Here is a 144,179-nt window from a genome sequence, read left to right as displayed (position 1 = left end):
ATATTCACTGATGGGTCAAATAATGGTACAGCAGCAATAGTTACACCTGATCAAACTTTTACATTTTTAGTACCCAAACAATCAGCTCAAAAGGTAGAGCTTAATGCAGTATTACAAGCTTTTGTGATGTTTAAAGATTCTGTATTTAATTTATTTTCCAATAGTCAGTATATAGTTAATGCTATAGTATCCCTTGAAGATGCTGGCAGGATTTCCCCTTCCTCTACTGTTTTCTCTTTGCTTTCCACTATACAAAGTCTAATCTGGGACAGAAAAGATCCGTTCTTTATAGGACATATCAGGACACATACAGGATTGCCTGGAGCCCTTAGTTTGGGCAATGATTTAGCAGATAAAACTACACATGACATACATATTTTCTCTACACTAGAAGAAGCTATAAATTTTCATAAAAGGTTCCATGTCAATGCTAATACTTTACAAAAGCATTTTAAAATAACTAAGGAACAAGCTAGACAAATAATAAAACAATATCAAAATTGTGTGACCTTTTTACCACAAGTTAATCTTGGAGTCAATCCTAGAGGATTGATACCTAACCATATTTGGCAGATGGACGTCACACACTTGCCAGAATTTGGAAAATTAAAATATTTGCATGTTACAGTTGATACTTCTTCTGGATTTTTGATGGGCTCCCTTCATGCCGGAGAAAAAAACTAAAGATGTTATAGCTCATTGCTTACAAAATTTTGCCACTGTGGGCGTTCCAAAACAGTTAAAAACAGATAATGCCCCTGGTTATACTTCTACCTCTTTTAAACAATTTTGCTCATCATTTGGCATTACTCATATAACAGGAATCCCATACAATCCACAGGGACAAGGCATAGTTGAAAGAGCTCATCAAACTATTAAAATGTACTTATTAAAGCAAAAAGAAGGAATTGGGAAGGGGTATATATTCCCCAAAGATAAACTTAAAATAACCCTTTTTACTCTAAACTTTTTAAATTTGGATTCATCAGGGCTTAGTGCTGCGGAAAGGCATATGTGTCCAAAAAATGTACATAAGCCCAAGGTACTTTGGAAGGATATTCTAACAGGACAATGGAAAGGTCCTGACCCAGTGATTGTCTGGAGTCGGGGGTCTTTTTGTGTGTTTCCACAGGGAGAACAGCAGCCGATTTGGATTCCAGAAAGATTAACTAAAGCGATTTCTACAGACCAAAAAGAAGATGATTTGGCTCAAATCCATAACAACTGATATCCAAAACTCCAGTTTGGCTATCCTTACATCTGCGACAGAACCAGGATGCTTTTTTCAATATCTATTTTATTATTACCCTTTCCCACATCATGAAGTTCTATTTTGTTTTTTGAGCTCATACAGACCTAGGTTAATGTTTTGCTGATCAGTTCTATTTTTTGACTATAGAGTTTTTAAACATTGCAATGGAGATTTCACCTGTAAAAAGTTATAAGGCCTTTACTATTATGTGTTGTATGTATTATATTATACATACAACTTGTGTTTTGTGTTGTATGTTTGTATGTACGTATGTCCATATATCATATATGATGAGTGCTCATGAAAAAATGGATCCAAATTTTTTTTTATTCACATGATTTAAATGGTTTAATTTAAATTGGGTAAACAGCTGTTGAGGATTGTTTTAATATGTGAACACAAAAGGAGGTTAACAGATCTGTTTGTTTACTTTCACCTTTCCTTTTCATTATATTTAATAATTCTCTTCAAGACAATGTAAATTATTAAGAAAATTGTTTTCTTTTAGTGCCTTCTGGAATGTTACATAATTTTTTCTTTAGCCATTATTGCCAGAATTCCTATCTTCATCCCAGTGCCGGTGAAGACAAAGATAAAACCAATCTACAGATTCTGCAATAGCCATCACTGAACTGCTTGCAGAACTTGCCTGGACTATGTATCACTTGTATGCATTGTGAACTCACCTGTATGCATTGTGAACTATCTGTTGGTGCAGCGACTTGTGGTAGTGTTGGGGTATTTTTGCTGATGATGTCATCGGTGGTACAATTTTTCCAAAAGGAGCTGTCAATTGACTTGGTGTATCTTCCTCCCTTCTGCTTGTCATGATCGTTCAGCTAAAATTTGGGGGCCAACAGAGGTGAGGCAAAGAACCTCACCCTGCCCCCCCACTGGTACAAAGACCTCTCCACAGGTGTGGCTGTATACTGGACCAGTAGTCAGTGACGGGTAAGATCCAATTACAATGGTACCAACCTAAGACAGGAGGCTGACGCCTTGAGGTCAGCTCATCCGATAACGGGTAAGAACCATATGTACTATTGGACAACCTAAGGCAGGCACGGTCCCTAAGCCACATGCTTGTTGTTTAAACAGAGAGGGGGAGATGTTGAGAGCCACAGTGGAAGGGGCCCCAGCAAACTTTCAGACTGCCAGCTGATGATTGGCTCACAGCGCCCCAGCAACATCTAGCTGATTGGCTCCTCTGCGGTGATGCCCATTGGGCTGTTTCCCCACCCTTTCAGACTGCCAGCTGATGATTGGCTCACAGCGCCTCAGCAACATCTAGCTGATTGGCTCCTCTGTGGTGATGCTCATTGGGCTGTTTCCCTGCCCTTTCAGACCATGGAGCTGCTCATTGAGAGACTTTTTTGGCTCCGCCCACGCGACCCAGCCAATCGGCCTCAAGAGCAGGAGGATTGTGGGAGGTGGAGAGGCTTGTGGTTGAGAGAGGCTTGTGGGAAGCCGGTGGTGGCACTTGGGCTCTGAAGGTTTTTCCTGAGGAGCTGTTTTGTTTGGCGTGTGTGGTTCTAAAAATAAAGTTCATTTCTTTTGACAAGTGGCTCCTGAATTGTGCCCAGCCAGACTGCGGCATTTGGTGGGCCACACGGGGAACGACTGAGGGTAAGTGATAAGGTAAACTGCTCGCCCCTGAGGGCAGGGAGAGAGGATGGGTAGCCATTTTAAGATTCTTCTTTTGTTATTTTTTTTTTTTTTTACATTTTTTTTTGTTTTTTTTTTAATTGGTTGTTCAAAACATTACAAAGCTCTTGATATATCATATTTCTGCAATCTGTATGTTTTCACTGGTAAATTCTACCTTATTTTTTTGCAACTTAGAGGAAACATAACAATCTACTCCAAACTTTTTCAGAAGAGAGAAGCAAAGAGGATACTTTCTGACTCATTCAATAAGGCCAACGTTAGCCTAATACCAAAATCACATAAAGGTATTACAAGAAAAGAATATTAAAGATGAATGACACTAATGAACATAGATATAAAAATGTCTCAGAAATATTATCAAATCAATCTAAGCAATGTATAAAAAATTACATTCAATGATCAAGTGGGATTTATTCCAGGTATGCAAAACTGGTTCAATATTTGAAACTTTCCCAGAAGAACCCTACAGATATCATCATATATTTATTCATTCTAATTAATTATACATGACAGTAGAATGCACATTTGACACATCCTACATAAATGAAGTATAACTTCTCATTGTTCTGGTTGTACATGATGTAGAATCACATTGGTTGTGTAGTCATATATGCACCTAGGGTAATAATGTCTGATTCATTTTACTATCCTTCCTACTCCATACCCCCTCCCCTTCTTTCACTCTCCTCTGTCTAATCCAAAGTACCTCTATTCCTCCCTAGCCTCCCCCACTTATTGTAAATTAGCATCCACAATCTGAGAAAACATTCAGCCTTTGGTTTGGGGGGATTGGCTTTTTTCACTTAACATGACATTCTCCAACTCCATCTATTTGCCAGCAAATGCCATCATTTCATTCTTCTTTAAAGCTGAATAATATTTCATCGTGTATATATACCCCACATTTTCTTTATCCATTCTTCTGTTGAAGGACACCCAGGTTGGTTCCATAGTTTAGCTATTGTGAGTTGAGCTGCTATAAATATTGATGTGGCTGTGTCACTGTAATATGCTGATTTTAAGTCCTTTGGGTATAAACCTAGGAGTGGGATAGCTGGATGGTTCTATTCCAAGTTTTCTGAGGAATCTCCATACCATTTTCCATAATGATTGCACCAATTTGTAGTCCCACCAATTTGCAGTGTGAGTGTACATTTCCCCCCACATCCTCGCCAAAATTTATTGTTGCTTGTATCTTGATAATTGCTATTCTGACTAAAGTGAGATGAAATCATATTTAATACTGTGAATCCAGAAGATTTCTCACTAAGATCAGGAATGAAGCAAAGATGTCTTCTGTCACCACTCCTATTCAACGTTATTACACTGGAGTCCCTAGCTAATGTGATGAGTAAAATAAGAAAAAAAAGTATAGGGAAGGAAGAGATAAAACTATTTATGTTCAGATAACAAAATTGTCTGGGTAGGAAATCAAAAGAATTGCAAAAGAAGTGTTAGAACTAATAAACAGTTACAGAAAGGCTGCAGAAGCCAAGGTTAACATACAAAAGTCAATCATTTTTCTATGTACCAGCAATGAAGAAAATGGAATCTGAAACAATATAATTTACACTAATAGCCCCCACATGAAATACTTAGGTATGAATTTAATGAAACATGTACATGATTTTTGTGAGGAAAACTAAAAAATGCACCCCATAAATATAGTCAGCTGTTCTTTCTAAGGGAATATAAATCTAATGTAAAATTCAAAATTATAAAACTTTCAAAGGATCACATAGGAAAAAAAATCTAGATAACCTTGAATTTGACAATGACTTTAAAATACTACACCAAAGACCCCATCCAAGAAAGAAAGAATTTATATACTGGATTCATTAAAATTAAAAATTCTTGCTCTGCAAAACACACTGCCAAGAAAATGAAAGGATAAATCACAAACTGGAAGAAAATATTTGTAAAAGACACATCTGATAAAGGATTGTTATCTAAAACATATAAAGAACACTTAAAATTCAACAATAAAAAAACAATTTAAAAATGGGCCAAAGAACTGAACAGATCTTTTACCAAAAGAAGATATGCATATGGAAAATAAGCATATGAAAAGATGTTCTGCATCATGTGTCATTAAGGAAATGGTAATTAGAACAATAACGCAATACCCTTACTTGTCTATAGAATGGCCGAAGTCCAGAACACTGACAACATCAAATGCTGGTGAGGATGTGGAGCAGCAGTAACTTATTCATTGCTGGTGGAATGCAAAATGGTACAGCCACTTTGGAAGACAGTTTGACAGTTTCTTACAAAACTAAACATACTCTTACCATATGATCCAGCAATCACAATTCTTGGTACTTACCCAAAGGAGTTGAAAACTATGTTCACTCAAAAATCTGCATATGGATATTTATAGCAGCTTTATTCATAATTGGCAAAAGCATCCTACATCTTGGAAGCAATCAAGATGTCCTTCAGTAGGTGAATGGATAAATAAAATGCAGTACACCCAGACATAAAATATTATTGTGCTAAAAAGCAATGGCCTATTGATCCATGAAAAGACATGGAGGAAACTTAAATGCATATTGCTAAGTGAAAGAAATAATCAAAAAGATGCTACCTACTATAGTAATTCCAACTACATCATGTCTTGGAAAAGGCAAAATTAGGGAGACAGTAAAAATATTAGGGTTGTCAGGGTTAGGGGTGAAGAAGGAATTCATAGGCAGATCACTGAGGATTTTTATGGCAGCAAAATGTCGGTAGGATACTCTAATAGTGGATATATGTCGTTATATATTGGTTAAAAAACACAGGATTCACAAAACCAAGAGCAAACCTTGATGTAAGTCATGGAGTTTGGGTGATAATGATGTCTCCAGTATCAACTGTAATAAATGTACTATTCTGTGACAGATGTGGGCCTTAGCAGAAGCTAGGCATGACGGGGAGCAGGAGCTATGTGGCAAATCTCTGAACCTTTCTCTCAATTTTGCTATGAACCTAAAACTTCTCTAAAAATAAATTCCATTTTTGAAAAGAGTATTGCAAATTTTTTTTAAGTTTATAATAATTTTTAATTGATTCTTTTTAGTTATACATGACAATAGGATGCATTTTGACATAAAAGCATTAAATATAACTTGTTCGAATTCAGTCCCTAGTACTCCCCTTACTCTCCCCTCCTCCCTCCTACTATTCCCTTCCTTCCACTCTACTGATCTTTCTGCCATTTATTTACATATTTTGTAAAATTAGTGTCTTATAGATATACATGATGGTGAGATTTACTGTGGTATATTCATATGTGTACATAGGAATGTTAGGTCGAATTCATTCCACTGTTTCCGTATCCCTTCCTTACTCCCTTTCCTTCATTTTCCTTTGTCTACTCCAGTGATATTTCTTAGAGTATTGCAAAATTTATCTGAGGTCTACCTGGATTTATATGAGAAGAAATGTGTTTTGTTAATGTGGAATAGAAATACGCAAGGTATTCTCCCAGTAAATGTGCTTTGCTGAATAAATGCTGCTGAAAGCTAGGACAGGAGGAAAGGAGAGAGAGAGAGAGAGAGAGAGAGAGAGAGAGAGAGAGGAAACACATAAATTATAAACCCTGCAAATTTTTTTATAAAGAATAAACGTCTCTCTCTTGGGTTCTTTTACATTGCTATGGAATTCTCTGAACATTCTAGTTTGATAAGCATTTCTTTATCTATGTTATTCAATTTTTCTTAATTTGTACGAATCTGCCTATGTCCTCTGATGATCAAGTAATTGTAAAGAGCATTAGTTAGCATTCATGTAAATATGTATTCAGCTGTGACATATTTTTGTACATGGTGCTTTGAGTTTCGAATACCTCCATACCAATATCAATTTTTAATGCTTTATATTTACCTAGTACCAATGATAATCTAAGTTACTGAGTATATGACAGTAGATTTATTGAAATCATTGTGTAACAAATTTGGAAAACAAGAACATTATTTGGGAAAAGTGTTTTATTGGCAGTTGGGATCTTGTCTATAGATCCTGAGAAAATGTGAATAAGTATAGAGATTATGAGGCCTGAGACTGGTTTTGAAGAGGAAGTGACATTCATGCAGAAGTTACACAGAGAGCCTAGGATTTCTAGTCTGGAGTTTGAAGTTCAGTTCTTCAGTTCCAGAACTTTGAGAAATTTACTTAAAGTGTTTTTTTCTCCTTTGAATACAAAATAAAAAGAAACAATGTAAAACTTTCTGAGGGTGAATTCACTTCTAAAATTTAAAGAATCAACTTTTGTAGACACATTCATATTTTTTAATCTCATGAAAATCTAATCAGACCAATTCCTACATCAGGTTAAAACTAACTAAACATAAACATGGCTGTAAATCAGTCATGTGGACAAACCCCCAGCTATTTTTTTGTGGTACTGGGGATTGAACCCAGGGGCACATAGCCACTGAGTCACATCCCTACCCCTTTTTTAAAAATTTTGAGACAGGTTCTTACTAAGTTGCTTAGGACCTTGCTAAATTGCTGAGACTGGCTTTGAACTTGCAATCCTCCTGCCTCAGCCTCCCAAGTTACCAGGATTACAGGCATGTACCACTATGTCCAGCTACATGGACAAATTTTTTTAAATGAGATTAATGGCCCCCAAACAATATTCTAGGACACTGAATAATGATCTTATTCCAGAACTACAGAAGCAGGAGAACTTACTTTACTCTCACATTTTTCAAGTTTCTCCCAAAGTCCCAGGTTAAAGGTTCCGTCCCCAATGTGGTGCTAGTTGGAGCCGGGGGAGCCTTAAAGAGGTGGGACCTATCCAAATCACTCTAGGTCATTGGGGTCATGCTCTCAAAGAGCATTGTGGGGGCCCAGTCTCCTCCTCTGTCTCTCTTTGCTTCTTGGCTATGGGATGAGCAGTTTTGCTCTGCAAACATTTCCACCTTCATATGTCTTCAACAAAGGTCCAAAGCCAACTAATTATGGACTGAAACTTTCAAAACTATATGCCAAAATAAAACTTTTGTCTTTATAGTTTATTATCTGAGATATTTGTTATAGTGACAGAAAACTGCCTGACATACCTATTAAATTATACTCTCTGGTGAAAAGGCCCAAGAATTTGTACTTTAAAACTGTCCCAGGTGATTTCGATTCAACAAGTCCTGAGTTTGAAAATGTCTGCTTTAGTTGACCTTGAAGGCCCTTAGATGTTTCATCATCTCGGACTCTCACCAATATTTATTAAAGTATGTGCTCCACATTTCAGAGCTGCATGTAGCTGATAGTCTCAAAAATAAAGAAAAGTTGTCCTCAAGAATCATAATCTAAAAAATATTACCAGCATATACTACACAAAATCTATAAATGAATCCATTAAATCACGAAGCTCCTTATACAGAATTTAAAAACAAAACACAAAAAAGCATTTCTTATAAAAAGAAAATTAATTTTAGTGGAATAAAAAAATGTAAGAAATCACACCATTTTTTAAGATTCTAGTTTAAAAATCCTTGGAAATGTAGAATGTGTTGGGGATGTTAAAATTAAAAAGTCAACAAACAAGATGCAACAAAACTAATGGGTAAATTTTAAATGCAACTAACCTATCTGGTGTGATTCTAGGACACTGAATAATGATGTTATTCCAGAACTACAGAAGCAGGAGAACTTACTTTACTCTCACATTTATCAAGTTAACTAAGAACCAGGAAGAGCTTCTTCACTCAACTCTACATGCTACAGGGTAAAGTTGGTTCATAGCATCAGAGGAAACCCGGCTCTAAACAAAATGCAAGGAGAAGCAAGACAAACAAATAGCAATGAAAACAACTAAATATGAAAATAAAGGAAAGGGAAAATAAATCACACATCACCTTTGATCTCTGAAAAATGACCAATGACTTGGCAAGCACTCCATAAAGCAATTCTTTTATTTGTAAAAGTTGAAATGATTCATCATCATGTTATTTTTGATGCCAAAACTGAGGTTATTTTCTCTGGCTCAACATCTGTGGCTACCCAGAGGAACTAATTGGGCAATAAAAGTTTTCAGGCTTATGAAAGTCAAGCATTAAAAAGAAGACTGATAAATATTAGTTGTATAAATATAACAATAGGGCTTGGTAACTGATCTTTACCAGTTGTGCACAGAACGGATTTCAAAATACCGGAAGTGAAATCAATGTGGCCAAGTGTCAGAGTTGAGGATGTTTGCCTCTGCCTGCACATGAAACTACTTTGATGTGACTTAAGATGCGTTTTTGTATTTCAAACAGCCTGCAGAAGGGAAACCAGCAAGGCATCGAATTATTTACCCTTTCCAGGAAAATATTTTAAAAGCTCTATGAGGGCTCCATTTCCTAAAGCCACCTGTCACCTAACGCACGTGTAATAAGCCCCAGATGCTGGATCCCAACCTGCTAACCCCGTGACTCAGACAAAATATTTCACTCATTCCTCGGCACATCCTTAATTCATTCAATGCTAAACTTTCAGGCCATATTTTCTGCTTAAACTTAATAACTCAGCTCTGACATTCCTTCCCAGTGACCCTAAAGTTCCACTCGGCTGCCTCAACACCTGCTCCCAAATGCATTAGAAGCACTCAGATTTTTTTTTTTAGGTATCAATTTTGTTTTCTTTGCTCAGCCTTTAGGCCATCTTTTGAATGCACGGAAGTAGGGGATACTTGCTTCTATTGCATTGTGAATTTATTACTGTCTTGGGTTTCTTTACTCAAGTTTATGTTGATGGTGTTTTGGACACAGAAATATGTTGGTTCATAGAATTTTAAAATCCATGAAATTCAATATCAAATCTTGATTTTGTGAGATAAAGGAGAAAAGATCCCCCAATTCCCCTAAAATAATCTCTCTAGGTAAATGAGTTTATAAGAATAAACTTAAAAGTCTACGAATGTTTTCCATGATGTTAATAAAACAGTGGCTATTTAGCAGTCCTGGCAGGAACATGAGATAAAACCTAGTCATGAACTATTAACCTTTTACTCACTGATTTAAGAAAATGTATCACTGAAATTTTAAAGGATCAGAACAGTGGCTTCTTATTTCTAAATTTGTCAAAAATCTGAAAACACAAAGAAAATGTTAGTATACTGAAAAATTGTGATTATACCCATTTCCAGAGGTAGAATTATAGGCAAACTTACTGCAGTTTGAAAAAGAGTCTAAAATTAATCTATTTCCTGAATGGTATCATTATCTCACATTTATCTATTTTTAAAATCAAGTATCTGTCTAGCACAATGAAATTACCAATCAAAACATGTTCCACAGTTTTATTCTCTTTAATAAAGAGTAATATTCAATTGTGTATATATACTGAAGTTTGCAAATCCATTCATGTACTGAAGGGCATCTGGGTTGGTTCCACAATTCAGCTATTGTGAATTGTGCTGTTATAAACAATGATGTGGCTATGTCCCTGTAGTATGCTATTTTTAAGTCCTTTGGGTATACACCTAGGAGTGGGATAGCTGGGTCAAATGGTGGTTCCATTACAAGTTTTCCAAGGAATCTGCATACTGCTTTCCAGATTGGCTGCACCAATTTGCAGTCCCACCAGCAATGTATGAATGTGCCTTTCCCCCCACATCCTCACCAACACTTATTGTTGTTTGTAAAATTCTTGATAGCTGCCATTCTGACTGGAGTGAGATGAAATCTTAGAGTAGTTTTGATTTGCATTTCTTTAATTACTAGAGTTGTTGAACATTTTTTCATTGTTTTTTTGATTGATTGTATCTATTATCTTCTGAGAAGTGTCTGTTCAGTTCCTTGGCCCATTTACTGATTGGGTTATTTATTTATTTGGTGTTAAGGTTTTTGAGTGCTTTATATATCCTAGCGATTAATGCTCTACCTGATGTTCTTGAGGTAAAGATTTGCTCCCATTCTATAGGATCTCTATTCACCTCACTGATTGTTTCTTTTGCTGAGAAGCTTTTTAGTTTGAATCCATCCCATTTATTGATTCTTGGTTTTAATTCTTTTGCTATAGGACTCTTATTAAGAAAGTTGGGGCCTAATCCAACATGATGGAGATCTGGGCCTACTTCTTCTTCCATTGGGTGTAAGGTTTCTGGTTTAATTCCTAGGTTCTTGATCCACTTTGAGTTGAGTTTTGTGCATGGTGAGAGAGTTTTAATGTTTTCTTTGATATGAGGATGCTGACTCACTCATAATGGTGATGGGGGGCAGACATGGGAGGAATGAAGGAACTTTAGATAGGGCAAAGGGGAGGGAGAGGAAGGGAGGGGACGTGGGGCTAGGAAAGACAGTGGAATTAGTTAGACATCATTATCCTAAGAACATGTGTGAAGACATGAATGGTGTGAAAGTACTTTGTGTACAACCAGTGACTTGAATAATTGTGCTCTATATGTGTGTAATATGAAGTGAATTATATTCTGCCATCATATATAACAAATTCGAATAAATAATTTAATTTAAAAAAATGTTCCATAGGGGGAAATGTGTGTTGATTCTGGAGTGTGTGTGTGTGTGTGTGTGTGAGAGAGAGAGAGAGAGAGAGAGAGAGAGAGAGAGAGAGAGAGAGATTGATTGATTACTGGAAAGAAATCATTGTGGTTATGGAAAAAAGGAAAATAAGAGTGTGAAAGTTTTCAAGGCTTAGAAATCCCAAGATGACTTTATAAAAATACACAGCTTTATCTGAGAATATTTTGGTGGTAAATGAATGTTATGCTGAATCAAGACAGTTACCCTATCCGTTATTGATACCTTTCTGTGAAAATATTTAGGAAACACTGTCCTCAAATTGCCCTGTGTTTCAGATAGTGATTGTAAATTGGGGCCTTTTATATTTTTAGAGGGGAAAGGTCAAGAGGTTAAAATAATAATCTCTGCATACAACCCGTTTTGAGCTGCTTTACTCTGTAAAACTGGGTTAGGCATATGTAGAGGCCTAGAAACTGGGCTCCCGTATTGTATTTCCCTCTAACTCCAGATAACACCAAATAAACCCTTAATCACACCAGAAATCACTCAAATTTTACTACCCCTCCTGCCCCTTGACCTGCCACTAGCCTACTTCATTTCCCATGGTCTGGCCTCTTGGCCTCCTTCTTTATAAGCCGTATCACCTGGCCAGCACGCGGCTTCCAGCTCCCACATCCTGTCTGGTTTCTGGTTTCTTCCAGGTTATTCAGAGTTTACAGACTAGATGGGCTGCCTCTGGTCCTTCTCTGTTGCTGGAAATGCTGTTCCCCTGGACTTAGAAGGCTTCCTCTCAAACTGGGCTCATTTCCCTACAAGTGAGTTAGAGGCCTTCATTGCTTCAGGAAGACTTTTCTTCTTTCTCCCCAGAGAAGTGAAACATTTCTTCCTACCCCAAGTATCAGAAATAAAATGCTGCCTCACCTAAGAACTTTCTTTGTGATTTCCCATCCAGTCCGATTATTATGAGACTAGAGCACCTATGAGCAGGTCCGAAACCAATAAAAAATTCTTTGTGAAACAAAATAAATATTTAATTTCCCACCTCAAAAAACTGCTTTCAATCTTTAAGAATTTCTCAATGTCTCAACCTCAGCATGTCCTAAATTTCCTTTTTCTCCATTATTCCTTTCCCTTTTCTTCATTGAACACCTAACTATATGCCTTTTCTGCTGAGTCCTGTTTCTGCTTATGGTACTGAGTCTTCCATTAGAAGGTGCTAAACTAAGTGGACCCTTCACTCCCCACTCTGTGATACAGGCAGAATATGCTAGTGGCCAATGACACAGAGTTAGATAGACCCAACTTTGAGTCAAGTGCTATGATATTCTAGACTTCTGAGCCACTAAAAGGATTTCCTCCTGAAAAACTGGAGGTGACAGTGACTATTTCTAGGGTTATGACGAGGATTAGTGAGTTTCTGTAAAATCCCTTGCACAGCCCTAGGAAATAGGAAGAGTTCAATAAAAGTCAGCTATTATTTTGGCTGTTATTAATCGTTTTTATGATTACTAAACTTCAATCCTCTAAAAGATGGCCCTTCTGTGTAAGTCAAGGTTAAACTAAAAAACTAGAACCTTTAAGAGATAAACACACATGAAAACACACACACACACACACACACACACACATTCCATACTGATGCTCTTTGACTTATGATGAAACATATTTTAGTGGGGTTGCATCCCAGTAAACCCAGCACAATTGAAAATTTCTTGATTCAAAATTCATTTAATATGTCTAAACTACTGAACATCACAGCGTAGCCTAGCCCATTTTAAACATGTTTAGAACACTTACATTAGGCAATAGTTGGGCAAAATCATCTCACAGAAAGCCTGTTTTATAGCACAGTGTTAAATAGCTCATTCTATGGATTGAATACTGTACTGGAAATGAGAAACAGGATGGTAGTAAGGGTGTGCTTTCACACCAGTATAAAATTAAATATTAATTGGAACATGTGTAATTTACAGGGATTTTGTGTGATATGATCGTGGTAGCTGGTTAGTTTCTATAAGGCTGCTCTGATTTTGTTCTCACATCTGATGCTGGACTTTTAAGCTCATAGGAAAGGCAGTCAGGAGGTCAAGAAGCTGAGAGAAGGTCCAGGGCAAAGTGGAGCAACTGCACACCCAGCTGCTGCTTCACATGAGGCAGGGAAGTCCTCAGATCAATGACACAATGTACTCAAGCTACAAAACCAAAAAGTCTGCTGCATCCTTGCCTCCTTCAAATTCACCTAAAATTACCTTTATGGTTCATCCAAACTAGACACAAACAAGAAAGGGGATTTTTGAGAGGCACAGATCTGATCAGCCTAGTGGACCCATGACAAAGTCACCATACCTTCCTTCAAAGTTTGTTCTCTTGGTCATCTGCTTTCCAGTTTGCATTAGAGTAGTGGTCTGCAAATCATTCTTCACTTATTAAATTTCCTTCCGTTGCCATCAGTCATCCTCCTTGACTGATCTTTCTAGCTCTCTGCTCTTATGCCACCACCATTCCTCATCTGATGCCACACAAAGCTCCAGGCAGGGAGGACCCTACTTGTTACCTCAGTATGAAGTGTCCCAGGTGGTCAGATTGATGTTTTTCCTTTCTAAAATACACCGGACCATTTCAGTTTCTGAATTTTGGTGGTGTTCACTCCCACCCCAGGTATTTTCCTTTGACTGCTCTTATTTGCTGTTTAGCCACTTAGAATCCTACACAAATCCATTCCATCTCACATAGACCTTCTCATTGCAGGTAGCTCAGACTCTGGGGGCTTCTGGGACCCAGCCAGCATGTTCTCCTTTGGGGAAGGGGTTATGTCTTATACAATATTTTCATCACATTTGAATTCCTTTCCATAGCTGGGAACCTGGTGAGAACTAATTAAATCTTTTACAGCAAGAGAATTATGCTTTTATATGATTGCTCTTATATGCAAGTAGAAAAGCAAAAATGATGTTTCACTGTGTGCAGCTCTGTTCTTTAGTATGTAACGTGGCCTTCATTCCCTAGCTGTCAGGACAAGCTTCCCCTGAGCACTTCTTCCTGAGACCTAATTATATGCATTTAGCATTGCATGCTCTGTTGAAATATAATGAAATGAAACATATTATAATGGGTTACATCCCACTCATCCCATCACAACTGAAACTTCTCAAGTCAAAATTTATTTACTAATCGGGCATGGTAGCACATGCCTGTAATCCCAGTGGCTTGGGAGGCTGAGACAGGAGGATCTGTTTAATCCAAATTCAGAGAGTTCATTATTTATTACTCCAGAGAAAGCCTTTTTTTTTTTTTTTTGGTATTTTGGAGGAAGAAAACTTGAACCTTGCTCATCATGCAGTCTTGAGCCTTTTTCTTTTTCTGTATAGAAATGACATTTTACAGCTATTCTCAGGACTCCAGAATAGTTTCCTGGAGCTACCATAACAAATAACCATAAATTAGGTGGCTTCAAGTAACAGAAATGTGTTCTTCCAGGGATGTGGAGGCCAGATTGAGGTGGTGTCAGATTATGCTTTATCCAAAGACTCTAGGGGAGGATCCTGGAGAAGCTTTTGATGGCTTGAGTGGTTCTTTGACTCACGGCTGCATCACTCCAGTCTCTACATGGGGTCTGTGAACTCTTCTGTGTCTCAAATCTCCCTCTGCCTTTCACTTATAAACACAATACTATTAGATTAAGGGTCTAGTTGGATAATCCCAGATGACCTCACCTCAAGATCCTTAATCAAATTACGTATTCAATGACCCATTTTCCAAATAAAATCACATCCACACATTCTGTGGCTTGGGATATAGACATATCCTTTGGGAGGGGGGCATCATTCAAATTGTCATAGCTCCTCAGAGCAACCAACCCAAGAGAGGAAAGTGAAAGATGCTTGGCCTCATTAGGCCCAGAACATGTCTGAGGTTGTCTTTGGCCCATTCTCCTGCATGGTGTCCATCCCCTGTTCAGTCTATATTCAGTGTGTGAGGGAACTTAACACAGGACCAACCCTAAGAAGTGTGGCTCTTTGGGACCACAGCTGGTCATGAGTTGCCATTTCTGCATACTTAACTTGTCACGTAACTTTCTTTCTCTGAGGATATTCTCCCTGAAACCTTGCATATGGCCCCTGCCTCATTAGTTAGGGCTCTGAATGGACTGACAGAAACCTGGCTCTCTGAAAACAAGCAACTAAAGATGACCACAGTTTGATATGTTAATTCCTCTCCACACAGAGTGCTTTAGTCTACTCTCAGAGCTCTCATTCAAGTTCATAACTGTAAGGAGAAATATTTTCAGTGGGGTGAGGGCCAGTGTGGTTATGACAGCCTTTTTCATCCCTCTACAAAATCGACTACCTGAGCGAGTTGAGCATAGAGCAGACTAATTCCAGTTTTGAAGGGTGTGGACATTGCAGACCTGGTGGACAAACCTACCCTCCAGCTTAGCAGATATCACATTGTGCACAATCCTGGGGAAAATAACAAGTTGTCTCCTCTGTGAAATTCAGGAAAGAGGACCAAGATCCCTAAGTGGATGGGGAATTACATTAATGATGACAACGATGATCATGAACATGATGAAGATGTGGTGTTGTGAAATCAATGTGACTGATTTTATGGATAAGTAAAAGATGCGGAAGTGAACTTGATTCAAGTGAATGGAACAAATGGATGTGCTTTTGGATGGATATCTAATAGCTGCATTATTAAGACTTAACTCTTCACTGCTTTTGATTACTATACATTATCTCTTTTATTAGCTAAAAATCTTTCAGTATGTGGGACCTGTTGGTTTATGAATACTGCAGAAGTATTTTTGATAATTGTACCTTGATGGACTTGGTTTAGGGTCAGAAAAGGACTAGCTTGATAGTCTTCTGAGGACCTTGGCTTGGATTTATTCTGGGTGGGAAGGAAAACCCTGACTAGGTAGAACCTAGACTTTTTTTGATCTCTTTGCTCTTGTCTCTGTTCATGTTTCTGTTTTCTCAGAGAAAGTTGCATGGAAGTGGTCCCTGGGCATGGGTGTCTGATGTTAATGGAAGCAGCTAGAGGAAAAGTCATGCTCCAAGGATTGGAGAGTTTGGTTTAACCTCTGGGTTCACTTTCGATTCATGAGATGTTGGTCAGAGGTTTCTAATACTCATTGACAAATAGTGTCTTTGTGTCTGAAAACTAGTTCCTCACACACGAAGCACTTCATAGGTTCAGAAACCTGAAGGACTCCATGGTTCACGGAGCTGAGAGAGGCTACGGATACAGGTGTTCTTGATAGGGATGGAATTGCCTAGGCCTTCCTCCAGCGCTTGACCAGATGGCAGCTTTTAAGGTCCTTGGCCTTTGCTGTGTTTGTAATGAATTCAGCTGTGTTGATAGTGCTCCCTGTCTACACATGGATCGCCTCTTAACCACCTGCCTTCCTTTACTGCCTTTCTCTTCTTTCTCTCTGAGTTCTTTCTTTTCGTATATATTTCCTGGTCATAGTTTGTACAAGTATGTCATATGGAGGTAGAAGATTTAGTTTTAAATTCAGCTTAATTACTTGTTTTTTTTTTTCAGAACTTCATCAAATTATTTCACTTTCCTGAGCCTTATTTTTTTTTTTAAATTTTTCTGTACAAGGCAATCAACAACTTCTGTGTTGGTCTACTGTGTGATGTGACTCTACGCAGTAGTATCTGTGAAACTCTTTGTAACTGTCAAGTGTTCCCCAAAGGAGAATGATCATTTGTGTATTGCTGGCTGGGCATGAGTGGTCAAACCATGGGGAGAGTAAAATACCCTGAAAGGGTACAAAAAACAAAACAAACAAACAACAATAACAACAACAAAAAACAAACAACAGTGGACAGGTAAGTTTAGACAGATGATGCAGACTCAACCCAGAACTCTAGGTGCAGGGAGCAGAACTTGAAGATGAACCAGCATTTATTTATTACTGGGGACACTGAAACCAGAGGGGTAAAGGGCTGGGTCTGGCCCCTAGATCTTTCTTCCTATTTCCATTATTTTAAAAGTATTTATTGTCATATGCAAAAGACCTCATTTACAGACTTATTTGTTGCTTTTCTAATCTCTAGCTTACTCTAATGCCACCTAGATTTTCAGCTCCTGGAGAGCTGGAGCTAATCTGACTGACTTGTTTCTGTGTGCTCAGAGGTGCACACAATGCCAGCATATGATGGGCCCTGCCTGATGAAGAAGAGTCCAACTGGCAATGTGCCTAATACCTCTCCTGACTCTCAGACCAGTGGCCTTGCTGGTTCTGCTGCATCTTACCATTTCAGGGTATAAATCCTGCAGGGTTGCCCTTTCTTTCTTCTAGGCTTTGGATATCTCTGTAATAGAAATCCTCAGCAGAGACCTGACTGTCATTTTCCATCTGCTTCTAGGAAATTAATAGAAACAGAAGATTGCTAATAGGTCAACAAGCTACTCATGTGGAAGGTGTGAGAGAAGGGAGCTCCATGAGGTCAGACATGGGGCTGGCATGTTTATGATTGTGTGTCAATGACTGGGTGAGTGACTGGCCCATAGGAGACCTTTGGAAAATGTCTGTTAATGAGTGAGTGGCCTCTTTAGAATATTGATAAACGTGTAGCATGACTGCAAGATGATTATCCAAATGACACATTGATGGCCCTTCAATATTTTGAAAGAGGGAGGGACAAGGGCCATGGGATGACACAGGACATGGCATGCTTTCATCTGTCAATGGAAGTCAGAGTATCTGGTTGGGTAGTTTCCATGCAGATGGGGGTGTGGTGTGGGAGCAACTGCAGCTGCTGTGGGAAGGAGCCAGCCATCAATGAAGCCGTAAATATGCCATGGACCCACACTGTGATGCTGACAGATGCCCTCCCTGTGAGGCTCCGATGGGGAGGCATTCCTGGAGTCCAGATTTTAAATTAGATTCACCTGAGCCCAGTCAGTGAACTGTCATCCTTCCAATGAAATGGAAAAGAAGGAGGGGGGCAAACAGAAGAAAATCTTTGTAGCTCAGCCTACCTGACTTTCCTCAGTGGGAGACACATGAATAGTGTTTCATGTCAAAGAGAGGTAGTTAAAATGCAGACTGCTCAGTCCTGGTCTCAGGATTTGAGAGGTGTGGTTCATGCCTGTGGACCACTCATCTTCCCTTCCTTTGATCTATATCACTTGATGTGGAGAAGGGCTTTTATGTGTGATTCCTGTACAATGGGTAATTTAGTTCATTCCATTATGAAAAGATAGTAAGTCTAGTTCTAGTATATTTGCTTCAGTTATTCTTTAAAGTACTTAGGAATGTATTATTCTCATATGCTTTAGGTAGCCTGAACACTTTTTAAACCTGGTTGTTTCTAAGATAATTTTTTGAGCTCCTTTTAGCCAGCTGAGTAACTTGAAAATTAAAAAAAAATAAAATGAAGACGAAGGCCTGGTCTCTGCCAGTGTGCACATTTGTTTGAGAAAGGGTGATGCCAAGGGAATATATTGGCAACACATCAACCAGAAAAAATCTACCTTATTTATAATTGAAATTGGCATGACATTATGCCTGTTAAATTTCAGGTCCATTTCTGGTCTTTGTATGCAGTGTAACCCATATTTAAAAAATACCCTCCCCTACTTAAAGTCCAAGTATTACATTTTTGAGTTAGCTTCCTTGGCATTTTTACAAGCAGCAAACCACTAAAGTCTTGATCTGAGGCTCAGGCATGACTATATCTGAGTGAAGTGGCTGCCCACAGGAAAGTACAAGTTCATCAAATTTGGGAGAACCCCAGCTACCCAAGTAGTAGCATTTGACTCACAAACCACATGTTTGCACTTTATTTAAAAAATTATTTCGAAAGTTTAAAGCTTGGAGGGGGGGAAAAACTTCTTCCACATTTGCATTTTGCAGAGGAAACTACATGGACTATTATTTCTCTTAGAAAGAATATACTTAAAGATAGTTAGCTGAATTACCCTTAGCCTCTAAAATAAATATTGCATTCACCTGAGCTTTCTTGGGAAGGACTTATAAAAAGGAATAATGAATTTTAGAACTTTTATTTTAGTTGAAGGAGCATGAGGGAAAAACAAGGTGGTATCTTAGTCTATTTTCTGATGCTGCAACAAAATATCAGAGACTGGGTAATTTATAAAGATGAGAAGCATTTTGGCTTACAATTCTTTAGACTGGGAAGTCCAAGAGCATGATGTCATCATCTGCTCAGCACCTGGTAAGGGCTCTCTTACTGAATCATAGCATGGCTGAGGGCATCATATGGCAAGGCAGAGCAAGTGTGCTAACTCAGATTTCTCTTCTCATAAAATCAATAGTATTACCATGAGGGCCCAACGATCATATAATTCTAATCACCCTTCAAAGACAATGTCTACAAATAATATTAACATATAAATTGGGGGCTTAAGATTTCAATACCTTAACTTTTGGGAGATATATTCAAACCATAACTGGTGGTTTCTAACATATAGTAGGATGAAGGAGAATTTGATTTTTTCCCCACCTAATTGGAGAAATGGTCAATAATGTATATTACTATGGTGGCTGAGTAAATTCTGAAGTTTTATATCTGAACTCAATATTTTATAGGCTGTTTACTTCAAAGCAGAGCTCTATCCAAAAGGATGCTTTATGGGCTAACTTTTAGTGTAATTAAGATGATAGTATTTGTGTATAGGACAGGGTTGAAAATGAGTGAAAAACACATGTGTAGAGTTTAAAATTATTGTAGAATACTTTGAATAAGAGAAGACCTAGTATTAAAGGAAGATATGGTAAGTCTGGAACATAACTTCTTCCACATCAATGCTAAAAGTTCTTTTTCCAAAGCAAAACATTTCTAGTTGTCCCATCTTTCTTCTTTATCACTAAAGGATAATTAAAACATTTAAATTATTTTCACTTACTTATGATATACTCTTCTCTCTTTGGAGGTGTAACTTTTGAATGGTGATCTAAAATTTTAGTAACTAGACAGAATATTTTGCTCTCTTCTAGACAAGCAGTCAGACTGTGAATATTTTTGTTGGCAAAGAAACAAAACAGAGAATTTCTTCAAAGCTCTGATGCACAATGTCCCAGAAAGGAGAGGAAAGAATGGATCCTCAGACTGGTAGAGACTGAGGGCATCTGATGCTGGAGCAGTCAAGACACTTGAGCCACTCAATGGCAGCCCTCTGGGAAAGAGATGGGCCTTTGAAGAGATCAAAGGTTGTGTCTGCCAACACTGGGGTTCCAAGTCTTGGTAACAATCCCATAATCCAAAGACATAAGACAAGAGGCAATGTTGGATTGCAGGGGATCTTGAAGACATCAGCTATGGTAATATTAGCTTCTCTCTGAATAGTTTTAGAGATTAGAAGTTTTTCTCCTATTTCCATAGAACCAAGTAAGTTCCGTGGATTTTGGAGTGAACCTGGGAGAAGGCATATGGCCCAAGTAATGCCAGAATTTTCTACTAAACCAGTCAAAAGAGGATAGGCTAATTTTTAAAGAAGCTCACAGATTCTTTGTTATTTGTTCTTCCAAGTAGTGCCACTTATTTCTGTTCTCTTTAGTGTGGCCTCTTCTTAGTGTCTTGCTTCTAGTGAAAAATAGAGTGATGGAAATCACTTCCAAGGTTAGGTCATAAAACTCTGGAGAGGCTGTGGCTTCTCTCTTGGCTGTGTTGTCCCTCACCCTTGGGTTGCTTGTTCTGTGAAAAGGAGCAAGATATGATCAGTTAATGTGGATGGAAAGTCCTGGCTATTTTCCAGCACAAACAGATGGTTTTTTTTTTTTTTCCTCATAGCCACCAGAGTGCCAGCAACCTCCGAAGTGAGGTACCCATTAGCTTCACTTTATGCTCTTCATTAGACACGAGCCACCATGTCCAGTCCACACCAAATCAGAAGGGTTTACATTAGATTATGTATCCAAGGGCATGAGGCTCACTGGGTGCCACAAAAACTACTATAAGACCAACACAGCTTCAAAATTTTATTTGAAGGATGAGGAACATGTTTCTCTGAGGATCTGACTTGCTGAAGTAGTAAGTTCCTTGCTGAAGGGAATTCCTTGGTGCTGTGCTTTGTGCATCAATCCTGAAGGCAAATCCTTGGTCTTTTTCAGATCCCCAAATCAGCTGGATGATGTGTTGAGTGCACCATTGAGAGCCTGACAAACCAGGCCTTTCTTCCCTCACAAACCAGGCCTTACATATATTCTCCTATCAGAGCCTCTAGGACCTGGGCAGTACTAGGTAAGCCATTCTCACTGACTGCAGAATGAATCAGCACTTAAGCTTAGAAACGTATTTTGAGACCTGCCTTCCACAATGACAGGATTGTTCTCAAAAATCACGGAAGAAGCAGGTTGCTAAGGTTGCTAAGATGAAACTCAGTCACTCAGAGCAACATCAACTTTAATGGCATCTCTTGAATGTCTGAATAATAGAAGTCTAGTACTTATAGTTTTCTCTTCATATTTGTACTAAAGTCAGAGGAGAGAGAAGCAGGCGGTGGGGGGGGGGACAGCAACACACCAGAAATATACCATTTACTAAGATAATTATAACCTTTCAACAAAGAACGGATTCTACTGCTTATCAATGTGCTTGTGTGCGATGTGTGTATGTGTGTGCGTGTGTGTGTGTGTAAGAGGGAGGGGAGGGGAGGGTGGGAGAGACTGAGCTACTAGGATTCTGCTGTTACCAGCCCTTAAAAAATAACAAAGGTATTAAATAATATATGAAGCCAGGTACTGGGCCAGGGGCTAGTTTTCTCCCTGTGAATCTTGCCATTTACATTTCTGCTCTGTGTCTCTCAGCAGCACCTTGCCAAGTAATTGAGCACTCTGTGTTGGATTTCACCCTGCCTATTCTGTTGGGTTCTCACAGGGCTTCCACCTTCAAGACCCCTACTTTGTGACTGCTGCTGTTCTCTTGGACTCCAGTACTGTTTTTTTTTTTTCAGGAATTCAAAAATGCATATTTGTAAAATATGATCTCTTTCTTTCTCTCTTATCAGATGGAAAGAATTGTGCTAAATGAAATTTTAAGTGGGTCCACTAAGCGTGTATAATAGTACTTCTCACAGTGTGTAAGTGAGCAATATAATGAGCTTGTGGAGCAGATGTGCATTGGTGTCTGGCTCCAGTGTTGCCCCTGGCATGCTGGAAATCTTCCAGCAGAAGGTGGTGACGTTCAGCCGAGTTGCTGTCACAGGGCACAGGCTGACATTTTGGCTGAATTTTCTCCTCTCAAGTCCTTCATCTCCTGAAAACCAATGATTCCAGAGATGCAAACCTCTGACCAACTGGACATGTCTTGTTGGTCTAAGTGCTGTCCTAGTTCTTTCCCTTCAGGGTCTTATCACAGAAGTTTTGAAAGATTGAACATATCAGTGAATAAATAAGAATTACACACACACACACACACACACACACACACACACATATATATATATATATATATATATATATATATATATATTCTGACTTCTCACATTGTGTCAGGGTCTGCATGTACTGCTGACATGTGTTAGGAGGGCCTGGGTTTAAGCTTTCCTCTTTGTGCAGCTGAATAAACATGGACATATTAATCCAATTCCCTTCTACACAAGGCATGTTATACTGGTAATACTGCAAGAGTATGAACATAGGAAAGTTGCTAGGCAGTATTTAGCATTTTGAAAAGGTTCAAAAAACTACTCTCAGGCAATGTAGAGAAACAAAGGGTATGGACTTCATTTAGCATATAATTTACCTTTTATTGATTTGTTATATTTACAAGTATGCTTCTTTATTTTCAGACTGGAAGCTATTGGAAGTTACTGGTAATGTCATATAATCCTTTGATGTATCAGTGCCTGGATGAGTGCTTTATTGAGTAATTCCTCAAATTAAAAAAAAAAAAAACAGTTAAAAAACAGAGTTAGCTAAATGAAAGAAGATCTAGATTCATATCCTGGTCTAAATTCTTCTGTGGGCCTCCTTTTTCTCTCTTACAACAATTTAAAAAAAATCCTTCAGAGTTGCAATGGCAAATGAATATGTTAAAGTGCTTTTTATGATGCCCAGCACACAATCTGTAAAATACTTTAGTTCCCCTTCTTTCTTATACTGAAAGTGGCAAGAATCCCTTAGCTGTGTTCTTGCCCTGGGTGGCCCTGGTGAAAAGGGTCCTAAGTCCCAAGGGGCAGGTGAGTAGAGATGGTTGAAGTGATGTGTGTGTATGTGTGTGTGTGTGTGTGTGTGTGTAGGTACACACATGTGCACACATTATGTGTCCACAGCCAAGGACGGAGCAGCTTTTCTGGTTCCTCTGTCTCAGAATCCTCTGAAAGGCATGCTTAGTTGTCGATGGGTTTTGCCTCTAAGTTACAGCTCTCTCCTTCTTCCCTTGTACCACCCCCTTTTGGGCCAGTATCATTGCTGGCTTATACCGATGAGCTAATTACTTTTGTGTGTGTATTTGTATTCTGATAACACAGAGTGGCCTCTTGAAGAGTTCTTACACAACCCTCGTACTTCAGAAGTCTCCACGGAGCCCTATGCCACCTACTCCTAAACTTCAAGTCTTCCTTCATGGGCACCCCTGCAGTTCCACGGAAGCTTCAGTTCAGTCTCTCCTTTGTCACTTTTAGTAAGTGGTTGTTGTTTATTGTGCTGTAATTTTTGTTTTGTTTCACATCTACCATCCTCTACTGGACTTGTGAGTTCTTAGAGGCCAGAAGCTAATGCAACTTACCTATCCTTACCATCTCTCTCCAATCAGTGCCTGCTCAGGAACATTTTACAGAATGAGCAGATGGGTGAGTTAAAAAAAATAATAATAATGATGATGACTTCAAAAAACAGTGGCTCAGCTCAAGAGGTAAAGTGGAAAAGAACATGAAAGGGGAGTTCCTATCGATGTTTTTCTCTTTTTTCTCTCCCATTCTTTCTGCTGTCATCTTTCTTGTTGGCTCCAGCACTCATGTGAAGCTAGACTCAATGTCAATCTACCATGTATCTCTTCTCACCCCTGTCACATCCCTTTATAGATGAGTTACAATAAATGGATTTGTCTGTTTTCTGGAATACTTATAGTATAAGAAGTATCAGTAGTAATAAACCCAGCTTTCATCTTTGTACGTTTGGAAACCCCTCATGTAGGGAAGTGACCATGGCTAGAGGGAAAATGGTTGTTTTCCACTTGCTGATACGTCAGGCTTCACTTCAGTGTCTTCTACTCTCAGTGGAGAGTTTGTGTCATTCCTGACAGCAGGCAGGTTCTTTCCTCCTAAGGAAGGTACTGAATTTACTGGGGTCCCCAAAGGCTTTGTTTAAGACCTATTGAGCCCCTCTTGATGAGTAGAGATGTATTTTGTGGAATAAGAATGAAAACACATAAGTACTCTTTTTTACCCTCTATGTCTTCTTCTCCGACTCCTCCTGCACTTACTCTAGCATAGAGAAAAAAGAGATAAAAGTCACTTCCTGGTTTTAGGTTCATAAATCCTAAACCCATTAGAAGGATCTTTCTCAGTAACTCTAACGTATATTCTTTATGGTGGAGTGCCTCTGATGGAAAGTCACCAGAAATGACAAATGGGGAGGATTTCTTCTAGGAAGAAGGCACATTTCTCCTGAGGTAGACTTGAATTGTATCCTGGAGAGATGAGCCCAGTGCCAGATTTGTAACAGAACCCCAGTGAGAAGGTCTGTCCATGCATCCCAGCAAATGGGGTTATGCACAATCTCCAAGAGACGTCCTACTTTCAGGGGACCATGTGACCTAGAGACTCTCTCTGGACTGAAAAAGGACTCAATGTCCAGAGAAGCAAAGTCTCAGCAAAGTGACTGGATACAGGGCTTAGGGACATCTGCAGGGGCCATATAACATTGACTGAGATTTCAGTTACCAAAATATGAAGTTGGTGCTTGAAATAAAAATGAAATAAGTTATAGGTGAACAAGGAAAGGTATATTCTTATACTCTAGGATTTATGGACCTAAAGCTGTTTTGTCTACAAGTTTCTTCTTTATAGCAGGCTCATGAGGACTTGGGATGTTATGCTTGGTGTTGGTGGCCACGGGTGATGGACCACACCTGGAACTTTCCAGGAAGTCTTCTCAGTCATTGCCTTTGCTCCACCATCTCCTCTTGCTGAGGTCTTACCTATCCCATTGGTTTTCCTGATGCCCCTAGTGGGAGTACTAGACACCTTCAGGCATATACTGCCAGACTAGACAGAGAAAACTCAATGTGCACAGATGCTGAGGAGATGAGTAATCCTACCTTTGAGTGCAGACATTCAAGTAAGTGGTGCACTGAGTGTAGTACTCATCAGGAATCTTGTGGAAAATCACAGAAAATCAAATTTAATATTATTTGAGCTTTTAGGCAATTACCTGAGTGATAGAGTCAGAAAGTCCAAGGAGACACAGGCATAGTAGAATCAGGGATGATTTATCCAGGACTAGGTTTCTTTCTTCAGTTTATCTTGGTTTTATCCATAGGTCTGGATTGTTTTCTTTGAGGCCCTCAGGAATTCAGGGTTAAAACCCGGCTACTGCTCATGTCCCAGAAGGTTTCCCTCTCTCATTAGTCCTAATTTAAGTCTTAAAGGAGTGTATTATTGGTTCTCAATAGTTTCTAATGAGTTACCTAAGCCAAATGTTGTGCCCAGGGGATTCCACACTCTGGTTCTCTAGCTTGATGGACAGATTTAGCTCTGGACCTGTAGAAAAGTCTGTATTCACCACACATAGACTGAGAAGGGGTCAAAGTAAGGGAATGTAGGTGAGGCTGTCAACAGTGAGAGAACCAGGATGGTTTTTATCCAGAAAAAGGAAACAGATTCTGGGCAGGCCCAAGCAGTGCTTGTTAATCAAAGGTAACATCATCCCTCAAAACCCATGAGGTATTATTGTTCCAGAACCATCCTCTCCTACCTGATATGGATATCAAAGTTGGAAGATGCATAAGTCCCTTATATAAAATGATGTAGTACTTGCAGAGAACCTATGCCCATTTTCCCATATATTTTACATCATCTCTGGATTACTTATAATACCAAATAGAATGTAAATGCTATACCAGCTGTTGTTATACTGTATTGTTTAGGGAATAATAATAAAGAAAAAAGTCAGAATGTTCTCAGTACAGGTACAATTTTTTATAAAAATTTTTTTATCTGAGTTTGGTTGAATTCAAATATGTGGAAACCACATAGATGGAAGGCCAACTGTTTTTATAATCTTCAAGAGAAATGGCTGTGGGAATTGGTGAGGCTTAGAATACAAAGGTTTTGAGATGCTGTATTTGTGAGTCTGGATTTTATGGTATTGCAATGAATAGAACACAATTATTTGCAATGGCAGGAGCAGGAAGATTATAACCAATTAGTGGGAGAGGACACCAGAACATGAGAAGGAGAGGGGCTGGACATTCATGGAGGCATGGTGCATCATTGTTTTCACTTTTTGTTTTTAAAACAAGCACTTTTGAAGGTAATGTAATAGTTAATATGGATGCTTTGGGTTTTCTTCTTTGATTAAAAAAAGTCAAATTCGACCACCAAAATGATCACAATTTTATTTGTCTTTATTTGTTAAGTGCAATAGGTGCCCCATGCCATACAGGATATTGAATGGATCTATGACAAGTAGAAATATGATGCATGCACTCATGATGCCCCATATTTTTGAGATTAAAATGTTTGTATCCCATCTTCTGATAGAGGATTAATATCTAGAATATATAAAAACCTCAAAAAATGTAACACATGCACACACACAAAACCCAAACAACTCAATCAATAAATGGGCGAATGAACCAAACCCTGTCTCCAAATTAAAAAAAAATATATATATATATATATAAAGGCCTGGGATGTGACCCCAGTGGTTAAGCACCCTTGGGTTCAATCCATGGTACAAAAAGAAAAAGAAGGAGGAGGAGGAGGAGGAGGAGGAGGAGGAGGAGGAGGAGGAGAATTGGCCAGTAACTCTTTGAAAAAAATGTACAACATCAGGGAAATATAAATCAAAATACATTGATATTTCATCTTATACCAGTGAAAATGACTTTCATCATAAATACCATAAATAAATGTTGTCAAGGTTGTGGAAGAAAAAGGAACTCTATGCAACACTAGTGAGATTGTGACATAGCATGACCACTGTGGAAACCAGTATGAAGGTTTGCCCACAAACTAAGAATAGGATCACCATATGATCCAGCTATACCATTCCTGGGCAAATACCCAAAGTATTTGGGTGTTAAAATCAGATATTCTAAAAGTATCTGCATACCTATGTTTATTGCAGCATAATTCATAATATCTAAGTAATGGAATGAGCCTAGGTGCCAATCAGCAGATGAATGGAGAAAATATGGTGTATATATACAATGAGATAGTATTCAGTCATAAAGAAGAATGAAATTATGTCATTTACAGGAAAATGGAAATAACTCAAGATAAATGTGTTAAGCCAAATTAGCCATCTCAGCGAGACAAGTTGCTCATGTTTTTCCTCAGATGTGGAAACAAGGGAAAAAATAAAAAGACAATTTTATTTTATTTTTTTAAATCTATTTATTAATTTAGCTTTATTTATTTATTTTATTTTATTTTTTTAGTGTTTCTTTTTTTATTGGTTGTTCAAAACATTATAAAACTCTTGACATATCATATTTCATACATTAGATTCCAGTGGGTTATGAACTCCCATTTTTACCCCAAATACAGATTGCAGAATCATATCGGTTACACATCCACATTTTTACATAATGCCATATTAGTAACTGTTGTATTCTACTACCTTTCCTATCCTCTACTATCCCCCCTCCCCTCCCCTCCCATCTTCTCTCTCTACCCCATCTACTGTAATTCATTTCTCTCCGTGTTTTTTTTCCCATTCCCCTCATAACCTCTTATATGTAATTTTGTATAACAATGAGGGTCTCCTTCCATTTCCATGCAATTTCCCTTTTCTCTACCTTTCCCTCCCACCTCATGACTCTGTTTAATGTTAATCTTTTCCTCCTGCTCTTCCTCCCTGCTCTGTTCTTAGTTGCTCTCATTATATCAAAGAAGACATTTGGCATTTGTTTTTTAGGGATTGGCTAGCTTCACTTAGCATAATCTGCTCTAGTGCCATCCATTTCCCTGCAAATTCCATGATTTTGTCATTTTTTAGTGCTGTGTAATACTCCATTGTGTATAAATGCCACATTTTTTTATCCATTCAGACAATTTTAAAGTCATAAGAAGATCATTAGAGAAGATGAAGGGGGATCAGTGGGAAGGTTGCTGAGGTTAAGGAAGGATGATGGAGGAACGGATATGTTCAGAATATTTTTGTTGTTCGTGTGTACAAATATGCCACAATGAAACTCATTATTCTGTATGATCAAAATTCACTAAAATAATATCAATTTTTTTTCCATCTTGGAAAAGGGAGATTTAAATGATTATTTTTTCTGGAAGTTTTACTTCTACTTTGATGAACTTGTAACCCATATATCAAATGGATACAGGTCCATGACCCTGAATATTGGTATTGGTATCTTCTACACATTCATATAGATCTGGGAGTTCTAGCAAAGGAGGGCTCACATTTAAAATTACCTTGGTGAGTGATGCAATGCATGTACTGTTGGAAATCACTCATAATCTTACTGTGAGATGTTTTAGAAGTAGCCATCTTTATTTGAAGTAATATGCTTAATCTAAATAAAAAAGAAAGGTTTGGAAAGCCGCAGCATGAAAAAAAATGCAAAAGGTTGACGCTCTTCAGACATTTTCCCAAGAGGTTTAAACATTGTTCTAGGACTTGGCATAAGAGCCCTGCACAGTTTGCACAGTTCACAGCTGTTTAGGTTTAAGATGTAATTACATTTAATTATCAGTGTCAGATAAAACACACACAGTCACTCAGGTCCAAGTAGAACCACAGAGATGAAGAAAGTGAAGTTGGCCACAGAGAAGTTACACTTGAAGATGTGGCTTTGATCCCTTTCAAAAGAAGTTCCTTGCCATGAGCTGCCTCTGAATGTTTATCAGAGGGGAGTTACAGTAGAGACTCCGGATACCAAGAATGTTGGAAGATTTATGTGCCAATTCTCAGTGAGATTTATTTTGATAAATTGTACCATATCAATATGTAAAAATCTAATAAATATAACTCTTTAAAGAGGGGGCTCCTCTAATTTTACTGTTTCGGAGAAGAGGTTTGGCAAAAAGTCAGAATGTGCATTAAAAACACACTTTCAAGAAGTCTAATAAATAAAGTCTTTGAAATATGGTTTCCTAGTGAAAGGCATTTTAAATCATTTTGATAGAGAATCTAAATTAGACCTTTAAATAAGAAAGGCAAGTTCCCTTAACTTATTATTTATAGATCGTTTGGAAATAAAAATCTATGCAAACTGATTTCTTCTTCCGTTCTTCACAAGGCAACTATATTGTTAAGTTTTAGCAGCACATGTGGTTAGCTGGAAAATGTTCTCTAGTTAGTATGTAGCTTAGTATCTGCTGGATGCTGTGTGAGATGCTTCATGGGGACTGTCTCATATTGTCTTGGCTGAAGAAATTCAGCAGATAGGACTTGGATCCAGAATGCCTTGAGCAAGTTGCTTCACCTCACTATGGCTTCATTTCTTCCCTTTAAGTTAGGCCAGTCTTAGTACCTGACCACTAGGATTACTGGAGGGCTAATTGATTTGGGGCATATAAAGTACTCAGCACTGTGCTTGGTGTGTAGACAGTGTCCTCAAATGCAAAAGAGAAAATGTCGGAAGAGTGTCTTAACATAATCATCCTCATTTTATCTAGGTTCAGATGGCTAAAGAGATTTACCCACAGTCACACAGCTGGTGAGAGATAGAACTTGGATTCAAACGTTGAGTGTCAATTCTGTTTGGGAACATCCTCAGATCAGTGCACGTTTAGAATAGTGTTCTTTATCACTTCTCAGAATATGCTGTGTTTTTATTCATTCGCCCCATCATATATGTTGTATATATCTGTGTATGTTATATATCTATAGCATATACTATATAATATAGTATTATATAGTATTTTAGATGATCAATATACTTTATATTATGCATCATGTATTAAGTTGCATACAACACACACACACACACACAGTGCCTGACAAGGTGGTTTGACTTAAATTTTTTAGGCTTTATGATAAGGCAAAGCATACACATTCAGTAAACTCTATACTTTGGCTTTTCAATTTTGATGTTTTCTTAGGATAGCAATATGTAGTCCAATCCTCTCTCACAATGATCCCTTCTCACAGTTCCAAGACATTCAAGTGATCATGAAAGGAAACAACTGATTCTTTACTGTGTGCTGTGCTGCCTGCATTTGGGGATAAATATTCAACAAAATATCCAACGTTTTATTATAAAATAGTCTTTGTTTAGACAAATCCACCCAATTTTAGGCTAACATTAACTGTTGTGAGCTAATATAGTCTAGGATATAGCCTCGGCTAAGCTATGATGTTTGGTAGGTTAGGTGTATCAAAAGCATTTCAATTAAGATATTTTCAGTTTATGATGAGTTTATTGGATTATAACTCCATCATAAGTTGAGGAGGATATAATTCATCACATTATGCCATATTTTGTACATATCATTTACATCTAGTATATGCACTATGTAGCATATGATATTCTTATCTGTATGCACATACATCTACATTGTGTGAACTTTATGTAGAGCACTGGGGATAGAATGTAACAAGACTCTATTCATTGGATCACCTTACAGTAGAAAAAGGTAAGAAAAGACATGTCAACAATTACAATAAAGTGCGCTAACCATTACCATCAAGAAATGCATGTTACCACTAATGCACATAATGGTGGTAGAGCTAGGACAGTAACTTACTGAGAGATGAATGGATGATGACAATCTAGTTATTTCCATTAGACTCCTCTTGAAGTAATATTTCAATTTACTAGAATGCCCCAACAGCCAAATATTTTGGATAACTGAGATGTTTCTTTGATAAACACAAAAATAAAAAAAAATGGTCAGGATATTGTTTAAGGTAGTTTATGTTGATTATGAAGAACTTGGTCAAGTAATGAAAATTGGTGCCATGCTCAGCCACTTTTGGGTTAGAATATCGTTTCTGCCACTTCACAGTTGGGTGACTTAACTATGTTATTTAATTTGTCTTAAACTCGCTGTCTCCTTAAAAGGGGGATGATGCTTCTTTCATAGGACTTGCACATGTTTAAATGTCCTTGGTCCCATCTTTGGGCCAGATATGAAATTTCCTTATCCTTGACAGGTATGTAGATAAAGAGTGCCAGGGCACTGAATAGGTCATCTATGAGGTGTCAGGCTCCTGGTCCCTGGACACATTGATGTTGAATAACATGCTGTAACATGAACCAGTTCTGTGATTGATTGTTCTTTCTGTAGATTCCTCAAGAAAAGACTAAGGCTTGGATAGGGTTAGGAGAATGCTCAGCCATTCTTCTTTGGAGTCTGCTGTTCATTATTGAGAATTTGTCTGGCCTGAAGTCTATTTAGTAAGGACCATTCTGAAGGCAGCAAAGTTTAAAGCCACTGTTTTGACTAGTTTAGGATCAGTCTGCACTTTACTCTGTGAGCCCAAACTCAGTTCAGAACTCCTTGTCTAGCCTCCAAACACCACTTCTGTCTTTAGAAAATAACATACTACCCAGAGGAAACATTTCATAATTGGCAGTTTGGAGGATGCTACATTGAAATGTAACTTGTACTTATTGACCCCCTAACCCCAACTGCCAGGCATTGGTTTGAAAGGTAGTGAGCTCTACATATTTGCCAAGGGAAGAATGTGAACTATCACTTCATCGTCTTCTTCTGAAATTAGAATCCATAAGCCTTGTGGGAAAAGAGAAAATATAGTCTCAGTTGTGCAGCAACTGAGGCCATCCCCCCTCCATTGCCAAAACAGCAGGAGAGAGATTTTATAAATATTTCTGATATAAGCCCTGTTGCTTCTATGCATGTGCAGGAATACATATTTAGTGAAAATTTTATTTGTAAAGCACTGTTTACAACTATTTAAAAATCAATTTATATTTACACAAATGCTGTCTAGTGTCACTGAGGCTTAGATCCAGCCCTTTGGTTTTTCAAACCTAATAGCAAAATACGCCAAGGAAAATGACATCTCCATGCCTTCCAACATTCATATTCAGGCAGGTGCCAGGGGCCATCAGTTTTCATATTAAGGTAATCCACATTTGTTTATATCTCTAGCACCCAAGGAAAACGAAACTGCATCCTTGATGAATAAATTGTATTTCTCTGCAAGAGAAAAGACATACGGTGAGGCAGTTAAATGTCAGGAAAAATCACGTTCAAAAGCCCTGCTGAAATTAAAAGGATGCTATGAGATGTGACATTCTTAACTTCATCGCTACGCAGTAATTGTTAATTAGATTAATTACTGTCCGGTACGCTGAGCTGGAAACTTCATTTTCATGCATTAAGGTGTGAGGTCAGCTGCTTTGCCTGCTTGGGACTGATCTTGGAGTTTCAGAAGTAGTTACAAGGAGGAAGCAGAGCCTTAAGATTACTGCAGCCACTGCAGGAAAAGAGAAAATATAGTCTCAAAAGCCTTCAAGTGTCTGTGCTTCTTCCACAAACCCACTTGTGGATTAAATTCAAGCATTCCTCCTGCCTGAGTTCCCCAAGCTTCAAACCCGTCTCAATAAACTGTGTGAGATCTTAGCCCTTCTAAGAAATGAATCACATTTTCTCTGTCGTACTTGATCGCTGTTGACTACTAATTCACCCAGTATCGATCTCAAGTCCATATTTCTTACAGTTTAGATGGGAAATTATCTCATGCTATTAAAATGCTGCCAAGTTGCAGAGACTCTTACAATCCCTGTACCCAGAGGCCAAGTTTATCGTCATGAAGCCTGCAGAATTGGGCATTGAGACCTGACTTTTTGCCTCTTTCTTTCTTGTTCCTCTTTTGGTGTGTGTGTCAAGAGGCCTTATTATTTGGGGGAGGGAGAGAATTCATGCGCTAGTAAGACTGAAAGCAGGTACATAAAGATGTATCATCTCTAGAGAAACTTGCCAAATTACTTTATTCTAATATTTTCTCTGGTCTTGGAAATTTAAAAAGAACCTTATTAAAAATACTCCTTGGTACTGAGATTATATTTTTCTTTTTCTGAAATGTAGACAATGTGAAAAAGGGGAGACATAAAAAAATAAGTTTTCCCAATTATAAATGTAATATATATTCATTACAGAGGATATGAACAACTTAGAGAAGCATAAATTAAGAAGTAAAATGGGCCCACAACCCTATATCTTAGGAGTTGTTGTTGCTAACCTCAGAATTTTGGCAGGAGTAACATATAATATTCAAGGTCATAGGCTCTGACCCCACATGCTTTGGGTGCAACTTTATTTACCAGCCGTGTGACTCTGTGCTATTTGCTCATTTGCATTATGGGGACATCAGGGATAACTTCAGAGGCAATGTGAGGAATAAATGAGATGACTCATGTGGAGAATCTACCTTGTTTCTTAGCACAGTGGAAGCATCTGGGGTAAGAAGCTATCACCAATTGATATCTCTATTAGCATCCTCTCTCTCTTTAAGCAGGCATGATAGGAGTTTTTAAGGGTTGGCCACCATGTCAAAGAAGTGTTGATCAGACATTTTATATATTTCATATATTGAGCAGCTGAATTTAATGTACTTGTCATATGACTTTATTGAATCACAGTAATTTATATTGTTGCATAAATCATAAATCTGAATAGGAAATGGAGGTTCATTGTTTCCTCGGGCAGCTGAGAGAGCGATTCTACAGCAGCTCATGGAAATGAAGTCAGATGCATTATGGGATGGAGAGGGCCAACTTGGCTCTGGACATGAGGCTCCTATTAGGTTGGGAAATGAAAACAAACCTTACCTGTCACCTTTACCAGTGGGATGGTTGTAGAAGCAAAGAAAAAAGAGTGAGGAAAGAGCTCCCAGTCCCACCACCTGAATGTTAACAGAGGTCCTATTGAAAGCACCACCTCAATAAGATTTGAACCTGTGACCTATGAAACATGAAGCAGCCCTGCTGCCCAAGCTCCGGGAAAAGATTTTGCACCAGTGGGTGGAATCAAATTGGCCCAAACTGGCATCCAGCCAAGGCCCCAGGGAGAATGGTTACTTTTTCTTTGAGGTAGAATTGGTGGGAGGGAACATCCAAGTTGCTGTAATGATTATCTTTTCAAGAACCAACGTTGGGAGGCAGAGTGTAATTATCTAGGTTGAAATATAGCCAAGACCTTGGGTTAATATCTTTGCTTTTGTAAGATGTGCCAAAGAGTTGTTAATGACCCTCTGGGTTAAGACCTAGGTTTGCAAGAAAGAAGAGACTGAAAGAAGAGAGGGTGTTAGACTAGAAAGAAGCAGCTTGATGTTCCCAACCTTTTCATCAGGCTTTGCTTTGATGCTGTCTCAGAGGGACAAGCAACAGCACTGGGGTTACCTTGAGGCCTTTCTGATCTAGTTCATATACTGACCCATTCTGAAGCTATTCATTGGGGTTTATGTTAAGTTTGGGGATCCTTGTTTAAGGACACAGGGGAATAATATCAAATTGATTGGGAGTAACTTATTTTTCCTTGCCAACAGAAGACCTGGAATGGTCTCCAAGAGCAGTGATTTTGGAACCTAGCACCTTCAATGGGCCAGTTTCAAGAGTGTTTAAAATAGCCTGCCTCCTCACCCAGGCCCCTGGTGTCCTTCCCTGCTTCCCTTTCAATCCGTCTTTCATTTGTACCCCTCCATAATATTTTTCACATTCTTTCTGATATATTTTGGTAAAAGCTCATTTCCTAATACATGGAAATATTTGCCCAAATCATGAATGCACACATGTTTTTTTCAACCCATCTGTATATTTTCATGCACACACTAAGTTCCGACAAGAAAACATGCTCACACCATACCATGCTCCTTCCTACCACCTTCATTATCTGGGAGGTGATTGGTCAGACTGTGTCATTTCACAGATGAGGAAATTGAGGCAAGGATATTGAATAATTTGCCCAAGATTCACTGATAGAAAGTGGTGATGCTGAGTGTGAGTCCATCATGACCCATCTTCTTACATTAGCAAGGAAAAGGTTGAGCCGTCTCAGCTGTTATCTTTTCACATTGTATGCACAGTAAAAACGATAAACCTCTATCACTATGCCCTTGGTTTTGTATAGTAGATCAGACTTTCACTTAAACCAGGGAGTTATGTGTTTGTGATATGCTGGAGAGAAGCCTTGTATTCTTTGGCAAGGCTGCCCTTGAAATACTGCCTCTCTCTGGCTTTTCCAACACGGACGAGTCCCTGGGACTCCTGGCTCCTGCCCTGCTGTATTCTGACTCCTGGACCCTCTCCATCTCCCTGTACTGGATGAACCAATTTTTTTTTTTCCCTGACAGCCTGCCCCCATCTGTTTAACTTACCCCATCTCATCAGGATGTCTTTTTGATTTAAGGCCAAGCCTTCTCTCCCGGGTCAGAAGGGGGTCTCCTCTGGGAGCCCGGCTGCTTTTTGCATTCTCCTTCTTCGCCATTGCAGGGGCTGCTTCTCAGGAATGACATGCCTCTCCTCACACCACACCTCGTTTGGTGCCTTTGTTTTCTCGTTTCTTTTCCAAGTCCTGGCAACTGAATAGCACCTCAACACAGTTATAAACTTCGACCACAAGTTGTCACTGATGTTTTCCAGGATCGAAACAGCCTTATTTTCTTCACCTTTTTCCATCTGAGGCTAAATGTCATCCCTGGAACAGCCCAGGAAAGGCTGGCAAAGTACTGACTATGGAGGGGAGACTCCATTCTGGCTAGAGAAGAGGTAAGGTCTCTGAGCCATAAAATGGTAAAGGAAACAAAGAGGAGCCAAGCTCCCATGGTGTGCATTCGCCACCATTCACATGTTCCTTTATTCAATAGACATTTATGAAGCACGGACTTCTTAATGGGGCAAGCATAGTGCTAGGCGCCAGGATTGTAATGTGCAATAAGACATGGCTCCCACGCTGGAGAAATGAGAGAGTAATGTGGTTACTTTGACAGGAGTAAGAACTGGGTGGCAAGCACATTTCAAAATAAAACAAGAGGCACAGATCCGTGGGCATTTCACAATGGGGGAATCACTTAATAAAACCAACCCCAGTAAAATTGGAGCTCAGGAGTCCAGTGTTTTGAAGGATAAAATACTTGAATTTCAGTAATTAAGGGAAAGTGTGTTCAGGCCATGGTAACAGCATCCAGGAAAGCCCAGAGAAGAGACAGCGCATTGCAAAGAGGAGAGAGATGAGGCAGGAGCAGTGGTGCTTTGGAAAACAAGAGGAGCCTCTGAAGGCTTTGGCTAGATTTGTGCTGCAGGTGACAAGGAAGCAAGGAGAATTTGGGGGCAGTGTCATTCTTTCAGGGAGGAGAGAGGAGGACCTACACCATTATGGTGGCAGTGGGAATGGGAGCCAAGTGAGAGGTTTATCAGAGGCTGAAGCTACAGTGCCCAGGACTGATTGATGAGTGACTGAGAGGATGGATTCTAATGAGACTCTATTCCTATCCAGAGGAATCTCTGTATGGCGAATGGTGCCATTTTGGGAGATAGGACATGTAGGCATTAGTCTGGTGGGGTGAAGAAAATCATCACTTTAGATATGTACATTAAGAGATTTTTGGACAGGTGGACATGAGTTTAGTAGATAACTGACCTGAAGTCTATTCTCCTAAGCACATACACAGTATATGGTATACACAGTGTATGGTAATACTGGCCATCCCTTTTGAAGGATAAAACACTTGAATTTCAGTAATTAAGTGGACTTCCAAGTGTCAAGGTAGGGATTTGAATTATAATTTTGTAAATTAAGGATTTAAGGAAAAGAAAGTGCTTGGCAACAGACAAAACAGAAACATAATAGCTATAAGTAAAGAAGTTTTACTCTTAATTTTCTTTATTAATATTTGATAAAAATATTTAACTGGTCATAAAATAATAAATGTTCATTGTAGAAAATCTAACATCACAGAAATAAAAATAAATTACTTTCTTGACTGTAAAGCTGCTTAGAGGCCAGAAATTTGTCTCTATTGTTTATTGCTTCCCTGAAATGTGGAAGACTGAGTCATTGGTACATTGAATGAATGGAAAGTGATCCATAATCCCAAGACCTAAAGATAGGTATTTTTATGTTTTGGTGCCTATTTCTTCAAAGATCAGATAAATAGACAGATGCACAGAATACACAAAACTAAGATTATGTATCTTCTGTCCATCTGCCTGCAGGATTCAGCGACTAGCTTATTTCATAGCCTATTATCCTTTCCTACTAGGCTGAAAATGTTTTCCTCTGGGGTGGGGGTTGATTTTTCTCTCCCCAGTGAAAGATTATTTCCCTGTAGTTGGATTTGGATTTGGGGTGCCCACTTTATACCTTCACTCTTTTGCCTCCCTCCCCACTTCTCAGAGCTTGGAGAACTCCAACAAAGCTCAGAGAATATATTTCTACCATAATGAAAGTCGTAGATATATTTTACAGAGAGGGAGTGAGGTCCCATCTACATACAGGACATCGAACTGCACTCTGTTTAGACTGTTTTCTTCTGTGGCTTATTTCCATATCATGAGACCTCAGGTAGCCTGATTTGGCTTTGGGAGATCTCCATTGGGGAACCCACACCCACGAAGCTGCCAAGTCCATTATTTGCAAGGTTTGGAAGTGATCATCTGGTTCCTTCTGTGAAAATTTCCCCAGATTATCATGCCTTCCCTTGATTTCCAATAAACCCTTCCTTTCTAAGCTATGTTTATTTTGTTTATTCATTTTTATATGGTGCTCAATCAAACCCAGTGCCTCACAAGTGCTAAGCAAGCACTCTACTGCTGAGCTACAACCCCAGTCCTTCTAATGGCCGTGAGCTACCAACTCTGACACATGTGAAGAATCCAATTTTCTTTGAAGTGGAAAAAAGGAAAACTACGGTTAGTGAGTTTTCATTGTTAATTTGCCTTTTATAAAATATAAAAGCTCTTGGTTATTGCAGTCTAAACACATATCCACCTTACTGTGAGGAGCTTAGGCTGTGGAATGCTAATCATTCTGACATAGTGTCCAGAATAAAATTGCTCCATGTTCACATTTTACTAATGGAGAATCAAATAAAAGATAAGAAACGGTTTATGATCACAGGACCCTGGGAAATCATCTTACTTTGTCCATTATTTACAGCTGAAGGTACTGAGTCCCAGAGTGGCCTAAGGTCATGTTCATCACCAGGGATATCCTCAGAATTCCAGCCTAGCCCAGTGTGCTCACTACATAGAAGGGAAATCCTATAGGAAGTCTCAAGTGTGCTGAGCCTCAGAACCATCACCTCCTCTGCCCAGCCCAGGCCTCGAGGTGGAGGCTTTCCAAGGTCCCAGTAGATCTGGCACCTTCCCCTACAACTTACTCTAAGACCCAGAGCATAGTACATAAGCCCAGGCTGGGATTCCTATACACAGTGTAAGAATCCCCTCCTCCAGCCAGTCACGTCCATCTGAAAAAGCTGGAGTAATATAATATCCCAAGAGCCCCAAGAGATAGATAATAGGGATATTTTACTATAAAGAAACTGAAACTTGGTGGACTGAAATTACTTGCTTGATGGAAGGGTGGTGGGAATAGGGGCCCTGCATTCAAAATCAAGTTTCTTTGAAAGATATATGTTTCTTTACCCAAATAGTAACTACTGCCATTTATAGTTCTATACCAGACTTTCAATGGTTCTATGTGAGGTTTTATGCTAAGGGCTCCACAGGTGTCAGTTAATTTAATCCTCTCAATGCACACAAAGTCTTAGTTCTGGTCTTGGTCAGCTACTGGCCACTCTATCATAGGGAAAAGAATCTCTTTGGCTTCGGTCTTTTCCTCTGTGTTGTAAAGGCTTAGATATATAATTTCTAAGGGCTTTCTCACCCTGGATGTTCTCTGAGGTAAGATACTGAAGATGTTCCCTGTCAATTAACTTCTACATCCCAAAATATGTTTTGCAAAATTTTTTGTTTATCAGATGCTATAGAATAAATATAGGTTTAGTCTACATGTTTTGAGATTTAAGTGTGAAACCGAGGTCAGTTTTACAGACTATTTAGTCATTAGTGAAGTCCAAACACCTAGATATTTCACTAACTTTACAGTTTTTGTTCAGATATTCACCAGGATGAAGGCAGAACCCAAACACAAAGCTGCCAGTTACCCTTTGGATGAGCTGGGATCCTTTGCTTGCCCATTCACAGCTTTGTCCTTCTGAGCACCATGATGAATCCTCCATAAGGGATGGTCCCTCACCCTTAAGCAATTACCATCTTGAGTAGAACACTTTCTACTTTGGTTTTGCACATCCCAATATGCAGGCAGTTTGGGAGCAAATGTGTAAGAGCTTTCTTTAAAAATGAGGAAGGGCCAAGAGTCTCATCAAAAGAGCAATTGAATTAGGAACTTCCAAACGCCAGGACTTAAATCATCCTGGCAAATTGTTTTTCTGCTTGTTTGTTTTCTAGTGTTTAAAGTTTGGTGATGGATTGCCATTGGATGTAAAGAGTGGGAGCTTAAGATATTTACCTAATTGCTGGAATGATTAAAAGCATCTATTCTCTACAAATAATGGGTCTCATTCTGAGAGTACTGACTGTAACAAAGGACTTCAAGTTCTGAGGAAGAACTCCATGGTTTACCAGTTCTCTTTCCACTCCTCATCAGCGGAACTGGATGTTACAGAGAAGATATTGTTTATGAATAGCCATGAAACTCTTTCCTCAGTCTTCTCTCCCTTTGTGAGCAGACATATTCATTGAGAAAGCTTTATAATCTTCCTTGAAATTTTTAAAATTCAGGTAATCTATTATTTAATGCTGTTGATGAATTATACCTCATGTAACCCTTTCTGGTGGTGGCTTTATTATATTCTCACAGTGGATTAAAGGAACAAAAAACAAAAAGTTTTCCTGACTTACCCCAAATTCATCCAGTTCTAAGTAAAAGTAGAAGAGCCACAACTCATCATTGCCCCCACCCCCTCGTACCAGGGAATGAACCCAGGAGAACTTAACCATTGAGCCATATCCTCAGCCCTTTATATATTTTATTCAGAGACAGGATCTTGCTAAGTTGCTTATGGCCTCACTAAATTTCTGAGGCTGACTTTGAGCTTACAGTCTTCCTGCCTCAGCCTCCAGAGCTGCTGGGATTACAGAGTATACCACTGTAGCCAGCATTTTTCTTCTTTGAAGGTGCTAGTTTTGTGTCACCATGACAAAAATACTTGACATGAACAACTTAGAGAAGGGAAAATTCATCTTGTTCCAGAAATTCAGTCTACAGTGAGTTGAGTCCACTGCTCTGTGCCCAACCTGAGACTGACAAACATGGTGGAGTTGTGCTGGTCATTCATGGTGGTCAGGAAGCATAGAAGGAGAGGAGGAAGGGGCCACAGGGAAGATGAAGCAGGAGTGTATTTTAAAATTGATTTATATATTTTTAAAGCTGTCAATATTAAAATCAAGTGAAATGTGATGTTATGGTTTGGATAAATGTTCAACCCAAAACTCCTTGTGAGAGGTGGGGGTCTATTGGGAGAATATTAGGTCATTAGGGGACATACCTTTGGGGAAGTATTGGGACCCCAGCCCTTTCTTCTCTATTTTCTTTTACTTTCTGGCTGCCATGAAATGAAAAGGCCTTATCTGCTGTGCAGGCTTTTGCCCTGAGGTACTTTGCTGCCACAGGCCCAAAGCAACAAGGCCATGTAACCCTGGACTGAAAACCTCTAAAATTGTGAAATGAATTTTTCCTTCTTTTAAGTTAGTTCTCTCATATTTTGTCATAGTAATTGAAAGCTGATAACACACTAGTTAAAACAAATCACAGTGCAAAAATTATGAGGATGCACACTTGATACCTTGAATAGAAACTTCAAGTTTTTAACTTTTATTCTATGTTGAGTTCTTTAGTTTTGAATTTGAAGTCAATTTCTATAAGAGGGAAGAACATGGCTTCATTCAAAATATGAATAGAGAAAATAATCAGTACCATGTATTTTTATTTTTAAACAATGCCTAACTTGGTAACCTTCATATGCTGAGTCATATGCTATTACAAATCCAGTTTCATGACACTATTTTTATTTTTTCTCCCTTGTGTTATATAAAAAGCATCTCACATGATGCTGAGGATGGTCCCTCAAACATAAAATCACACCAGACACATTTTTAAGGGTCTTCATGTAGTAAGCAAATGATTGTCCATGTTATTTAGCTTAAATGCTGGCAGGAATCGATTCTTTGCCTTTGCATCTCACCAGCCCGTAGTATAGGCATTGGACATAGTGGTACTCCATAAAAAATAGGCTGAAGTCATGCTGATGGGCTAATTATAGAATGGCAAAGTTCAAAGCCCACAGACTTCTATAGAGATATTATTTCTGTGCTATTATAATATGAGTTCAGATCATGACTGTTATGGTCTGAATGTTGTGTTCCCTCAAAATTCATGTTAAAATAAAATCACTGATGTGATGATATTAGGAGATTGGGACCTTGGGAGATTAGCTCAGGAGAGTGGAACTCCCATGAATGGGATTATACAGGAGATCCCAGACAGCTCTCTTGCTCCTTTAGACATGTTAGGACACAGAGAGAAGGTACCATGTATGAAGCAAGAAATGGGCCTTACAAGATACCAAATTTGCCAGTGCCTTGATCTTGTACTTCTGAGCCTTGGGAAGTATGAGAAATAAACTTCTGTTTTTTTATAAACCACTCAGCTTAATGTCTGTTGTTGTAGCAGCCCACATGGGCTAACATGCTAATTTAAACTCAAGTCAAAATAGTGACAGGGCCATAGTAGATGGCTGAGTTGAAAAGGACTCTCCTTTATTTCCTGAACTTTTTCAGCACCAAGTTCTGTCTTGTCTTCTCTCAGATACTTGAAAGTAGAAACTAACAGAACTTATTTGTTTCAAAACAAATCAACCTGTGATAAAAGCCATTTGGAAATTAATTGATCGAAATGGTAACCTGAGCCTACTATTTGTTTTAGTGGGACTTCCTGGCAGCAATTTTGTACTCTACCCCAGTATAACAGCAACTTGGAACTACACTTTAGTTTTAACTACACTTGATATATTTTTTAATTATCCTGGTCCATAAACAGTGAATAGGAAATGAACTGATTTCTACAATGAAATTTTAAAAATGAGTGTAGATTAGACCTCCAGTGATAGATCTCTGGATTATGGTGACTCACGTTGTACATGGGGACTTTGGCCTTTTCCAATACTTTTTAAGCGTTAGTCTACTCGACAAGACAACTGGCTACAAACACAACAGCCTCCTGGTATGCCAGAGGTTCCCTCTGATATAACTCTTTTTGGAGGAGGCCAATTAAAGCTTCATTGATTTATTTATATTTCTGCAAAAACAAATTTCTATCATTTCATCCATGGAGATGGACAATAAGAAACAATGAATTGAGTGTTATGGGTAGCCTTGATTTGCTGTTGTCACACCTGGGCCAATGCAGACAGGTGCAGTGACCTTGTTACTTGTGTTCTGAGGCCTCAGCTTTCCTTCTGAACATAGTTTGAGGATAGGTCTGAAACAGCCTTGTCCCCTCTCATTAAGACTTACAACATACATGTGCAGTTCAATCGCTTTCTCCCCAACTCTATAATACTGACTTCCTTTGGAAACATTTTCTAAAGCATGGCAGAAAAATAAGAAATTTAGGACTTTTTTTTTCTCTTTGTAGCATATGCTTCAAGTATATTTTCACTCTTCAGAGCTACGTGTGGCATTATTTTTATGTTCACAGAGAAAAATTAACTACACATTTCTGAAGTTCTGATTTTTTTTGTTTGCCTGTTTAGAAGCTGTTGTGATGTTTATAAATACCCCTAAACAAATAGCTGCATGTGAGTTTTTTTGTGAATAACAATTGTTTGAGAAAAAGCAAAAGGAAATATTCACAGCACAGTCATCTTTTCTTGCTCAAAGTAAAGGACCTGCCTATAGAATGTATTTTGGAATTGCAGAAACAAGCCCATTTTGTTGCAGTTTCTATCCCAAGTGAAGGTCAGCTTTTCACCTCTCCATATTAATTTTTATGGGCGAGTTACAGATTTCAAGAAAGAGAGAAAGGGGGCTTTAGTAATGGAGAGGTAGAATGACCCCACTTTGAAGAGCAGGGAGGGAGTTTTTAAACCATGGCAATTGATTTTATTTTCAGCTTAAAGGCTCTCATCACTAACTAAATAGGTATACAAATTAATGGAGCTTTTTCTGTCACTGGTGGATTAAGCCCTACAGACAACATCTGATGATTACATAAAACCACAGTTTGCTTATTATCGGCAGTAGAAGGATTTATAGTGCTTGGGTCATTTGTTAACTCACATCTCTTTTCTCTATCACTCTGAGATCAAAGAAGAGAGAAATAGGATTAATAAACATTGGAAGGAGATTTCCCACCCCCCCTTGGAAGACGTACCTCATCACACTGTGCTCTTTATTAGCATTTCTCTAGTAAGTCCTGCTTCCTGTCTAAAAATCAGTGCTTCTTTTGGCAATGAAAGCTTCAGGGCTGGAATTGTTGGAGTACATCAAGGAGAACAAGTCAAACTTGGGTTCTAGAGGCAATAAAGACACAGGTGTGGATGACAGATGGAGAGGAAGCTTGTCAGGAAGCTGACCCAGTGGTCCTAGAAAGCAGAGCTATTGTGTTTCTCTGTTTTGATCGTCCATTCTTTCCATCATGGCTAAAGGTTCAGATCCTGCATGCTAGTGAACAGTGAGGATGTAATGAACTCACTTTTGAACTAGGCCTTAAATATACACAGTTCCTTTGCAGGTGCCCCCTGTCTGGTCTTTGCCACAGAACTGTTGTGGTCTCATAGAAGACCTGGGGCTCAGTTCCCACAGTTGTGCAACCAGCCTGGAGCAGTTACATTGGAGGCTAGACCATTCACTCCAAACCTGAGTTCTTCCTAGGTTACTGTGTTTCTTTGAAGTGTAGGGCAAGGGAGGAAGAAGGTTGGGTTTGGGGCCCAGCTGCACCCTTTTGTCACCCTCTGGATTTTCATTCATCTATTATCAGACCCAATTTGGGGAAATTAGGATTTATAAAGGAACCTAAACTGACTCATGGGGTCAAGTTGTACAGCTTCTCCACAAGTATGTAAATAAGCTATATCTGATAGGGTAAGGATTCAGTTCAAGGTTTACATTCAGAGAACTAGACACAGGGTATCAAAATATCCTTCAATCATGGGCTATCCATGTCATACATCTTTTAAAATTAAATATTCATGTTCCTAGTAGCTGTAGTAGGAAAGTCCTCTATGATTAAAAACATAAGTTCCATGTGTTTATTATTTATGATGTGAGTAGTATAATACTTTATTTTTACTATTTGTTATAGTAAGAAAGTAATTGATTTTATTTTAGGTAATTTGTTTTTCTAAAAGTAAAAACACTCAAATAATTCACCCGCAATCTAACATCATTACGTTAGCATATATACTTTTAAATAATTAGCTGATGTTTGTATCCTATCTAAAATATTTTTCATATTGGGTCATGATATGAGATGTTATATGAAAGGAATAATTTTTAAAAAGGAAGAATTTTTGTATGTTGATTTACAGTTCTTGAGATATAAATATCTTATCAAGAAGTTTATTAAGGAATAATTACAATAAATTACATGTATGTAAAATTTACAGTTTGTTATGTTTAACCTTGTGAAACCATGAGAACAATTTGGATAATGAATTTATCTATTGCTCCCAAGAGATTTTTTGGGCTCTTTCTTTCTTTCTTTTTTTTTTTTGTTGTTGTTAATGATATATTTTTTATTAGTTGCTCAAGACAATACAATGATCTTGACATATCATACATTTGTTCATCTTTTATACAAAAACTTATTTATTTTAATACTATAATTTATATTTACTAGAATTTCATATAAAGTGATCCTGTAGTAGAATCTCTTTTATATAATTTCATTCACTCAGCATAATTATTTTTTGATTCATTAATATTATATATGTCAATAATTCATTCTTTTTATTGCTGAATAATGTTCTGTTTTCTCAATATACTATAATTTGTGTATTAACTTACCTATTCATGGACACATGAATTATTTCCAGATTTTGGCCATTAATTCAAGTTTTTGTATGGACATATACTGTTATGAGGAGCCACTTCAGAAAACACTCTAAGTCTGAATTCAAATCAAAGAGAGCTTTATTTACCTAGCCAAGGACTGTCACTCACCTGTAGATACTGAAGCTCTGTGGGAGAACAGCAATTTCCTGTGGCTCAGGAATTTAAGGATGAAAACCACAGCTCAGGTACTTTCCTTAGCATCATGCAAGCAAGCCAATCATAGAAGCTAAGACAGCAATTAGCACAGCAACTCAATACAATGAATCTTGGGTTTGAGCAGGTGTATCCCGAGTTAGAGCAGGAGCAGATGGTTAGCGGGGGCAAGAATCTACTTTAAAGTCTTAGGTCACTAAGACCACCATATCTTGGGTTGAGTACATTTTGTGGGGCATAAAGTACAGAAAACAATATATTATAAGAAAACAGCTTTCATTTCAGTTTCTCAGAAACAGCTCTTGTAACAGTTTTTTTATAGAAGGCAGTAAAATGGAGCTAAGGCCTCCCTATGGCCATTCTTGCTTTATAATTGTCTTATCTCAAATCTTATATCTATGATCTATATTTTTTACTAATCTATAACTTATAATTTACAATTTAATTGTATTTATCAGTTCACACCACAACAATACTTGATTTATCTCAGGAATTACTGAAAGAGTGGCATTTCTGGATTAAATGGTAGTACTTAACATTTTAAGAAATTACCAAACTATTTTTTCAAAGTGATTCTATCTTTGTGGTATTTTATCGGAGTGTGTGAGAGTTATAGTCCCCCACATCTTGAATGTCATGAGAAATGATCAGTCTTTTACATTTTATCCAGTCTAACAGGTGTGTAAGCATTTTTTTACTGTAGTTTTTTTTTTTCTTTTTTTTAAATTTTTTATTGTTGGTTGTTCAAAACATTACAAATTTCTTGACATATCATATTCCACACTTTGATTCAAGTGGGTTATGAACTCCCACCTTCACCCCATATGTACTGTAGTTTTAATATGCATTTCCCTAATGACTACTGATATTGGACACTTCTCTTGTCTTATACAGTATCACTGAGGAAATAACATTTCAAATATCAAATATTAAAAATTAGTTGTTTCCTTAATACCAAGTTCTTAAAGATATTTGTATGTTCTGGACACAAGTCCATTATTTGATATGCAATTTGTGAATATTTTTTTCCACAATTTGGCTTGTCTTTTCATTTTCTTAACTCTCTCTCTCTCTCTCTCTCTCTCTCTTTTTGTTTTTTGGTCAGGGTGTGGGTTACCAGGGATTGAACTCAGGGGCTCTCAACCACTGAGCCAAATCCCCAGCCCTATTTTGTATTTTATTTAGAGACAGGGTCTCACTGAGTTTTTTATCACCTCTCTTTTGCTGAGGCTGGCTTTGAATTCATGATCCTCCTGTCTCAGCCTCCTGAGCCACTGGAATTATAGGCATGGGCCACCATGCCAGGCTGTGTCTCTTTTTTTGATATTGTAACATATCTTTTTAAGTATTTCACACAGTAAGAATCCTTAAGCACTTTGTATGTGGGTTTGCATGTTAGAAAACAGAGAATATATCAAAGCCAGAGATCAGTGTAGTCCTTGTTTGACATAGTGTTGGATGAATTATTATACTACTGTTATCTTTGAGCCATTGTCTTGGGACAAAATATAGGTTTTGCCTATATTGGAAAAATATATCTTTAATTTTTCATTCTTAAAATCTACAGGCACAGCTAAATTATATTAATCGAAAATGGGTCACCACTGCTGGGCCTATGTATTATTTGTAAACTTGAAATATAGTTGGTCCCCAACTTACCATGGTTTGACTTGCAGTGGCTCAACTTCACAATGGTGTGAAGTGAGTACACATCCAATTGACATCAGACTTTGAATTTGAATCTTCTCAGGCTAGCAATATGCAGTCTGATTCTTGATGCTGGACCTTGGTAGTAAGCTGCAACTTCCAGTCAGATCAAAGTGGGGAAACAACCAGTATTCAACAATGCACTGTGTTGCAAAGCTAAGATCTTCAGTAGGTTAGGTGCATTAAATGCATGGTTGACTTAGGATATTTTCAAATTACCATGAGTTTTTTGGTATTGTTCAATGATACTTATAAAACACTCTACTCCAGGAACAGAACACTCATTCTTTTTGAACACACATTAACAGTTACTATGGTATGCCATATTCTTCATTCCCTGGATACCTTATTTGGTCATGGTGTATTGTCCCTTTTGTTCATTGCTAGATTTGGTTGCTAACAACTTTTGGGAATTTTTGTGTCTAGATATGTAATAACATTTCAATAACTGATTGTCTTTTGTTTTGGAACCAGGGCAAGACTGGCCTCATAGAAGGAATTAGGCAGTATTTACTCTCCATCTATTTTCTGGAAAGGTTTGTGAAGGAAGATGTTAATTCATTTAAAAATTGTTTAATTTAAAAAGAGTGCCAGCAAAGTCATATGATTTGGGCCTTATTTTTCCTGGGAACGTATAAAATTATTAACTCAATCTTTAACTTGCTAAAGACTTATTTCAATTTTTTTTAATGTTGGGTCAGTTTTTGAGTAGTGTGTCTTTTTAGGAATTTGCCCCTTTCATCTAGATTTTTTAATTTGTCAGCATACAGTTGTTCATATTTTCTTATAAATTCCTCTTATTTCTGTAAGGTTGGTAGTTATGTCCCTTTTTACTATTGGTTCTAATAATTTGAATATTTCTGTCTCACTGTTTCTGTGTCTCTATCCAATCAAGCTAAATATTTTCCAATATTAATCTTTCTAAAGAATTAACTTGAAGCAGCATTGATTTTCCTGAGCTGTTTTTCTATTCCCTATTTCTATTCAAATTTCATTATTTTACTTCTTCTGTTTGTTTTAGATTTAGTGTATGTTTCTTTTTTTCTACTTTCTTAAGGTAAATGGTTAGATTATTCATTATTAATTTGAGATATTTCTGTTTTTTGTTTGTTTTTATTTTAGGGGATTGAGCCCAGGGCACCACTGAGCTACATCCCCAGCCCTTTTTGGTTTTTATTTTGAGGCAGGGTCTTGCTAAGTTTCTCAGAGCCTCGTTAAGTTGCTGAGGATGTCTTTGAACTTGTGATTCTCTTGGCCTCAGCCTTCTGAGTTGCTGGAATTACAGGTATACACCACCATGCCATACTTTTTATTGTTAACATGGATATTTATAACAATAAATAGTCTTCAAAATATTTTTTAATAATACTCTATAGATTTTGTTATTTTGTTTTTTCATTTTTGTTCATCTCAAATTATTTTATATTTCTTTGGAGATTTCTTGTTGGTCATTTAGAAATGTTTTACTATCTACACATTTGGAAATTTTTAAATTTCCTCTTGTTATAAATTTCTAATTTCATTCCATTTGTTTTGAGAGCATGTTTTGTATTATTACAATTGTTTTAAATTCATTAAAGCTGGAAACTGATCTATGGGTACCTAAGAGTGTATATTAGGGTTTTTTTGAGGGAAAGTTATCAGTTGTTAAGTATAGTTGGTTTATAGTTGTTATCTATCTCTTCTATATCTTTCTTGGTCTTCTCATAGATATTCTATCAATTATTAAAAATGGCATATTAAAGACTTACCTATTATTGTTTGATCATCTGTTTTCTTCTTTAATAATGTCAGTTTTTGCCTATTGTACTTCTGAGCTTGCTTGTTAAATGGCTATATCCTCTTATCTTTATGAACTGTCCTGTTTTTCCTGACAATTTTCTCTTTTAAAGTCTTTTTTGCCTATATTAGTTTATATTGTTTTTTTTTGTTACTATTTGTATTATACATCTCTTTCCATACTCTCATTATCAACCTACTTATGTCTTTGAATCTAGAGTGTGACACTTATGGACAATAGAGTTGGAGCATGTTTTGCTTTATCCACATTGACTGTATATACCTATATTTACATTTACCCTTAATGTAATTACTGATAGCATCTGAGATATACTAACCATTTTTTATTTACTTTGTATAAATTTTATGTCATTTTTGTTCCTGTATTCTTTTATGGTGGTTTCTTTTTTGTTACATAGATATTTTCTAGTGTCATATTTTAATTTCCTTGTGGTTTAGTATTCCAAACATTTCAGTTATTTTACTATTATTGACACTGAGATACAACTCCAGTTGTATCTTAACTAGAAAATTTTAAAATATTATTGCCTTAAACATCACATTTTAATTAGTTAAATGCCATTAGTACCCTTGTGTAATTAGATTATTTTTAGTTGTATATTCAATCAAATAGCAAGAATTACAAATAAAAATATGATGAGAGATTGGGAGTATAGCTCAGTAAGAGCATTTACCTTAACATGCATGAGGCCCTGGGTTTCATCTCCAGCACCACAGACAAATAATCAATAATAAAAAAGTGATTTTATTATTCTTTATGTTTAACTATGAAAGTATATTAATTATATTTACAGGTTTTTATTTCCTTATCAGGATTAATGTTATGGTTCAGTGTCCTTTCTTTTTGGCCTGAGGAACTCCTGTTAGTGTGTCTCATAGGGCGTGTCCCTCAGCGCTCATCATTCTCTTTTGTCTTTTGAGAGTTTGACTCTGCTGTATCTAGGTGTGAGTATCTGAGTTTATCCTACCATTGTTTTCTGAGCTTCTTGGACAAGTAGGCTAATATTTTCATTAAATTTTGGAATTTTGGCTTTTATCAAAATATTCTTTCTGCTTCTTTCTCCCTCATCTCTCCTGTCTTTGTGGGACTCTCATTGCACTTATATCATTGTGTATGATGATTTTCCTCTGGTCTCTGAGGCTCTTTTTATTTTTCTTCCTTCCCTCCCTCCCTCCCTCCCTCCCTTCTTTCTTTCTTTCTTTCTTTTTTCTTTCTTTCTTTCTCTCTTCCTCCCTCCCTCCCCCCCCCTCTCTCTCTCTCTTTCTTTCTCTCCTCAAACTAGACAATATCACATGAACCATCATCTCTGGGTGGCTGATTCTCTTCTCTAATAACTCAAATCTGCTCTTAAGCTACATAGTGCATTTAAAAAATCAGTTATTGTACTTCCCAACTCTAGAATTTCTATTTGACTCTTACAAATTATATCTCTTTAGTGATACATCCTCTTTGTTAAGGTATGTATTCAGCTCTGAGTTGTGTTTCTACAAATTTATATGGGGAATCCCTGATGTGATGTGTTTTGTTATGGCAGCCTGAGTGGATCGAGGTAACTTAAATTTTCATTCTTTATAAATAGTTTCCTTTAGTTATTTGTGTTTATAATACCAGACTCAATTATTTATGTAGTTAGGAAATTTTAGGCTCTCAAGGAGCTGTTTCTAGAGACTAGATTTTCTTCTTAAGAGCCATACTTTCTTGCTTCTATGCATGTCTTTGTGAATATTTTGTTGAAAACTGTATATTTGGTATAATGTAACAGCAATTTTAGAAATCAGACTCTTTCCCCCTCCTTAGGGTTTGTTGTTGCATTCTTTTGTTCAGTGCCTTTCCTGTAATAATTCTATGCAGTCTGTTGTCTCTGTTGCTCGTAACTGTCAGTGTCTCTATTCAATGAATTTAGTAGTCAGCTAATAATGGGGGAGAACATTCTTCAAATGCTTTGAACTAATAAGTCCTCCACCTTTGGTGAGATATATTTTCCAACTTGCTCTCAATACCCTGGTAGTTTATAGCTCTGCCTCAGACTACATTTGCTAATAGGGCAGAGTGCAAAAGTCAGCCAGAAGTAGATATTCAGATCTCATGAGGTCTTTGTGTGTACCCTGGATGTGTGTATATCTCCGCACATGCTCAGGAGTGTTATAACCCCAGGAATGTGTCAGAGTTGCACAATGATACCATTGAATATTTCATCCACCACATTTTCCTTTTACATATTTTGGCCAGTCTTTCTCTCTTGTACCAAATTGTATCACTGTTGCAGGCATGTGGAATGTTGAATAATTGTTGGTAATTGTTTTCATCAAGTGCCATGGTTGCTAATCTTTTCAACAAAAGGATAAGACCTTTTTTCACTTAGTGATCTCTGAGTCATGTCAAATAAACACAAACTCTATGAATGAAGCTCTTTCACTGTGCCACCACCCAGGGAAAAATAGTACAGATCCTTCCAGAATGGGAGATTTGGGGAATTCTAAACCCATTCTTCTCAGTACAGTGACTCCTGGCTATTGGATTCACAGCTACCCCAGTGTTAAGACTGCTAATTTTCAAGGCTTTCCTGGTGCTGCAGAGATAAAGTTAAATAGTGGGGAAGCTCTCCCTTCTTACTGATATTCATGTTTTTCTTGAATAAATGCTCCTCTGATCCCTGCAAAACTTTGGTTAATTTTCAGAGATCTGAAAAAAAAAAAAAGATTTTGACATTGTATTTCAGTGTTATTATAAAGGATAGTAGTTTCTTGTACCCTGACTCTGACAGCCAGAAGAGCTTCTCCCATCTTTTTGATTTTTAATCAGTGCTAAAATGATGTATCTTTTCCTCCCCTTTTACTTCTATACAATTTGGTATTAAATTTTGAGTGTATTTCCAAATGGTCACAAATTTTGGCTCTTGGTTTTTTTTTAATCCCAGATATCTCTGGGATTTAATTGGGCTGTGTAGGTGATGTGCATTTGATGAGATTGTTGATTTGGTAAGATTTAGATGTTCCATCTGGCTGTGTATTTTTCTCCTTGACTTGTCAGTTCTTTGTATCCCTTTCTTTCCTTTAATCTCTTCTTTTGGAACAATTAATTTTATTTTTATGATTCCACCTTTGGATTGGCTTATTAGCAGCAGCTCCTCATTTGGTTATTTTGAAGTTGCTTTGTGGATTAAAGTATAACTCTAGCTTTTCACAGGTGATCCTCAAGGGATATTATACCATTTTGTGTTTGGTGTGAAGCTTTATAATAGTTTACCTCATTTCTTCTTGTAATAGCTTTAGCTCCTGATAGTATACATTTTCTTTAATATGTTGTTGAAGTAACACTGAATTGTTACAACTTAAATATATTCTACTGCCATGTAAATCCAAAAAGAATAAATTTTTATGAAGTTAAAAAATTAATTTCAAAGTGATCAAAATAATTTCAAAATGTGGTATTTTTTTCTCCATGTATATTTTTGGTATTCCTTCTTCCTTTTGTGTTGGTTCACATATTCATCTGGCATCATTTTTCTTTCTGCCTGGAGCATATCCTGTAATAGTTCTTGTTAGTATGGACTTGCTGGTTAGGACGTCATTCAGTTTCTTATTTTTGTAAGGGTAAAAGAAATTGAAGTTAAAGTGTAAAAGTTAAAGGGTAAAAGACCGGGCATTGTAAAGTTTCTAGGCTGCAAGGCCTGAGTTAAAATGTAAAGGATTAGGTATTGTTAAGTTTCTATGCTACATGCAAAACCTGAAATACCTGTAGCTGTTAAGACAATGCTTGGAACCGCCAAGTAAATATTCCCCCTGACTGCTTGGTTGTTTAATAACTCAGGGCTCTGTATGATCTTGCACGTAGGCATTGCAGGGCCTGGACCAATCAGTTTGAATGTGTACCCCGTTTAGAACTGACCTATCACCCCCGCCCGACCTGTTCCCGCCAATGAATGAACTAATCATGTTTAGGAATTGTTGTTTGATTTTCCCGCGGTGTATGATGATTTGTTAAAGGAGACTGTGATGTATGTAAAATCCCCGCCCTCCCCCAAAAAAGTGTACTTAAGCAGTGCTCAGCCCCTGCTCAAGGCTCTGAGCTGTTCTCCCTTCTTGAGTGGGCACGGAGCCCTAGCATGCTAGATAAATAAATCCCCTTCTGCCAATTGCATGAGTGGTCACTTGGTGGTCTCTTTCTCCGAGGCTTCGCCGGACCCATACATTCTAATAAATCTTAGTTTTGCTTTTAATTTGAAAATTCCATTTTCTCTGTAAAAAGTTATGTTTACCTTTTTCTTTGAAATCCAGTATTGCAAAGTTGTTCTACTGTCTTCTGGAGAGCATTGTTTGTTTGTTTTGTTTATTTTCTTTTTTAGGGAGCTGGCAATCAAACTCTGGGCTTCATATGTGCTAGGCAAGTCCTCTACCACTGAGCCACACTCCCATCCCAAGCCATCATTTCCTCAGATAAAAAATTTGATCTCATCCTTATATTTGTTTCCTTTCTTTTTTTCTGGCACTGCAAATGTTCTAGGCATCTTATATAGTCCCTTCGACAGCCCTGGAAGGAGTCATTTGTCTAAGAATGCTGGTCATTTATATGGAAATGGTATGGTTAAAGTTAGCATCCATCAGATTTTGAATAAGACCCAAACTCCACACCTTGACCTGTAAGACTTTCAAGTATTTGTCCCCGTTTGCCTTTTCATTTTAATTCTGTGATTTTTTTTAATCCTCATTCTGTTCTAGTTGTAAGACTTTGGTTAGTTTCTAGGCTTTCTTGATCTCCTTCCTGACGTGGGACATTTGCTCTTGTTCCTTCTGCCTATGATATTTTCTTTCTCTAGACTCTTGGCCTGACTTGCTCTTTCCATAATTAAGGATCTCCTCACTAATTATCTTAATGAAAGTAGCTTCTATCCTTTTTTCTTTATTGCTGCAGCATATTTTTCATTGTAATCTTGACTGACATTATTTAATTTATTTATTTGTTTGATTTCTTATTTTACATCTTCATATTAGAAAGCAAAGTCCAGGAACCTTCTCATTTTGCTTGTCTGTGTTTTCTCTGCATCTCTTACATGGAAGACACTCAGTATATATGTGCTAAATGAAAGGATTAGTCCTTTACAGTCTCTGATGTGGATGTTATATATGTGTTTGCATGTTTACTTTTCCTTCACTCCTTTCTTATTTTCTCTATATCCCAAAAGTGCATATTTTTGCCTTGATTTCTGCTCCTTTTTAAAGAGGCCACATTGATTTTTTAATAGTGTTTAGAATTGCCACCGCATTGCTTGAGATTTGTTTTCCTGACATAATAGTAAATTATTTGCAGAGATCTGTTTTATTTTTCCCTGTCTCTTTCCTTTGTTTTGAGTCATTTTCCTGTAGGACAGATAAGTATTTCACATTTTGTTTAGGTTTTTCAGTGTAGAATGAAGAATGATTTTTAATTCTTGGTGCTAGGTTTAGAAAAAGATGTGGTTATAGTTGATTCCACTTTTAGAAATTCAGCTGCCAATCATTCTACTTCTGAGATCCACAGCTCAAGGATGAGTTGACACATACCCTGACAGATTACTTTATTGTGTGCAAGACTTGCCACCAACTTATTGTTCAAAACAATGCACAATTATTATTTCATAATTTCCTTGAATCTAGGCGTAGCTTATCTGGGTCTTCTGTTCAGAATCTTATAATCAAGAAAATTGTTGGGCTCCCTTGGCATGGTAATTTGACTATGGAAGGATCCATTTCCAAGCTCACATGGCTTGGTGGTGGTTTGTTCCCACAGGGCTATGTGACAGAGTGTGTCTTGTTATGGACTGAGAGTCTGGAAACTGCCCTGAGGAACTAGAGCTCTACTCCAGCCCCTCATCTCCACTCCATGATTCCTTGCTATGTGGTTCTCCTCAAAACATAGCGGTTTGCTTCTTCTTAGCCAGTAGGAGCATCTGTTTCTCACTTCATTTTTCTTAGAGCCATATAAGTTAATCGGGGGAGTGACATCCTATCATCTTTGCCATATTAGTTAGAAGCAAGTCATAAATTCCACCTGCACCTCAAGGGCATGACTCCTTGGGAGGTTACCTTAAACATATGGTTAACTGAATTCCCAGGGTCTGTTTTAGTGTTGACCTAGATGTCACTTTTATCACAATTACCTGGTTCTCGGGCATTCTGAATAGATGAAGTCCATATGCTCTTTCTATTGTTCTCTATCCCATTTATTTGGTCAAGTTACCACCTTAAGAAAGCAATTATTTTTATCAAGTTTTTGTTTTGTTTTTAATGTATATGGGAATAGAGGTAGCAATAAGGAGCTGAGGAAAAGAATTGCCTTCTACTACCTCAGTAAGCAATGGCTCTCTGGATATCTACCCACCTTCACCTACTTCCCAGGTCCCCTAGTGGGAAGCAGCCCTGCCAGGGATTGCTAACATAGTATCACTTTATAAGTGAAATCAAGAAACCCATCTCTTTCTGTATTTCTGCATTCTTTTATCTACCACTGCCAGGGTTACATGATGTCTTCTTAGTTCTGCTGTTCAAGAATTTGTTAATGAGTCTATGTTCTTTTTTTCAGGCATAATATACATCTGGGTGTAGCAGTTACCTTATGGTGTTAGTGGTTGCTTATATCCATTCATATATATACTTCTACTAACCAGTTTAATCAAACATCTCCAAGACAGGTCCTGTCTTGGAGAAATAATGTTGATGAAGATGCTATGACCTCGAGAATTATTAACATAATGAATAAGACAGGTGCAGATAAAAACTATAATATGAAAGCTGAGTATAAGTTCTGCAGAAAAAAAAATGTATTTCCTTTTGGGATGTGGTGGTACCTGGGTAAGTGTCCCCGGGTGTGTGATACCTGATTCGGGTTTTGAAGGAGAGGATATCCCTGATAAGACAGATATGAGAAGGAAATTCCAGATACGGAGTCTCAAAGAACTTACAGGCTAGATCCAATTGTGGTTGTGCTTATGTCATAGGTATGATGGCTCCTGAGAAAAGTAAAATTTAAAAAAAAAGAAATGCCACATAATTCTTTCAGATAGAGGTTCCTACTTGCTTTAGTTTTTCAGGGCTGCCATTACAAAGTACCACAAACTCAGCAATTTGTCTCATAGTTCTGGAGGAACTTTTCCGCAGGCTGTGAGGGAAAGATCTGGTCCATACCTTTCTCGTTGGTTGGTGATGATCACCTTCTCCCTGTGTCTCCAGATCATCTTCCCTTTATGTGTTTCTCCATGTCCGAATTTCTCCCTTTCCTAAGGACAGTCCTGTTGCTGCACTACTGACAGTATATTCACTACCTCTGTGAAGATCCCATCTGCAAGCAAGGTCACACCCTAAGTTACTAGGGTTTAGAACCCCAACATATTTGGGGGCAGAGACATGATTTAATGCATAACACTGCTAGGGAATGCTGTGGGGCAGTGTCACTAAAGGTCTCAATGGTCTCCAGCTGGCCTTTAATTGGAGCAATTAAAGGAAAGTATAGATTATAGGATCTAAGGGATGCTTTGATTCTTTGGGATTTAACCCCAAAGCAGGAGCTCCATTTTCACTGCCTGGTTGTATCAATGCAGGGTCTGAGAGATTCCAGAGACCCAGACCTGTTGAAGGAACAAATAAGTGACTGATAACAGATACTTCTGGCAGTCAGATAGAGCTTCTCACTGACTTGTCACAAGTTCCTGGTTCTGAAACTGGCACTGAGGAGCAGGGTGATACTGGCTCCTGAATGCAGTTCCCATGATGCTGCCCCACCAGGGCATCCAGGGTTCCCTTCATCCTTCTGTCCTCTGCCTCCTGCCAGCATAGACAATATTCTTACCGCATGTTGTCACTCCTGTGTTCTTACAATTTCTGCTCATCCGTCAGGATTTCTTACCTCTCTTCAAGCATGACCAACCCCTTTGAGTCCTTCTTATGTTTCCTTTTACCCCAAATTATTTTTCCTATGAGTCCCGTGTGCCTCATGTGACTGATAGAAGACCCAGGCCCTGTCACTGTTTCTCTTGGATTTTCTCATCACTGTTGTATTATTACTTCTTGTACCACCAATACAATGAGAAGAGTGGCAGTGAGTAACATTTATTGAGTGCTTCCAGGACACTAGGGACAGAGTTAGAATATCTTTAACCCTGACAATAACTCTTCATGGTTGACAAAAGACTGTAAATAAAAATGGGAATATTTACAAAGACTCACAAGTAGTAACTGAGCTCAGGTCTGTTTGACCCCAAAGTCCATGTGCTTACCCACCACACATGCTCACTGGCCCATAGTGACCTCCCTTCGTGACTCATATCCCTCTTGTTACCTCCCTGGGGTGTCAAGATTGACCATGATAGATTTCTTCCGAATATTTACTTTGATTTGACCCCCAAGTCCAGGGATATTAGCCTTTATTAGACTCATTTTACAGACTGAAAATCAGATGCCGTACCTTCAGGACTCTTAGGAGGTCTTGTAGTCAATGGTGATAGACAATGAATTCATTGACAATCCAGCTGTTTTAACTCCAGAATAAGCTCTTTGGGACAATAGGAAATTGCTGAGTGACTGCTGGCATTTCCATCTGGAAAAGTGTAAAAATACCCTTAAACACTTACTGTGTTAGACAGGACTTACATAGCAAGGCCCATCATGGGGTAGGTGTAGAACCATTCATGAAGGGCCTCAGCTTCAAACTTTTAGGGCCAATTCTAAGAAAAGTGATACTTCTATTAACAGATACACTGATAAGGTTAATGGAAAATAGTATTAAAGTTTTACTTAATTTTTAAATGCAAACTCATTGAATTAGACATTATTTCCAATTTATAGGTATAGAAACTATATCTATAAATGTGGAATGGAGGGCACTTGCAGTTCCATCAAGTGAGGTGCATGTGTGCACATGTGTGCATACGTGTGTATGAAAAAGAGAAGAGGGCAATCTCAGAATAGAAAAACAAGTTGTAAATCTAAACCAAAATCAGAGTACAGAGTTTGGTGATCAGACGATAATAGTCATGTAAAAAGGCTCCTGTTTTCTTCCGCTTGCTGGTCACCTATGCCTCCTTCATGTCTTCTAGTCACTTTCAGCTGAGTTTCCCTTTTTTCCAGATCACCATGTGGAATGGATTTAAGGCAAGCCCAGCCCTTTCTCCTGTGTGGCTCACATCTCACCCATGGGAGACACTCAAGCATTCTTCTCCTGATGTACTCTGGGTGTGCAAGCCTGTACCATGTCATGCTAGCCAGTGCGGTATTCTGCCATCTGAGAAAGCAGCCTAGGTGCCGTGACCCCCCAAACAATAGGAGCTGCACCTTTAAGCCATCTGAGTTGTGCCGTTGAAGCATCTTTCCCAGATTTAGGGAAGAAAAATATAAAGATGTTTCTTAAGTTTGATTTTTAGATGAATAAGGAAAACAAATATATTACTGGTGTAGAAATGCCCCATGTGATCTTTGGGACATAATTAGGCATTAAAAAGATTCCTTATTTACTTGAAATTCAAAGTTGATTAGGCATCCTGTATTTTATGTGCAAAGCCCATGGTGGGCAGACTCAGAAACACTGAAGTACAAGAAGTATTAGAGTCCTGTAACCAGCTTTTCGCTTCCTTTCTAAAAAATTTTGCATTCCGTTCTGAGACATGATTTTGGAAGGTGGTATTAGTGATCTCAGTGCTGCGGCTGAAATTTCCAAGTATCCCATTTCATTTGTTTGTTTGTTTGTTTTTAAATGGTCTTTTTCATTGACTGTCCTCAGCACCTCTACTACCTCCCCAGGTCTCAGGAAATACATACATTTTGGCCAAATTTGACTTAGCCATTACACCATAGAGGGAGATGTTGCAGGAAATTCTTAGGTAAAATAGCAACTTATTTGGCAGTGTTGGAATTCCTACTATATTAGAAACTGTGTGCTGTCTTCAACTTTTGGGTCACAGCTGGCTCCTACTAGTATTGGAGAACAGGATGTCTAATTCACAGTGAACTCAGGCCAAGATTTCTATATAGGTTTGCCTTCCAGGGCCAGATTTTTTTTTCTCTTAAGTAGATGATATATGATACAAATATTGTTCTTAATCAAAAGTATATTAGCAATCCACCACAAATGTGGAATTACAGGGAAACACTACAGCATATTTGGAGAGGATTATTTTCACAAGCAACACATATTCATTTCTCTGTCTGCCTTTTATCAACTTGTATTTATCAAAATGCAGAAGCTTGCCCATGGGCCATATTTTAATTACTCCTAGGTTGCTTCAAATCAACTGCAGCTTAAGAAGGAAAGGAGATTGAAAATAGGGCACTCTTAGTATTTGGCCATGATTAAGATGACTTTGTGGCTTTATTCCAAAAATTTTGGTGAAGTCTTATCGCAGTTTTGCCCATTTTTCTGTCTATTCTCATATTTCCCAATTTAGCATTTACATTGATTCCTCATTAGCTTTTCTCATGTATATTTATATATTTTAGTAGTTTTTTAGATGAAAAATTATATAAGTTCATAAGAAAAAATCTGTAAAATATACATTTGCAAGAGGAGAAAGAAAAATCCTCTGAACCTATGAAGGTATTACATTTTGGTAGTTATAAAAATACTACATATTTTTTTTCAATGAAACAAATCATAGAACTCATGTGGGATACAGTGTTTTATAAATTTCCTTTCTCTCTTAACAATATGACAAGCATTTTTTTTGTTAAATAAAAAGTTCTATAATGCCATTTGAAAATTAATTATTATTTTGATTTTATTAATTTATGTGGATAATTCAACAAATAATGATCAAATCAGGGTCTGATGTCACTTTTGACTCAACAGAATATCCCACAAACACCCCCTATTGTTGGATCTGTATATTGTATCTCCATTTCTTAGATGGGTATAAATAATTCCATCGTAAACTTCTTTGAGTACAAGTCCTTGTATACATGTGATTATTTTCTTAGTATAACTTGAGAACCAAGGAATTACATGGATCAAGGCGAGGTATACTTTGGAGGCCTTTGAAATATATCACCAAGCTGCTTTTAGAAAAAAACTGCAGCATTCCTTCTGTACCAGTGTCTTGAGATTGCATATGTTTCTAGAAAATTTTCTGAACCCTCATTAACATTGAGTATTATTGCTCTGAAAATAAAACAGTAAAACCAAAATTTATTTAGCACGTAAAAATATTTTCCAACATCGAATAGATAAGTACAATGGATGGATTTTTTTAGATCTGTGTGTTCCATTTCTTTGCTATTGCGAGATAAGAGACTGAGCAAGATCACTTGGTCTTCCCTGGTTACACTGGAGTCCTCTGATTCAGCATTTGATTCATGGTGATACAGCAGCTCTCTGGCCCCTAGCTTGCTCCCTCTGTAAAGTGAGAGATGGAGCATTACCCATAGCTTCAGAGTAATCCCCAAAATAAGGGATACCATGCAATGGCACCTTTTAAAAATCTACTTAGAGTTGCAAATAACTTGAACTTACAACTGCTTTTTTATCTGACTAAATAAAATCTTTCTGCCTCTTCTGATATTTGATTCTGCCCCTTGTCTTTGTCCATTTTCTGTTTCTCCAACTGAATAACACAAACCAGGTAATTTGCAGAATAGGGATTTATGTGGCTCAGTGTTCTGGAGGCTGGGGAATCCAAGAGTGTGGCTCCAGCCTTGGCTGGGTCTTTGGGGAGGACTTACTTGCTGCATCCTAACATAGAAGTGGGTGTCACACGATAAGACAGAGCTTGTGAGGTACCTCAAGTCTATTTTCCTCTTCTTATAAAGCACTGATGCCATCATGAAGCTCCATCCTGATGACATTTTGTAATACCAATTACTTCCCAAGGCCTCATCATGTTAATTTGGGTACTAAGTTTCAACATGAACTTTAGAGAGAGAGGCCATTCAAACCATGGCACCCCTCTTTCCAATTCTCTGGAATCAAGTCTGTCAAGTTTTATGCCTTCATACCTTGTAAGAACATCAAGTTAATGAAAATAAGGTGTTGAAAAAAAGAACCAATCATAGTTTATGGCATGTGGGCACTTAGCACATGCTGATGATCTTTGTGTTAAAGTGCTTCACATGTGAAATTTCACTACATCATCTCCATTTTATCACAGATGCTTCACGTGAGACATAGAGAGGACAGGTACCCACCGACAGGCAGACTCTACAAAGGGAGAACTTGAACCCAAGTCCCATCAGCTCCAACCGGTGCTCACGGTGCCAACTGTTCAAGGTGCCGTCACCCCACTGCTGCATGGTCTGCTTTCCTCTTCTGCAGGGGCTTTCGGGAACCTAACTTGTAGAATAAGAGCCATGTCAGAGAGATTTTAGTTTGGAAAGTTCTCCAGTTTAGACTGCTACTTTAAAATTTACTTTCCAAAAAATTTTTGGGTCCCCAATGTATTAATGTCATCCTCTAAATATTAAGTCTGATCTCTGCACAAAATAAAGACACTGACCCTCACAGAAAGAAAGGAACAGGAGGAAACTGAACATAGGATGACAATCATCTGTCAGTCTCTGTGTTTAGCATCTTCACAAGGGAAGTAACCCCTTTCCAATTCTAATGCTACCTTTTTGTCAAGTATGTCTCACAAGTGTGGTTTCTGCCATAAAAGTCAGAATCTCTTCTGCATCACTCCATGTGCACAGACGTGTGTGTGTGTGTGTGTCCGTGCTCATGTTTTGGCCTATGTGGACATGCACATGTGTGAATTATATGTGTATATCATATTTATTAACTTGATGGTTTTTCCTCTTCTCAATAACCCAAAACAAGACAAATTTAGCTTTCTAAAGGAAACTGCATGGTGCATGTATATACATTTGGGGTGCTGCATGTACTTGAGCACATGTGTGGGGTGCATATGATTGCAAGTAGCTGGTTTGCATGCTGCACACAGTATGTCTTAGAGAAAAAAAAGATTTGGAAGATGTGAAGGGTGAGCAGTTCAGTGGCCACTTTTCTGAGTCTTTCACCTTAGACACATCCAAGATCAAATCTGTCATAAACAAGAGGCCCTGAAAGGAGCAGAGGATGCCTCTGTAATAGAATCACCTGCAGGATTCAGAGTCAGTCAGAAACTCCTTTTGATTTCAAGCACTTCAAAAATTATTTTCTGTACTACTCAAGTTCTTATTAACCTAAATTAAAGCTTTTGAAACATTAACTATTGTGGCACCTTGGTGTCATAGTAATCTAAATTTTTTCTTTTGCAAATTAAGAAATAAAAAGATGAATTTTAGGGCCAGAAAAATGAAGTAATCTCAGAAATGATTGCTTTAATTATAGGGAAAAAAATGACATTTTCTCAGTTTTTTTTCCCCCTAAATAAATATGGTGATCCTGAAGCCTATCTGAGTGGAAGGGACTAGTTTAGTAAGCAATTCAGGCAGTCATTTCTATTTTGTTAAATGTTCAAACAAGAAAGCACCAACATTTACGCTTTTCATTCTGCTATATCTTTGGGGATAAAAATGTAACAAAAAGCAGAAACAACATAACTTCTAGTTTCTCAAATCCCATCTACATTTAGAGCAAAGACACAACAGACAAAAGCCAATCCTCACCAAGTTTATGTCTTAGCCAAAGGGAGGACATTTTAAAAAAATATGTAAATCAATAGAGAATGCCTAAAGAAGATAAGTGAAGAGAGGGTGATATGAGCAACAGTGTTAGAAGTTATAGAACTAACCACAGAAGCGAAAAAAATGAAAGGAGCTAAATTCTGGGGTACAGAGCTGGGGTGGGGTGAAGCAGGACACCCAGGTTTTTATTATACATTTTTGACCAGTATGCATTTTCAAAATGTTATTTACATTGATAATCCAATAACACTGAACATTAATTTCAAAACAAAAGTTTAATGAAAGAGAATGAGAGAGTGAAAAGAGAGAAAAATAAAGAGAGGACAGTCTGGAGATAGATAGTGAGTGAGCTAGACAGCTGTACTTCCAAGGAGCTTGTTGAGTGGGTCAGAAAGAAGCAGGAGAGTGAAAGACAGCACTGAGCCACTCTTCTGCCTAATCATGGCAATCTCATGGTACGACGGGAAAACACGCATGCAGCAGAAAGCATAGACGACTACTCTTGCTATTTCCATGCCTCCCACCATTTCCATTGCATTCCTTGATGTCTCACTGTTTAGTTTCCTGTGTGCAGGTGTTGGCTGTGGGACTGTCTGGATTGATCGCCATCACCTTAGGGGCAGATCCCCCAGTTCCAAGGATTTAGAGACTTCCAGAAATCTAGAGAAGTGAAGATGCTTGCACACCCCGCTCACATGTGCACAGCGATCTTTATTGCTGATAGAAATAACTTATTTATAAATAATTGGTGCCACTTTATTTTGGTTTTCCCCACACTTTACAATTTTGCCATAAAGAGCCTAACATTTGGCAAGAAGTTGAACATTTTGTGCTGGTTCCTGTGGCATTTACTGGAAGATGGTTGTTTTCCTCAATTGGTAGTTTGTCATGTTTTTCTGTATCAATGGACTTGTAAAAAAAAATGAATCATTCTTAGTATTTTAAAACTAAAATTTTTTTAAAATAGATAAGATTTTGGTGAATGTTTTGATGTGACTTTTCTTCTGATGGAAGAGAGATGGACTTTCTCCTCAATCACCCTTTAGGAGCTATTCTGAATTAAGTAAATGCTGTGCATCTTGGTCAAATTATCAGGAGATAAAAGTGGGTCACCAGACACAAATACATACAGGGTTCTGTTAAAATCGAATAATCCTGGGTCTGGGGACTCAGCTTTGTGGTAGAGTATATGCTTAGCATGAGTGGGGCCCTGGATTTGATTAATAGCACCAAATAAATAAATAAAAATCAAATGATCCTGGCTTAAAAATATCCACTCTGGGTCACTCTGAAGAGCAGACAGCACAGCATGAGTCCTGAAACTATGTCAGTCCCTGCCTGTCTGGAATGCGCTGGGACTTGCCTGCAAGGCTCAGGGACATTTTGTGGGCATTGATTGTTTTCAGTGCAAGAGCAGAACTTCAGGAAGTAGAGGTCCTGTGCAGTCCAGGTGTGTGGCTCCCTCAGTTGCTGTGTACAGAGAGCAGGTGGAGGCTCTCCCTTCTCTTCTCTTTCCTCCTTTTCTATGATTCCAAATGCCACTGGGCACCTCAACAGAAGGAATGTCTCTTGGGAGAGAATCAGAAGCCCAGGTGGGCAGTAGAAGGGCCATTCTGCAGGACTGTTCCTTGCCTCCCCAAGTGCTGAGCCTCCTGGCTAATCAGGTGACTTGTCCCCTGGGAGCTGAGAATTGGGCTGGAGGAGGCAATCTGCTTCTTTGCCTGTGTGTGAGCAATTGTAAAGAGTGGAAATGGCAGAAGATGGGCTTCCTGTTGGGAATTGTCACTGATTGAATGATGTTATTATTAGAATCCATATGAGTATCATGGCAATTCATGTCATAGATTACATTTATATCATGGGTTCACACTAATTATTTTTATTAATGATAATCATGTGAATAGCAGCCTTTGTGGAGCTTTTATGATATTCTAGGCACTATGCTAAGCATTTAAATGACATTCTTGAATCTTGCCTGTGAAGGGCTGATCAAACTGGAGAGTATCTGCAGAAATGCAGAAAAGTGGTTTGGAGGGAAGTAGCTGATGGCATGATAAATAAATAATAATGTTGATAAATGGCAAATATATGATCACTATGAAATTGGAAAAGATAGTAGACTTCGGATGCAAAAATGCTTTAGCAGGGTGGAACCATGGACCATGGCTAAAAAAGATTTATCCTATGTGACTAAATGTAAGGACATTTACTTTCATTATAAACAACTGCTTAAGTCCATTAAGGGTGTGTGGTTTAGCAGCAGAGAGCAGATAGAAAAAAAAACTGGGTACTTTCTTGAATGAAAATTAACATATGGTTTTTGTGGCTGCCAAAATATCTATGGGTGATCTTTGGTTGCATGGACAGAGGTAGATCATGCAGGGCAAGGGAGACCATCAACCTACTCTCCAAGATGTTTTCTTTAAGATACAGTCATTAAAGAGAAACTAAGCGAAGGAAAGTATGTTCAGAGGACAGCCATCTGGCTTGTGAGGGGACTTCAAACTATGTCAAATCAAAGGAATGTTGCTTAGCTTGCAGAAGAGAGACTGGTGTGTCTTTACATGTTGCCCTCAGAATTCTGATGGGTTAAAGGGAGAAACAGCATGGTCTTCAGACCCTCACAAGGCAAAACTGGGCCCAGGAGATGTAGTTATAAGTAAAAGGAGTTCAGCTCAGATTTTAAAAGTATTTTCAAACATTTAGAACAACCTTCAAAATAATGTGCTGTTCCAACAGAGATTTCAGAGTGTTTTGTGTCTCCAAATTTTTTGACTGTGTAAATGTAAACCTGTATCTTTAAATAATAATATCCCAACAATCATCAGTAGATGGCGGTAGGATACCATGGATTTCGCCCATGGCATCTGGAATTTCACAGTGAAACATGCTGGCAGTAGAAGATTTTTTTTTTTTTTCTAATTATTATTTGAAGGTGTGTTCTAATCTATTGTTCAGAGAGAAATCGCTGATTTTAAAAACAGGAAATAATACTTCCTAATTAAATGAACAAGAATGATTAGAAAATACTTTTATCTTATCCCCATGCGTTTCTTTGCTGGGCTCTAAAAATTTGTGTGTGAAATTGTGTGTGTGTGTGTGTGTGTGTGTGTATAAAACGTCTGATTCATTTTAAATAATTCCAACATTTAATACATACTAACTTGTGTAAAATTTTAAAATACATTAACTAAGTTGCATAGAAAATATTTCTATGAAATAATTCACTAAGTGTTCTTTTCTTCTACAAGTATTGTACTTAGATATTTATGAATTTTTGAATAAAAGCATTCATAAATGTACTGAATTGAAGCAGTTTTCCCAGTTTCTTTCTTTTTTTTTTTTTTAATATGTTGTTCAGGAGTGCTCCACTTGAGCAATTTTCAGCTATAGAAGATTTCCTCCTCCTTTGGATTCTTTTGGGAGTTTTGCAGTAGACAGGCCTGTATTTTTAGAATGCAAGCCTAAATAAATATTCTTTAGAAATTTATATGTGTCAAAACATGTGGAAAATAAAGCATGTTGGTCTTTAAATTGGAAATGGGAAGACAATGCTGGTTGCGATGTCCTTTTTTTTGTTTTTCAAAAAACCTAGGACTTTCCTGCCTATGGGGTTCATAAGCATCTGATAGGAAAATGCCTTATTCCCATCTAAGTCTGAGCAGTGTATTTACACTGTGTGCCAGTTTCACATATTCTAGGCGGGTTCTCTATCTAAAAAGTTCTACTCCGAGAGCACTTAAGTTAAAAAAAGAAAGAAAAGCACGTGGGCTCCCTTATTCCTCTTTTATCCTAAACAGGGACATTACCCTGGGCTTCCAGACAGACAAATTGTTTTAATTTGTGAACATTTTGGAACTCTTCAGGACTGTGAGAGCTAATTCCAAAGTATAGAGAGGTGCTGATGGAGTCTTAGCCAGACATTTTCTAAGATGATTCTTCTAGACAAAAAACAAGCAAAGGATTAATTTCTGACCATGCTTCATCCAACCTACCCGATGCACTCAGACACATTTTTTTTCACTCATTCTCTGCCCTTTTTCTCCATCTCTCTCTCTCTCTCTCTCTCTCTCTCTCTCTCTCTCTCTCTCTCTCTCTCTCTCTCATTTTTACTTTTAATAGATGGGAAACATGCAGAACTGTACTTCCATGCAGGGGAAATGGAAGCTAGGAGATCCGTACCCACAGAAAGGCTGTGTGACCTTCCCTAGGACCCTGGGCTTTCTGAGGCTAAATCTTGCCCTCAACATCTTTGCTCCCCTTCTGATGGAAATGTGGCAAAGATTTAGGAAACAAGTATCTGAAAAGTTTCTTATGACTCCGTTTACAGAAGGCTTAGGAAAAATGAAAGTAGCCTGCTTATAACCAGAACTGATAAAGCATTTCTTCTTTGGCTAGTCAAATAAACATAATTAATAGTTATCCATGCATTTTTTTTCTATAAAGTCTTTATAGCACCTTTATAAAACAGAAAATGGGTGATACTAAACCTTCCAATTTATTTTGTAGATTATGCCAATTTTTTTTTCAAATATATGTATGGACACATATGTATATTCCAAATGTATGTACACATACAATGCATAAATACTATACTGCACATTTTCTCTTGTTTATGTTTCTGAATGTGTTAAAAACTTTAATAAAGTAAAATTTAAATTTTTTCTTATAAGCATTAGTTTTTTATAATATTAATTTCCATCAATTAGAATGTTACTTGAGGGTAATATTTTTATTGGCTTACTATGTTTTAAATTAAGCATTATTAACAAGAGGCTGGAATAATACATACCTTTAAAAAATATAGTTAAAGCATTTTAGAGGCTTGTGTCAATCAAAGAATCTTGCTCAGACCTCTGTATAGTAACGAGTAGACTTCTAGATTATTGAGATGAAACTCTTAAAGGTAAGTCCTGTTTTTTCTTTTTTTTTAAAAAAAACTATCTTTTATGTGAAAAAATTATCAGAAAGCAAATATTTTTATGCTCATAGAATAAAATATTTAAAGGAGTATCATGGTATAAGCATTTCACAGCATACCATTTGCTCAGTTTGAACTCAAAAGATCGTATTATTTGTTTATTTGTCTTTCCCTCTGAAAGACAGTTAACTACTGAAGAATTGAGAATATTTTTTATTCCCACTTTGCAATTGTGCTTTGCAAACCTGAGACTAATGAGACCAAGTTCTCACCCCAACTCTGAACTTGCTGACTTATCTGATTTAAAATCTGAGCATCTGAACATTGGTGAGTTATTTTAAATAATGATTTCTTTTTTGTTGCTGCTGCTTCATGAAGAGAGTTCTTTTTTTTTTTTTTTTTTTTTTTTTTAAACAACAAAGACAATGCCTTGGATCTAATGTAGGAAAAAAGCCGTGATGGGTCTGGCAGACATGTATGGCATGTATATTTATTTAACGGCTTGCTATAATGCATATTATTAATGATGACAATCATGAACTTGCATGCATTGTTTATTTTGTAAATACACATAATGGAGCTTTCAAAAAGGAGATCAGCTGCCCCTTGCAACGATGGCCGTCTGCTGTGGAAGTAACTACTCAGGGCCCTGTGTAACTTGGGTTCCTGACCCAGTCCATTTCACTGTTTATGCTCCTGCAACATGTTTTAAATCCATCTAAAATTTCCCTTTGCTAGCATCTAAAATGAACTACAGATCTACTTTAAATCTACACAGTAGATTATGTTCGGATATCTATAAGTAGATGTGAACATCAACAACACCTGTAACATTAAAAATGCATCAAATGGCATGAATTTGTGGTCATAAAATCTAGAAAAGGGTCCTGGATTTATGAGTGACAGAGGATACTCTTTAGATTGTTAATGTAATTACATTATACCTCTAAACTACTGTATTTTGACTCCAAAGAGAAGAAGTAAAATGAGCAAAAATTTCTGTCTCCATGACATCCCAGGCATCTGTCTTAGTTTATTCCAGTACTTCTAATTTGTATTTTATATTTTTATACCAACTCATAAAAACTTTGCTTGGACCTTTGGGAATAATTTTGACCTTTCCTTGATCTGTTTCAATTTCTGAATTATTTGGATTTAGTGAAAATTAAAAAAAAAAAGAATAAAAGAAGGCTCAATCCTGGGGCACATCTATCTATGCATTAACTCTGAATTTATTAGTGTGTACCTGAAACCTGGGCAATTGAGTCTGCTTTGCATTTATTTCTCTGTCTGATTGAGAAGCTGAGGCCGAGAATCCCAGGAATGAGAATTCCAGGAAAATATTTGAGTGAGAGAGAGAGAGGGAAAAAAAAATGTTTGTTTTTGTAAATTTTATATACCCTGGCTTTAGCAGATCTTAAAAGGGCACCTTACATAGTGCAGACTCTGAATATTACATCTGCTTTAAATATTGTGGGGTGTCTCAGGCCTTTGCGGAGAGGGTTTGATGCTGCCCTTTGTTGTAGGACAACTAGTGTGTTCTGTGATGCCGGGAAGTTGCCAGTTCAAAGGATACAGCCTTCCTTAGGGTTTCTTTTCTTTCTTTCTTTTCTTGTCCCCTCCCCCACCTCCACATTGTGGTTTTGGCTGGGGGGGGGGGGGGTTGGTTGAAAACATTCACATGAACTCCCCTGTCTTTTTCCTTTCAAGAAAAGACAAGCCCTTTATGATAATAGTGACAAAATCCGCAGTGAGTTTTGTAAATTGAATGGACCGGAAAATATATTGGTTGATATCACAACCTTTCATCCTGAATGAGGTAAATAATTCTAAACTTTTTTGTAGTGGAATGGAAAGTATTTAGAGATATTAATTACCTACAAGCTCATTTGAAGTATTCTTTATTAACTTCCTTCCAGTTTTATTATTTTCAGGAGTAACTGCAGCCACCGACTTGCAAGCTGCCCAGAATATTCTTAATTGTATTAAATAGCTGCCTCCCCATCCAGTTTAAATATCTTATATTCAGAAATCCTACATTTAGAATTTTCAAAAGGCTTTTACTTATTCCAACTGAACATTAGACTAGAGAGTGGAGAAATCAGAGACCGGGGACTAAAGCGCGGGCCTTCGATATTTCTAGACAATGATTTTGGCTAGGTGACTGTGTGTTTTGTTGAGAAAAAGGCTGCGTGGAATATAGACAGTTTCCTATCAATAGCTGGACCCTGGAGGCCTGGCTGTTTGGGTCCACACTGATTGACTACTCCTTAATAGACATATAATTGTTGACAAATACCTTCCAATAGACTGTGGCAGTGCCCGGGCAGACAAAGGAGATTTCCGGATGATGGAGACCAGAGCCGAGCCACTTGGTAGAAGCAGTGCCTTTACAGAAGAAAGGACTTTTGCTTATAGTTGAATCTTCTAAGAGAGACCAGAGCAAGCCATCTGCATGGTCAACCCTGGGCAATTCTGCTGAAGTCAAGAAATTTTAAAAACCTCATTGTTCCTGCATTTTGTAAAGTTCCTGGGGAGGGGATGAGCCAGACTCTTTTGTGCAGCTTAGTATCAAATGTGCGTTTTTTAATTATATTTATATATCTATATATCTATATCTATATCTATATATATCTATCTAGATAGATAGATCTTGCATATAGAGGTGTGTATAAGATTTGATATATGGAATATTTTTGTGCTTGTTCATGGCATTAAAAAACCTACCAACCTGGCACTGGCAGGAACACAATAGGCTATTCACATAATTTTAAAGAGCCTTGGGCAGCAATAAAAAATACCAAAAAAACATTTGAATTTGGACATCTACCCTATTTACTTCTAAAGTATCAGAGGAGCCTGGAGCTGTCCCTATAAGACAAGTGCATCCAAGAGCATTCGGGAACCTCCTTCTCAGCCTCAGCGCTTGTCTGGCCAAGGCTGTCTTCCCAGATCAATGCCTGGCTGAGAAATAGCTCTTGAAAGTTTGCCTCGCAGGATGCATTCCCTTGGTCTGTTCAGTTTCAGTAAATCTCCCTCCTTGGGGGCTGACTCTCAACCATGGGAGGCCAGCATTGCTTTCAGCTCTGGACAGGAGACTGCCGACAATGGGAGTAGGAGATGTTATTTAGATCTGCAAGCTGGTGGAAGCTAAGAAAATGTAAATAAAGTCAAAAATGCAACCTCGGCCTCATCTTCGGCAATAGAGCACCAGACAGAACAGCAGATTCAGCCAGGCCTAACAAGATCAGGAGGGCAGGTCCCCATACAGCGTCCTGTGGATGCATCAAGATGACACTACAGGCTGCCTCCTGACATCCTGTGTGAAAGTGAACCAGCACATGTCCAAAAAGACCTTGAATCCTGCCTTTGATTCTTATTGATCAAATACGCAGATGAAATCCCACATCATGCAGCAAGGGAAAAACCTGAGCTTTCTATGTCAACTTCCAGGAATCCTGGTGAAGCCCTTTCCGAATCATCTTTTTATGCATGAAGGAGAGTTGGAGTGCACATGTATTTCAGAAAGATATACAAAGTGGGCAAGCAGATATGGAAGTCTGATAGCTCCCAGGCTTCATGGCAGAAGGATGAGCCAGATAAGAGTGCTCTACTTGTTACCTGTTGTTAAATTCAAACCCATAGTTAGGATTCATTCCAGGGAAAAAAGATTGTTTTTGAAGTTGCTTCTTTTGCAATCTGTAAGCATTCCTAAACAGGCAGGCTTCTGCAAACAGCTGCCTCAAAATGTTGTGTGTGTGTGTGTGTGTGTGTGCGTGTGTGTGTCCATTAATTCAGAATTACTCCAATTACAAGCTTTTGATGCTCTGAAACCCTCTCTCTAACCCAAAAGAGATGGAGAGCCCTCGGACCGTCCAATCAGATCATTTTCCTTGCAGCCTGCAGCAGATGTAAGCAATTTACTTTTTTATTTCTGCATATTCAGTGTGAGCGGAGCTGTTGGGGACCTTTCACCCCAGAGCCTGCAGGATTCTAACCCTATCAAATTAAAGCATTTTGCTCACTTATTCCCAAACGCTTTGCTGGTGCTAAGCAGACATCCCGCTGCATAGCAATGGCGGGTGTTCGTGTCCACTCATAGCCCCAGCCTAATCAGAGATTATTAAGGAAAATATACAGTGCTTTAATTTGATGAGATTGGTTATAGGTAGTGCAGTTAAAGGTCACACTCCTGCGTGTATCTCCCTCCGTCTCTGTAATATTTTCTTCTCGCTTGACAATCCTGAGCTGCAAACAATAGGCCAAGGCGACACATTTATTTTTGACATGCTGTGATGGGCTCAATAGGGATAAAGATGAATTATTTAAAGATTGCATAAACAAACATCCTGGGCCAGGTTGTGGTTACATCTATCCCTTTGTGCTCTGTGGATGCTGTTGCCTTAAAAGAACATGTTCAAGAAATGTGCCTCCTTTGGACAGGAACACATTTAGATGGAGGACCCAGATAGGCTGCTGCCAGATGGCTGGGTCGACTTCCTAACGCCTGTTGCTGGCTGAGTAGGTGGGGGTAAGGGGGGATGGAGGCTCCCAGCTCCCAGGAAAAGGCGCCTCTGAAGAAATGATTTACTCTCCTGACCCTGGAAACTTCTCCACCTGCTGTGAGCTAATTGAACCAGCCTGGCTGCACCAATCCAAGTGGTGGGGCCACTAGGGGCCATGGTAGTTGTTTATTTGCATCCTGAGCATCATCTTGGGGAAGAAGCTAGGGTAACAGGAGGTGGCTCAGTGGTTCCCTGGCAAGGAGAGAGAATTACCTGGCTCTTTCTGCTCATTTAAGGGTTGATTTTCATACCAAGTTTTTGTTCTTTCCCAGGAATTCCCTTTCTGATCTCCTTGCACTCAATTCTTGGGTGTGTACAGGCAAACATCAGAGAGCCCTGCTTATTGGTGGTGTTTGGATGCTGCCCCCCATTCCCATTTTTTTTAAAATTTTGGATGCTGTCAAAGGCACAGGGAAGGGCATAGGAAGGAACAAGGGCAACTTCTAATCTTCTGTCAAACTTAATGGTTTCTGTGTATGTGTCTATGTAATAGACCAACTGCAGGCTGATTTACCTAGAAATTTACATGAAAATTGCTTTATGCAGCTGTATGTAAAAATTCAAGCCGAACCTCCTCACTGTACCGCACAGGTCAAAGCTGAGCCTGGGGGTATTGTAGCCGAAAACAATTTGTTTCCATTCATAGGAAGGGGGGAGGGACACAGCAGGGTGGGGGGACATAGGAGGACACTGCCAGGGCTTTCCAGGATAGTGCTTGTGTTTAGGGAGCAGTGAGGGGCAGAGTGATGGGCTGCCTGCTCCTTCTCTTCCCTGAATGTGCTCCCAGACTCCTTTCTCTCTTTTTACTTCTTTCTTTCCCCTTTGAACCTTTAATATTTTAAAGGAGAATTCTGTTCACTTTATTGTCTCAGTTCTGAATTGTATTACCTAATACTCGTACTCAATTATTTGAAAGCCATCACTCTTTAAGCTGGGGAAGAGAAACAACAAGGCTCCACAAATTTCCACAAATTGTTGCTGTGTACTTCTTGAGATGGGTTGAAAATTCCACAAAGTCCTCTCTCCATACATTGTTTTGTTTTCAATTTTCATATGTTGTAAAAGTGGTGATTTGGAGGTAATAGAGAACTGATAAAAATGATGATTTGAGAATAAAAAAGCAGAAGATTTTGGAACTTTTTTTTTGGGGGGGGGTTTACTGGGAATTGAACTCAGGAGAACTCAACCACTGAGCACATCCCCAGCATGTTTTGTATTTTATTTGGAGACAGGGTCTCACTGAGTTGCTTAGTGCCTCGCTTTTGCTGAGGCTGGCTTTGAACTCTTGATTCTCCTGTCTCAGCCTCCTGAGCCTCTGGGATTATAGGCATGGACCATGGAGCTCAGCATTATTTTTGATGGATGTTTAGGGTAAAGGCAGGGGTGAGTGTACTCAGTCTCCAGAGACCTGGAGAAGTCTTGGGGATGCTTCTCCCTGTCTTCCCAATGAAACAGTCGCAGCAGCACTCTGAGGAGTGCTGTGTTCATTCCTCAAGAGCCCTTACTGCATTTATAGTAGGATAGGCAGCATATTTCCCACAATATGCACTTGGCCTCCCAAAAGGTGCTGTGGAGTCCACAGATAGAGACCCTGCCATAATCCTCATGAGGAAGCAGGTCTGCTGCTGCACAGAAAGAAAATTTTGCCTTTTCTCTGATTACAGGGCCTGTGCATCTGGAAATGAACCTCTCCCTAGGTTTCTAAGAAGGGAAAACATGTGCTAGAAGTGCCAACAGCAACTTCTTAATTTTATTTTATTCTTTATAAATTTGTGTATATGCACATATATCTGCATTAATCAAAATACTTTATCATTGCTTTATGCTATTAAATATTTCCATAAAGGCAGTTTGTTTACTGACTTCTACTCTCTATAGTTATATGTCTGAGTATCTTTATCTAAAATAATTGATGGTGCAGGATCTGGACAGTTTTGAGCATACTTTAGTATTGAATGGTGAGGGGTGGCTTGGGAAGAGCAAGGCAGCCTCCTCATTATGACCAACTTGCTTGCTTTATGTCCTTGATATCACCATCTCTGTACTTTCCCCCCTTTTTTTTTCTGTTGCTCTTCATTTTAATACTTACCCCTCAGGTATGTGTCTCATTTTTTCCCCTTTTTCTTAGCTCCAAATTAAATTTTGCCTGGTATGAAGCAAACCTAAAGTAATCAAGGGAAAAATAAAAGGTCCACTACCTTTTCTTACATAACATGCAAACCAATTAAAAATTATGTTCCAATCTTTTAATTTTAAGATCGTGACTCTGCTATGCGTCATACTTCAAATTCTTGCCTTTAATTAGATATTTAAGGCATAATTGGGGCAGGCTACTGCCCTTCTTTTGAGGACAGTACCAAAGAGAAGTGACAGGTCAGCTAAGAGGATGTTCTCTGGTGAATATTCATTTGGCAGACACTTTTCTTACATTATAAGACTTTACAATAGAAACCTGGTTATTGGGGATCCATAAGAGAATTTAAAGTGTGAAAATATTGAATAAATTTATTCCTATGAGCATTATAGCATAAAGAATAATGATTTTAGCTGAAAAGTTAGCATTTATTGTAGATAGATGCTATAAAGTTTTAAAGCAAAGCATCTATCTTAGCAAGTTGTAGAGCTGATGATTCAAATTAAGTAGGAATAAATGCCCGAATTACTTCTTCTATTGGACACTGACTCTGGTTGTATTCCAAAGCATTTTTTGGAAATTGAAACATTCCTTTCAGATTGTCCTCAGACTGATGTCATTATATTATCACCCTCAGGCTCTATGAGGGGTTGATTATTGTTTCAATAACTGCTACAATGTTCTAAAAGCTGCCATTTCTCTTTGTGATTTTCCACATCAGTTTCTGGTAACTGAGCCCCTGCAGCTGTCACAAGAATCATTGATTATGTCAAGTTATCCTTTGTGACCTGGAGTTGAGGAGTAATCACACACAGAAGTTTACTGAAATGATAATAATAAACCAATGAGGTTATTTCTAAAAATCACTAATATTTTTTTTAGTTATTCCTGGATTTTTTAATTGTCTGTGTAAACAATAGGGAACATCTAGTCTCAAGGAGATTATTTTACCTCCTCTAACCTTACAAGGGAAAAGAAAAATTTCAGAATAAACTGTTTGAAATTTCACTGTTAGGAGGTATATTAGTTTAATACAGTAAGACAGAATTTAATAATTATTATCTTTATATTCTAGTGAAATATTGCCCTAATGTGTTACTGTGATTCTTTCCTCTTTCAGATCTTGTATAAGCAATGAATCCCATTGCTTATACAAGATCTGAAACCTAAAGATGATTTTCATGCTGAGATCCTCTGCATGCAGTTCTGAGAAAGGCCACTAGGTGGGAGTGCTGCTAATGAGGGTAGTTCAGGTCTCCAAAATGAACTAGGTGGGTCTAGAGATTATGTCTTCTTTAGGTGAATACAGTTTCCCCTAAATAGAGTTGTATATTAAAACAACAAACATAATGGTAAAATAGAACCAGTGTTTGCATTTGGAGCCAAAGAGAAAAACAACATGAAAAGATTTTAAAAATAATACCATCTTGGTGTATAAAATCTACATAAGGTATTTTAGTTGCTAATCATCTAGTCCTGTTAGGCTTATAGAACCATCAAGGAGAACACTGGAAAGCTACTGTAGCAGAAATTATTCACCCTGATAACAAAATACTTCCTGTTTTAGATATCTATTGACAAATTAAAAAGAAAAAAAGCAATAATAAAATCATATTTTAAGCCATAAAAATGAACCCTTCCAAGATTCCCAGAGTTAGATGGGTGAAAAAAGTTAAATAAATCTATTTATAAATTTTAATGTATGGCTCTAAATATCTATTAGGTCAAAAAAAATTATAAAAGCAATTATTTTAAGAGCAAAAATGACATAGTACACATAAAATATATTGGATGCTTCCAAAAGTGTAGTCAAAAGCAAATTCATAGTATTATTATTAAATAAGAAATTAAGCAGAATGAATTGATCATTCAAATAAACAAAGCATAAAGTGATGCATATATAAGAAACAATAATGATAAGGAGTAGTGAATAAGTGAATGGATAGGTACTCTAAGACTATTTTATTAAGGAAAATAATTTCAAGACCTATCTCCAGAGTTCTCAAGATAATAAAGTGGCTAGCACAACTCTAATTGGAATTGAAAAATGGTATAACAACAAATATTAATGGAATAGAACTTGTAAGGCCTCTCTCTGTAAAGCTACACTAAACATTTAAAGCACTCAGTATAATTAATGATTTTCTTTTTAAGAAACATAAAATGCTGCTATTAATTCCAGAAGAATAAATAACCTGTCTTTGCTAAAATCAGGGTGATCAAATGAAAATAGAAAGGAAGTCAGCAGAGAGGAGGAAGGAACTAAGGGGAATGGGGAAAAGAGGGAAAGGGCATGTCCTGGGAAAGAAGTTGACCAAATTATGGTATGTGCATGTATGAATATGCCACAGCAAATCCCACTACTATGTATAGTTATATTACACCAATAAAAGAAAATTTATAAAAGATAACATAAATAAACATTAAAAATGACTAAAATACATATCTAATCAAGGAATATTTGAAAAATACCACATAAGATTATCCTAAAAATATAAAAGGAATGTAGTCAATTTGGATATAATTGTTTTAAAAAACTTGGAATACACATCTTAAATGACCCATCTACATCAACTCACCAACAACAAATCCCATGTACTCTTTGAGAATCAGAAACAAGACAGGGATATCAATGATGGTGTATATATTATAAAGAATGTGGTAAAAATGAAGAACAAAAGATAAAGTAAGTCAGAATATTATTTAGAAAAATATTAACATTAATAAGAGATTTCATTAAGGCATTTGAATACCAAAGAAATAAATGTGAAATTATAATGTCTCCCATTTGTAAGCAATACATATTTAAAAATATAAAAAAACATTAAGGAGAGAAAATTAATTGAAGCTCCAAGTGAATGAGGAGGTATTTTCAAATGAGTGTTATAGCCACTGGAATCCCAGGCTGATTTAGATATAGTTTTAACCAAGTCATCAAAATCTTAATGTAATTGCTTAGCACTTCTTTGTGTGATTAGAAAGTTCATTGGTTCAATAAAAAGTTGACATAATTCAACACACTGAGAAAACAGTAAAGAAGTAGGGTTTGCCCTAGTAAATGTTACTGTTTTTTAAATTTGAAGTGATTTTGAAAGGTTCATTAATATGAGAATCAGTAGATATCCAAGTGGATATGAAGAAAGCCTTTTGAGATAGATGCTAATGCAGATATATTCATTTAACCAATGTTTAAAGTGACATCACAAATTAGTGCAGAAAAAATGATTTGTCAAAAAAAAAAAGAATAAGGTTGAGCCATGCATGGTGGCACACACCTCTTATCCCAGTGGCTCCAGAGGCTGAGAGGGGATGATTGGGACTTCAAAGCCAGCTCCAGCAACAGTAAGGCGCTAAGCAACTCAGTGAGACCCTGTCTTTAAATAAAATGCAAAATAGGGCTGGGGACGTGGCTCAGTGGTTAAATGCCCCTGAGTTCAATCCCAGGTAACCCCCCGCCAAAAAAAAAATGGGGTTGAGACAAAAAAAAAAAAAGACAAGATCACACCCACATGTTCTACCAACATCCTAAGAGGAGAGAGAGGGCCTTCTTGAAGTGGTATCAGGGGAAGACCAAGGACCACTATGATTGAGTTAGCGGCTGAGTATTTCACATTGATAATTGCCTCAGATGTTGCTAAGAGTTCAAAGCTTCCGTGACAACTGTTAGATAATCCCCTCATCCCTGACATGGACCTGTCCAGCACTCTTCTTTGTTTCCTAAGTATTTTTACACTTTTCTAATTTTAACTTCTTCATTTCCAGATGTGTGGTTAGCATGAATTCTCTACCTCTTTAACATCTCATAGAACATTTGTTAAGAACATTCTACTAGAAGCCTGGCAATTTTGGACCTTCTCCACAGTTTTACTTTTGCCCTGCTTCAACCACATGCTCCTGGATTTACATGTGGACCTTTCCCACCTCTGCAGGCTTCACCTTAAGGGTCTGATATCTTCCCTCACCTTTCGTCTCATTTACTCTGCTATCCCATCCATAATCCTTCTTGATAAAATTGAGAAGTATTTTCTTTCTGCCCTTCAGTCCTCTTCTGACATTTCTTCATTTGCTTTGAAAATAATTGTTATATTTATGGGATGGCAAATGGAGGGAATTGCTACCATCCTTCCGTGATGCTCTGGGCAAAACAGCAATCTTGGGTGAACCCAGGTGGCCTGCCCACCTACACCAAAGGGGAAAGTTGTCAGTGCCGAGGACATAACTGAGCTGACTGGTTTCACTTTCAATTGAACTCCCTCAATTTCAGAGTTTTTTTGAAATCCTACTGATAAGCTCCCTGTGGGACTAGTTATCCACTATAGGAAATGTTTTTTTTTTCATACTATTTCCTTTCTCTCCCCTCTCTCCTGCCTCCTCACTAGCGTTGAATGGCCTCACCCCACAGTTCCCATTACAGGAAAGCCTATAGGCATCTTCAACCTCCTCTTCCTTTTATTGGAAAACAGAAAAAGCAGTCACTTCTGCTTTGGAGTTTATCTTCTCTTGCCTTTTTAGGGACTTTATTTTTTTGTTTTCATCTATGAATTCCTCACCCATATCCCTATCACTGCTAGATCATACTCATTGGCCTGCAAATGTGTAATAATATCTATTATTAAGAAAAAAGTAAAAATCTCCTTTACCACAAATACTAGATAGTAACCCATTCCTCTCTACCCATTTATAGCCCAAATGCTCTGCAGAATGCTGGAAACTCCCTATCTCTACTCTTTTCCTTTCACCTATAAGACAACAGGATCCATCTCCATTGCCTCATTGAAGTGGTTTTCAGAGACCAGATGAGCCCCAACTGCCAAATTCTGTGCATATCACTATCTATGCAACATCATTCAAAGGGTTCTCCTCTCTGACCCTCTTGTTTTCTTCTGTTTCACTGGCTATTCTAAGGATCTTCCTCACTGCAGCTTCTCTGTGAACTCCAGGTCTCGGTCATTGATGGAGTTCTCTCTTCTGTCTTTGCTCTCTCCCTGTTTCATTACTTCCAGTCCTGTGACTTTAAGTCCCTATTGCTGGCCAGTAATTCTTTCAAACCACACCTCCAGGGATGATGACCCCCAGCTCAGGCTAGGCTGTTCAAGTGCCTTCTTAGCCCTTACTGAGAATCTGAAAGGACCTGACCAAAATGAAACTTACGCCTCTTTCTATGTTCAATGCAGTCCTTCTCCAAAATTTCCCAACTTTGCCTACCCCATCATAGAAAGGAGTTGCCAAATACCCTTTTGCTTATGCAGAAAACCTACCAATTGTCCTTGAGTTTTCCCTTTCTTTAATATGGCCACTTCTCTCCTACACTGTATTCTTCCCCAAGGTGAGTCTATCCCTTTCTCTATGTCTATGGTCTCTCTCCCCAAGGTGAGGAAAGTATCACTATTGCTTGTATGGGTTAACTAACTAGTCACTTTTCATTTCTGGTAACCTATCTCCACAGTGAGCCATCCCTAATCGCTCATCAATCACATCATTCTATTCATCTCGATTAAAACCCCTCTAAGAGCTTTGCAGAACTCTTAACAGAAAAATTTGCATCCTTTATTATGACTTTTGAGCTCATGGTGTGGCCTTTCCCTTCCTCCCCCAAATTCTCAAAGTCTTTGAATCCTTTTCCTGCTTCAGGTCTTTTGTACATATCAAGCTTCTACCTGAAAGCTGTTCTCTTAGCCTTTGCACCTGGCCTGTTCTCATCTCTTAGGTCTCTTGTTCAAGTACCCCCTTTTGAAGAGGATGCTTTCTTCCCTAACTTTCCCATCTAATGTACACTTTCAGACCTCCTCTTAACCCATGAATGTGCTCTATCCTAATTTCCCACATCACTTGGCTCTCATCACAATTTGAATACTCTTTATTTCCCTTTCTGGGAACAAACACTACAGGAATAATTAAATTTCTGGGAAAAATTTATGTGCAAAGTTGTTATGTCTGTTATTTTATAATGGCAAACTATCAGAATGAACTTCAACATAAAAAAGTAGGTATAAGTCTCAGTAAATTATAGTCCATCCTAAAGACAGAACATTAATATAAAGGCAAGAAAATTGTCTCATTCAAGAATGACTATTGATTTATTAATGGTTATTTAGATTTTTTTGTTCTGCTATCTGCACTACAATAATACCACATTGAGTATTCTTACCTAACTATGCATATCTTTCTACTTATTTGCCAACCTACCTGCAGATGTGTGGACATACGGATTAATGTTTTTATTTTTGTAGGTGGATTCACAAAAGTGGACTTTGTTGTATCACAGTAGGACCTTTAACACTTTAACACTTTCTACTGCATATTTTATCAAAGCATTGTCAGCACTGATTTTTTTCCCAATCTTTTTATTTAGTGTTTTCCCAATCTCTAGAAGTTAGAAATGGAATTTTACTGATTAATCTGCAGTCCTAGTCACAAATGTTGGTAACTTAAGAAAACCAACTCATAACGTTTGATCTAATTCTTTTTGTTGATTACTTTTTTCTCTCTCTAGGAATAGATGGGGAAGTGGAGAGAAGATTCCAAAGTGGCCCAATGACAACCTCACTAACTGAAGTTATTTACTCATCATTATTCTCATAATTGCTAAAATCTGCATAACAATTTTCCATTTATAAAATGCTTTCATATACAGCATCAAATTTAATATGAGGCACAAACCATGTGCAAAATGCTCTGTGAAGCACGGAAGTAGCTCATTATGCATACCACTCTGAAGATTGTCAGTAGAGAATGTGTTCTTGTTCTCCACTGTTTTTTTTTTTAAATACCGATTAAGGAGGAGCCGTGAGCTATATACATTAATTATTGTGTTTGTGGTTCTGTTCCATCTTCAATCTTTCATAATAGGGTACCTCAAAGACATTCATTCTTGATATCAAGTGCTATTTGGGGATGCATTTAAATTCTCTATTTGTGCCCCAGAGCTTGCAAAAAAATATAATGTCTTAGAGTGGCAATTTCATCCTCACTTTAAAGTTCTGCCTTAAAATGTTGCTAGTCCAGAGCTGTGTGGACAGAGAAAGACAGCAGCCCAAATGCAGGATACAGGCCAGATCCATTTAACTGGGCTCTTGCTCACTAGGGCATGGCTGGTGAAAAACCTATGTGCATACTATTCTCACCAAATGACCAGGGCATGGTTTGGCATGCCAAGAGGCATATACAAGGTCAAATTAAGAGAGGATCAACTCTCTGGGTCTAGTTTTAGGAGAAAAGAGCCTTCTGCAGACAAAACCTGCCTCTGAAAAAGCTCAGCGGGACATAACATCTGAAGGTATTTGCCACAGTCTTGATATTGAAAGTCAAATAGCTCTTATTCAGGAGCAAAACCCATCTTCCCTTTTTATGTCTTCAGTGCTTATTGACAAAAGCAAAGTTGAGAATGGTAAAGAGGAATTGTTCTGCCGTGGCTTTTATACAGTGGAGGCACTGGCTGTACCGTGAGGGCATAATGATCCACCCCTCTAGGGAGGGATTGTGGATAGAGCAATAAAACACAGACACTGATACAGAGAAGGCACGTGGCATGCACTCCCGCATCCCCTTTCCTGTATGTACTGTATCAGTCAATTTTCTGTCACTATAATAAAATACTGAAATAATTAACTTAAAAGAGAAGAAGATTATTTAGCCCATAGTTCTGGAGGTTCCAGTATAGAATTAGATAGTTTCATTGCTTTGGAGTCTCTTTTAATTTGCTAGGTGGCAACAGAAGGGAGTATATGGCAGAATAAATTGTTCACCTCATAAGCCAAGTAGCAAGAGTGACAAGATGGGCTGAGGTCTCACAATCCCCCTCAAGGTCATGTCCCCAATGACTTGAGGATTTCCCAGAGGGCCCTACCTCCTAAAAGTCCCACCACCTCCAACTTGTGCCATTCTGAGGACCAACCCTCCAACACATGGTCATTTGGGTAGCACTTACTAATCCATAGCAGGCACTCATAGAATATTAAGTTTGGGGAATGTTGTCATTAATTAGGCCAATAAAATGTATGGTGCTTGGAAAGCTGGGAATGGAGCCACCATTTGACCCAGCTATTCCCCTTCTCGGTCTATTCCCTAAAGACCTAAAAAGAGCATGCTACAGGGACACTGCTACATCGATGTTCATAGCAGCACAATTCACAATAGCAAGACTGTGGAACCAACCTAGATGCCCTTCAATAGATGAATGGATAAAAAAAATGTGGCATTTATACACAATGGAGTATTACTCTGCATTAAAAAATGACAAAATCATAGAATTTACAGGGAAATGGATGGCATTAGAGCAGATTATGCTAAGTGAAGCTAGCCAATCCCTAAAAAACAAATGCCAAATGTCTTCTTTGATATAAGGAGAGTAACTAAGAACAGAGTAGGGATGAAGAGCATGAGAAGAAGATTAACATTAAACAGGGATGAGAGGTGGGAGGGAAAGGGAGAGAGAAGGGAAATTGCATGGAAATGGAAGGAGACCCTCAGAGTTATACAAAAGTACATACAAGAGGAAGTGAGGGGAAAGGGAAAAATAATACAAGGGGGACAAATGAATGTCAGTAGAGGGGGCAAAGAGAGAAGAGGGGAGGGGAGGGGGGATAGTAGAGGATAGGAAAGGCAGCAGAACACAACAGACACTAGTATGGCAATATGTAAATCAATGTATGTGTAACTGATGTGATTCTGCAATCTGTATATGGGGTAAAAATGGGAGCTCATAACCCACTTGAATCAAAGTGTGAAATATGATATATCAAGAACTATGTACTGTTTTGAACAACCAACAATAAAAAATTAAAAAAAATGTATGGTGGATTTTCCTTCTTCTGCCTTCCCCATTTTTTTTTTAGGTCATAAATGAAGAATAAGTATTGTAGAGAGTAGGGAATACAAGGGGTCTATAGGGCCACAATGTGTAGGAGATGCTGTATACATCCATTCCAATGTGAAGGACACTCACTAGGATTTTTGTAACACCTGATGGCCTGTATTCTTCTTCTTTTCTTTTTTTTCTTTTTTCAGTGTTGAGGATCAAACCCATGTCCTCCTCTATGCTAGGTAAATGACCTATCACTAAGAAATCCCCCCCAAACCCTGGCCTGGATTCTTGAGTAATCTTTTCTTGTATCATTTAATGTCAGTCAGAATTCTATTGAACACACTCTTCTGCTCCAAAAGCACCCATTTTTGGTAAGGGTATGGAGGATTCCCCTGTGGCTGCCAGGGCTCCACTATTCCAGACACATCAACCCACAGGCAAGGAGACTCTTCATGTCAAACCATTTCACATTCGGTTTAGGTGTCATCAACAATGAGAATGTTATAGAAGGAAGTTAGATTTTCCCACATTTCCACCTTGGAAGATAGAAAAGCATGAGGAGATGGGTAACACTTTGAGGAATTCTGTAACAACCAATGCAGACTTCAGTGTGCCACAGAGAAATGTTTTACATTTGCCTGCCTGCAGATTTTATCCTGTGAACTTTATCTTTTCTGCTAAATAAGTTTTTCAGTGACTGTAAGTAACTACTGAATTAAAAAAATCTATAAAGTTCAGGATTCAGGTCTTCATTTGCATTGGAGTAGCCGGGAAAGGCCATGCCAGGACTAGCTAGTTATGAACTAAACTCATGGGACTCCTTTACTAAAAGGATGAGTCAGCTCTCTCTGACTTCCTTTTTGCAAAGAGGAGGTGACTGACTATTCTAATCTTTTAAAGGATGCTTTCACAGCTGTTTTCCCAATCATCTGAATGAATTTAAAAATTAGAGTTACTTAAACTGAGTGGATATTTCCTATTTACTATTCGTGTTTCAAGATTCATTTATAATTCCTCATAGTCCTAGTCAGAGGTTTTCAGGCTGGGCATGGTGTGTACATCTGTAATCTTAGCAATCCATGAGGATGATATAGGAGGATAGCAAGTTTGAGGTCAGCCTTATTCATTTAATGAGGCTCTGTCACAAAATAAAGAAAATAAAGAAATAAAATGAAAAGGGGCTGGGGATGTAGCTCAGTGTTAAAGCAACCCTGGGTTCAATACCCAGTAGTAAAACAAAACAAAACCTAGAGGCTTTGAGTTTGTATAGACCTGATGTGGGATGATACCTTGACTATTACTAGGCTGTAATTAGAATAAGTTGTACTCCATGTATGTATAATATGTCAAAATACACTTACTGACACGTATATCTAAAAAGAACAAAAATTTAATCTATAATTTAAAATAAATTAATAAAAAGAAAAAAAATAATAATTTAACGGGGCTGTAGGACATAGGCAAACTATAAAACAGAGAAAAACCTGAACAAACACTCTAGTTTCATTTGCTTGTAATTACTTACTTTTATCACTGATTTTGAAAGCCACTTAGCTAACCAGTAAAGCATCAGAACTCCCATTTGCTTTGTTCTGACTCATGGTCACTGAGTTAATGATTGTTTAAATTGTTTTTCAGGAATTTGAAGGTAGCTTTGTCTCCCTCAAACCAGTAGAAGCCTCTGACCCCCTCACTTGAGCCTTTGCAAATGTTTGATGGGAGACCTTTTGACATCAGAGACCCAAAACTGTACCTGGAGATCATGCAAAACCTGCCATTTTCCAAACACACTTCCCATGAAGAGCCAAGAAGTCTAATGATGTATGTGCATGTTGATGTCATTCCTTCTTACTCCAATAGCCTTTTCCTACTCCTTATACCACCCTGCCTCTTTATCTGAAAAACACCCCAAAGCCCTATCCCCAGGAAGGAAGATTTAAGACTTGGCCTTCCATTCACAGCCACCATGTGAACAGACTCCCTTTTGTGAAATTCCTTGTTTCAGTGATTGATGTACTGTGCATGAGTCTGGTTTGGTATCAGTTATTTCCCTCACATTTAAGCCATATTTTCCACTCCAATAACATACGAACAATGGAACAAAAGGTTTTTAATATTAGGTATTCTATCTCACAGAATCCTAGGTTCACTGTAGGTGCTCAGAAAAGATCAATGGAACCTGAATTTGGCTAGTGACTAAAGAATCAGGAGGATATCAGAATCTGATGGGTAAGAAGGGACTCTTGTCATATTCAATTAATTATTCCTCAGTTGTCCTCAACATTGTATGACCAATGCACCCAACTCACTCTTGTAGTTAACATGATAGTAACTCATTTTAGATACTCACTTTTTTTTCAGGGCTGCCTTTCCATTAATGTTTCTTAGATACCTACAGTCTGTGTGTTCAGGGTGGTGGAAAATGAGAGAGAAGAATTAAAGATGGTTTAAAAATGGAGTATGCTTTGAAGAATTCATATGAAATGAGCTACCTATGAATAAAAATGGTGCATGGTGGTAAGAATGCTTATAGAGATGACAGTGTGGGGGCAGAAAAATGGTTCTTTGTCTCCTGAGGCCATATTTTTCTGGGGGATGCCACCTGTTTTTTCCTTAGTCACCTGCACATTGCCACCACCTACTTGAGAGCTCTACCAATCCAAGTTGAATGACTGAATGAATACACGGGTAACCTCCACCCAGAAACTGCCAGTTCTTATCACAGAACTGCACCCACACATACTGAAACATTTCTCATTTGAATCAATTTGCAGAGTAGTTTTTTTCTCCATTCCTTTCTTTAAATAGGTTTTTTTTTAACAAATGAAAAGCACTACAAAGCAAAAATTATAATACAGCACATGCTAAAATGTTACTGAAATGGAAAAAAAAAATCTTAAACTATACAACTGTTATGGAATAGCAAGAGAGATGGTAAAGAAAGCTAATCAGCAGACACAGAGGGGAGATCTAATGGAGTTTTCCCAAAGCTTTCTATTCTAGATAGCCCTTCTCACAACCCTCAGGCCTGCTTACCTACTATGAAGGAAACATTAGGAGCTAAACTCAGAGCACAAGATGGGTATTTAACAATGCAATGAGAAATTCTCTTTCTCTCTGCTGCATGCTTTGATGGCAAGGAGAAAGCTTGCTGGTTGTTGCTTTCATCTAAAGAAACTCCTAGAAAAGCAATGAAATATGAATTTCTATCCCTGGGACATCCTCCCTTCCTTCATCCTGTATTTTGAGCAATGCCTGAGCATCCACCCACCAGATAGCCTTGCAACTAGCTGCTGGCCACTATAGGCTTTGTACCCATTAACCCTGAGGACTATTTGTCCTGCTGAAATATTAGGAAGAAGAAACTGCTGCTCAGTAACTTCAGTTTCAGTCAATAAACCTCAAATACCGAGTTCTCCATCTCACAGTAGGAAACCACTGTCTAATTTACTATCTGCTCCCTATAGTGTCAGGCCCCAGTAATGTTTTCTTATTTGAGTTCATCACCTGATTTAGGAATGCCCCATGTTTTTGGTCACCTAAAACTTCTTCCTTTTTTTTTTTTTTAAGGACAATTCTGAGTGACATTAACTGAAGCATGGTGACCAGAGCACCGAATACACTTTGCAAGTGTCTTGCGTTTACGATGCACTTTCATATGCATGATGTTATTTGAGTTTCACTACCTTTTCAGGCCAGTGGACAGGGATTGTTATCCATATTTTACTGCTCAAGAAGCAGTGACTCAGAGAAGCCATTTGATTTACCAAACCTGAACCCCATGACTAGTAGGAAGGAGTTTGGGCACAGACCTAATTATTTGACTCTGATTTTCATTCAAACAAACTCCAGCACAGGGAAAATCAGTCCTTTTGGTTGGGGAATTCTGAGCAGAAAAGAATGAACCAATACTGAAAATATGAATCTCGAATGGAATATTTTCCAATCATCACCATTACAGTGGAATATTGATTTTTCTTTCAACATCTCCGTAGAAAAGTCACCCAGATATTTGCTGACACTTCTTTTTCTTCAAATACCCCATAGCAAACAAATTAGCTAACCAATAGTCCATAGTGTTAATTATGTTTTCCTGGGGAATAGTAAGAATCTAAGCTTGGATGGGATGAAGCATTGGGAGTGGGGCTGACCTGCTGTTCCTCCTTGTGGCTGGGAACAGGTTGACACTCGCCTTTGGCAGATGAAACAAGGCTCCATGGCCCCCACAGAGCCTTCCAGCTATGCTGGCCTTTGCTCTGTGAACTCTGCCCTCTTATTTACAATAGGGCATTTCTAAAACAAAGCCAACATTTGTGAAAGGTCAGCTGCCAAGAGGAGCAGAGAATATCAGTGAAAATGACAAGAAGAAGATAAACAAACTGGAAAGCATCATTGCAAATGTTTACCCAGGCCGGCCACTTTAGGATAATGGCCTATAGGCTGATAGCTAGAGATGCTGGAAGGTGATGTTTCCTGCCCTCTCCTCCCTACACCCAGACATTAAGGGGACTTATGGAGGCTAGTTTACTGACTGTTGTGAAAGATGTTTCTGATTGTTTATATATTCTGCTGTCTTGTGTTCACACTTAAAAAGGATCAAGTGTGGAAAACATTTAGCATTTTGTGAATTGCCATAATAATTCAGAGTAGTAAACTTCATGTAAGAGCTGAAAGGGGAAGGGGGAGAGGAGAGAGGCAAAGGAGAAGTGTTTTTTTATCTTGGTGTGTTCCACAGTTTGTTTTTATGGACTGGTTATTCCTGTATAATCACACATGAGCAAGGTGTCTGGAAAGAATAATTCCCAGACTGTCCACCTGCCAAAGTTCAAAGCACATGTGTTCCATGGCCCTACATGTTTCTTCCCCCCCCCCCCCATCTCTTTCATATAGTTCTTAAATGATTCCTTTTTTCCTATTGCAATGTCCTTGCATGGGGGCACATTATACTCCATCAAAATGGCCCTGACAATGCAAACAGAGCCTGAGGTGGATCATCACTGAATCCACCAGTTACAGCCACAGAGTACACAGGCACTAGCCATGCTTTAGGTGGCCATTTACAGGAAATGTGTTTAGAGCCCACCAGAGCCCAGCGTCCCCTGAAGAGGAAGCTTGTGCTTACTGAGTCCATCCTGAGCTCCTTGGAGATTATGATTTACTCAGATATTATTAGGTGAATCTTATGGCAGCATCTATCATGAGAGACAAACTTCCTCTAGATTTACCATAAGGTTCTGGACTTTGTCTTTGAAATCAATATCATAAGATATTAATGTTTCTATATAGGTCAGTGCCAAAGATCTGCGGTGTGGCACTACTAAAATTTATTAATTTATAATAGCAGTAAGGATAATTCCTGGAAATTTTCTCTCTTGCAAGAATAGCTGAAGGCCCTCCCCTTGTTTAAAAAAATGTGGCTTATTATAATAGCAATCTGCATATCCTGGGGGCTAAATCATTTTCCTTGAAATGAAGCAACTTTAACAATTAAGTCTTGATAAAAAGTTGCCTATAACACCAGTAGGGATTCTTTCTCTTGCACCAAACTTATAAAATAAATTTTAGTGTTAGAATTTTTTAGTGTTTTGTGAAAGATCTTAGAAATGTTCTTTCATTTTGTCTTATTTTATATTAAAATTTTCTTTTCGTGTATTTATACACACACATACATAAATTAAAATACCAATCTAAGCACATATGATAAGTGTCCCTTCTCTCTTTTTGTCTTTTCTACACACACACACACACACACACACACACACACACTTAAAGAGAAAGCCAGGTAAAATTTTCTGTTTTCTGTAAAGTTTTTCTCCTCTGCCCAGTTAACCTGGAGTGGTCTAGGAACACTAGACCACTTGTGTTTACACTTGTATTCCCAACACACTGGAATCTTGTTGAACATACACACCTTTTCATGAGGGATGTGGTTAAGAAAATTTGATTTGCAGTCAATGTAACCAGGCTGTAACTCTGAATCTATCATTTATCAGTCACATGACTTGAGATGAAGCATCTAACTTTTCTGAGCTCCTTATCAGTGAAGTTAGTGCGAAAATACCTACTATATAAAGTTTCACACCCGAGAGTAATGTGCAAGATGCTGCTCAGAACAGCTCTTGAAACAAGATTCTCAATAATAATGGTTATTGTTATGATCTCTATAATTATAACAATAATTAATAAATAGATCAGATCATATTAAACTTTACTATTTATACTGAGTTATCAGTAATATTTCTTGCTATCAGGAAGTTAAGATAATATAGTAGAAAGTACAAAGATCTAAGCTTGGATTTTTTTTTCAATTAAGAAAACTTGAGTTTTATTTTCCAAACAATAAAATGCAGATCATAATATCCTAGTAGCTAATGTTCATATTCTTTCCTTGCATCTCTACATTGTTCAGATGAAGATAACTGTAGGTAAAGCAATTGCATAGATAAACATTCTTTTAAAATTGTACAATGACCTCCAGACTTTGCTGATTCTTCTTAGCACCTCATCATCGCTGACATACTAGGTAAGTTGGATTTACTTTGGATCCCACCCAACAAGTTATCAAATTTTATATATACATTTAGACTGAGCACTCAAAGTCCCTATGATGTGGTACACAATTACTTTATCATAATGGCCCCTTAGAGCAATGTAATAAAATTTCAGTGTGAATGCTTTTGTAGTCCACAGCAATTAATAATTTCTGTTGACTGGATGAGCTTTTAAAAAGTCAGACACATCAAAATATGCCACAGAAACATCTTTAAACAGGTATTTTTGCTGGGGGTCTTTTTTGTGCCTTTATGATCAAGAGTTTTGAATTATATTCTGGAGGCTCACGAGGTACATATTCAACTTCTTGCCAGCTAAGGATACAAAGCAAAATGCTTCACTTCCATGTTTTTGGTTCTTTCCCTTTAGATAATAGGGTATTGAAGGGTGAGTTAGGGGATCCATTTTTTGAGATCTCTTTCAGATCTAAAACTGAATCACTTTGTGAAGACTGAGGTGAGTATATTATGCATGTGTGAATTACATATGTTAACTTTTTTCTATACATATATTTGCTCATTTATACCTATGTATATATTTCCTACAAAGAAGCCTTTCATTTTGAGAGGGAAGAATTTTTTTTTTAAATGTATGTGATATACATTTGAAGAATTAAGATTAGATTATATCAATTTTCTAAGGGAAAAAAAAGCCTTTGGCTAACACTATCATATCCAAATCTGACTCTTAAAATACAGTCGCTGTTTTAAATCATAGTTCTCTTAATTAGGGTCATTGCTACAAATGAGAGCCGATTTGGGTGCTCGTCTAATAAGAAAATGCCAGTTACGGTATATTATCAACCCCGACTTGCCAGGCATTGAATTTCCTGATATGGTCTGCTGGGAACCTTAAATGAACAAGAGCAATTATAAACCTAAAGTCTGCAGCCATTTGTTGGCATTATCTCAGGATAATTTCCCTGAAACATTCATGATGAAATGCAAAGGTAGATAATTTAAAAATCCATTTAAAATAGCTGTGGTATAATTTAAGCTAAGGTCTTTCTCTATAGTGGACATTATAGCAAGACGCTGCACTTTGAAATGGATCTTTTACAAATGATCTTTTCTGATACCACTACCCTGTGAAACACTTTAAACACATTTAAATAATTTTCCTAAGGGTGGTATGAGTAAAACAAAAACATTATTGCTATTTGGATTTTGTTTAAATGAAGAAAATCATAAAACTTAAAGGAAGGCTGCCCATGGCTCATTACTGCTTAGAGATAAGAGAAAAAAAAATCTTGAAAAAATCAACAAGCTAGAACATCACCATCTTTTTCTCTCCTGGCTTCTGTACTGTGCCAAATCTTGTGTTCTTTATCTGACTCAAGTAGCAAATTATAAGGTAAAAATGTGGTTATTTTCTGGACACATCAGTTTGGTAACTGTTTAGAGAGAAAAACTGATCTGATTTTACCTTTAACTTTCCCACTGTCATATACCTTCTCTTCAATGTAAGAGCTCCCATCTTAAATGCAAGCAGAATGAAACAAAAGTGAATCTGAAAATAGGAAACTGTGAACTAAATATATGAATATTGCAACAACAATTCCATATCCATGTTTTTTTTCTACCTCTCTATCTCAACCTCTTTCTCTTTAATTTCTCTTCTTAAGTTCTTGAGCAGGGATTGAATATCAAGATTAAGACTCAATACTAGCCCAACATTATTGTGGATCTCTCCGCTCAGAAAATATAGGATTTTAATGGAAGTCCTGACATGGGCTTCATTCTAATAAACTACAAGATAGACCAATAAACTATGGCTAGAGCCTATTACCAAGAACCACTACTGTTCAGAGAACAGAGCAAAATTTATTTTTGTTCTGAATTTTGTTCAAGATTTTTAGCATCACATAATAGTTAGGGACCTTGCTTCATGGTAATGGGAAGCCACCCTATTCTTTTCCCAGATGCTCTGGATCCAGGAGGAAGAAAATGTCTTCCCCTAACTTCCCATGTGTGTCTCATCATTGTGGGTTGTGACCCATCTCTGAAGAAAACTTACATTGGGATAAAACAGAAAAAGCCTATGGATCGCATTTACAATTGATCATAAAGAGAAGCCCTTGAGAGATGGTTAACATGTTGCTTTTCAGTTTCAGAGGTGCTTTTGTAGTCTATGATTTTTTTTTTCTTTATACTGGGCACTACTTTATGGGTTATTTAAGAAGAGGTGAAAGGGTCACCCTTCAGATGTTGATTTTTATTATTATCTTTTCATCTCTTCGAGTCCCTAGTTACCATCTCACCTGTAGGATTCCAGTTGCTTGGTAATGACAGCTTGTTTAGAATGGTCATTTCATGTCACTCAGAGTAGCATGATAAATCACTGCTGAACCTACTTCTAACAGAACCACGTTCTGACTCAGGCTTATTCTCCTTCCATACACCAGGTGTTTTTTGCGTTTGGAGCCATTATTATTCATATTACAAAAGGTTCACTGTTTCTATTCCTGAACTCAAAATTTCACAGGCTGAAGAGGGACTTCCAGAAAGATGGATGCAAACAATTGCAGTCTTGAAGAAACGATCCGATATGGCAAATCTTCTGCTTCCACTAGATCATAACAACTTCGATCCTAGAATGTTCTGTCTCTTGGGTTTACCCCACTAAGGATTCAATTTCTCATTTGTTTATCTAAAACTGACATTGATCATTTCTCCCAAATTATTTCCTGCCTTTCAGTTCATTCTTGGCATCCAACTCCTGATGATTTCTTGGTTATCACAATTATATTTGGGAACTCCTTCCTTCCACCTAATCTCCAACACTTAACACTCATGTTATCCAGGGTCCATCTTGGCAAGGTTGACTTTTGGGATAGGATGGGACTGCTTTTTACCAAAGGCTGGGCAAACTATATCTGGATTAAAGCAAGCTCACAGACTGAAAAACTAATAGCATCAAAAAATAAAACTCAGGAGTCTTTTTATGCATACTTACAAATTACACACTAGAAAAGAACAAAATAGCCAGGACTAAGAAGGAAATGGTGACAACTCGATGCCTCCTGTACAAAGATCTTTCTTTAATACTTTGTCATCTTTCTCTCAGCTTGTTGTGTTTGTTACAGTAAATAATTAGAGGCAGAGCAATTCTGAGCCATTTTATGTGAACATTGTTAAAGGAAATAAAGGTGAAAGCAGACAAACATAAAAAAACTACTAAGAAACCATGAACAGAAATGGCTAATTATAGAGCTGCTATTAAAATGCATTTTTCTCCTTCTTGAAACAGAATTTTTGTTTGATAATTAAAGACCTACAGGGCCCATTACATTCTCAGACTCTGAAGGTATTGATCCCTCTGTCTCTTGCTGCCACATTTGTTCTTTCTGGGTCTTCTTCCCCAGAGAATTTTGCTGATTTCATAATTGAGGGGTGGAGTGAAGGCTGGAAGTTACCAAAGATGACCTGCTGTGTGAGGGACAGCTGAGAGAGAGGCTAGGAGAGGGGGGCTACTTAGTCGCCCATGCCGCTTTCCTGCTTTATTTTATATTTTATTTTTATTCTCTGGCTGATTTTTGCAAACATAAGACTTCACATCAGAACATGGCTTTTAAAAAGCAAAATCATCTGTATTTACAATATACCCATACGTAGCCCAAGCACGAGTCCTATTACTGGAAATATATTTATCATCCTTTAAAACAAAAGGATTCAAATCCCAGGGATCCCAGATCCCTTTGTGTTCCCTCAACTGAAAGAAAGGAAGAACAAACAATTTTTACTACCATGAGCCCAATTCATAGCCAGAAACTCACAGGTGGTGGTGAATTTGATAATGAGACATCTCATCCCATTCCACAAGGAGATTTTGCTCTGAGCTGAGGCTTCCCTACAAAGACCATTGTCTTGCCTCTTTTTCAGGGTATGGCTGAGAGACTCCATGTATTTTTGTTTGTTTGTTTGTGTTTTTGCTTTTTTAGGCTGATAATGGTGGAAATGGAGAGACAGGTTTAATTTTGAAGGCATCTTAAGGCCACCTTCTCAAAAGGGAGCAGGGTCTTACCTGAATGACATTTTGGCTAGAAACTGGTAATTTATATAGCCTCTGACTTTATCTAGAGTTGTCCCCTGGCAAGTAGTTCCCACAAATACTCTGACCAGTACAAAAATATATTGACTCTTTGATCTCAGGTAAGTGACACTCATGCAAATTGAAGGTTGAGTACTAGGTATGCTAGAAAAAGTACAGGACTTATTTCCTTTAAATTCTTTTTCTAAGAAAATAAGGTGGTTTTATTTAGATCTAATTTTAATGGGAGAAAATATTTTAATACTGAATGAAGGGCAGTTCCAGATCAAATATATTGAATTAAATTATTTTCATTTAAACTTCTAAATCTTCTTTTATGTGGATCTTGCACATAATAGGAACTAAGTAAATTATTGGTAGACAACCACACACACACACACACACACACACACACACACAGAGAGAGAGAGAGAGAGAGAGAGAGAGAGAGAGAGAGAGAGATGTGCTTATTGGTATATATCCATGGGTTCCACATTGGCAGATTTCAACCTACTATGGATTAGAACTATTTGAAAAACATTTGTGTCAGTACTAAACACACAGACATTTTTCTCATCATTAATTCCTAATGCATTATTGCTAGCATTTATGTAGTATTTACATTGTATTGAGATTTTTTAAATTTTTTGTACCAAGGATTGAACCCAGGGGTGCTTAATCACTGAGCCACATTACCAGTCCTTTTATATGTTTTATTTAGAGACAGGGTCTTGCTGAGTTGTTCAGGGCCTCGCTAAATTGTTGAGACTGGCTTTACATTTTTGTTCCTCTTGCCTCAGCCTCCTGAGCCGCTGGGATTACAGGCCTCTTCCACCATGCCTGGCCCCACTGTACTGAGTTTTATAAGTAATCTAGAGATGATTTAAAATATTGTATATGGAGGATGTGCCCAGATGCCATGCAAATACTATGCCATTGCATGTAAGACACTTGAGCATCAGAGGATTTGGGGATAGATAAAGGATTTTGGAATCAATTTACTGTGGTTATCACAGGATGAGTATATCAATATCTATATATCTCTATCTGTCTGAACATACTACATGTTCTTGGAGTCAATTATAAAAAATAAATAAGAGAAAGGACATAGTTTTCAGTTTCTCTACTTTGTCCTATTGTCCTGAACATGCTAGAAAGAGATGATACTGTGGTGTTGGGAAATCAGGGTGTGGCAAGTCCTCATTCCTCTATGTGGTTAACAAAATGCTTGGTGCAGCTGCAAACAAGTGCCAGTTATAGGAGAAGGGAGTCAGATCTACTCTGACAACCTAACAGCAAGAAACCTTTAAATTTGGATGGAGTCATAGAAACCCCATGATCCAAATGCAGATAGTCCTTGAATGCCAAGAATTTATTTGAGGCAAAAGCTCCTATGAGGGATGAGCCTGAGTATGCCCTGATTTGCCAGTCCATAGGCTATCACAGTAGAACTCTAGTCTGATATTCTTATAGGTTGCCTGTAACCTTTCCACTAGGACCTAAGATTTATTCCTGACATCTGGTGCAATTCATCAAAACAATTCATCTCAAAGTTGAAAATCGACAAGTGCATCTAAGGTTGTCACTCAAATTCCATATCTGTGCTGGGCTCCCTGCATTGCTGAACAAACCAACCTCATTAGAATATAATCTGAATTCCCTTATATATTGACCCTGTGTGCCTTGTTGCAGTTTCTTTCTTTTTCTATTTTGGACAAAAGTCTAAACAATAATTTGATTCTTTATGTTCAGCAGTACTTTTAATGGTCATTTCTGAAGTTTTGCTGGTTCATAACCTCAGCAATCATAAGGCTTGGCATTTTTCTTCCTGAAGCATCTAAGTGAACAGGCAGGAATCTGTCCCCATCAGCAGCCCCAGTCGTCCCTCCTTTCATCCTCCTCTCTCCCACACATGCCCTCATGGCTCACTGCTCACCCCCAACGCAGGTCTGTCAGTAGCAGCAAGAGGTCGACATCAAAGCTCATTCTCAGCCAGCAGCTGCCCTCTAATGCTGGCATTATAGAGAGAGACAGTGAGTGAGGAAGGGAGGAAGAGAGAGAGAGAGAGAGAGAGTGAGAGATGAGAGAGAGAGAGAGAGAGAGAGAGAGAGAGAGAGATACCAGATTGCTTGAATGACCTCTCACACAGGAGCCTGAAGAATAGAACAAAACCTTCTATTCTCCCTCTCTTTGTAAGACGCCTAGGCAGAATGGGCATGTGTGGTGCATGGCTGGGTTTGAACTGCATTAGCATTCTTTCAGTTTACAAACAAGAGGCCTAATTTAGAAGAAAAATCTTCTATCTGATTATTTCTTTGTGTTCATCCATGTAAAAAAAAATGTCTGTTCAGGATGGGGGGGCGGTATTGAGGTGGCTTATTAACTCTTCAGGCTGAATCATGATTGTGAAGGGCAATGGGGAGATCATTATTCATCATGAATTTCCAGAGTTAAAAAAGAAATTAAGGATTGCTAGTTTTGAGCACTATATTAAAATATTAAGCAGATTTTATTGTCACTCTAACTAGCTTTTTCATAAGCAACACAGCAAATACTTGTAGTATGAGCTTATGTCCCTTCTTTCTCATATTTATGTCTTATGGTGATACAAGGGGATGCAATTAGAGTCACTGAGTGAGACAAAGCTCCAGAGAGTTTTTTGAAACCCCCTGGGTTACCAACACCCTGGCGTTCCTGGGTCCAGAAGTTGCGGTGTATTTTAGGGATACTGCCATCCAGGTTTTTCTGAAGTGATCTACTTAAATGAGTTGGAAAAACTAGGAGATTTATGGAAAGAGGGTAGATAAATCTTCTGTCAAATGATTCCACATATCTTTGTTGGGGAGGCTTATTAACTTCTCAGTCTTAAAGGAGAAGAATATAAGATATAAAGGACTTCATGGTAGCCAGAGAGTCATTTTCCTAAGTTAAGTAAAGTACAACTAAGATTAATTTTTTTTTTCTGGCAATTTTTTTTTTAAAGAGAGAGAGAGAGAGAATTTTTTAATATTAATTTTTAGTTTTCGGTGGACACAACATCTTTATTTTATTTTTATGTTGTGCTGAGGATCGAACCCAGCACCCTGTGCATGCCAGGTGAGCGCATTACTGCTTGAGCCACATCTCCAGCCTATTTCTGGAGTTTTTGAGATACAATATATTTTAGGAAGAGAGAAGATGAACCCAGATATCGATGTTAGACTATGTTTTGTCCTCCATTTTAGAAGGTGATTTTTATCACTCTCATTGTGATGTACTTTCTTACATTCTCAGAATTGTGCCTTGGTGGGTACTTGGGGTAAGGCGTGTCTTATAATAGTGGCAAAATGCTGCATAAACGCATGACCTTAGAATAACAGGGGAACCCAATATTTTTTGATCGGTGGCAGCGCTTGTGTACAGTTAAGAATGAAAGCTGAGTTAGATTGAGCTTAGGGAACCCTTTACTGGAGGTCGCAATTAAGGGACAGTTTCATTTGTCCCCGACCGTTCAGATGTGTTCTTTCCTTGATGGTAGGAGGAATGCAAAAATGGAATCCACAGTGGTTGCTATGCCAATCCTGGACAAAAAAAAAAATCCAGTTTATTCCCAGTTGCCAGACAGAGGTTTCGGAAATCTGCTATGTCTCTCTGGGAAGGAGAGAAGGTGGGTTTGAGAGAAATGTTTACTCTTAAAGTTTCATTGAAAGAGACTGCTTTTCTGCCTCTACCCATCTTATATCTCTAATGTAAAATGCTAACACTCAAAAGTGCTGGGATGTTGACTTTGTGAAACATTAAGATTAACTGTCTTTAAAAATAATTTATTCTTATTTTTTGAAATTGCATATTTCTGTAAGTTCCATGGGGGCAATGAAACAAATAATGGGAAGATTTAATACAGAAATAAGTCATTTGATTGTAGCATGTGAGGCTAAATGACATGAAAAAATAACATACAAAAGATAGTTTTACTGAAAATATTTTTCCCCCAGGGGCATTTAACCTTGGAGTGACATAACCAGTCCCTTTTCTTTTTCATATTTTATTTAGAGACAGGGTCTCACTGAGTTGCTTAGGGTCTTACTAAGTTGCTGAGGCTGGCTTTGACCTCAGAATCCTCTTGCCACCGGGGTTACAGGTAGGCCCCGCTGTGCCCAGTCTTTACTGTGAAATTTTTGAAAACGTTGATGAGGTCTATTTGATATTCGATTAGCTGAACATATTTAAAATGTATAATTTGACTAATTTGATGTATATACACAACCTATAATACATTTTTAGTGTAAGATCTTTTGCGCAGAGTTGTAATGGTATTGCTTGACAAATTTCAGTTTTCTGTCATTCATTGTTAGTATTTTTTGTACATAATATATAAAATACCTTTTGCATATTAACCTTGTATCCTAAATATTCTTATTTGTTATATCTTTTATGTAGATTACATCATATTTCTACATGGAAATATGATGTAATCTACATAAAAGATCCATTCACATGATCTGTGAATGGATCCAGGATTATTTCTTCATTTCCTGTATGCAAGATTTTTATTTTTTTGTCCTTATTCAACTGGTTAGATATTTCATACAGAATTGTGAGGGCAGACATTTCTGTCTTACTAACCCTGATCATAGGGGAAAATATGTAGTGTTTCACCATTAAATATGATGTTAGCTGTATGTTTTTCATAGATACTCATTACCAGCTTGAGGAATTTCCTTTCTATTCCCATTTAGATAAACATTTCTATCAGAAATAGATGTTGGATTTTGTCAATTGGTTGTGCTTTCATGTGTTTAAATTATCGTATTATAGTTCATCAAATTTGAATTGTTAATATGATGATTACATTGATTGATCTTTAAAAGTAAAAGCAACAATATTTTTTCATGATAAACTCCCAATAGGTAATATTGTTTCAATTTCTGCATACAATCTATTATAGTATAGTCTAATTTTTTTTGTTTTTATGTTCAAGAAGGATATTTTCCTATTGTTTTCCTTTTTGGTAGTTTATTTGTCAGAATTTGGTATGCACATAATCTTGGCCTCATAAGGTACATTGGGAATATTATCTCCTCCTTGATTTTTCTGAAAGAGCTTGTTTAGAATTGATGCTCTATTTTCCTTAAATACTCAGTAATATTTATTCATGAAGCCATCCTAATTTTAGAAAAATTCTTAATGATAAGTTCAATTTCTTCAACAAAGTTGGTGCCATTCAGGTGATCTATTTCTTGAACGACCATTGGTAACTTGTGACTTTCAAGGAACTGATTCATTTTATATAAGTTGAAATTTGTTGACATAATGGTTGAAAGGACCCTCACAGAGTCCATGCAAAGTCCAAAGACCAGGCCACACACTGGAATCCCACACAAGAGATTTATTGTCCGTAACAGGAGGCATAAGGACAAGGGGGTCCCTCCTAGAACAGCAGCCTGTCGGCACTCACAGAGCAGCTTTCTAGCCCACTAGAGGAATCTCATAAGCTGCTGAGGAGTTTAAACTGGGGTGGGGTTGATAGCAGGCACATGTTCTTATGGGGAGTTAAGCAGCTTTGCCACCGAATCGAAACTTTAGGATGATTTTTTGTTTTTTTTTTTTTTGTTTTCATCTAGTTCAAAATATTTTCTACCTTTAGTTTTGAATTTCTTTAAAACCATGGGTTGTTTTTAAATGTGTAAATGTATTTAAAAATATTTCAAGATTATTTGCATTTATTTGTTACAAATTTCTAATTTATTTCATGAAGTTGGAGAACATACTTCATGTGTTTTTATTTTTAAAATTTTATTCACACTTGTTTTATGGCCCAGAATATAGCCTGTCTTCGTGAATGTTTTATATTCTGATTTTGTTGAAGAGTGTTTCATAAGTGTCAGTTATTTTCAGTGTTTAGGCAATGATGTTCATCTTTATAGTTTAATTGGTTTATGTTTATTTGTGGTATCACTCAGGAAAGGTGATCAAATCTCCCAATATAATTGAGGGAGTTTGAATATTTCTCCTTGTAGTTCTACCAATTTTTAATTCTTGTATGTTAAAGCTCTGTTATTAGATGCATAAAATTTAGGGTTGTTATGAATTGACTTGTCTATAACCAAGAAATTCCCTCCTCTATCTATAGTAATATTTGCCATAAACTTTGCTTCATCTGACATGATAAAGTCAATTTGCTTCTGACTTTTTAGCAGAGTGCATTTTCTTTGCATTGTTTTGTTTTTCACCTATTTGTTTCTTTATATTTTAAGTTCATTTTCTGCATGTAGTATATAGTTGGATCTTGCTCTGTTATGCAAATGGTCATTTCTAGTTCTTAGCCAGACTTAGAGATTAATTAAATGTAATGACATCAGTATGGTTGTATTCATATATACTATATTTTTATGTCTTTATAAAATATGCCCATTTTCACTAATTTTTAAATCATTTTTGGGTTTAACTTTATGATTCTGTTTTTTTTTAACCATTAGTTTATCAGCTGTCAATCTCTGAAGCATTTGTTAGGGTTGAGAGCTTGCATGTGGAGTTATCATCTGTCTTCAAATAATATCATACTAATATACCAATGATATCTCTGTTAGTAATTTACAGGGCCCTTCCTATGTTGCCCTTACCTTTATGCTATTGTTGTACTTCCTTATTAGGAAATAAAATGTACTTCTTAAAACTCCCCCCAACATCTTTATTTTGTAAGTTATTACTTCTTTCTATGTGTAAGATTACACAATATGACCTAACATATTTAAATAAAAGACAAATAATTTTTTTTATGTTTAACCATGTAGTTGCTTTTCTGATTTCCTTCATTAGCTTGTGTGGGTCCATATTTCTCTCTGGTATTATTTTTCTTTTGTCTGAGCAACTTCTTTTAATACTTATTATAGCACAAATCTGCTGTGTTGAATTCTTTTAGTTTTTGTATATCTGAAAAAGCCCTTATTTTGACTTTTAGGTCTGAAGCATTTTGGTGGGCATATACTCTTTTTTTGTCTTTCCATATTTCTTTCCATGCTTTTATATTTTCATATTTCTTCACAGTGATCTGGTTTTATTTGTTTCTGATAAATCAACATTTATTTATTTTTTCCTCTGTCAATAATATGACTTTATTTTTTTTCATCTGGCTGCTTTTAAGACTTTTCTCCTCATTATTTTCTTAAAGACATTTAATTATCATGTACTTTTGTAGTTTTCATTATTTTATTTTTGCCTGGAATTCTTTGAGATCTTGAGTGAATTTATAGTTATCATAAATTTCAGAAAAATTAATCATTATTTCTTCAAATATTTTTCTGTTCCCCTTTCCTCCATTCTCTCAGGAGCAGCAATTAAATGTGTACGAAGTATAAACTGTTTAAACTTGTCCCATACCTTAGTGATGATCCATTTATAGCATCTAGCCTATGTGTGTGTGTGTTATATTTTATGTCCTCAAGTTCACTAATCTTTTCTTTTTCATTATCTAATGTGGTGGTGATACCATTTGTTCTATTTATAATATAGTACATTATGCTATTCATCTTTATAAGTTCAACTATTCCATGTTCCTTTATATCATGAACAATCTTTTATCTTACCATCATCTATGTGTAAAATATACATATAGTAACTTTTAGTATGTTCTAAAATATCTTTTTTATCCAGATGCATATTTTTATCTTCATCATGGGTCATATTTTCTTGCTTCTTTATTAAATCTTGATTTTGTAAACATTTTCTTATTCACTTCTGGATATTTTTTATGTATATAAATACCCCTGAGCTATGTAGAATGATCATCTCATTCAACTTATCTGGGAGTGTCCTAGTTTTATTAATAAACATCTTGTATCCCAGGAACATGCCCTTTCATGGAAAACTATCATGGTTGTTTACTTTACTTGGAAAAGATTTGATCTATTGTGGCTCGCTTTTAAATTTTATTGAGTGGGTTCAAAGCATCATTATTCTTGGTGCAAATCTGACCTACTCCTGAGGTAATAACTACTCAGTTTGTCTGCCCTGATTTTTTTTTTTTTTTTGGCTTACCAAGTTTTCTATGCTAACAGTGAAAGCAAAGAACCATGTCAGCTGTAGAGATTGTCTACAATGCTGCTTTCAGGTGGTTCTTTCCTGATCTTTCTTTTTTCACATACATATACTCAAGTACTAGCTGGGGACTCTGGGGCCATCGTTTGCTGTTGTCTGGTATCTGTGTAGCTCTTTCTTATCTGGTACACTGTCCTGTGAACTCCAGCTGCTGTGGTCTCTCTAGAATTCTGGTATTGTCTCCTGGTATCTGTGTAGCTCTTTCTTATCTGGTACACTGTCCTGTGAACTCCAGCTGCTGTGGTCTCTCTAGAATTCTGGTATTGTCTCCTTATTTCAGGAGATCACTAAGAACTTATGGGTTCCCTGACTCTGTATTGTAGTTTGACAGGTTTCTCCAGGATGAAAGCTTGGAAAAGTTAGGGCTCACCTCATTTGTTTCTTCTCTCTCAGGAATCCCTGTCCATAATGCCTGTGTCTATTGTCTGAAAACTGATTTTTCACATATCATCTTTATTTTTATAGCTTAATATGAGAGAGTAAATTCCCTCCTTGTTGTTTTATCTTGACCGGAATCAAAAATCCTGTGCCATTAAAAAAAAAATGTTTTTGCTGATTCATCTTTGTTTGTAGGCAAAAAATATTCTAACTGATATAAGAATCATGATATTTTGAGGAGAAAACTAGTGTCAGTTTCAAAACATATGGTTTTAAATCTCATTTTCAATTTATGGAACTTGGAATTCTTAACTAGGTCACTTCCCATTCTGGAACCTCTGATTCCTCATCCATTGAATGTGTAATGTTTTCAGGGTTGGTGAAAATTCTGCATTTTTGTGTTCTTTGTAAATGTAAAGCTTTAAGTATATATGCATTAGTTTGATATTATTTAGTATACTTCAATAAAAATAAAATTATAGAAAGCTTTATTTCCCCTTTAATTCCACTTAAATATATTGCTATACACATTCAGCTCCACCACTTACAATATGTTTTTATTGCTGAAGATTTCAATTGACTATAGTAGTCAGGATGTAGTCTGTAGTCACAATGTCAGAAAATGTATAAGTTTAAGAAATTTTTAAAGATCATACTCACACTATTGATATTTGGCAGAAGCAGGACTCTACTTTTGGTCGTAAGTACAACAGAAGTTAATACTTTATAGTGCTTACAAAACCAAGGTGTGAAAAATGAAAAAATGAGACTTTTAATGACAATTATTTTCCATACGTAAGTCCAAATTTATTTTGTAAATATACAAAAATAAAGAAGTCTAAGGGACCATATTATTTTATTGTAGTTTCTGTATTTGCAAATTAGCCACTGATGCAAGAAGATTCCACAGAGGCACATGCAGTGATCCTCACCATCCTGCCAGTCATCCTTTTAGTGGACACTTGGCATTTCTTATTCAGTAGCCACCTGCATTCTTCCTTGGTGGGAGGTACTAATTTTGTTTAGATTTCCACTCATCTTGCTTCTCCCAACTCTGAAAAAGAGGCTGACTATAGCAAATCAGTGAGGACATTATACTTAAAAAATTTATCCCTGTTGAGGCATGTAGGTGGAAGTCAGTTCTGTTTCCTCATTGTCATAAGTTTTTCATTGTGTGAATATGTAATAATGCATTGATATGTTTTCTTGGCAATAGTTAAGTAAGTACTTTGTTATTATTGTTATTATTATTATTGCTTTTATGACACTAAATCCATGAACATTGTTTTACATAGCTTTTGGAGTTGTGCATTTTTTCTTTAATTTTTTCTTCAAATAAACAACACTTGGTTATATTTTGTTTCCTATTTTGTTATTTTTTAATCCTTATTTCTATTAAACAGTGTGTTAAAGAGAGCATGCAGTAGGAATACAAAAAACAAACAAACAAACAAAAAGTCATAATTTACCATCTGGGTTGCATGACCATTTTAATGTTCTTTTTTTATATTTGGATCATTTTACAAATAATTTATAGCATTTATAAAAAGAGATACTAAAATTATTTATTAGTGATTTTTTTAAAGAGAGAGAGAGAGAAGTTTTTAACATTTATTCTTTAGTTTTCAGCAGACACAACATCTTTCTTTGTATGTGGTGCTGAGGATCCAACCCGGGCCGCACGCATGCCAGGCGAGCGCGATACCGCTTGAGCCACATCCCCAGCCCTTTATTAGTGATTTTTATCAAGAAGTAGTGGGGACTGAATTAGAACAAGATACACTCAATGCTTTTATCATTATATCAAAATGAATTCTACAGTCATGTATAACTAAAAAGAACTGAAAAAATAGAATCCTGGGTTTGCGGTGTTTAAATTTTAGTTTTCAGTTCTTGCAAAACCAGGCAACTACATAACAGAATTTTGGGTTTGCTGTGTTTAAACTTTATTACATACTTGCCTGGTTTTGCAAGTGTATATATTTAATGTGTTTACATATATAATATGTAAAAATATATAGGGTATTTATTTATTTGTTTATTGGTACCAGGATTGAACAACTCAGGGGTGCTGAATCTCAGAGCCACATCCCCAGCGCCCCCCCGCTTTTTTTTTTTTTTACTTTTTATTTTTATTTTTATTTTATTTATTTTTTTTTAAATTTTTTATTGTTGGCTGTTCAAAACATTACATAGTTCTTGATATATCATATTTCACAATTTGATTCAAGTGGGTTATGAGCTCCCATTTTTACCCCATATACAGATTGCAGAATCACATCAGTTACACATCCATTGATTTACATATTGCCATACTAGTGTCTGTTGTATTCTGCTGTCTTTCCTATCCTCTACTATCCCCCCTCCCCTCCCCTCCCCTCCCCTCTTCTCTCTCTGCCCCCTCTACTGACATTCGTTTGTCCCCCTTGTATTATTTTCCCCTTCCCCTCACTTCCTCTTGTATGTACTTTTGTATAACTCTGAGGGTCTCCTTCCATTTCCATGCATTTTCCCTTCTCTCTCCCTTTCCCTCCCACCTCTCATCCCTGTTTAATGTTAATCTTCTTCTCATGCTCTTCGACCCTACTCTGTTCTTAGTTACTCTCCTTATATCAAAGAAGACATTTGGCATTTGTTTTTTAGGGATTGGCTAGCTTCACTTAGCATAATCTGCTCTAATGCCATCCATTTCCCTGTAAATTCTATGATTTTGTCATTTTTTAATGCAGAGTAATACTCCATTGTGTATAAATGCCACATTTTTTTATCCATTCGTCTATTGAAGGGCATCTAGGTTGGTTCCACAGTCTTGCTATTGTGAACTGTGCTGCTATGAACATCGATGTAGCAGGGTCCCTGTAGCATGCTCTTTTTAGGTCTTTAGGGAATAGACCAAGAAGGGGAATAGCTGGGTCAAATGGTGGCTCCATTCCCAGCTTTCCAAGAAATCTCCATACTGCTTTCCAAATTGGCTGCACCAATCTGCAGTCCCACCAGCAATGTACAAGTGTACCCTTTTCCCCACATCCTCGCCAGCACTTGTTGTTGTTTGACTTCCTAATGGCTGCCAATCTTACTGGAGTGAGATGGTATCTTAGGGTGGTTTTGATTTGCATTTCTCTGACAGCTAGAGATGTTGAGCATTTTTTCATGTACTTGTTGATTGACTGTATGTCCTCCTCTGAGAAGTGTCTGTTCAGGTCCTTGGCCCATTTGTTGATTGGGTTGTTTGTTTTCTTATTGTCTAATTTTTTGAGTTCTTTGTATACTCTGGATATTAGGGCTCTATCTGAAGTGTGAGGAGTAAAGATTTGTTCCCAGGGTGTAGGCTCCCTATTTACCTCTCGTATTGTTTCTTTTGCTGAGAAAAAACTTTTTAGTTTGAGTAAGTCCCATTTGTTGATTCTAGTTATTAACTTTTGTGCTATGGGTGTCCTATTGAGGAATTTGGAGCCCGACCCCACAGTATGTAGATCGTAGCCAACTTTTTCTTCTATCAGACGGCGTGTCTCTGATTTGATATCAAGCTCCTTGATCCATTTTGAATTCACTTTTGTGCATGGCGAGAGAAAGGGATTCAGTTTCATTTTGTTGCATATGGATTTCCAGTTTTCCCAGCACCATTTGTTGAAGATGCTATCATTCCTCCATTGCATGCTTTTAGACCCTTTATCAAATATAAGATAGTTGTAGTTTTGTGGATTGGTTTCTGTGTCCTCTATTCTGTACCATTGGTCCACCCGCCTGTTTTGGTACCAGTACCATGCTGTTTTTGTTACTATTGCTCTGTAGTATAGTTTGAAGTCTGGTATCGCTATACCGCCTGATTCACACTTCCTGCTTAGCTTTGTTTTTGCTATTCTGGATCTTTTATTTTTCCATATGAATTTCATGATTGCTTTCTCTATTTCTACAAGAAATGCCTTTGGGATTTTGATTGGCATTGCATTAAACCTATAGAGAACTTTTGGTAATATCGCCATTTTGATGATGTTAGTTCTGCCTATCCATGAACAGGGTATATTTTTCCATCTTCTAAGATCTTCTTCTATTTCTCTCTTTAGGGTTCTGTAGTTTTCATTGTATAAGTCTTTCACCTCTTTTGTTAGGTTGATTCCCAAGTATTTTATTTTTTTTGAAGATATTGTGAATGGAGTGGTTGTCCTCATTTCCATTTCAGAGGATTTGTCGCTGATATACAGGAATGCCTTTGATTTATGCGTGTTGATTTTATATCCTGCCACTTTGCTGAATTCATTTATTAGTTCTAATAGTTTCTTTGTAGACCCTTTTGGGTCTTCTAGGTATAGAATCATGTCATCTGCAAATAGTGATAATTTAAGTTCTTCTTTTCCTATTTTGATGCCTTTAATTTCTTTCGTCTGTCTAATTGCTCTGGCCAGTGTTTCGAGAAGTATGTTGAACAGAAGTGGTGAGAGAGAGCATCCCTGTCTTGTTCCAGATTTTAGAGGGAATGCCTTCAATTTTTCTCCATTCAGAATGATGCTAGCCTGAGGCTTAGCATAGATTGCTTTTACAATATTGAGGTATGTTCCTGTTATCCCTAGTTTTTCTAGAGTTTTGAACATAAAGGGATGCTGTACTTTGTCGAATGCTTTTTCCGCATCTATCGAGATGATCATATGGTTCTTATTTTTAAGTCTATTGATGTGGTGAATAACATTTATTGATTTCCGTATATTGAACCAGCCTTGCATCCAAGGGATGAATCCTACTTGATCATGGTGCACAATTTTTTTGATATGTTTTTGTATCCGAGTGGCCAGAATTTTATTGAGGATTTTTGCATCTAGGTTCATTAGAGATATTGGTCTGTAGTTTTCTTTCTTTGAAGTGTCTTTGTCTGGTTTAGGTATCAGGGTGATGTTGGCCTCGTAGAATGAATTTGGAAGTTCTCCCTCTTTTTCTATTTCCCGAAGTAGCTTGAAAAGTATTGGTATTAGTTCCTCTTTAAAGGTTTTGTAAAACTCTGCTGTATACCCATCCGGTCCTGGGCTTTTCTTAGTTGGTAGTCTTTAGATGGTTTCTTCTATTTCCTCAATTGATATTGGTCTGTTTAGGTTGTCTATATCCTCCTGACTCAATCTGGGCAGATCATATGACTTAAGAAATTTATCGATGCCTTCACTATCTTCTAATTTATTGGAGTATAAGGATTCAAAATAATTTTTGATTATCTTCTGTATTTCTGAAGTGTCTGTTGTGATATTGCCTCTTTCATCCCGTATGTTAGTGATTTGAGTTCTCTCTCTTCTTCTCTTCGCTAGCATGGCTAAGGGTCTGTCGATTTTGTTTATTTTTTCAAAGAACCAACTTTCAGTTTTGTCAATTTTTTCAATTGTTTCTTTTGTTTCAATTTCATTAATTTTAGCTCTGATTTTCATTATTTCTTGCCTTCTACTTCTTTTGCTGTTGTTTTGCTCTTCTTTTTCTAGGATTTTGAGATGAAGTATGAGATCATTTATTTGTTGGTTTTTTCTTTTTTTAAGGAATGAACTCCAAGCAATGAATTTTCCTCTTAGAACTGCTTTCAATGTGTCCCATAGATTCCGATATGTTGTGTCTGTGTTTTCATTAATCTCTAAGAATTTTTTAATTTCCTCCTTGATGTCTTCTATAACCCATTGATCATTCAGTAACCTATTGTTCATTCTCCAAGTGATGTATTCTTTTTCCTTCCTTCTTTTATCGTTGATTTTCAGTTCCATTCCATTATGATCAGATAGGATGCATGGTATTATCTCTACTCCTTTATATTGTCTAAGAGTTTCCCTGTGACATAATATATGATCTATTTTTGAGAAGGATCCATGTGCTGCTGAGAAAAAAGTGTAACTGCTTGATGTTGGGTGGTATATTCTATATATGTCAATTAAGTCTAGGTTATTAATTGTGTTATTGAGTTCTATAGTTTCCTTATTCAACTTTTGTTTGGAAGATCTGTCCAGTGGTGATAGAGGTGTGTTGAAGTCTCCCATGATTATTGTATGGTGGTCTATTAGACTCTTGAACTTGAGAAGAGTTTGTTTGATGAACATAGTTGCACCATTGTTTGGGGCATATATATTTATGATTGTTATGTCTTGTTGGTGTATGGTTCCCTTGAGCAGTATGTAGTGTCCCTCTTTATCCCTTTTGATTAACTTTGGCTTGAAATCTATTTTATTTGATATGAGTATGGATACTCCTGCTTGTTTCCGAAGTCCATATGAGTGATATGATTTTTCCCAACCTTTCACCTTCAGCCTATGTATGTCTTTTCCTATCAAATGCGTCTCCTGTAGGCAGCATATTGTTGGGTCTTGTTTTGTGATCCATTCTACTAGCCTGTGTCTCTTGATTGGTGAGTTTAAGCCATTAACATTTAGGGTTATTATTGACATATGGGTTGTTCTTCCAGCCATATTTGTTTATTTATGTTACTAAACATGGTTTGTTTTCCACTTTGATTATTTTCCCCCCTTTAGTGTCCTACCTCCCACTGTTGGTTTTCATTGTTATTTTCCATTTCCTCTTCCTGTAATGTTTTGCCAAGGATGTTTTGAAGAGATGGTTTTCTAGCTGCAAATTCTTTTAACTTTTGTTTATCGTGGAAGGTTTTAATTTCATCTTCCATCCTGAAGCTTAATTTCGCTGGAAACACAATTCTTGGTTGGAACCCATTTTCTTTCAGTGTTTGAAATATGTTATTCCAGGATCTTCTAGCTTTCAGAGTCTGTGTTGAAAGATCAGCTGTTATCCTGATTGGCTTACCCCTAAATGTGATCTGCTTCCTTTCTCTTGTAGCTTTTAAAATTCTCTCCTTATTCTGTATGTTGGGCATCTTCATTATAATGTGTCTAGGTGTGGGTCTCTTATGATTTTGCACATTCGGCGTCCTGTAGGCTTCTAGGATTTGGGATTCTGTCTCATTCTTCAAGTCTGGGAAGTTTTCTCGTATTATTTCATTGAATAGATTGCTCATTCCTTTGGTTTGAAACTCTGTCCCTTCCTGTATCCCAATGACTCTTAAATTTGGTCTCTTGATGTTATCCCATATTTCTTGGATGTTCTGCTCATGGTTTCTTAACAGTCTTGCTGAGCTGTCTATGTTCTTTTCAAGTTGAAATACTTTATCTTCATTGTCTGATGTTCTGTCTTCTAAGTGTTCTACTCTGCTGGTAGTATTCTCAATTGAGTTTTTAAGTTGGCTTATTGCTTCCTGCATTTCTAGGATTTCTGTTTGTTTGTTTTTTATAACCTCTATTTCCCTGTATAGTTGATCTTTTGCTTCTTGGATTTGTTTATGTAATTCATTGTTGAAGTGATCTTTCATTGTCTGATTTTGCTGTCTGATGTCTTCCTTGAGACTCCAGATCATCTGAAGCATGTATATCCTGTATTCTTTATATGACATTCCATCTGCTGCAGCTGTTACCTCTTCTAACGTTGAGTTGACCTGCAATGCTTGTGGTCCTTTCTTTCCTTGTCTCTTCATACTGTTCGCGTTCCTTTCTACTTGGTGAAACTGTTGTGCTATTGAATTTTCCCCCTATATATTTATATTGGTCTTGTATAGTTGCAAAGTCTCCCTCGCAGGCGCGGGCGGCGGCTCTGCCCCTCCTCCAATTGGGGCAATTTGCCTACCACGCCGGCAGGCCGCTGGGCCTGCTCTGCCGGTCGGTAGCAGGTCCGCCGACCTTGCAGGCGCGGGCGGCGGGTCTGTCCCTCTGCGGGCCGCTAGGCTTGTTCTGTCGGTGGTCGCAGTTCTGCCTACTTTGCAGGCGCAGGCAGCGGCACTGCCCCTCTGCAGGCCTCTGGGGCTGTACTGCCAGTGGTTCGCAGGTCCGCCTACTTTGCAGGCGTGGGGGGGGGGCGGCTCTACCCTTCCTCAGGCCACTGGGCCTGTTCTGTCTCTCAGTTGCAGGTCTGACCTGTTCTGATGGTGGTCACAGTTCCGTCTACCTTGCAGGCGCGGGGGGGAGGGGGCGGCTCTGCCTCTCAGCAGGCCGCTGCTCCTCTTCTGCCGGTGGGTCGCAGGCCCGCCTACCTTGCAGGAGTGATTGGAAGCTCTGCCCCTCCGCGGGCCACTGGGCCTTTTCTGTCGGTGGTCACAGTTCCGCCTACCTGGCAGGCGCGGGGGGTGGGGGGCGGCTCTGCCCCTCAGCAGGCCGCTGGGCCTGCTCTGTGTTTGGTCACAGTTCCCTCTACTATGCCGGCGCAGGGGGAGGGGGCGGCTCAGCCTCTCAGCAGGCCGCTGCTCCTCTTCTGCCGGTGGGTCGCAGGCCCGCCTACCTTGCAGGAGTGATTGGAAGCTCTGTCCCGCTGCGGGCCACTGGGCCTTTTCTGTCGGTGGTCACCCTTTCCCTACCTGGCAGGCGCGGGGGGTGGGGGGCGGCTCTGCCCCTCAGCAGGCCGCTGGGCCTGCTCTGTGTTTGGTCACAGTTCCCTCTACTATGCCGGCGCAGGGGGAGGGGGCGGCTCAGCCTCTCAGCAGGCCGCTGCTCCTCTTCTGCCGGTGGGTCGCAGGCCCGCCTACCTTGCAGGAGTGATTGGAAGCTCTGTCCCGCTGCGGGCCACTGAGCCTTTTCTGTCGGTGGTCACCGTTCCACCTACCTGTCAGGCGCTGGGGGTGGGGGGCAGCTCTGCCCCTCAGCAGGCCGCTGGGCCTGCTCTGTGCGTGGTCACAGTTCCCTACTTTTTATTTTTAAATAAGGTTTCCCTAAGTAGCTCAGGGCCTTGCTAAGTGCTGAGGCTGACTTTGCACTTGAGATCCTCCTGCTTCAGCCTCCCAAACCACTGGGATTACAGACGTGTACCATGGTGCCCAGCTAATATTTAAATATATTTATAAATATAAATGTACCTCCATAATGTTTTTAAATGCAACTCACTGTTCACCAACTATTAATACTCATCATCTGGTAAATACTGTTCCAGATATCAAGACACATTTGAAACTCTACCATATTGTTACTTCAGTTGCTTCTTACGTTTGCATTGTCAATGGAAATACTCTTGGAAAAGTTGATGGCTCATCATTTTATTGAGAAGAGTTGACTCTCTGCTTTACAGTGGCAAACCATTTTCTTTTGAGGCTTACAAACATCGGTTATAATAATCAATTCAATAAGTTTAAAAATTCTCTGTCATGTATTTCATTCTAAATACTTATAACCTTGCCTTCAGCATGTCTGCACATGGAACTGTATTTTGGAGGCAAAAACAGCAAATATCTGATATAGGCATTACTTAAAAAATAGGAGTGTCAGAGAACAGCACCTAATTGGAAAGTGAGCAAGGAGAGACTGATAAAGTATAATTTTTTAAAAATCTCAGAGATATTAATAGATATTACTCATACTTTGTATTTTTCTACATGTTTTAAGACCTCTTCCATACTTTCTAAGGAGATAAAATTGTCAAGATATTTTAAAATTATTTCCTGCCAAGACAAGGCTAATTAGTGTCAAGAGAATTAAGATTTGTCATTCTTTCATTGTATTATCATCTCAATTATTTTTCATGATTTGACTACTTGTAGGTCAGTAAACTTTGCAAAGAAGAAATATTCTCACATATTCTTTTAATTTAAGGTAATTTTGTTGCAAAGAAGCTTTAAAAGTTTCTCAGATGGAAGGGTTTATGACAAGTAGTGATGGGTCGACTCTCTTGAAAATCTAAGAAATAAAGCTATAACTGAATAATAGGGCTAAGCCTCTCTCTGATCTAGCTATTGTTACAAATTGTGCTATGTAACAAACTGCCAAAGGCTCAGTGGCTTAAAATAGCAAACATTTATTTCTCATTTGCTGATGGTCATTTGTAACTCTACAAGATTAGCTTGGCTTCCAAGCTACCAGGGGGTACAGGTGTGCCCCACAGCATCTCATTCTGGGGCCCAGACCTGAGGAACAGTACCCACCTAGGTGGTCATTACAAACCAAGAGGTCAAGAGTACAGCATTACTACATCTGTGGTGTTTGCTAACCTCATGTCTGTTACCCTCATGTCTGTTAACGTCCCCTGGGCCAAAGGGATTTATATGACCAAGTCTAATGTTAGTAGGGAGAGGAAGTAGATTCCACCCAAAACAGGAGAGAACTGCATAGGTATATGGCAAAGAAAGTGAATATATTCTTATTATTCTTTGGATATTGTATTAAGTTGATATTTCTTATTATTCTTTGAATATTGTATTAAGTTGATATTAAGACTATCCTGAGTTTCTTAGAAAAGGATTTCATTGTTTATATTGAGAAAGGTACTAAGTAGTTTAACTTACAATCTTTGCTTATTATAGTCCCTTTGACAATCAGTCATTGAGACTGACCATTAGTATAATACATTTAATTAATTTGCTATACAAAATATAATTCATTTGCTATACAAAAATTCTAAGGAATCTAAAATGGCGATGTGGCAATATCAGCTTTGGATTTGAGAAAATATTTTGCAATACGATGGAAGCTGTTCACTTTTAGATTTAAACCTTTTTGATATGTACAGCTAGAGTCTTTTGCAGCCTATCTAATACTGCAAGTGTGAATCGTATAATTGTACATGGTGGCACTCTTTTCCTATATCCTTTTATACTTTTGATTATGGGAGAATCATGCTATATATGATATGGATCATATACCATATCATAAAGGATAGCACTGCAAGGCAGGAGTCAATAATCAGATCTATTTCATTGTATGTAACAAGATATTATGTCAACTGTTCATGGTTGATAAGTTCATGATGTGAAGAGGAAATATCACTTCAACTTCCTAGGAAGCTGTATTAACAGTACAAATACATCCAGCAAAAATTTTTAAATTGCCTAATTTCCACAGGATGATGCTGCCAACATTTCACCAAAGTTAGGTTAATGCATAGAATTTAAGGCACAGTTTATGGCTGTTGTATTTCTTTGTATGTTATTCACTTGTTTGCCAATGTGTTCAAAACTTCTGACAAGAAAAAAAAAAATTGGAGGAGAACTATTTGCTTTGGCTCAAGGTTTCAGAGGTTTGAGTCCATGATCAACTGGCTCCATTTCTTGAGTCTAAGGTGAGGCAGAACATCATGATAGAAGGGTGTGGTAAAAGAAAGCTGCTCAGCTCATGGCAGGCAGAAGAAAGACAGGAAGGGTTCACAGAGAAGAAAAACTCTTTCCTTCAACTAAGTGCCACCTCCCAATAGTTCATTCAGCCCATCAATGAATTAAGCCACTGACAAGGTCAAAGCTGTCTTGGTACCATAACTTTCCAAGCCCCATCTCTGAATGCATGAAACTTTGCAGGACATTCTAGATCTAAATCATATAACTTTGTGTGAATTAACTTCAGATTTATATATTTATTTATTTATGCTGGGGAATAAACCCTAGGCCCTGCACATGCTGTAAGAATACTATATCACTGAGCCATCTCCGCAGCACACTTTCAAATAATTTTTCAGAAGCATCCTATGTTCTAGCTTGCAAAGCAGAAGGAATTCTAGTTCCTCTGTAGATTGGATTAAGGCAATGCATTCTTCTTGTTAGGGTGAGCTGAATAGGGATAGTTGGACTGAGAGGCAGCAAGCACATGGTAGCATACACACATCTTCTCCCAGTTAATCAACCATGAATCTAGTGTTGGTGGGAAGCTCTTTGGAAGATGTGAGATATTTAATTCATTAACTTTAGATTAGTAAATAAAAATTTATTCTGGTTAGCTCTACTGAAAGATATATAGCATTTCAAAGAAGATGTGGGCCATCCATGGGCTCAAAGACTCCAGACAGCTGTTGGCTCTGTCATTGCTACCTCACCTGCTGTTTCTCCCTTCTTGATTGAAGAATATGGACAAAAAATTCATTCTGTATTCAGTTTGCTTGTGATTTGCACTTCTTGCCTGTTAGAAAAACTCTGAATTTATTTAACCAGCCCCAGCAATTGTGTAATCTAATCCCTTATAATAAATCTTTTTTATAGATTTATATAGAGACAGGTAAAATAGATATAGGATAAATATAGAGTGATAAAAATCTATATATTGATCTCTGTCTTTACATATAAATCTCCTATTGGTTCAGTTCTGCTTTTTTGGTTGAATCCTTTCTATATAACCACCAGCGTATACAGAAGGAATTGATAATACCCCCTAAGTGGAAAAGGATGTTCCCCAACTGCGTTCCATTACATAACAAATACCTGCAATGAATCAACTTACAGAGAAAAACAGTCTGTTGTGGTTCATAGTTTTTAAGCTTCTGGTCCATGAGGGCTTGGCTCCTTTGTTTTGGTAGCAAATCATGGTGTGAGTGCCTGCCTGGAGCAAAACCATTCACTTTATAGAGAGTGCGGTTGGGAGGGGGAGCTTGGGAGGATTAGATAAACTCTAGATAGGACAAAGGGGAGGGGGTACAGGGGTAGGAAATACAGTAGAATGAGATGGACATCATTACCCTAAGTACATGTATGAAGACACAAATGATGTGAATATCCTTTGTATACAACTAGAGATAGCAAAAATTGTGCTCTATATATGTAATATGAATTGCAATGCACTCAGCTGTCATTTATAACAAATTAGAATAAAAATTTGAAAAAAAACAGTGGGGGCAATCAATGAAACAAAAACCTGGTTCTTTAAAAATATCAACAACATTGGTATACCCCAGTCCCAGACTTGTTATGGTTTGGATGTGAGGTATCCCCCAAAAGCTCATGTGTAAGAGAATGCAAGAAATTATGGAGGAGAAATGATTGGGTTGTGAGAGTCTTAACCCAATCAGTGAATTAATCTGCATGGGCTCTCTCTCCTCCAGCAAGGAGGTCTATGGAACAGGGTAGAGGAGAGTGTGGCTGCAAAGTCCCTAATCAAGACCTCTGGAGACCAAGCAGGAAGCACGTCTGATTTTATTGCTCAGTGGCAGATTATAGGCAGCCACCAATACAATTCCTTGCTAACCATCCCTACAGCTACCCATCAAGGAGCAGGCCATGGAGCAAGTGCAGGGACTGCAACACATGGCCTCATCGGGGAAGTGGTTTGCCACTTAGACGCCCTTAACGTATGCCATGTATGCAGTAGTCTATGCACTTGTCCCCACACTAATCCTCTGAGGGGATCAACTGAGTGGTAACTGCAGGAAGGCAGTGTGTGGCTGGAGAAGTTGGCATGGGGGGCATGGCTTTGGATATATATTTGTGAATGGAAAGTGGAGTCTCTCTCTTTGCTTCCTGAGCAGCGTGTGAGCTGCTTTCCTTTACCACACTCTTCTGCCATGATGTTCTGCATCACTTCAAGCCCCAAGGAATGGAGCCTGCTGTCTATGGACTCAGATCTCTGAAACTGTGAGCCCTCAGATAAACTTTTTCTCCTCTAAAATTGTTTTGGTCAGATGTTTTCCTCAAAAAAAATGCTGATGAAAACAATGCTCATAAAGAAAAAAGAGAAGACACAAATCACCAACACAGAGACTCTACAAACTTCAAAATGATGATCAGTAACCATAACAATTTTGTAGATATAAATTTGACAACTTAAATTCATCAATTCCTGAAGATATACAGACTATCGTAACTCATCCAATAAGAGTTAGATATGTCAAAGTGTCCCACAACTATTAAGACAATTAAATTCATAAATTAAAAACCTACAAACTTGGAATGAAATCACCATTTGACCCAGCTATCCCACTCCTTGGCTTATACCAAAAGAACTTAAAATCAGCCTACTACAGTAATGCAGCCATGTCAATGTGTATAGCAGCTCAATTCACAATTACTAAACTATGGAACCAACCCAGGTGTCCCTCAATAGATGAATGGATAAAGAAAATGTGGTATATGTACTTAATAGAATATTACTTAGCTTTAAAGAAGAATGAAATTATGGCATTTGCCAGTAAATGGATGGATTTGGAGAATATCATGCTTAGTGAAATAAGTCAATCCCAAAAAATCAAAGACCAAATATTTAATATGCAGATGCTAATTCACAGTAAGGCAGGCGACACTAGAGGAAAACAGTGTTACCTTAGATTAGGTAGAAGGAAGTGACGGGAGTGGAGGGGAGAGAAGGGGAGAGGAGGGGATGTGGGGATAGAAATGATAGAATGAAATAGACAATATTATTGTATGTATATATGTGACTACATGACCAATGTGATTCTATAACATGTACACTCAGAAAACTGAGAAATTATATCCCATCTATGTATGATATATCAAAGTGCATAAATGCATCCTACTAATATATAACTAAATAAAACAAATTTAAAATTAAAAAAAACATACAAAAAAATAGAGAGGAAGTGGCTGGGTCCCTTTAATACCTTCCCCAATGATCAGAATATATCCTTTTAGGGCCCATTTCTTAAAAGTTCTACCATCTTCCAATAGTGTTAATCTAGGGATCAAACCTTCAGCACATGGGCCTTTGGGGATTTTGGACCCAAACTATAGCATTAACATAATTTCTTAGTTCTGTTCTGTTTCACAACTGAGTCTTGTTAGTTAGTGAATACAGATCTTTAATCTTTTGATTAAACTTCATTTCATATCAAATAGGAATGGGCAACCAAGAATTAGAAGACATCTAAAATGAAGGAGGAAAACTTATAATATCAAGCATTGAAGGAAAGCTTCCCTTAATTCCATGAAAAAAAAAAGAAAAGGAAAGAAAGAAAGAATATTATCTTTAAAAAGTAGATATCACATTCATGAATCAAGAGCAATTTGAGTTGAAAATAATTAATTTGAAAATAGGAAGGAGTTTTCAACCTTATAGGTATAACCCAAATAAAATTTCAGCACTTTATTAGGGGTTAAAAATAACTACAGAATTACATACTGCCTGATTCCAATTCTATGAAGTTTTAGAACAGAGGAGTGACTACATAGTGTGGGTAGAAGCTGTTTGGATGGGGTGATGGAAATGTTCTATATATTAATTGAAGGTAGATCACATGGACATATACATTCATCAAAGTTCATGTACACTTAAAGTACTTACATTTGATTATACATACATTTACCTTACTTAAAAAATCCCCAAAAATGCAATAAATAAAAATTTGAAGCAAATTTATGTGAAAGAAGTAGAAATTACATATGAAATCCAGGGGATTCTATATTGAACTAATAACATTCCTAGAAAAAGCTAGAAAAAGCTGATAGAATGAAATCACTAATTAAATAAGTGACTTTGTAATAATCAAAGAATAAGAATTACCATTTCAAAATGGCTCTCCTAAGAATCCAAAGTTATGATTGAGAAAAGACCTTATTCAAGTACAGTATCTGACATTTTCGAACTTTAGGGATAAAAGATTTAAAGCTCTCATGAAGAAGGGACATATCACATATACACACCGAGAACAAATAATAATAGTTGCCTTGGCCATTTCAGAAAACAAGGCTAAAGTGAAGCAAGTCAAGGAAGGAATGTCTTCACATCTCTGAATAAAAAACATTTCAACCTAAGATAGGGCTGATTGATTGATCAATTGTGGGAGGAAAAAATCAAAGATATTTGCCTGTAAAGTTTTCAAAGTGTTATATTTTATACTCCTTTCTCAGAAAGCTATCAAAGGATGCACTGCACCCAAGTCAGGAAATAATTCAGTAAGACAAAGAAAAAACAGGGATGTGGTATACCAGCAAGGGCATGAAATTTTCAGATGACAGCTGTTCAGTGGGCCTGGAATACACACTATCCAGTTTGGGAGAAGTCTAAGGATACAGGAGGAAATCTATAAGTTATGGGATAAAATGTTTTGATAGTAGATGGGAGCCAAAAATACATTGCATTTATAAACTTGAAGGTAAAAAAGTAAAGGAAGTTGAACCAAATTTTGAAATTTAGAAAGGAAATATAGTACTTTATTCTGTAACTACTATAAGCAATTTTTAAGTAGTCATGGTACTAAAAGTACTAAATATTGATTTAACCAAAATTGTTTTTATAACCTTATTGAAAAATTAAGTGGAGAAATATATATTTGTGTGTGTTAGGGGAGGTGGTTAAGAGCACTTGGTTCTCACTATGTTTAGCAGGAATTGAAGGCAATGTCTAAAACTGAATGGTTGAGAAATAATGTTGCAAAGATATTATTCATAAATATGGGGATATACATCAGAAATAATAAGAAAGAGAGTTGAAAGTGGTTTATTGAGAGGGACAAAGATTTTGAGGATGAAGACTCAAGGCATAGTTGTTTTTCATTGCATTGGACATTACAAAATACAAAATATATCCGTTTTGTCATCATACAAACAATATTAGGTAAAAATTTAAATAGGATACAATGCTCAAAGATTACACTAAAGATCAAACATGATGACATTATATACCTTTATTAAACTGTAACTAAAATATATAAAAAATTGTTATTAGTATGGTCACCATCATTAGTTGGTGAAATTGACAGAATAGTATAACAGGAATCAAGATAATGAAATTCTTAAAAAAAAAAAAAAAGATAATGAAATTCTTGTCATTGTCCAGCCATTAACCACCATCTAAGTAGGTGTTCTACTATCTACTTAAAAATCATCAACTTATTCATCTATAAAATAAAACAATAGTTTCTGACTGCTCAGTCTATAGAGTTCTATGAAACCTACAAGTTCAAGTATATGGAAAAAACATTTTCACAACTATAATTCTTATTTATACTTCTAAATGATTATTATTAGTTCTGACATTGGGCTGAATATGTGTGAAATTTTAGATGAACTTAGACTCATATCTGCCAAAGAGATTTATTTCTGCTTCCCAAGATTCATTGTGTAAGAGGTCCACCCATGCATCTACCTATCCATCCATCTATCTATCCATCCATCCATCCATCTATCCATCTATACGTCCATCCATCCATTCATCCATCTCTCCATCTATCCATGCATCCATCTATCCATGTATTCATCCATCCATCCATTCATCCATGCATCCATTTCCCCAAGAAGTAAGAATCTAAGGGAGCAGAATATCCCCTAGGGTGTTGAATCAACGGTCATTTCTCCTCATAACCTGGCCTGTCACCATGGCTCCTTGACTATTGTGAGCTTACTCTTGCTGTCTGTATAAGGCAGGAAAATAGAAGCATAAATATTTAAACTTCAAAAAGGGACTCATTTACTGGAACTCTGACTGTATGAACCAGGGTTATAAATCTTCCTGAGATATTTCAATATGCATAAAAGAATGAAACCACATGAATGACGGGGCTAACTTTAACCTTTGATTGTTTAAAAGCAGAGTCTTTTTCCTCCCTTTTGAAAAAAGCGGGCCTCTGAACATATACATTATTGTCAGACATACATGATGAAATTTATCTTTTAAAATGACCCCCTCCATTTCCCCCACTATGCTGTAAAATTTATATCAAGTCTGTCAAGGAGCTGAAAGGAAATTATAGTTTATAGCTGCCTACAGGATTTGTTATGCTAGTAGAGAAGCATTTCACTTTGCTCACAATAGACCAAAAGGCAAATTCTTCTTTGGATTCCTGTCAATAAAAAGTGGGCAGAAGTAGGATTCTCAATTCAAGTAGGTGGCATATTCCTTTGGATCAAGTCTATTGTACTACTTATGGATTCTTTCTGAGGGTTTTCATTTGATTAAAAGCATGGGTAAGAAATTGAAGTGAAAGTGAAGAGGAATTGAATCCTTTCCCCTCTATGTACAATACTATTTTAGATACTATGACCAAATTTCATCTTAAGTAGATGCAGAGACTGTGAAAAAATGCTTACACACTCAAAAATGGGAACAAACTATAGTTGAAGCTGTTAGGAAGAAGTTTGGTGGTCTCTATATGTAGATAGTTGAACATGGTATTTTACTCAACCATTAGGATCTCCTTTTTCTACACATTCTGCTCATGAACAAGTTGAAAGTCAAAGAATTTAATGTGCTCAAAGACACTCATTTGGGGATAGTGGAGCCTAGAGAGACTTATATCTCACCTGGGTTCTTTTTGCCTGTTGACTTTAATTTAGATGTATTTAAACAAACAAATATTAATGAACCAATCACTGTCCCTGACCTCAGGACATTTAGAGTGATTTTTATTAAATACAATATTTTCATTATGTCAAATATCTAATTTAGTGTATTATATGTATGGATGACTAGAATTATCTTTATATTAAATGTAGGGCAAGCCATAATTTGGAAGATAATTTTCATGTGGTGAAAAACCTGAGTTATTTGTGGCTCAAGTTTTATATTTTGACATATTTTCCCATTCCTTGTCTTTCCTTATCATTGTCCATCTTAACATGGTGCCATTTTATAAGCTGTTGTTCGAAATAAAACTCTAGGTCTCATCCCTTAGTCCCACTTTCCCTTTATTCCCCAAATATGATGCATTTTGAGATCTTATCTATAATTTATATTATCTATCAACCTCCCATTACCCTTCACCTCTGATGACTCTACCCTTTTCCCCAATATCGTCTTTCCTTCTTTGACTCTCTATTAGCCAAGGGTCTCCAGAGAAATAGAACAACTAGGATGGATGGATGAATGGATAGATGGATTGGATGAAGGTAGGAAGGAAGGGATTACATAGAAAGTGAGCAAAAAAAAAAAAAAGAGAAAAGAAGGGAAAAAATGAGGAAGGAAGGGAGGGAGATAAGGGAGATAAGTAAACAGGAGATCTACTGTCTGCCAATTTAAGAACCAAAAGCCAGTGGTATAACTCAGTCTTAGTTCAAAGACCTAAGAACCAGGCTAATACTTGATGTCCATATTGAGGCAAAAAGACAGAGAACTGGAGGAAGGGAGGGAAGGCACTAATATAAGTCCTAATTCTGAAGGCCCAAAGAACCAGAGACCCAGATGTCTGAATGCAAGAGAAAATCGATGTTCCATCTCAAGAAGACAGAAATAGAAATCAGAGAGTTGGTTCTTCCACATTTATGTTCTATTTGATCCCTCAATGGACTTGGAGACTCCCATCCACGTTAGTTATGGCAGATATTCTGTACTCAGTTTAATGATTCAAATGCTATTCTCTCCTGGCATTACCCTATAGACACACCCAGACCATGTTTAACCAGCATTATGGGGGCACTCTTCAGCTCAGTCAAGGAAACAATAAAGTTAACCATCATGACTGGATGTCAATATCCTTCTTACTTTTACTTAGGCCCTACCAATCCAGCTTCCACTTAGAATCTGTGAGGATCTTTTTCAGATATAAATGATCCCCTGCTTTGAACTCTCTCAGAGTTTCTCATGTCTCTTAGACTAATCTCTGAACTCTTTGCCATGGACAAAAGATCCCAGATGGCCCAGCCTTCTCCCCTCCACTCTCACCCCACCTTCCTTCCCTCTTGCTCTTGAGGCTTTGTCTACACTGGTCCTTGCTGATCTGTGACTGTGCCAGAGTTGTTCCCTGTCAAAGCTTTTACACATTTTGTTCCCTCTGCGGGAAATGCTTTTCCCTCCCCATCTCTGCTGAATGGCTAAATGCTTCTCTTTCCTCTGGTCCTTGATCAAAGGTCAGTTTCTCAAGGAGATCTGAATATCCTACTGAAATTGGCCACCTTCCCATTCCTTTGTGCCCCAACTTGTCTTAATAGCATATGTGATTAACGTAATCATATCATTTGGTTATCCTTAAAAGGCTAGTTTTCTGCTGTATTTCTAGCGCTAAGAACAGTGTCTGGCATAGAGAACTTACAGAGTAAATATCTTATTAAATAGATGCACAAACCTGGGAAGGTTTCTCTAAACACAGCAACTGTGGAGAATAGTGAACCTCCGAGCCAGGCACAGTGGTGCATGCCTGTAATCCCAGACGCTTGAGAGGCTGAGGCAGAAAAATTGTGAGTTCAAAGTCAGCTTCAACAAAAGTGAGGCACTAAGCAACTCAGTGAGACCCTGTCTCTAAATATCATACAAATTGGGCTGGGGATGTGGCTCAGTGGCCAAGTACCCTTGAGTTCAATCCCCAGTCAAAAAAAAAAAAACAAAAAAAAAAAAAACCCATGAGCTCACTTGGAATTTGACCCAACTCATGTCAGTTGCTCCTTCTTGATTCCACGTGCAGGTTCTGGACTTCCACAGGCTGGTATTGGTTCCTGCTCAAACAGAAAACAGAACAATCTGCTCAGTGCTCCCTTTATAAAGCACAAATTGCCCATAGGCCTCTGAAGTTATGCTCACCTCTGTTATTATCCTATTAGCTCTGTGATATGGTGCAAATTTGCCTCAGTTTCTTTATGTGACAAGTGGAAGAAAATAATAGCCTTACTATATAGACTTATTTTGAAGATATGACAAATTTATGTTTATAACTTTAGTGTCTGGCATAAAGGAACAGCTAAGTAAATACAAGTAGATAAATAAAAGAAATTCCCTTCTTTTTGGAAGCTCTTTTGGTTGTGTATCCCTGCCTTGGTTTTAAGCTTCAATAGAAATCCTGTTCCCTAACCCTTGCTCACCCTTTCTGAAATGTCTCTGGTCACTGGTCTCACAGGCTTCATTTCTCATCTCTGTTGGTGCTTGCACATGGCACAGAGCCTCACTCAGGATAGCTGTACAGTGAACACATTAATAAATGAACAAAATGAATAGTTGAATCTCTCCAGTTCAACCTGACACCTGGGCTCTGTAGCCACTATCTAACCCAACTTCCACTTTTTTCCTAAATCTTTCAAATTTTCCTTAGCACTTCTGATCTAGACTTCTTGCTTCATCTTTTCACTGTATTAACTGTGCACAGTTTTTTTCCTGACACCATGACATTTTCCCCCTAAAACTTATTTAGCCAAACTTTTATTTGAATTGGTTTTTGTTAAGTGAAACCTTGCAGCAATATAGTACCTACCATTTGACTTCAAATTTTTTTCTGCTATTTTTTCAGAAAACTTAATTGTCTCTTCAGTTTCTAAGAGCAGAAACAATATTTGGGAAGTTCTACTCTTTAATCAGTGGAGTTTAACATGAGAGCTTGACCTCTAAGCCAAATCTTTAAATACTTGACTTGATAATTTATTACTTCTGCAGTTATGGCTATTAGACCAGCCCTAGGAACAAGTAACTCATCTAAAACACATTGTTCACTTGCTTCTGTTATTAAGACAGGTGCAAACTTACATGGCATCAAGCAACAGGTCATTTGGGCAGACAGAAAAATGACACGTCCTAGAGTTACCAGCCACACTTCAAATACTTCACAGTGTGCCCTTCTCATGCCAGGCATAGAAATCAGTCTTATAGTGGAACACAGATCTTCCTTTGTATATGAAAATGGTTTTGTACATTAATTCTACCTCTGATTGCTCAGAAGAAAATATAGTTGTCATTCAATTTAAGTAATCAACATGTCTCAAACACTGTAGCTGAAGATCAAATGGAAGAAAATTAATTTTTTCTTACAATCACATACATGTAAGTACAATTTGATTTCTGGCTAAATGAACAAAATTGTTTCCCTTTTATGAATTCAATTAAGTCAGTCATAATATGGATGTGGCTATTCCATCTCTGAGATTTCAAATTTGTCTTACACATTTTAAACCTCTCCATGCCCTAAGACTGGATTAGGTTCAAAGGAACTGTATAGCTGTTGGCTTCATTTTTATTATTTTTCTTAGTACATGGAGTTGTAGACTTTTTTCAGTGTGAACGAGGGGCACCATGTTTCTCTTATTATAAACTAAACATTTTCTCCTGATGTAAAATGCCTTTAGAAGAGAAATTGAATTGAAAGGAATTTGAGAGGGGGGGAAAACCCAGAAGCCATGTAAAATTGGAACACAAAATGAATAGTCTGTATTCATTGCAAAAGTTTTCCTTGAAATCCTCATTATTCTTTTAATAAACAAAAAGCCTAAACCCTGGTTTTCTAAGTCACAACAAATTAACAACAAAAATAATTTTGATTGCTTACTAGAGGAGGGTAAACTGACAGCCATGTGGATTGCCAACTGCGAACCAGGCAATAAGAGAGGATTAAAAACAGTAGCAACCATATTTATATAAAGTAACAGCTATAGCAAAGAAATTCTTCAGGGCCATTTACTATGCAGGTAAACTGACTTCCTGAGGACACTCCTATTGCAGTCTAATGCTCAATTTCATATTCAGTGTAATGATTCCTAGAGGCAATTCCAATAATTGCAACATAAGTTAATAATGGATTTCACAGTTAGCAAAAGCTCCATCCCAAAATATTAAAATATGAGTGTGTTTGGCTGCTCAAAGTGTTAAGTTTAATCACCAGAAAATTTACTTATGAGAAATATGTTATCCTCCAGTAAGGCTGCACATGCACAGCAAGAGAATAATAATTAATTTGAAAAGCAATAATAACTAACCTCCCTGCCAAGTTCTCTTTGGAAGACTTTGCATGATCATTTCATGTAATTCTAACCATAGCCTATGGCAGTGACAAAGCAATCTTCATGAGGGCACAGAGAAGGCAAACATCTTGCTCAACATCACACAGTGAAGGCAATTCAGATCAGTGTCCATGCTCTTGCTATCAGTTGTACATCCCACTACCTTCAGGTTGTAGAGAGGTCAAGTTCACGGTTCCATAGTCTGAAGGACTCACACTGACTGAGTTCCAAGGGTGAAAGATACTGGCAAATAATTGGTAACCTTAACCTTGGGATGGTGATAAAGACATGTTACAGAATTTTAGTGTAAACACCCATTTTATGTTTTATAACATCTAACCAGCCATGGCTTTGGCAATATAGTTAGCTTTCATAAATGAATGAACCATTCCATGAAAGAGCACATTAGATACATTAAGTGAAGTGAGTCTTCTATGCAATAAAAAGAAATGGGAGGCCAGACACTAAGGATCCTATGGATGTGTATTTTACATCTTGAGTTAATTTCAGGGAGTCATACTTCGGTGCTTTTTGGGACCTTTACAGTTTCAGAAGCTTGCTGCACTGGGTTTAGAGTTGGCTGCCTGGACATTGGAAAATTCAATTATGAACACCAAGGGTTAAAATGTTTAGAATACAAGCTCCCAAGAGACACAGAAAGGCCCTTGATCATTTGTTCATTGTGGCACAATGAATGAAAATAGTGTCAAATACAAAACCTCTTGCCTGAAATTGTAAGTTAGCAAAGTAAAAAAAAAAAAAATCCCTTTTCCTTGCCCTAGTCCTACTCTTTTCAAGTTCTGATTTTTCAACCATGGCTCCTCAGTGCCCACCTCATCTGGCCCTTCTCACATTCCACCTTCTTTCTTCCTAGTCTCTCCCTTGCTGTTACGTTGCTCAAAGATACTGAAATTTCCCTGGGTACTCACTCCTTTAATCTTTACACCATCTTTCCCTTCCTCTGCCAAGAACATTGCCAAAATCAACCTGAATTTCAAGGGCAAAGTGCTGTTTTTCTTGAAAATCTTCGCAGGTTTAGTGCTACCTTAGGACCCTTTGGCCTGTCCTGTCATTAACACTAACTCACTTGAATGGTTACTGCTTCTTTAAATGTCCTGCTGATCCTTCTCTTGGGCTGTATGGTGCCTGGCCTGTTCTTCACTGAAACCCCAGTGCACAGCACTTGATAGGCAATGAATATATTTTAGACTGAAAAAACACATATACGACTTAATTACATGTCTCAATTAATGTCTTAATTATAGTCTGTCATTTTTCTGCACAGGGTTCTTCTGTGTCACCTGTTTGCCATCACAGAAGCACTGAGGTCCTCTGAGACAGCAACATGGTGGCTGGGATAGCCAACCCACCATTGGCACTCTCAACCCAACAAGGTGGGGTTTCCCCAAGCCTAATTTGTAAGTTTCTTCAATCTGAGAGATTTCCTAAGAAATTTTAAATAAAATTACATTCAATTACACATTTGACAGACAACTTTAAACAAAGAGAAGAACATTCTATGAGCTGTCTGGGAGACTTAGGAGTTAGCTACAGCCCCATATGGACAAATCTCTCATTTGCCAACAAAGGCAGTTCCTCCTGGTCCCCAGGCACCAGGACTAGAAAAGGATCCACTGTCATTTGAATCCTTTTTACTGACAATCTCCCTTTAACACCTGGTTTTCAGTAAGCTTGACAGATTTTTGTTGTTGTTGTTAAATCATATTTCTAAGCTTGGAGTGTATGTTTCCCCTATTTATCATTCTGTCCTTGGTCTAAGTTTCTCCTCAAGGCCATCTCCCTTTTCCAACAGTCAGGCTCAAGTATATCCACCTCAAGAAGTAGAGACATAATTGAAACACATTTATCTCCACTAATTAGAAGGCAGATATCACTTCTAACAGCTGGGCCCTGAGTGACATTGTAACAACAATTAAAGCACATTGTAGCCTCTTCAAAATTTGGCACAATTTCCTGTGTATCCTTCCCAGAAAAACTTAGTAAATAAGGACCCAGCTTCTTCTCATGGCATCTGAAACCCACCATCTCTGCCTCAACCTACCCTTGGGAAGTTTCATTTTATTCCTATAACTAGCACATGCTGGTTCCTGTGCTCAGGTAGCTCCCCTTATCTGGAACTTGACTCATATTATTATCTTTACCTGGTGACTTGTTTGTTTTTTGTACTTGGAAATGAACCCAGGGGGACTCTTATCACTGAGCTATATCCTCAGTCCTTTTATTTATTTATTTTGAGACAGAGTATTGCCAAGTTGTTAAGGTTGGCCTCATACTTGTGATCCTGCTGTCTTAGCCTCTTGAGTAATTGGGATTACAGGTATGCGTGACTGTGCCCAGTTTACCTGGTGGCTTTTATTTACTTATTGAAATTACACGAGCTCTTAAAGTCAGCAAACATTGCATGGCTAAGCCATGGAACCTAGATTTTAGGACATTGTTTTAGTCAGCTTTGCATTGCTGTAACCAATATATCCCACAAGAACAACTTAGAAGACTGAAAGTATATATCAGAGGTTCAAGTTAATGAAAGTATATATCAGAGGTTCAAGCTGGTCCATTATTCTGGGTCCAACATGAGGCAAAACATCATGGCGGAAGAGTGAAAGGGTGAGTTGGAAGAGAGCTGCTAAGCTCACAACAGGCAGGAAGCAGAGAGAAGCTCCACTCTCTAGGTACAAAATATAGTCCCAAAGGCACACTCCAGTGACCCACTTGCCCCAGCTACACTCTGCCTGCCTACAGCTACTACTCACTAACCCATTCAAATTATTAATCCATTAAGTGGATTAACCCACTGATTAGGTTATAGCTCTCATAACCTAATCATTTCAACTCTGAACATTCCTACATTGTCTCACACATAAGCTTTTGTGGGATACCTCAAGTCCAAACCATAACATACACTTTGTATTGTTTGTTTTGAAAGGGGAATGAATATTCCTAATAATAGGCTTCTGTGTAAGAAATTGCCTCTGGGGAAAATAAGACAAGAGACAGGGAGAGGGAAAAACTTGCACCTCTCTCAGAGCAGGGTCAAATAGACTCAAATTCCAGTTGTGAAGATATCCAAAGTGTTTCTAGAGGGATCTAGCCTTGGAAAGTTGGTGAGAGGTCAGGAACAAGGCATGTAGTCTGTTCCTAAAGGTCCAAACATTAGATTGATCTTGGACAAATAATTCAAGGAGCCTGAGGCCATAATAACATAGAAGGCAGGTAGGTAATAGCAATGGTTTGGGTTTTTTTCCCCAATTTAGAGAGTAACACAATAACTCTATGTATTGAAAAATAGTTTGAGATCTGAATTGGCATTGTAGCATTTGTTATTCTTCAACTGGGAACATGGTAGCAATTCTGGGCACTCCCATAATATCTATATTTTGAAAACAACCTCCACCTGATTTCCTGAGGCTTCCTATCTCTGGGATAAGACATGCTACCACTCTGGATGATAGTCTTATTTAGCACAATAGAGTATATAATTGTCTTCACCATACTTTGTGTCCCATCCCCTTGAAGACACCTAGGAAGAGAGGCACGTGTGCATAGGGATTGAGGAAACTTCTAGAAGAGAACAAGAATTATTCAGGCACCTTGCCACTTTTCAGAGGAAACAAAAGATCTAAGGGAAGGGTGTTCTCAAACAGGAGAACAGAATAGGCTAACATGCTATGGGGCAGTTTGGGTTGCAGGAGGAAAACAAGGAAATGAGACATGTTCAGTATGTGCAAACAGCATATGCAAGGATGCACACTGACCTTACTCATGTCTTGCACTTTTTATATTTTGTTTTGAGGCAGTTGCAGATTTATATGTAGTTGTAAGAAATCAAAGAGAAATCCCATGTACCCTTTGCCAAATCTTTGCCAACAGTAATATTTAGGGTAATTATATTAAAGTATCATGACCTGGAAAATAAAATAATTACATTTGCCAAATGATTTCCCAGTTTTGTATACATTCATTTTTGTGTGTGTGTGTGTGTGTGTGTCTGTAGTTCAATGCAGTTTTATTTCCTGTGTAAGCTTACAAGCATAGTCAAGATTCAAAACAATTCCAGAACAAGAATTCCTCATGCTACCCTTTTAATGCCACAGCAATTTCTTCTCACTCCTCCATTTCCAACACTGGTATCCATTAACAACTTCTTCAGTTATCTAATTTTGTAATTTCAGGAATTTTTGGTATGTAAATTTTGTAGCTTGTCTGTTCTCACTCAATATAATTCCCTTGTGACTCATCCAAGTAGTTATATATAGGCATAGTTTGCATGTTTTTTCATTGCTGAGTGGTATTCTATGGTTTGATCTGCCACCATTCCTGTAAATATTCACTGTTGATGAACATTTGGGTTGATTCTAGGTTTGAGAAGTTATAGATAAAACTGTCTCACATATATGTGTGTGTGTGTGTGTGTGTGTATTTATATAGATATAAAGAGAGATAAAGGGAGGGAGGAGAGTTTGTTTGTTGGCGATACAGTTTTATTTTGGAAATAAATAACCAAACTGCAATTTTTGAATCATATGTAATTGCATTTTAAGCTTTTGTTTTAATCAGATTTTTCACTGCTGTGACCAAAAGACATGACAAGAACAATTTTAGAAGAGGAAAGCTTATTTGGGGCTCATGATTTTAGAAGTCTCAGTCCATTGATGGCCAACTCTTTTGCTCTGGGCCATGAACATCATGGCAGAAATGTATGGAGGAGGAAAGCACCTCAGGACATGGCAATATGGAGCAGAGAAAGTGCTCCATTCACTAGGGACAAAATATATACCCTCAAAAGCATGCCCCCAGTAACCTACTTCCTCCAGTCACACTTTACCTGCCTATAGTTACCACCCAGGTGATCCATTCAAGTGGGTCAATACACTGATTAGTTTAAGGCTCTCTTAACTCATTTCACCTCTAAAATTTCTTGTATTGTCTCACATATGTGCTTTTGGGGAACATCTCATATCTAAACTATAATGTTTTTAAAGAAATAACCAAACATTCCCAGATTGAGTGTACCATGTACATTCATATCAGCAATGTACAAATGATTCTGTATTTCTGTTTTTCTGCATTCTCACCAGAATTTGGTGGTGCCATTCCTTTTTTTTCCTGAAATATGTGTACTATTATCTCATTGTCGTTTTAATTTGCCTTTCTCTAATGTCTAATGATATTGAACATCTTTTCATGTCCTTATTTGCCATCTGTATACCCTCTTTGGTGAAATGTCTGTTTATGTATATTTATCCCAATTTAAAATTTGACTTTTTCTTTCTTTCTTTTTTTCTTTCATTGATTGAGCTCTGAGATTTCTTTATATATTTTTTTTGTTAGTTTGTTTTTGCAGTAGTAGAGATTGAACCTGGGAGTGTTCAACCACTGAGCTACATTCCCACTCCTTTCTATCTATCTATCTATCTATCTATCTATCTATCTATCTATCTATTTTGAGACATGCTCTTACTAAGTAGCCCAGGCTTAATTTGAACTTGTGAGTCTCCTGCCTCTGCCTCCTAGTACTGAGATTCTTGACAGACAAACACATCTGCACCCTGCTTCTTTGTATAATCTTCATACAAGTTCTTTGCTGGATAGGTAGTTTGCAAATACTTTCTATCACTCTGTAGTTTGTTTTTTCATTCCATCAATGTCTTCCACAGAGTAGATGTTTTTAATATTGATTTTAATGTTTTTCTTTTAGCAACATTATGTTGGTCTCAAGTCTAAAACCTCTTTGGCTAGCCCTGAATCCCAAAGGATTCTCTTACTTTTGTTTTTTTTAAAAGTACTCTATATTATAGTTTTAGATTGGGATGTAATTCTGTTGTAGAGCACTTGCCTAGCATGTGCAAGGCTCTGAGTTCAACCCCCCCAATGGAAAAAAAAAGTGTACTAGATTTATGTTTTTCGAGTAAGTCTTTAGCCTCTTTGAAGCTCTTTTTTTGTAGAGAATGTGAATTAGTGTGATGTTCAATTTTTTTCTTGCCTGTGCCTGTCATTTGCTCTGATCCTATATATCAAAAGTTTAACTTTCTCCCATTAAACTACAATATTTTAAAAATTTTAATCACTGCATTCATCTAATTTTACATTTTATTTTTAATTAGCATGTATTACTTGTACCTACTAATGAGGTCCAGTATGATATTTCAATACATGCAAACAGTGTGCACTAATCAAATCCAGTCTTTATTTAACCCCCACCTCTAATAATCACTATTCTACATTCAGATTGACTTATTCATTGTTGATGGTAACTTCAAATATGATAGAAAACATGTGGTATTTGTCTTTCTGTATCTGGCTTATTTCAGTTAACCTAATAGTCTCCAGTTCCATCCATTTGCAAACTTATCATGTGCAAATGTCAAATGGAAATTCTCTATTACTTTCACTCTGTTCCTTTTATTGTCCATTTATTTGTCTCTTTACAAAATATCACATAAAATTTCTGCTCCCACAGAACATTTTAAAGCAAACTTGTGCAAACATAACCTTGAAAAGTCTAGATATATTATATAGTACTATCACTAAAGATTCTATTTCTGACTGCTCTTAAGTAAGTAATGACCTTTGTTGTTGGGCCTTTTATGAACTTCACTGCAGTTTATGTGGATTTAAGGCTATAAGATCATGTGTTCAAGATGACTGAGATGGAATCGATCTTGAAAAGTGCTCTATCAATTGTTTTGAATACTGAACACATAAAACAACTTCAAGATTACCTAACTTCCTAGGGACCTCACTACTGCTTAATGAGTTGGAGACTAGGGCTGGGAAATATACATGACTATTTCAAAAAGAATACATTGTTTGGAACAGAAAACTTTAGAAACAATATGTGTTTTATTTATTTAAAAATAGTCAATGACTGTTCCTTCTGTGCATAATGACATGGAAACTAAATATGGTGAATTAAATCAGCCACAAAAGAGAGGGACATAACTGTGCTAGGACTATGGAGTACTAAGATGTCATACTGGAACTCTAGTAACGATGGGGATATGTTATTACAAGTATGTTCATGTCGCCATCATCTTCTAAACCTCGCCAGGAACAGAACCAATGCCCAAGGTAGATGACCTCTTGTTCCTCCTGCTAGAATTCTCCAGAAAGGGTCATTGAAGAAGAAGGTGGGTGGTAAATAAATGTCCTAGGGAAGAGCATATTAGGCTCCATAAAGATAACTAGAGTGTGGGAGACAGAATTAGTTGGGAAAGAACCTGGAATTGGGTTCTACTAGAAGATATGGGAAACCTCTGTGGTCGCTTTTCAAGACCTGTGATCCCTGGGTACAACCACTTGGCTTATCTTTTCCTTGACCCTTGTTCCACTCTCAGACAAGATGGAGACCTAACTAGTTCTCTGGGAAACATTTTTTTTTTTTTTACTAAACACTAATTGCTTAATCTTAAAAACCTGGGAAATGGGAATTTAAACCAAAATTATTATGCTCTGGAATGATAGATGATCTTGAACCAGGCAGGATGCAACATGTTTGTAAACATTGCACTTGCATTTTTTTTAATTGTAAAGTAGAATAAGACTAGGACAACAGGAATATAAATTAAAATTCACTATTTTGGATATTTAAAAACAGCACCATATGATGGAGATGTACTTATTAGACTTCCCTTGGCTGGCTGCATGAGAAGGAGGAGGGAAAGCCACCAGTCTGGGTGTGGGATGCCCTTTATTCATTCCCAAGTGATGGAATGACAGACACCCAGGGGCAGGAGGCATTGGCGATGCCCTCTAAAGTAACCTCTAAGTGACTTGTGAATTCTTTACATCATCTCTGGCAAGGAAAAAGCCAAGACTTGCTTGAAAACTCTTTGGAGAAATTCACTCAGTCCTCCCCAGTCCATTTATGCTTTCAATTCATTCTTTCCTTTTATTGAAGTGAAACTCACTGCCTCGTAACTTCTTGACAGAACCTCTATGCTCCAGAGTATGCGGAAGAAGTTGAAAACTGCGTGCATATGACAGGCTTTTAAGAATGTGAAGACTGTTCTCATGTCTCCTTCCAAAGCATTTTCTTTCCCAGATGAAATAACCAGTTCTGTTTAGTGAATGTGAGCTGCGCCAGGCACGTGCTTGATGTGCTACTTGCATCGTCACATGAATCTTGTCAAGAGCACTGCCAGGGAGGTAACATTACTGACACTTTCAGATAAGTAAATCGGGGTTCAAAGAGGCAATGGCCTCGAGGTCCCCTAGCTGCATTAAAGCTGAGAATGGAACCCCAAATACTCACTGTGGAGTTCACATTTCCCATGGTTAAGTGCCCTCAATTCCTCTACATTTCACCTCAAATGCCAGACTCTATATTATCCTTGCTCTCATCCAAACCTCCTGAGGTAGATAGCATGTTTTTTTTTTTTTTTTCCCTGTGTTTTTTTTTCCCTCTGCCTCTGGCTTCCTTAGGACAACTGGTCCTTGAGGACATTCCAAACAGAGAGTTATTGTAGAAGTTGACATTCACATGTGTGTGTCCATGACCTTTGCTCACATAAGAGTTAGACAGAGAGGGGGAGAGCCTTACGCAGGTCAAACACAGCCCTCTCCTGGAATGTTTTCCCTTTTAATTGGAAATTTGAGAGGGAAGTCATTCTCCTCTGGTGAGTGGAATTTTAAAATAAAAAGGATGAACTTCTGGAGCCACTGTATGGAGAAAACCAATCTACAAAGAATGAGAAGAGGGATGGCAGGCTGGGGAAGTAGACGTAAGGGTGTGAAATGGAAAGAGGATTGGGGAGAGGGAGAAAGGGTGAGGAGAGAAAGGAAGAGGAGGTGAGGGGGCCAGAGAAAAGCAAAAGTGAGAATAGTGGTATTACCTGTTCCTCTTCTAATTTTTCTAAAATGAAGCTGTGTTCTATTATCAGAATGTTCAATACTCATGGGCCAATCTCCTTCACAAGGGTGCTTGGTTTGGAGGCATTCCTTCAAAATCCAGATGTCAATTGATAGTAAAGAGATGGGAACTTTCAGGGTCATTTCGACCCTGATGCCTCCTTTCTCACAGTGGGATTAGGGCCTTTGTAAAGGAGACTTCACACAGTACTAGCCTAGCTTGCCTTCCCTCCTCTGCCAAGTGAGGACACAGCTTTTCGCTTCTTGGAATATAACCACCTGGCACCATCTTTGAAGGAGAGAGCAGCCCTGATCAGACAACCAAATCTTTCTGTACTATGACCTGGGACTTCTTAGAATTATAAGAAAGTAAATTTCTTTATTTTATAAATTTCCCAGTCTCAGGTATTCTGTTGCAGCAGAAAAAAAAAATGAAATAAGACAATGGCTACAGTTGAGTTGTTCTCAGCTATACCAGGATCCTAAGACAAAAGTGGGAGTAGTTTATGTGAATGATTCTAAAAGATGAGGTTGACTAAGTTCAGATGGGGTGGAGTGCAATGAGAAGTCTTCCATTTCACTTTGGAAAGTCAGCTTTGTCTTCATTATAGCACAGCTAAGCAGTTGGTTTGGCTATTGCTTATAATCCCACGGGACTCAGACCATATGGACACAAAGTCTGTAGCTTTAGGCAGCCTGGTATAAAAATGTTAAGATATTGAGTGTGTCAGCTACTCCTGGCCTTCAAAAGGGTCCTTCAAGAAATCTCCAGTGAAACCATCCCATCTAAAAGCCAATAAGAGAGAACAAGCTGGGTATGGTGGTACACACCTGCAATCCAAGTGCAAGTTCAAAGCCAGCCTCAGCAATGGCAAGGTGCTAAGCCACTCAGTGAGACTCTGTCTCTAAAAAAAAAAAAAAAAAATACAAAATAGGGCTGGGGATATGGCTCAGTGGTTGAGTGCCCCTGAATTCAATCCCTAGTACCCCTCCCTCCCAAAAAAGACCAATTCTGAATTAAGTAGCCAAAAAAGTGTCTTCAGGACTTAAAAGCACACAATTTTCATTGAAGAATATTGTAATCATATATCAGATGTTTGTTATGTTTTGTGGTGGTGGTTGTAGTTTTGTTTTGTTTTGTTTTGTTTTTCCTTCAAGAATGACGTGAGAAAATGCTACACATATAGTTAGTGAAGGAGAAACAGTGCTGGACATACTACTGCCAGCTGGAAAACTGAAGGCTGAAGTCTCACAGAGCAATTAACTGTAACTCTTATGGTCATACTTTTACTAAACAGAATGCATTTTCACCATTATCAGGTAAAAATTATTTGTGCTAATAGTCAACAAAATAATTTGCATTGTAATTAGATAAAAATCATTTACAGCTTGTGAGTTTTAAACAAACTAGCATCAGTCTTTCAAAGATCATAAAATATCTAGGCCAAGCAATAGAAAATGACCCATAGGCAAGCAGATTAGGCAATGCCATAACTTGATGAAGATCACACCGTCCTGTTTCCCTTACTTGAAGATATTAGATCATTTTTGAATCAAAACAAGATGTGCATGGAGTAAAGTTCTTTGTGTAAGTAGTTCACAGTCTTTGTAGAGCTGCAGTTTTTTTGTTTACCATAATATTTGATAATATAATTTGGAAACTTAGATTATTTAATGATGAATAGGGAAATCCTGGCAGAATCAGAAAAATCACACATAAACATTTCCCTTACAGTACCCATTCCTGTTAACCCCTGGCCTGATAAAGATACCCAAGGATTCTCATCAGCCTGGATCAGCTCTCTTTTGGCTAGCCTGTGGCGTATTTTCCCAACTGTACTCCAAAGTAAAATTAGGAATTACAAATGTAGGGTTCCTAAGCCTGGAACTAAGAAGTCAAAACTGAAACGCAACGTCTAGATTCAAAGGGCATGACTAGGTCTTATATATGAAAAATATAGAAATATGTTTATTTTAAAAACATGAAAAATATATAAATATTAATGTACTATATTTATATTCATTTTAAATATACTTATTTTAAAATAAATGTTTATATATGTATGTGTTTGTATATATGTATATATATATACATACATATTCATATATATATGTATATATTATAGTTGATTATTGGCAAGCTTAGAAAGATCATCATATATAAATTGATATACAGATCACTAAGATTTAACCAGAAGAAGGTCTTTTAATTGAATATCCCTTACAGTGGTCAGCCTTAAACCACCATATATCAAAATTAACCAAAGACCACGTTAAAAAGATCAATTTGCTCAACTCCACCTATAGAGATTTAGTAGGTCTGGTTTGAGGCCCAGATATCAAGTTTTTGCATTTTCTCACCTTTCTGAAGTTAGAGAATGGTGGCCAGGGGATACCTCTCTGCAATTTTTCCTGGGGTCTGTTCTAGACAGGTCTACCCACACCTGTTACTCTTGCCATGTTGAGTGCACACCTGTGGGAGGAGGGTTTTGTTCATTGCCCTTTGTATCTGCTTGTGAAAGGGATTGGGTGAGGGTCAAATCACAATGGGCAAAGTATGCAGAGCCAGCTGACTGACAGAGAATGCCCTTCACTATCAAGGGAGTAAATCAATGAATGGATACCCAAAGACTATTTTGAACATGTCTTTTTTCCTTATGTTTATTATGAGAAGGAAACGACATGCAGTATAACAGAAAACACAACATGATCTTTCCATTGTTCTAAGTGAGAATTGTACTAAGGTTGTTTTTGTTTTTCATTCACTATTGTTCCAGTCATGTCCTAGGCTTAGATAATTTAAAATTTACAGGATGTGCTTCAGATGCATAAGGGGCTATGTGCATATCTGACTAAGGTTGTATTCTATAAGGAATAGAAATATCTTTTAGAAAAAAGAGGGAGTCAATGAAATTGTTTCTGGATAAACTAGTTGGATGATTCCTTTTTGGAAAGGCTGGAAATAAGTGCATTTGTGGTAGGACACGTAATCAAGAAAAATTAGCCAGTACTAAAAGCGGAAATCCTCCTGCATTATCATTTTAAATCTTTCTACAACAATACAGCAGTTTGTGATAATAATAATAAATATGAGAAGAATTATACAAATGATATATGTCTATTGGAAAATTAAGGGGTGGACTGTAATAGATATGTTTAACTTAATGACCTAACTAGTTCTCATCTTCTTCAGGTAACATTTTCCCTCTCATTTTGGGGATTCCATATTCCCAATTCTTAGGATATGGCTGTCATTATATAACACAAAATATTGTTCTTCTAGGCACAGTAAATTGATCAGTGGGAAAGCATTCAAATAAATTCACTAACCCAAGAAACTCAGATAAATAAAACCTTTCCCTGGGATTTTGTATATTAAATTTAAAAAGAAATCAGGCAATCTCTTCCAGAAGTGAAAGTTGTCATATGTTAAGCACAGTATGTATTAGTTTCCTGGTATTCATTGATGAGGGAGGATTTAGAGAGGTGAATCATATTTCATTTCCTTTGGAGTTGAAGCTCTTCTTTATTGAGAAAATGATTCTGTTTAAATGCAGTTGAATGTTCAATTCTGAAGGGAGTTGAAAGAGGGAATGTGTGCAATGATACTAATATCAACCTTGAGTCAGATGGTGAGTATGAAAGTGAAAACTTCAGTTACACAGAAACCTGTACAAAAATGCTCATAGCAGATTTATTTATTCATAATAACCCAAACCTAGAAGAAACTCAAACATCCTTTAATGGTGAGTGTTTCAACAAAATGGCACATACATATCATGGAATATTACCAAAAAAGAATACTTTCTATTTAGGAACAAATTTCTTATCTCCGCCTTTTCTGCACTGCTATAACAGAACGCCAGACAGAGCAACTTATAATGAATGAAAATTTCTCTCTCACAATACTTGAGTGAAGGTGCTGACATCTATCAAGGTGCTGACATTTTGCTGTGTCATACTCTGGCAGGAGGACTCACTTTGCAGAAGTGCACAGAGTGGAAAAGTGAGGGAGGGGCAAACCCATCCCTGAGCCTCCATGACCTCAGCTCCTTCCAAAGGTCCCACCTCTTAAAATGTTACAATGGTAATTTCATTTCAACATGCATTTTGGGGGGAATAAGCATCCAGACTACAACACCACTTATATACCCGGTTACTTGGGATGTGACATAGGGAATTAGGCTGAGTGAAGTCAGTCCCCAAAATGCTACATGTAGCATAATTACTACCCACTTAGATAATTTTTTATTCTGTTTACAAGTTTCAAGTTGAATGAGTCCTAAGCTCAGAGCATTGCCAGTTTTGCTCTCCCTGCTCTGGTCAAATGCAATGTTTCTCAGAGGATAGCTCACCCAAATGATTACAACCCCCTGGGAGCATGTAATGGTGTGATCCCTAATCTGCACACACTCTACAATTTGATGAACCTAGCATTTTCCCAGGAGAGTCTTGGGATGCCTCAAGGAACAAGCAGCCCCAGAGCATCAATACATAAACACAGCTCAGCTAAGACCCAGCACAGATGTAAATGAAAAACATTTGGAGGAGAATATCTCCCCCTTGTCACCAATGGATAACAATTTGGGGTTTTTCTTGTAAATTATGATTTTCAATTTTTTTCTCTCTATTCAGATGTAGACAAAAGCCAGGGGAAACTTTCTAATCAATACCAGTTCGGCAGTTTTCAAGAGAAGAGAGACTTAAAAGGAACACCTCTGCTTTTTAGCTTTTTGATATTTTGTATTCAAGCAGAACAGAGAACAATACTATTGAATTAAAAGGATTTTTGTTTGTTTTGCTTTGTACTTTAAAAAAATTGCATGAAATTAATATAAAGGCATTCCAACTTATTTACTTGTTTCAAATAAATCTCTTCATTTCACATCTGTCTGCTCTCAAACACACGCATGTTGGGCTTCTAATGGCTCCTATAGTCCTCCCCTGGCCTTGCTGCAAATACAGGCCATCTTCTCCAAAAAGCTAGGTGTCTTCCTGCAACCCTGTGATCTTATGGTCTGTGGCAGTTGCAGGCTGAGTTCAGAGCTTTGGAAGATTCTAAATTTGTTCCCTTAAAATTCAGTTGCCAGCAAGGGTTTCTCTTCTGGAGAGAGGCCATGTGCAGAGAGCCTGGAGACAGGGCTACAGGGACAGGTCAAGGGCAGGAAACCCAGGATCCTGCCCAGAGGTGTGCAGCCCAGAGAAGGTGAATGCAGTACCCTGAGGGTATCCTAGGGACAGTGAATCAGGCAGAGCCATACAGGCCAACCAGAAAAGCATGGGAAATAGGAAATCCTCATAATCTTGTGTCACTGAGTTCTGGAGTTGTCTTTTGTACTACAATCCATAGGTAAACACATACCATCTTCCAGAGTTTTAGGCAGAGCTGATGCAATCTGTCCGGTGCTCAAGATGACAAACATTTCTATCAGTGTTTACTTGTACTCAGTGTCCCAGAATTTTTCTGTTGACAGTTTTCTCAAGAAGCATAGTTTTTAATGATTATCTACTTAAACACTAAGGAATACCCAGCACAGTACCACCACTGCTAGTAATAAACAAAAATAGTATTGGGACTTGGATTGGGTAAACAGCTTGGGAAAGGGAATCAGTGACTGTGTTCCAGAATCCAGGAGGACTCAACCCAGAGATAAAATTTTAGGTAAGAAACCAGTATCTCCTGTTCCCCATATGGCAGTTCATAGCCTCCACGCATGACCAGGCGACTCAAGAACAGTTCTTAAAACACGGTCTGCATATCTGTTTTTCCAATACAAATTTTTATTTTTTTTTACCAAGTTGCATTAGTATATAATCTATCAATAGATCAATTTGAAAAATGCTGAGCCCTAGTAATAGTTCTGTGAACCTGTAGTCAAAAGGGATTTTTGAAGAGACTTGATATGAAGACTGGGGCAAATTATTTCAAAATGCACGTTAGACAACATCTAATCCCAAACTGAGAGATAATAAAAAAGTAAGCAAATTTACTCTGGGCTGCAAAAACGTTGGAATGGCAGAGTGAAATTAATACTCATGTTTCTGATGAAAGGTCTCAAACTGAGCACTGTGGATTATTCTAGGCCATTAATAACCACAAACTACTTGGAATAACCATGGCAACATCCAGTAGCAAAGTACAGTACAATCACCCTGATTACCATAGAATTAGCACAAAACAAATGTTTGTTCTTTTCCTAAATAGATGTATTATTATGATGATAACAGCTTCCTATTTACCCCAGGTTTTCTCACAGCCAGGCCTACCCTAAACAAAGGGAACATACATCTTTGCTGGGTATTTGTTTCTGATTTCTTGTCTCAAGATCTCAGTATAGTACAGAGGGGAATGGGTAGTAGTTGACCTTTCCTTTCTGTCCCCTCTTGCCTCAGTCTGATACACAAGAAACCATAACACACACATCAATCCATTGATCATTCTCTGGGTGCCACGAAGGGGGATGTTAACCTTTAAAAATGTGCCTCAGAGCTTCAGATTCAAATGGCCAACCTGAATTGCATGTTAATTGAAATCACACAATTTTCATTTCTCTGGCATCCACACAACACACAGATTCCCAATCTCATGTATTCCTGGCATATACGGCCTATGAAGTGGTGGGTAGACCAGAGTCTGTGGCATGTGAGTTACCTGCCTCTGTGCATCCACTGTGTGTACCTGACAAAGACACAGTCAGTTCAGGTATCACCAGGGGTGGCAAGTGGAAGTTGAAGTCTAGTCCCAGCCTGTCCGCTTGCCAGTGTTGTGAGCCGTGACGACAGCTGGCACCCGGCTGTCCCCAAAACCCCCTTTCACAGTACCCGGCACCACGCTTCCACACGCGATTGAAGCAATTAGCTGCCGTGCGGCTGATGTACCCCGCAGAGGACTGGTGGCTCGTCTGACACATCTGGGCACTGAAAGTAATTGAAACAGCTGCTTCCGCCCATATGGCAGCAAAAGCTGGTCGTGCAAAGTCTGCTGCCTGGGCTGCACCAACCTCGGGCAAATTAGCCGTCATTAATCCCCAGATCTGACCAGCATACGCACAGCCACTAATCAAGACAGCTGGGGGGTGGGGGTGCCTGGGGAGAAGAGTCCTTAAGATTTCTAAATGGCATCCCAGGTTAAAAAATAAAACACATACAAGCACAATTGCAATCTTCCTATTCCTTGAATGCTTGCACTCCTCTGCCTGGTGAGGATGAGTTAGTTCTATCTATTGGTGCTCTTCCTTAGGAGATGGCTAAAATAACAGTGCAACTTTCTGGAAGTATCACACTGCTCTGTGCAAGCCTGGCATCCTGCAGTTATAAATAGCTGGTCGCATGGAGAGTGAGAACAGGACATTGTGCAGTCATGGTGTGCTGGCTAGTCCTGTTGCTCGGAGAACCATGGAAATCAAGGTCCCATTCTGGGGAGGTCAATAGCATCCAACCCAGATAGGGACAGGGGCAGCTGTATCTTCCTCTACTAGGTGTTCTTCTGGCTTTGGGAGGAATCTATTTCTCCCAAATTTGCAGGGATGGGCCTTCTATGCTGATATGGAATTTTTAGGTAAAGACTAACAGTTAATTGTTGCCAATGAGACTCATTGACGGGTGAGAGGTCAAGTGCCATCTGGCAGGTAAAGGAGATCTCTCTCATCCCTGACATGGAGATTTATTATAAGATAGAGACTGCAGCTGCAAAAGACTGTGTTGACTCAACTTGTCCTTTGCGGGATGGGGACCAGGCGGCTGTCTCATTTACACCCTAGAACGGGTGTCATTATTCAGACGGCTTGTCATTAAGCCTGACAACACCCCTGTGTGTTAAAGAGGTGGTGTGGTGCATCTGGACAGGGGATGACAAGGTGGAAGTGCAATCCCAGAGGTGTCAGAGACTTGTCCTGAGCTACAGAGGTGTAAGGGCCGGATGGGTCAGCATTGCATGTCCCTGTCACTAACTCCTTGGCCAGAAAGAATTCAGAATTGGGAATTTCAATTCTTTAAGAAATGGAAATTTCATGATGAATTATATCTGAATAAGAAAATACAGATGCAGTTAGATTTATCCTCAGTGAGTTTGGTTCCTGGTTTCATTTCTGAGTTCCAGTTTCCTGTGACAGAAATTCTTGTCCCTTCCTTGTAGAACACACATGCTCTTTCCTGATGTCAGTGTGAATGGCCTCTCCTTAGCTCATTAGAGAATATTTTCACTTTCTCCCCATTGTTTTTCACCTGTGCTGATTCATCCTATATGATAACTAGCATAAAATAAATAACTCTTGCAATGTGAGGCAATTTTTATTTGATTGCTGACCTACACAGAACTTTTTTTTTTTTCCCATCAGTCTTAAAGTCATCATGATAACTATTGTTTTCTGGGATTTTTTCTTGGTAGTGAAGTGGAAGAATGAAATCAACCCTTGTAAATACAGCAATATAGTAGTTTTTGTCAGAATAGCTATTTCAAAAACATGATCTAAGAGGGGGATATGCTATAAAAATATTTTCTGATATATCTTCAAACTTTCTTCATTGTGATTATGAACATGAAGAATTAACTTTTTCTCTTAATACAGAGATCAGCTTTGCAAACAAAAGGCATTTATACCTGCTCCCTCAGGTCTTCTGTTAAGTGGGTTCTTGAGCCTAGTGTGTGTGTCTTTCCCTTGAATACATATTCTGTGATCCTGCTCTTCCCAAGATTGATTCCATTTTGTCTTGCATAGTTTTTTGTGAGAGGTTAAAAACTGGCATTTAAAAATATTAGTATTTATTTTAAAAGTGGCTAATATATATTCATTTATTCATCCGATACACCTTTATTAGGGGCCTGGTATGTGCCACATAGTGTTGTACAGCCACGTGGAATAGCATCGTAGCGAAGCTTTGTCCTCATGGAGACTGCAATCTATTGCAAGTCCAGAAAGAGGAAATAAATATTTAAAAGTCATAGGATATGCCCAGTGGTGGTAAATGCTGGAGGAAACACAAGAAAGCAGGCAGGAACTGAAGCTAGAGAGAAAGGAGTGGATATTGGGAGCAATCCGTAGATTGCAGTGTTTCTCTAGATGATATTATAAATTATTAGAGAGTTTTGAGCGGTACAGTCACGTTTCTGACTAATATTTAACAATTCTGAGAATAGGAGTCTGCTACAGTTCAAATCTTGAGTGTCCCCCAATTGGCTTCTGTGTCAAAGGCTGAGTCTCTAGTCCTACTTGGAGGGGGTGGAATGTTTAGGAGATGGGGACTTGTGAGAGGTGATTAGGTCACTGGGGGTGTGGCCTCAAAGGCATTGTGGGAATCTGACCCCTTTCCTCTCCCTCCCTTTTGCTTCCTGGCCATGTTGTGAGTTGTTTTCTCTGCCATTTGTTCCCCATCATTGCCCTTCAGCACCCCCATCAGATACCTAAAAGCCAGGAGTCTACCAGATTATGGACTGGAAACTCTAAAACCATGAGTCAAAATACATATTTTCTCTTTACAAATTGATGATCTCAGGATTTTATTATAGTAATGGAAAGCTGAGTGACACACAGAGGCTGCAATAACTGGAAGAAAGAGACATCTGTAGTTTGGACCGGGTACTCATGGTAGAGGAGGTGAGAATGCAGAATCCTTTGTGAGTTTTGAAAGAGAAGACTCAGATTCCTGGATCCTTGCTGTGTACAAGATTCTGTGTTAAACACTTTATCTCATTTAACCACCAACCGGTAGTTTGAGGTATGAACATCTCAACCATTCTACATAGTCAAGGTCATGTATGGCAGAATCAATGATGAACCAGGTCAGGAACCAGGGTCTATGTGACTTTAGTGCCTTAGAATTTAATTCCCACTGTCCTTGGAGGAGCCAAGGAGAGCACAATGTGGAAAAGCTAAGTCTCAACCATGGCTAGACTTTTTCAGCCTTTCTCTGCCTTCAGCATTCAAACACGGTTTAGCTTGCAGTCTCTAGATTAAAACAACATATGACTGTCTCCATGGCTCTTCACTCCTTTTGAACCTAGAGTCCCAATCCTCAGTAAGTTTTTGGCCTATATTTACTCCATTGATAGAAAAAAAAAAAACTTCCCTCCATTTCCTCAAATTTTCTTTTTCATGGGATAAAGCAGAACCACTTCTTCATGAGATAAATGTTCAAACTTTGTCTAGATAGACATGGCTAGGACTCAGCTCTTTAAATTCATTTTCTAGTGCCTCAGTTTATCCCCGCTGAGCTGAGGGAAGGTAATCTGACTCATCTTTCAAAATTCCTCTAAAGCAGGCTAGGGGTGTATGTCAAGTGCACCTGCATAGCATCTAGCCTGAGTAACCCAAGAAAAGAAAATATTCTTCAGTTCCTCAATTGCTTTTAAATGGAGAATTCCTCAGCGTCTTACTTGATAGCTGAGTAATTAAGATCCCACGTTCTTCACATTCTTGAGTTAAATTGATTGCAGTTGTATCTTGTTCTGCAATTTTTAGCTGTGTGATATTGGGTGAGTAATTTTAACTCTCTGAACTTATGTTGCCTCTTCTACAGAATTTAAAATAACAATATTAATGCTAGAGGGTGGTTGTGTGAAAATTGCCACCATGCATAAAGTCCTTACATGTAAAGTCAAATAAATGCTTGATAAATATTAGCTGTTTTGAAAATAATGCTAATAATTATCATCATAGTAGTTATTATCATATAACTCATTTTTGACTG

The sequence above is a fragment of the Marmota flaviventris genome, chromosome 2, assembly GCF_047511675.1.
Source record: "Marmota flaviventris isolate mMarFla1 chromosome 2, mMarFla1.hap1, whole genome shotgun sequence".
NCBI lineage: Eukaryota > Metazoa > Chordata > Mammalia > Rodentia > Sciuridae > Marmota > Marmota flaviventris.
Note: the sequence above shows the minus strand (reverse complement) of the source record.